This window comes from Populus alba, chromosome 4 (assembly GCF_005239225.2).
Source record: "Populus alba chromosome 4, ASM523922v2, whole genome shotgun sequence".
Lineage (NCBI taxonomy): Eukaryota > Viridiplantae > Streptophyta > Magnoliopsida > Malpighiales > Salicaceae > Populus > Populus alba.
This window is the reverse complement of record NC_133287.1, coordinates 8,724,006-8,832,404: the sequence shown is the minus strand read 5'-3', so window position 1 is coordinate 8,832,404 and position 108,399 is coordinate 8,724,006. Positions and strand designations below refer to the sequence as shown.

General features: G+C 31.3%; 8 protein-coding genes across 14 annotated transcripts; 1 reads left to right on the top strand and 7 right to left on the bottom strand.

Moving 5' to 3' along the window:
* Positions 1-24,563: 24,563 nt before the first annotated feature.
* Positions 24,564-27,401, bottom strand: LOC118056061 (protein DETOXIFICATION 3-like). The gene is made up of 7 exons (XM_035068168.2): positions 27,023-27,401; positions 26,099-26,643; positions 25,890-25,976; positions 25,747-25,803; positions 25,429-25,667; positions 25,031-25,236; positions 24,564-24,869 (listed from the first exon to the last, which is right to left on the bottom strand). The coding sequence occupies exons 1-7, from the start codon at positions 27,251-27,253 to the stop codon at positions 24,798-24,800; spliced, it is 1,437 nt and encodes a 478-aa protein (XP_034924059.1). The 5' UTR covers positions 27,254-27,401; the 3' UTR covers positions 24,564-24,797.
* A 7,979-nt stretch (positions 27,402-35,380) lies between these two features.
* LOC118055950 (2-hydroxyacyl-CoA lyase) lies at positions 35,381-39,559 on the bottom strand. The gene is made up of 2 exons (XM_035067983.2): positions 37,879-39,559; positions 35,381-36,071 (listed from the first exon to the last, which is right to left on the bottom strand). Exons 1-2 carry the CDS (start codon positions 39,295-39,297, stop codon positions 35,757-35,759), a joined length of 1,734 nt encoding a protein of 577 aa, XP_034923874.1. The 5' UTR covers positions 39,298-39,559; the 3' UTR covers positions 35,381-35,756.
* Positions 39,560-44,418: 4,859 nt separating this feature from the next.
* LOC118056048 (uncharacterized) lies at positions 44,419-47,302 on the top strand. 3 transcript variants are annotated; one of them, XR_012169586.1, is made up of 6 exons: positions 44,419-44,795; positions 45,092-45,142; positions 45,517-45,719; positions 46,473-46,604; positions 46,693-46,815; positions 46,904-47,302. XR_012169586.1 is itself a non-coding variant. In XM_035068145.2 (6 exons), the coding sequence occupies exons 1-6, from the start codon at positions 44,576-44,578 to the stop codon at positions 46,985-46,987; spliced, it is 750 nt and encodes a 249-aa protein (XP_034924036.1). In that variant the 5' UTR covers positions 44,426-44,575; the 3' UTR covers positions 46,988-47,302. The 3 variants fall into 3 exon arrangements, 2 of the variants coding, with proteins under 2 accessions (XP_034924036.1, XP_034924038.1); XM_035068145.2 differs by having other exon boundaries at positions 44,426-44,795; positions 46,693-46,752; XM_035068147.2 differs by having other exon boundaries at positions 44,430-44,795; positions 45,532-45,719; positions 46,693-46,752.
* A 1,526-nt stretch (positions 47,303-48,828) lies between these two features.
* LOC118056058 (histone chaperone ASF1B) lies at positions 48,829-51,464 on the bottom strand. The gene is made up of 3 exons (XM_035068165.2): positions 51,076-51,464; positions 49,648-49,763; positions 48,829-49,543 (listed from the first exon to the last, which is right to left on the bottom strand). The coding sequence occupies exons 1-3, from the start codon at positions 51,182-51,184 to the stop codon at positions 49,187-49,189; spliced, it is 582 nt and encodes a 193-aa protein (XP_034924056.1). The 5' UTR covers positions 51,185-51,464; the 3' UTR covers positions 48,829-49,186.
* A 6,948-nt stretch (positions 51,465-58,412) lies between these two features.
* LOC118055961 (DNA ligase 6) lies at positions 58,413-71,822 on the bottom strand. Of its 5 annotated transcripts, none has more exons than XM_035068011.2 (19): positions 69,409-71,819; positions 69,206-69,323; positions 69,017-69,098; positions 68,196-68,298; positions 67,979-68,075; positions 67,166-67,268; positions 65,887-66,009; positions 65,556-65,603; positions 65,366-65,463; positions 65,198-65,263; positions 64,352-64,511; positions 64,094-64,201; positions 63,703-63,752; positions 60,581-60,615; positions 60,400-60,461; positions 60,167-60,328; positions 59,987-60,075; positions 59,504-59,603; positions 58,413-58,921 (listed from the first exon to the last, which is right to left on the bottom strand). In XM_035068011.2, exons 1-19 carry the CDS (start codon positions 71,723-71,725, stop codon positions 58,613-58,615), a joined length of 4,230 nt encoding a protein of 1,409 aa, XP_034923902.1. In that variant the 5' UTR covers positions 71,726-71,819; the 3' UTR covers positions 58,413-58,612. The 5 variants fall into 5 exon arrangements, 4 of the variants coding, with proteins under 4 accessions (XP_034923902.1, XP_073264726.1, XP_073264727.1 ...); XM_073408625.1 differs by having other exon boundaries at positions 67,166-67,199; XM_073408626.1 differs by lacking the exons at positions 58,413-58,921; positions 59,504-59,603; positions 59,987-60,075; positions 63,703-63,752 and having other exon boundaries at positions 60,189-60,328; positions 69,409-71,822.
* Positions 71,823-77,164: 5,342 nt separating this feature from the next.
* Positions 77,165-79,296, bottom strand: LOC118056017 (polyubiquitin). Its single transcript, XM_035068099.2, has 2 exons — positions 79,129-79,296; positions 77,165-78,567 (listed from the first exon to the last, which is right to left on the bottom strand). Exons 1-2 carry the CDS (start codon positions 79,183-79,185, stop codon positions 77,458-77,460), a joined length of 1,167 nt encoding a protein of 388 aa, XP_034923990.1. The 5' UTR covers positions 79,186-79,296; the 3' UTR covers positions 77,165-77,457.
* A 3,789-nt stretch (positions 79,297-83,085) lies between these two features.
* On the bottom strand, positions 83,086-83,622 carry LOC118056027 (uncharacterized). Its single transcript, XM_035068120.2, has one exon. It carries the CDS (start codon positions 83,620-83,622, stop codon positions 83,086-83,088), a length of 537 nt encoding a protein of 178 aa, XP_034924011.1.
* Positions 83,623-96,815: 13,193 nt separating this feature from the next.
* Positions 96,816-98,483, bottom strand: LOC118056025 (malonyl-CoA:anthocyanidin 5-O-glucoside-6''-O-malonyltransferase). The gene has a single exon (XM_035068116.2). It carries the CDS (start codon positions 98,388-98,390, stop codon positions 96,999-97,001), a length of 1,392 nt encoding a protein of 463 aa, XP_034924007.1. The 5' UTR covers positions 98,391-98,483; the 3' UTR covers positions 96,816-96,998.
* Between the last annotated feature and the right edge of the window lie 9,916 nt (positions 98,484-108,399).

The following is a 108,399-nucleotide window of genomic DNA, read 5'->3' as shown; positions in this document are numbered from 1 at the left end:
TAAAATATATATTATTTAATTCGATTCCTTTTGAAAGTATGTTAAGAAGAGAAACTTAATTGAAAATTACAAAAAAAAAAAAAAGGGACATGAAAATAATTGAAATGCATTGAAAATATGTTTCTTTTAAAAAAAAAAAAAAACTTTTTTTTATTGTGCTTTTGGGAAAAACTTTGACAAAGAGACAATCAGGTTATGATAAATAAAAAACTTGAAAATTTACATATATATATATATATATTCATAATTTAAAATGATTGCCTTTCTTACAAAGATGTATTTCTATTATACCAAAACTAAATAAAAATTAATTTTAATATCCACCCCTCAGTGGTGAGAAAATAAAAACTAGTAAAAATCTAAAGAGAAATACAATTTGTCAGGCAACAACTATGATGGAAGATCTCTAGATGAACAAATAAAATTAGAAAAAAAAAAAAGAGAGAAAGAGAAAGGTAAAAATGAGACCCGTGATTTTATTATTTGGATCTCAAATTCTTATACAGGATCTTCAAGGTTTTGTAAACTCTAAAACGGTTGGATTTCCTCGCTTTGAACCCGCAATAGAACTAATATCGGGCTTTCAAGCCTTATAACCTATTTTTGAGATACCTTTTCTTTTCTTCCCCCTTTTAGGTATGTCTTCAAAAACTTCTGTTATTTGAGCTTTTTTAAAGAAATATATGATTACATAATGTTTTTTAATCAAATTTCATCAAGATATTTCAAGTCTATAAAAACATGTTATTATATAGAAATATATATATATATATATATATTCTTTTTATCTTATTTTCTTATTTTTTTTAAAAGATTTAAAGAGCTTAGTTGTATTATGGAAGCGTTGTCTCTATGTGAGACAAGTAAACACCTAAAAATTGTTAGTGAAGTTTAGGATGGAAATAAGTATGTAGTTGGTTTAAAAATGTGAAATCATTATTGTTATTTATTAAACAATATGATTGTTGATAAAATAATATAATTGTTCATCAAACAGTATAACTGTTCATATTAAGTTTCAAGTTTCAAGTTTTAAATCCTATTTTTTGATATTATAAATATCCATATAATAATATTAGAAAGTCAAATAAGAGAGTTTGTTCACAATGACTTAATTTACTATATAATAAAAACTCATATTTAGAAATATTAGGAGGAAGTGTTTCTTTTCAATATAGGATAAACATCTTTTCTTTATTCATTAACAAACTACACCAACAATGTTCAATCCCAGTAAAACAGTGTGTGTGTGTGTAGGGGGGGCCTGTTGAAGACAGATTTTAATGCTTCCTTTATTTCTCGTTGAAATTAATTTAGATGTAATTAGATTGATAATTCGAAAGTTTCAAATTTAATTCAACTATATATCTCTTTGACAGAAAAATAAAAAACTGTGAAACTTTTTTTATATAAAAAATACAGCTAGTGGTTGATGGGAGAAATTGTCACTCAGCATCCATGCTCACAGGCATTATTTATTTACCTTTTAAAACAATTTTCTTTCCTGGCTGACCGGAGAATGAGGGGTCGGAGAAGGCCCCTCCACTAGAACAGCTTGCTAAGTGCCTCATTATAGCATGCAGACGTAAAGAAGTCGAAAAAAGGAGAGGACGTGCTTTGGCCAAAAGAAGTGGAATAAAGTAACACAATCAATACCGAAAATGATGCTTTCCAAACTGATTTCTTCGAAAATTCTCCGTTCCTCTTCGAAAGCAGGAAACTAGCAGGCGATTATTATTTAACTACATGATTTCTTCTTGAACTGGATTTTGATTTATGTTGAATCTAAAGGAGAGTGTTTGCCCTGTCATATATATGTCCATTTTAACCATCTCTTCTATAGTACAATAATTAACAGTTTGGATATTGCTAGAATTTGTGACGAAGTGGAATCCATGGAAATTTTAGGATTTGAAGAACAAGGAATACGAAAACAATCTCAACCCAAGAGGCAAGAACCTTGCTCGTAGTTTTATTTCAGAAATATTTATCTTTAGTTGTTTCCGTTTGTATAGCAAGGAAATATTATGTCATTAAAATTCTGTGGATAAAAATATTTTATCAGTATTTTTATTTATATTTATTAATTTTCTTCTCCCAAAAAGATTACATCTTTTTAAATAGGTTTGAAATCGACCATAGAAGAAGGAAAAAAGAAGAAGAAAAGAATCCCTAAACAAATAAGAAAAATGAAAACAAAACCTGAATTTAAGATTGAAAATCCATAATTAAATATGAAAATAACAAAACTATAAAAAACAACATTTCCCAAGCCTAATTTTAAGGCTCCTAACCTTTGCTGGTTGTTGCAAGCTGATGGAATTTGATCAATAGAATTTTCTGAAATAATTTGAATCCGATTTAATGATTGAAGAAAAAATTATACTTGTTTTCATCAAATAAGCTATTTAATACAATTAGATTTTTTAAGTTTGGATATGTCTATCTAGTTTAAAAATATATCTTTTAAACTTTCCACGTTATTCAAATACATTGATATGTATCCAATTGATGAGAACCTACTGCATCAAATTGTCTCTGAACCCCTAAACTTGTTATTCAGGATTTTTTCTATGAATACTATAATATCGAATGAACATAACAGTTCGTGACTACATATGTTGAAGGTTTTTTTTTCCTTTTTCTTTGTAACCTTTGACGTTGTTAATCAAACAAGTTCTGAACAGGAAATAAAGCCTCTGAAACGAGCATGTTGGACTCCATGGGAGTATCTGCGTGGGCTTTCCTGCCCAAATAGGGAAAGCACGTAATCCTGTCTTGAAAAGGTTAGGCTCCCAAAAAGGATAAGTCCAGGAATTGGCTGCCATCTCCAGATATTGGAGGAAAATCGAGAGACAGCACGTGGGACGATGCCATTTATAGCTAGCTAGTTGTCTTTATTCTTTCTCTCGATAGAACTGGGGCTCCTCTGCCAGTTGATGGAATGGTATTTGTCTTTTTGCAGCCTGTTCTATCCAGTTGATGTATGCCTTCCAATTCGGTTGGATCACAGAAAGATATGCTTAGACTAATGCAGCATGATAGTTTGAGTTGGAATCTATATGGAACAGCAGATATGCCACTAATGTTCTGTTCTTGGTCTTGGCACTGATGTTTCCTCCATGTTCTCGTATATATTTTCCCCCTTCTTTCAGTCTCTTTTTAGATTCAAAATGTAGATAATAAAGTGAAAATAAATATTCTGGCTGTGCTAATGGCTCAAAATTAGGATCGAATACCTTCTTTTCTCTATAAAAGATGAATACCTTTAGTTATGGGAATTGATGACCAAAATATCTTGATTGAACTAGTCTATAACAACATGCATGGTATGGGGTAGAGGAAGATTCACGGCGGAGAGAAGCTGAGGTCTATTGAGAGAGAAAAGGACGGTGGGGGAGGTGGAAAGATAGCAGTCGTCACCTCCCCATGATTTTCTAGCATAACTGACCACTGATGATGGTGATTGATGAAGAAAAAGTAGGATAAGATTTTAGAGATGGGGGATTGGCCAGCATTCTGCTTTCTTCTCCATACTTCTTGTCAACTAGCATGTATGCCCAATAATGATCCTAATTTGACTGCATCACTCATTACTCTCTCACATGGACTAAGGTGGATTTCTATATGTTTTTAGTATCAAGTCAATTTTACGCTGATTCTAGCCACCGCCAAGGTTAATTAATCATAATTAGCATGTGTTAGTTTCTGCATATAAGCATCATCATCACTTTTTCAGTGGAGATATTGATTTGGATAAATGAGGTATATTGTGAAATCTTATTCTCTAACTTGGTAAAGCTTTGTATTCAGGTAGGCATACTACTACCAGAAATTCGCTAGCATAACACCAACAGAATTACCAATAAAATAATTATGTCGATAACTTGAGGTGATAATTACCAATGGACACTATCACGTCTGTAATTCAGTTAGTATATACCGGTGTAATTACAAACAGACTATTCAGAATAAAAAAAAAAAACAAGAAGGTTCGCTGACGTGGAACTTTTTAGGGGCGATTTTACCGATAGAATCACCAAGGGATTCAAACCTGAATCTCCGTATAATGACGTGACCAATTCTTCGTTAGAATTGCCGATGGAATCATCGACGAACTATTTATGTTGGTGATTCCATCGGCAGAAGTGAATATATCACCACTTAGCTTACTCTCTCCTCCCTTATTTCTCATTCTTCTTCCCCATCCCAACTCTCTCCTTCTAAATTACAAACAACCACCCAAAAAAAAAAAACAATCTCCCTCAACACAAATCATATTTCTTTAAGTTTTGTGGTCACAACATCCGTGTTCTGATTTATTGTGGATTTTATCATTTTCTGTAAGTAAATCTATCTTTTTTTAATTTTAAAATTTAAATGTTAATTTTAAATGCCAATTTTATTGTTTTTTTAGTATATGTATTTTGTTAGTGTATGTACATGTTTATTGTTATTTCTCAAACAAACTTATAGTATGAATGTATAATTTTGTACTTGTTATGATTTGATTTAGATTTTGTAAAATTGTATTTGTTTGTAAATTATTGAAACTTTGTTGAATTACCGAATTACAAGTGTTATGGTGAAATAATTAATAGTTTGTTTAATAGGCCCGTTTTAATTTTTATCAATGCTATTGCAAAGTTGTAATTTCTGTAAATTTATATGTATAAAATTGTATGGACATTGATAATTGATAATGAATATTTATGAGAAGTTGTAATTAGCTTGTTGAATAATCTCGAGGTAAATCGATATTTTTGCAAATTTATTTATCTAATGTAGTTAATTAATACATGTTGCCATCATAATTTTATAGAGGTTTGATAGAAGTCATGGATAATCGTTCATATATATATCGAGATTCACCCCAAGGATTGCAGAGGATGAATTACTATAATGGGGTTTGGGGTTTTATTAATTTCGCAATATCTATTTTCAGAAATTTTACTGGAGGCGGTATTAGGTGTCTATGCAAGAAGTGTCAAAATAAAAAGTATATGCATCCAGATGTTGTAATGATGCATCTTCAGTTTGATTTTGAGAAAGCAAAACATAGCTTCTCTATATTTCTTATCATATCTATACTGAGGAGTGACTGTATATATATACATTACATACATTACACAGCACAGCTGTTGTAACTGAATGGCAGTTACAACTGTTATAACTGAAAGTCAGTTATAACCAATATATGGCCAGCTATATCACGTGACAGAGGAGGCGTGTATCTCTGGCTTATCATCCACCCTCAAGTGAAAAGGGCAGGGAACTATACAAAGCTGAGATTTGAGAGATAAGAACTTTGAACTTGAGAGATGCTTGGTCAATAGATCAGCCGGTTGTTCTTCAGTAGGCAAGAATTGTAGCTGAATTTTGCCTTTAGTAACCTGATCACGAATGAAATGAAGATCGATTTCTATATGTTTCGTTCTGGCATGAAACACAGGATTCTTTGCCATATGATAAGCACTGATGTTATCATGCCATAGAAGAGGAATGGCAGGAATGGAGACATATAGCTCTTGCAGCAGGGCTTGTATCTAAATCATTTCAGCTATAGCAAATGCAAGACCACGGTATTCTGATTATGCGCTGCTACGGGAGACCACCTTTTGTTTGGATGAGGACCATGATACTAAGTTGCCTCCTAGATAAACTAGATAGCCACTGGTACTGCGTCTATCATCAGGTTGACCACCCCAATCAGCATCGGTGAAACCTTCCAGTGTCAGGTGACTGGAAGGACTTAATAATAGCCCTTTATGCATAGTGTCTTTGAGATAACGAAGAATTCGTTTGACAGACAACCAATGCGCAGAAGTAGGCTGGTGCATAAATTGACATGCCTTATTAACAGCAAAGGCACTGTCAGGGCGGGTCATTGTAAGATACTGAAGGGCCCCCACAACACTCCAATATGGAGTGATATCTGGTAGAGGATCCCCATCAAGCTTGGATAAGTTCTGCCCAACAACAGTACCAGGTGTGAGTACTGATTTGGTATCAATTATGGTAGTGTGATGGAGAAGCTCAGAAACATATTTACTTTGACTGAGAGTGATAGATTTTGCATGATAAGAGACCTCAATACCAAGAAAATAGGATAGCTTTCCTAAATCTCTCAATGCAAAGACAGAATTGAGTTTAGCAATGAGAGAAGAGAGCTGTGTGGGTGAGCTGCTAGTGAGGATGATATCATCCACATAGATAAGAACAATGATAGTAGAGGTTTTGTCAAAGTGGATAAACATTGAACTATCAGTTTTGGAACTACTAAATGCCCATTGTAGAAGAGCAGAACTCAGATGTTGAAACCAGGCTCGTGGGGCCTGTTTCAGGCCGTATAAAGCTTTGTTTAATTTACACACTTTGGTAGGAAATGTGTTGTCAACATAACCAGAAGGCTGAGTCATGTACACTTGTTCTTGAAGTTCACCATTGAGGAAGGCATTGTGCACATCAAGTTGGCACAGTTCCTACTTAACACTGAGAGCAATAGTCAAGACGATTCTGATAGTGGCAGCTTTGACAACAGGGCTAAAAGTTTCAAAATAATCAAGACCATGAGTTTGATTATACCCTTTAGCTACAAGTCGAGCTTTGTACCTATCGATGCTCCCATCAGACTTGAGTTTCAACTTATATACCGACTTACAACCGATGACATTAACATCTAAAGGTTGTGGAACAAGAGTCCAAGTTTGATTGTGATGTAATGCTGTCATCTCTAGATCCATAGCTTGAGTCCAGTATGGATCATTAAGAGCTTGTTTGAAAGTGGAAGGTTCTGAGATTTTTACTGCAGAGAGATTAAAAATTGGCTTTCTCTTAGTTATACCACACATCAATCGTGTAGCCATGCATGGAACTGGGGAAGGAGACATAGGAGGAATGTCATGAGAGAACTCAGGAAGGATAGAAGAATCAGAAGGGCTCTCAGAACTGTTTGGAGAATGAGAGACGGTACTAATGTCTGGCAAAAATAGATGATGTAGGTGTAATGTGATCAGCAAAACATGAAGGAGAAATAGATGTAGGTATAATGGCTGAAGAAAAAGGATCTTCTAAGATGTCAGTTGTTGAAGAAGATGACTTAGCAAGAGGAAACTTGTGTTCATCAAACACAACATGAGGAGTAAGGTAGACCCGACCAGTGGCAGAATCATGACATAAGTATCCTTTATGATTGGAACTATAGCCAAGAAATGTGCATTGGACAGATCGATACTGTAACTTATGATTGTTGTAGGGACGAATGAATGGATAACACAGACAACCAAAAATAAGAAACCGTAATCAGGTTCTTTGTGAAATAGAGTAAAATATGGTGAGGCATGATTGAGTACCTGACTAGGCATTCTGTTGATGAGAAAAGTAGCTGTGTGAAAAGCATACTGCCAGAAAGGTATTGGTAGGGAAGCATAAGCCAGCAAGGCCAACCCAGTCTCAACAACGTGCCTATGCTTGCGTTCAACTCTGCCATTCTAAGCTGAGTTGTAAGGACAAGAGAAACGATGGATGATACCGGATTGCTGAAGAAATGACATAAAGCTTTTGAACTCACCACCATTATCAGACTGTATGCATTTGATCCTAGTATCAAATTGGTTTTCAACTTGTAGTTTGAACTATTTGAAGGTAGGTAGGGCTTGATCCTTTGTATGTAAAGGATAAAACCAAGTGTATCTAGAGTAGTCATCAAGAAACAAGATGAAATATTTAGCACCAGATGTGGCTTTGACAAAAGCTGGTCCCCATAAGTCAATGTGAACAAGTTCCAGTGGTTTGGATGCACGAGAAAAGAAAAGATGAGTGGGTAACCGATGGCTTTTAGCAAGTTGACAAGAAGAACAAACAGTGGCTTTATTCTTTCCACAAGTGATATTACAGCTTTGTAGGACTTTAGTTACAATTTCAGTAGTAACATGACCTAGTCTATGATGCCATAGCACCACCTTATTGTCAATAGGACGAGAATTATAGGAATGAAATGCAGGAGGCTTATGAACACCAACATAAGCGAATTTCTTGTTCTTCAAGACTGGAAATCTATAAAGGCCATTTTCAAGTCTGCCTTGAGCAAGCACCTTCATCGTATGTAGATCCTTCACAAAGAAGTTATTAGACCGAAACTCAATTAAAGCATTATTGTCTGAGCAGAACTTGGCAACACTAATTAAGTTTGCCGAGATAAATGGAACGTGGAACACCTTTTTGAGTTGGAAGGCATGAGAATTGGAAAATAGATGTGAGGAACTAGTGTTGGAAATGGATAGATGCTTACCATTCCCAATTATGATCTTATCTTTTCCCTTGTAAGGTGAGGAGTCAGTTAGATTATCTCCATTTTGAGTGAGATGATGACTTGCGCTAGAATCAAGATACCAAGCATCATCTGCAACATTGTTAGAAGAAGCCACCATAGCAGGAATATAATTTTGATTACCAGTATTCAAAGAAGAGTTGCCACTGCCCTGAGAACTCTGATAAGAGATATCAAATCTGTGGTAGCAGACTTGAGCTGTATGACCAAATTTGCCACATAATTGGCATTGTGGTTTCTCAGAAGTATTCGAATTATACCTTCCAGTGTGTCGATATCTTCCTCCTCTACTACGTCCTCTGTAGTTACTAATGTTGAGGTATAGTGTTGCCCTCGACTGCTAGTGTATGTTCTCCCACCACCTCTGTTGTTAGAGAATGATGCATAATTGGCAGACATAGTTAAGATTTCTTCAATTGAGCTTTGTTGCTCAAGGCGATGATCAAAGGCTAGAAGCATGCTGTGAACAACTTCAATAGAGATTGTATCATCTCTAATGTTAATTGCAGTAACAATTGCATTGTAGTCTGATTCAAGACCTCCAAGGAGATTCATAACCTGGTCCTGCTCAGAGACAGGCTCTCCCATATCAGCTAAATTGTCTGCAACTGCTTTAACTTTCATGATGTAATCTATCATGGTCATAGATCCTTTCTTCGTGGACTGTAATTCCAGTCTTAGTTGCATTATTCGAGCTCTTGAAGATGACGAGAAGGTTTTCTCCAATGCTTTCCATGCACAGTGAGATGAGTTATGTCCTATGATTTGTGCCATTATTGCTGGAGTGAGAGAGGAATAGATCCAGCTGAGAATTGTGCGATCCTGGCATCTTCATGCAATAAATGCTAGATTAAGCACTCCTGGACTTAGTTCCTTCTCTGGACAGATAGAAGATCCTTCTATAAAGTCTTCAAATCCATTGGCAAATACGACATTGTCAACCTGAGACCTCCAAAGAATGTAATTGGTTCGATCAAGCTTTACAGGCAATGTGTGGTTAAACATCTGATAGGAAGGAATGGACACCATTGTTGTGGTTTGTGTAGATCCAAGAGAACCAGCAGCTGAAGAAGACTGAGTGGAGGCAGAGGCTATTATTGAATCCTTGATTGAAAAAGCTCTGATACCAAGTTTGATTTTGAGAAAGCAAAACGTAGCTTCTCTATATTTCTTATCATATCTATACTGAGGAGTGACTGTATATATATACATTACACAGCACAGCTGTTGTAACTGAATTATAACTGAAAGTCAGTTATAACCAATATATGGCCAGCTATATCACGTGACAGAGGAGGCGTGTATCTCTGGCTTATCATCTTCTACATAAAGGGTTTATGAAGAATTACTTGTGTTGGTATGCATATGGGGAACTATTTATTCGTAATAAGAGCATGGGAGAAAGGGTGGTTGGGTCAACTTCTAATGCTAGTAACTTGCACGAAGTTGCAAATGACAACAGTAATCCTTATAGGAATATGGTTATGGATGCAATAAGAATGAATCAAGGTAATGCCAGTCAATGTCCAATCATAAAACAAGAACCTAATGAAGATGCAACTAGTTTTTTTATTTGTTGAAAAATTCTGACGAACTATTATGGGATGGCTGCACGAACCATAGTAAATTATCGGTCGTAGCATAGGTGTTCACCATCAAGTCAGATCATGGGTTGAGTGAGGCCGATTATAATAAAATTATTAAATGAAAAAAAAAAGCATTTTACCTGAAGGAAACAGGTTGAAAGAAAACTTCTATATTGTAAAGTCCATGATAAAACCCCTCGGTTTAGGATATCAGAAAACTAACATTTGCCCTAACTTTTGCATGTTATACTACCTTAAAAATGATAAGCAACCCATCAAAACAAGTTTGATTTTACAACCATCCTTGTATTAATTTGGGCTTTGGATTTAGTTTTTCCTCATTGTTAAAATAATTTAGAGGCAGACAACGGAAACGGGGGCGACAACTGTTTCTCCTTGCATGACTGAATGCATGATCCACGGTAACCGTAATAATCTTAGAAAATGCGTAACGGGTGATAATGAAATCATCGTGAGTTTCAAGTTGGGCACACTTTTTTCTTATAGATAGATGCACACCTATCTCATGAAAAGGTGGTAGGGGTACAACCATTATTTCACAGTTTTCTCCTATAAATAGAGGTGCTAGAGATCAACTAGGTCATACACAAAATTAATCCCTCATGAACTAACATACACACAAACTCTCTCCCTTGTCTTCTTCCATCCAGGACTCTTGCTCCTGTGGCTGGTCTCCCCCTCGGAATCCATAGCTCCGAGCTTTGGCCTCTGTCACTTATAATGTTTGTTTTTTTTTGCTTTTTATTATGTGAAGGAGGCACTGGTGATGTTGTTGACAGAAGATAGAGAGCACTGATGATGAAATGCATGGAGCTTAATTGCATCTCACTCCTTTGTGCTCTCTAGTCTCCTGTCATCACCTTCAGCCCTTCACTCCATGCTTTAATTGTTAATAATATTCTTGTGTGGTCACATATACTTCCTCTTGAGTTTGTTTTGATCATGAGCATTGTCCATTGTCCAATATACCTCCACAATATATATATAATATATATATATATATATATATATATATATAATGTTATTTTCAATTATTTTCTTTGCCCATGCTCATGTTGAGATATATATATTTTTTCACTGAATCCTAGTTGGAGATCTGAATAAAATACTGTGTTAATTTGATTGTTTCTTTCTTATACTCCTCTAATTAATATCTTTTGCAGATATTAATGGTTAGCTAAGAACACCGAAGCATTCCAAAGTGGACTCACGTAGATCATCTTCAACAACACGACATATCACAGTACTGATCATCACCAGCACCCTATATATATATGGTAAATGGTATGCAGGTGGTCAGTAAAAATCCTCTAAAATCTTTTGCAGGCGTAATTGGTATGCTGGGAACACCGAAGCATTCCAAAGTGGAATCGCATAGATCATCTTCAACAACACTATCACAGTACTGACCACCAACACTAAAATATATATACGGCTTAGCAACTTTTCTGATTGGCTATGATTTTGTGATGTATTACCGTACTCCTTATGATGCTAGCTAAAGTACACTTTTACTCCTTTTAAATAAAATTCATCCTGTTGTAGTTTCTGATTTTTATAATCACATATAAAAAAACTTTTTGGTTAGTTAAATAATTCTTTTCTTTTTGTATTGACCCACATATAATTGCACTTTTTTTGTATAAGTTAGTACCCTGCTTTTTACTTATGAAAACTTACTTTTTATTTATTTATATCTATGTAAATATGCAATGAACTTCACATTTTGTTTAGAGATTATATGTATTTTGTTTTCCTGTATATCTGAAGCTAACAAGGAAGGGCTACATTATTTTATAATTCACTGGATGTTAAATAAACTGTAATTATATATCCAGGATTCAGCTAGTCCTTAATTTAATTTAAGACTCTGAATTAACTGGGAGATTTCTTGTCTTTTGTTAATTATTTCATGAGTTTTGTGGAAAAAATCAATGCGAAACGAATTGCATATGGCAGTAAGATCAATGACAGGGTCATGAAAATTCTGGCTGCATATATAGCGAAAACTCATGCCAAGATCGAAGCCATAACATCTTTGGTACGAGTTTTAGGGTTTTCATTGTTTCCTTGTCCTTGTTGTACTTCAAAAATCCACCTTTAAATCATCTAATGTCAGGAGCTAGCTTAATTAAGCTTACAGTGATCAGTACTTCGAGACTAGCTAGCTAGTTTGCCACCTATCTCATAAAATAAGTCCATTTATATATATTTATGAAAGTTAACACGCAGCAGCACTGATCATCTGTTATCGGGAAGGTGAGGACGAGAATAAGCTAGGAATTATAATGATTAAACATCTCTCAATTGCTACCTTGATGAACACAGTGAAGATTGTATTTTCTTCTTTTATTTTATGGGTTCAAACCTTGGAACCAGTATGTACAAAAAGCTTCTATGATGGATACCTTGATTATGACTATTTAAAGCCCTAATTAAAGCTTCTATGATGGATACCTTGATTATGACTTTGGACTTGTGAGAAAAACTAGGAATCGATCCCTGCCTCAGTGACAATGCCCGAGTCAAATGCACTGAAATGATCGAATAAAAGCCTGCTTGTTGATATGGAATACCAAAAGTGGTTGTATGATCTCCTAAAATATGTTTATTGAATGAAGAATCAATTTTCCACCAAATTTATGCATATCTGAATAGGAATTTAATTTTGCAGCTCAGTGGGGAATTCTAGGTGACGAAAGTCATCTATGAAAATAGTGATTCCTTTCAGAATTCTAAGTGGAGATCGAATTCTTGACGTGATTAAGTATTTGCATCCAAATTCAGATGTAATTAGTACTTACTCAAAAATCTATAGACTATCACTATCAGAAAATCAACAAATACAAAAAAAAATACCAATAAAAAATTATATCAACAAATTACAGTGAACTCTATTGACAGAATAATCTGTCATTGTATCAATCGGTAAGCATCAACAGAAATATTTCTTTGTTATATACCAAGAAAATTACAATGAGAAAAGAAAGAATGAAAAAAAAAAAAGTCAAGAAGTACGATAACGTGTCATTTTTACAGTCTAACTTACTAACAGATTTAAATATGTCGATTAAATCTATTGGTAAACCCGTCTGTAATATTTAATTTATAACTTAACAAATGGTCATCCCCTCTCTCTCTCCCCTCTTTCTTCTTTTTCCTTTATTTTTCTCTGTAACAAACACCCCCTGATTTTATCACAAATCAACCTCCCACTACAAATTCAGCTACCCCAATACTCAGTTTGTTAGTATCCCTGTTTTGATTCAAATTTGATTGAAGATTCTCCATTTCAAGTAAGCAAAACTATCCATTTTTTATTTGAACTCAATTTTAAAATGTTATTTTTTATTTTTTATTTTTTAATATATGAATTTTGTTTGGGTGTTTACTTGTTTTATAGTTTTTTTTCCCATAAAAATTTTATTGTATGAATGTATGATTTGTAAATGGTAGGGTTTGTATGAGATTTTATAAAATTGTATTTATGTGTAATTAAATTGATGAAATTTAATTTCAATTTGTGACTTAGTTGTTTTGTAATGAAATAAGTAATGGCTTATTTAACGAGTCATTTTTATATTTTGTCAATTTTATTGTTTAATTGAAATTTTTGGTAAATGTATAGAAATTTGAATTTATGTAGATAATTGATAATAAATTAGTTTTACTATTAAAATAGTTTGAATAAGTTTGAGTTAAACCAGCATCATGTTATTTATTTAGTTTACATAACTAATTAATACATGTTGTCATCAATATTCTATATAGGTCTAACATAAGTAATGAATTATCATTCATGGATGTATTGAGATTCATCTAAAAGGTTGCATAAGATGTATTATTGTAATGAGGTTTAGAGTTTTATTAATTACGCACTATCTAATCCGATAAATATTAGTGGAGACGGTATTAAATGTCTATGTAAGAGTTGTAAAAATAAAAAAAGTTTTTTTGATTCAGATGTTGTACAATGCATCTTCTACAACAAAAAGGGTTCATAGATAAATATATATGTTGGTTTGCACATGAAGAACCATATGTTCCTCACAAAACCATGGTAAAAAGAATGGTTGGGTCAACTTCTAGTTCCGGCAATATTATGCATGAAGTTATGGATGACAATTGTAATCATTCTATGAATATGGTTATAGATTCGATAAGAATGAATCAAGATTGTGTCGATCAATGTCTAATAGTAGATGAAGAATATAATGCAGATGCGACCATATTTTTTTTTATCTTTTAAAAGACTACGATGAACTATTATGGGATGGGTACACAAATTAATCACAGTGATAGTTGGCGAGTTTCTGAAAAAAAATTTATTAAATTGAAATTTTCAATTAGACTTTGCAGATGGATACACCAATGGAGAAATTAATATTTAATTGTCCATCAATAAAGCTGTCGGTAAAAAAAACCCCAAATTAAAAGATCAGAATCCTTGAAATCAAAACAAACGAACACATTTATCTTCTTCACTCTTTCTTAGTAGCTTCTGCTCTCTTCCTCCAAAATCTTTATCTTTCTTTCTCTCTCTCTCCTTCTATCCTCAACCCCTTATCTTCTCTTCTTTTATTTTCCACTCGTAGATATGTCTTCTCCTTCTCTATTTATTTAATTTGTTTGGATTTCTTTCTCTTTTTAGGCTAGGAAAAACTCAACATTAAGGTAAGATTCTTCTTTTTCCTTCTCCTTTTTTTTTTTTGCTTTTTTTTTAATTTTTTATATTTTTCTGTTATAAATAATTGCATAAATGTTTATGGTAGTTTTTTATTTTTTTATTTTTCTATTATTAATAATCATATAAATGTTATTGGAGATATTTTTTTAATGATTTTACATAGATTGTTGGATTTTTTTTAATTTTTTTCCATTCTTTAATGATTGTATATAGATTGGTGGAATTTTTTATTTAATGATTGTTGGAATTTTTTAATTTTTATGTTCTTTAATGATTGTGTATAGATTTTGGAATTGTTTTAATTTTTTTTAATTTTTTCTCTTATTAATATGGTGAGCTAATTGATTTGTTGGTGTTAACAAACAATTTTTAATTTCATGAAAAATAAAAATTATTAAAAAATAATAAAAAATGAACAAAATAGTAGCCATCATAAATAAACAAAAATAAAAAATAGCTAAGATAATAGTTAGGATAAATGAATAGTTTTTAATGTGAAATATTGATACTACAAATCCTTAATGATTTTATATTAACCTCTTATGAAAATTTCACAAATGGCCATAGTTTGTTAATTGAAAATTTGGTTAAATTAACATAATTGAAATTATTCGATTGACATAAATTGAAATAAATTCAACTGGTTTATGAAAATCCAATTTAAATTGTTGTGTATTTGCAAATTTAAAGATTTTGGGTAATCTCCCTAATAGGGGAGGTGTTGCCGAATTGTTTTTCCAAATATGAATAGTTTACGGTACCTTAATCATTTAGTTTGTGTAGATGCTTAGGAAAACGTTAATAGCAGGTTGTACGGATGGATCACCGCTAGTTCTTTTAGCATAGCTTCTTACGACGATGAGTTGTGAGGTGCTGATAAGGAACAAGCACCCAAGATAAGCATTCACTCACGACAAGGGCGCGTCGAGTGCAATACCACCATGTCAAGGCGGTTCTCTTCACAACGGAATCCATTTACTCAGAAGTCGAGTGCAATACCACCATGTCAAGGCGGTTCTCTTCACAACGGAATCCATTTACTCAGAAGTACCAAGCATAGTAGAAGAACGAACTTAAATCGTAAGTTTATTTTCCCTTAACATTGACATGTTAATAATTTTTGAAAAATTAATTTCAATTAACGAATGAAATTTCAGGTTTACAATCATTGAGGTTGTCATAACCATAACATTGGCAATGAAATTATCGATGAAAATTTCATTGTTTCAATGGAATTAGGTTTCTATACATCCTGAATGGAAACCCATGATTGTTGCATGGTTCGGAAGGTTTAAAATTAGTATTAACTTAATTTTTTTTATTATGTTAGTTTGGTTAGTTTATTAAATTATTAATTAAAATTTTCTAGTACAAATTTCAATTGCAAGGAAAAAATTGTATGGGATAGAGTTGGCAACGCTATTGTAATGAGGGTTTGGAAGAATTACACTGCAACTTAGTAGGATTGAAATGAAGATAATTTTTTTTAATCCTTTTATTCAATTTTATTATTCATTTACTAATAGATAATTCATTTGTACCATATCAGTTGCATGATTTTTGGTACAAGATGCAAAAGAAAGCCAAAAAATATACGAAAGAAAAGGAGCTTTTAAGTTGGAAAAAAGGTGGCAGTTTGGAAGGATTTCAAACATCCGTACATCTCATAGGTCATATGGGTGGAATGTATTCAACACGTGACGTCCAATCATTTCATTCGATGATCACACTTCAATGTAGAGAACCAAAACCGGCATGTTCATAATTTTGTTACCACGCACATTGGCGGCCCCATATGTTCATTTCACATGTGAAGTAGATGGTAAGATTCTTTTTTAATTACATCCATTTTTTTATTTGTTGTTTTTTATAAATATATTTAACTAACAATAATTTTCTCTTGCTAGCTATGGTTCTTGGACACAAACCAAATCCGATGGAGGTTTTTATGGAAACGCATGTGCGGATTGATGACTACTAAAAAAGGGAGCAACTGCTCATGGATAGCTAAGCTCAGTACTTTGTGGTATGTTGTTTTCAACTATTTTTTTTCTTAATTTATTATTTTTTGAATTTGCTGACTTTTTTTTTCCAGGATACATATAACACCTAGTTGAAGAAGAGATACAATAACAATCCTTCGACCCATCCGGATCTCAATCCGGATTTGTGGTTGGAGGTAGGATCGTCTGGTGGACTCAATAGAAATTAGGTGTATGATCTCTCTAACACTACAACCGAGTTCTTATGTATGACCTATAGTGTTTCAACCGTTGGATGTTCGCAATCGGTTCCAAGCACTCAAACTATGGAGTTCGAGGTGATTTTAGATTAGTGAGTTAAAAATCAAACAACCCATCTTGCTGCTGATTATGAACGACTTAATGTCAAGACGGCCAAATTTTATAGATTGGTATTGGGGATGAGATCACAGATAAGTGGTACATGTGCTTCCTTTTATTTGACCCACGGTCCAAGTGAAGACCTGCCTCCTCCTCCTCTAACGCCTCTATTCTAGATTAATTGTATTTGAACTTATAAATGTTTAGATTTATAATAAATATTTGAATTTTATATTAATTTATTTTTTTTTCTTTTTTTATTAAATAGATTTTTTTAAAATTATTATTGACGGGTTTAGCGACAAATATAGTATGGCAGTATATTCTAGAGTTTTGGAAAAGAATTACTATAAATGTCATTGCCACTGTTTACTCACTAACATAATAACAGACTACCTGTATGACTATTACATGTTAAATTCACCAATGAACATATCAATGGATGAAAAAAATCATTGATAAAATGACATACAGTTTTTCTATCGATGATATGTTATATTTAACAATAGAAGTACCGACCGAATGAAGCAGATAATTTTTATTTCATACTTTGTCCATCAGTAAATCCATCTATAAAATTATTACTGACAGACCACAAATCACCAATAAGAGTTTTTTCAATGGATCATTTCCTTCCACGATCACATTGATAAGTTTCTTATCGATAGACTATGAGTATAAATATCAACAAAAAATTATGTCGGTAAATCTTAAAATTTTGGTTGTGTATCCTATTAGAGCTTGGTATAATGACTCTATTATGGAGTATATGTTCAGCCGCTAAACTTTAAAATTCTTTATATATAATAAATCATGGTTCAATTTTTGAAAAAAATAAAAAGGGATGTATACATTTTCCATCCGAAGTCATATTTTTTTTCTTTTCTTTTCCCCCCTTTTATGTTAGCCAAAATCAAGTTTCAAAGCATTTATTTATAGTTAATTTAGTATTTTATGTGAGGTTAATAACTAATTTTCCGTTTTATATATATTGTATGATTTCTCCGATAGGTCTCTGAATTTAGTATTTTTCTTTTGAATTCCATATATGGTATCAATGTCAACCCTCTTTGTTCAAGAACGTGGGACTTGTACTACCAGCATCTTTCGGAAAGGAAAATGCTATCATGGCAGTGAGATGCAATTTTCAGTCAAAAAGGTGAGAAAAAGGAAGAAGGAAGAGAGATGCATATTTGCTTCTTTCATGTGAGAACTTACAAGATATGGTGTTATTAAGTAGCAAAGAATCTAATGGATTCCTAAAAGATGGCCAATAATTAGAAGAGGAATAGTATACAGAATTGGTCATTTCATCTGGACTGATTCCATGGTCGAAGAGAAGTATCTATTCTACTTGTAGAAGGCTTTCCATGATTTCTTATCCACTCGAATTTCAGATTCAATTCCTAGTGCTTGTTACAGTGACTTGATCAATTATGTCATGATGATTTGCCACTTCGATTTACCTAGCTATGAAATCATCATTCCATCTTGGAAAAGCTACAAGATGTATATATTTTTCATTTCGGAGTAGCTGAAGTTTCACAACATTTTCTTAGCGGGTTAGTGGTAGTGTTTGCTTGTCAAAATATTTATTATTTAGAAGTGTATCAAAATAATAATTTTTTATCAAAAGAATTTTAAATACAAAAAAATAAATTAATTTTATAAAACAAAAAAAAAATTAAAACTTTTATAAACTCCACTTGAAACGCTATCTTAAATATCCTCTTATAATAAGTTCATAGTTTTTGGGGTTAAATAATCCATTTGTACGCTTTTTATATAGAGCCTTAAAATCAACCTCATAACTTAGCATATTTTACAGCAAATCCTTTAGTCACTTTAATTTTATGACAAACAAGAAAAATTTGAGGATCCACGAATCCAAAATTAGAATTATCAATCCCCAAGTTATATAGTTATTAGTTCTAAATTGTTAGGTTCCGGATATATTACACCCAATGAAAACAATAAAAGAAAAATTATTTAGAATCCTTAAGATCATATTAGACAGATCTAGAATTGTTTAGAAATTTATTATCTGAAGATCTTATATTCTTTGGCTTTAAGTAATTTTTTAAAGGCTGGATTGTCGCAAACCACATACCGTCTAATTGTCTGGCCTTCAAAGACAATCCACATGAACCACTAATGAGAAATGTCTAAATACCTATTTAGAAGAGAGGGATTGTTATGCTCAGAGTGTTAGTTCTCTATTCTATGACTTACGTAATTTTTTTATCTAGCAAGCAACCATCAAAAAATAAAAACCATAGCTTTCTATTTATTAGGAAATCTAAAAAACACTATAAAATGAAAAAAAATATATCAATTTGCCTCTTGAATAATATCCATATATTAATTCAGGACAAATTTAAAAATTAATTTAATCAAGTTCTTACTTGATTTTTCTAAGTCTAGAAATATAATTCATTTATTAATTATATTCTAGTCCTTAATTTCTAAAATATATTTTAATCAAGTCATATTTAATTAAATCATCTCAATTTAATTTTTTAATAATGGTTTTTAATGTATGTGACCCATTAGGTTTCTAATATATTGGCCCGAATATGAATTATAATTCTAGTTAAATAGAATTAAATAAATTAAACAATTTAATTTATAATCAATTCAACAATTGATTAATTTATATTTAAAGATCAAGTGCATCGTCTAGCAACATGTCATGATCCCCCAGGTATTAGAAAAGTCATTACTAGTTTGATTTAACCTTTCAATGGTTGGTTTCTCAATATAATTAATATCATTTCATCAATAATATTTTGATTTAACATTAAAGCATAAAGTATGTCTGTCATGTTAAATCATGTTTGTTCTTTATATAATAGTCATTGATCGTTTGAATAAGATTTGAAATTCTTTTCAAATCTCATTCCACCTGGCTAAGGATTTATCATTCAATACTATTTGAGAATAGATGAAATATTTTTTCTAATTCACCTAGGGTGATGAATCCTTTCTTAATCACTCAAGTAATTTCATATAGTTCATGTTATACCCAATGCTTCCTCCATTGTTATCTCAATTAAGATAGCATGTAACATGATCAAAGCATAACATTCTCTATATAAGATAACCTAAGTGATCTTAAATCTAAGAATCACGTACATAATCATAACGTGAGTCTTTCCATAAACATAAATGATATCTCTATATAGAATTCTCATGCAACTAATTCAGTGTACATGTCGTATGACAAGCACCTACATATTAGTTTTAGGTATCCCCTTATACGTACCTCATCTTATAAGAATAGTTGTTTCCTTTCATAAAGGAAAGAACATAACATGTATTAGTATTTACGACTCTAATAAATGTCAAGTATTTAAGAGAGTATCAACCAAGAATATTTTAGGAACAATGCTTTAATACAATTGAAATCCTATAATTATAACAACTTTATAAATTCATTGGAAAAGTTTTTTTTTTGTCTCATGAACTCTATCTTTACTCTATATTTATAAATCAAATATCATATTCATTAATCTAATATAAAATAAATTTCAAAGATAAATTAATCCTTTATAATTAATAATAAATAAGTATTTACATGAATATAATAATACCACGTGTAACCAACCGATTGATTAGATAGAATATTAAACTAACATAAACTCCTTTTTATTTTATTTTTGAACAAACAATTAATTCAATTTTCTTTTTGAAAATACATTCTTTATTTTAATGTATGCTTGTTTTTTTTTTCCAAATTATTTTTATTCTTCAAAATTAATTTAATGAATTTGTATCTTGAAAGGCATTTTGTTAAAGGACCTGTAGTGAAGCATGCTGGGATAAAAAATCGATTGGAGAATAATTGATCGATAAGCTCTAGAATTTTTTTTTTTTTTTTTTTGAGAATTTACTGTTAAATTCCAGTATCAACTCATCAAATTGCAGTGACCTTGGATGCTATAAAAGGTCAACCCTCTCGGATCATACAATAACATGGGGCTTGTACTCCCAGCATATATATCTTTCAAAAAGAAAAAACAATATCAAGCCCGTAGCGGAGATGCAAATCTTCATTTAAAAGTGGGAAAAAGGAGAGATACATTTCGATATATAGTTGATATATATCCAGTAAAATGAAGAACCCAACTGTGCAATAAGAACAGAAAAAACAATATCAAGCCCGTAGCGGAGATGCAAATCTTCACTTAAAAGTGGGAAAAAGTAGAGATACATTCCGATATATGGTTGATATATATCCAGTAAAATGAAGAACCCAACTGTGCAATAAGAACAAGGCACGTATTTCAAATAAATTCCTTGAAGATGCTCTATAGATTAACTGGATGATCACGAAGAAAAGGAATAGTATAGCCTGCCGACAGGTTTCGTATATGGTCAAAGAAAAGCATCAATTCTGCTCGCAGAAGGCTTTGCATGATCTTTAATCCTCTCCGTTTTGGAATGTTTAAAAGTTTCTTCATAGATTTGATGAGACTTGGGCGTTTTTGTTCCCCCATTCCTCTCTATCCGGGAGGTGGGGTTGCCGCCCTTTTTTTCTTCTTTTCGTTTTTCTATATTATTTCTTTGGAAATAAGATAAATCTTTCCACTTTTCCATGGCTATGTAGGGCGTGCGAATAATATAATTCTAAGAGTATTTGTTTTCTTCCCATGAAACTTGATATGTGAATGATCTTAGGATTAACCTCTATGAATTAAACAAAGTGCTGTCCATTTAAGGATGACAATTTCAGACTAATTCAGTTGTTACTTGTCCTGATTCGTCTATAAAGAACCCATCATTCGCTTAATTAATCAATAAGAATGAGGTGAAGAAACATTTATGTTAATGGGTTCTGTGCCCTGAACTAACATACATTGTTCTATTAGTTATCATACTCGATTAAGATGAGGGTTACATGAGTTTATTCGGGTTTTTTTTTTTTTAATTTAACATCATTGTTTTGGATGATTTTTCTTTTTAACAAAACTATTTCATTTTGAATAAAAACTTTAAAAAATATCTTTAATTGTGTTCCACTTGTGTTTTGACTAGGTTATATATTGATTTATCCAGTTGCGTAAAATTGATCAAGTCAACTCTTTAAATGATTTACAAACAAATCCAAAATTAAAAACAAATCCAATCCGAGCTAGATTTTAAATCAATTGATGAGTAAATTTACTTGCTAAATTGTGGAAGGATTGATAGCTATACCTACATTAGCCCCTTTGTATTGGTAGTTAAAAAGACATGCTTCACTTTTTAATTTGAGAAGAATTTATTAAATTATTTTGAATACAATTAGACTGATGTGAGAAATATACCTTCAAAATTGTTAGTGGTAGATGAGGTGTGTGGGCGTATGGATGCTCAATGGTCAAGTGGCCCAATCCATGGAGGATGGGAGAGGAGCTGGATGGTCATCATGTGTAGGGATCGGTTCACTTGATCAAATGGCCTCCTTTCAACCCGTTTATTAATCGAGCTTTATTAATGAAATTGGGTTGTAATTGAGGTTGGCTTTGGTGAGCAATTAAAAGTTAAAAAATATTAGGAATTCACCGTGCGGACACTATTATTGTAGATTTACCCAGTAAAATTATTCTTTTGCCTTTCACAATTGAAACCATATAATTTGATTATACGAGCAAAATTTTCTTTTTTTATAGGATCTATTTGTTATTACTAGATTGAATAAGGGGTAGAATGCTTTCTTAACATTTTATTTATACAATGTAATATCTAAATAGATTTTTTATTAGTAATTTTTTACTGGTAATTTGTTTGAATTACTATTAAAAATCAAATATTAGAAAAGTATGTCAACTTATTTTTAAAGTAAATATTTAAAATTAAAAAGAATATTTGATTTTCAAGTAATTTTTATATAAATTCTAAATAATTCTAGATCTAATTTACATAATTATTAGGACTCTCAAAACATTTTTAAATTTATTATTTTTATTGTATCATGTGTAAACCAAACATTTTTAAAAAAATTATGAGGTTTGATGGGTTGAGTAACTCGAATTAACATGTCAAACCTATGAACTGAATTATGAGATTTAATGAGATTAAAAAATTATTTTTTATTTAAAAATATTTTTTATTTAACTATATAATAATAAAAATAAATAATCATAAAATTGAACATCTACCAAATATTTTTTGAGACTATGATTAAAATTTAAACAATGTAATGCATGGGTTTATATGACTTGTCTAAAGTTTAATCAAATTAGTGTCATTAACATAGAATTTGATTATTATGTCATGATAGAAGAGATGAAAATAAAAAGGATAAAAACATGCTTATTTTAATAGAATAAGATGAAGAGATAAAATAAATCCATGTCTTGAATAATTTTAAAGTAAATTTTTATAATTTTAAAATACAAAATAGAGAAAGATTTATTCTCTTTATCCTCTCTGCCTTAATCTTTTCTATCCCAAAACAACAACCAAATATTATTTAATAAATAAAAAAATTGAAGGTTTAAAGGTAAATATCAAGAAAATAAATTGGTTGATAAAACTAAACAAATCATGTGAATGTCTAATTATAGTAAAAAGTTATAAACAAAGAAAATGGGACAATTTTGTTTTTCTTATGATGAATGCCAATTCTATCTCTATTTTTCTTTTAAAGCATTTTCTCCACATGCAATAAACACAGCGTTAATCAATCCATTTGTACTTCTTTTTACTAATGAAACCAATCTATTTGTGCTTGTGGATAATCAATCCTGCAAATCAAACCTTCAAAAATCTTTATATTCCAAGTTTAATTTTAACGTTTGGAAACAATTATATCCACATTTTTAAAAAATTAAATTTTTTTTACTAAAAATTATTTTATATATATATATATTAGATCATTTTGATGTGTTGATCTCCAAAATTTAAAAAAAAAATATATATCATTTTTAATGCATTTCGACACGAAAAGTACTTTTAAAAACAATTATAACCACACTTCCAAAAAAATAAAATTATTAATTTGATTTATTTAATTATTAATTTTGGATCAAGAAGATTAGATATACCAAATTGAGCTAAAATTAATTTTTACAAATATTATATATATTTACAAGTTGAGTTTATAAGTAATTTTCATGATTCTGCATTTAAAGATGAGTCTACAGACTAGATTGTTGGTGTCTGAAACTCTAATTTTCATATATTGGCTTACATTAAAGAAATTTATTCAAAAGCTCACAACTTTAAAGTCGATATATTTCTAAATAAAATAAAAATAAATGCTTAATCCATATATTAACAAGGTTTTCAAAAATTTCAATTCGCCACCAAACTCATAATATCTATTTTTTATGTGTTTTTTACCTCACTATCATTCTAATGAGTTGAGTCAGGACAAATAATAGATATATCAGTTTACTCTTCTTCTTTTTGTTAAACATCCCTTTTTGAAGCTCTTTAAATCCCTTTTGACATTTTAACAGTTGTGAATTTTATTTAAAAGTATAAAGATTTTTCTGAAGGCACATAAAATTTGATGCTGACAGAATCTCTAATGATTCAAATGAATGAAGCCGTTTGCATAGAAGAAGTCTTATTTCACAAAGCTAAAAATGCATCCACAATCCTGTCACACAAAATATCCTTAAATATCCTCCCCCTTGCCTTGATTATATGCAGGAAAGACATGTAGCAAGGGCTGTCACCCTCTGCTAAATTTGCATTATTTTTCATGCGAGCATACTGTTATGTTCCCCTCTTGAAGTTGAGTGATCTTCTGACTCTTTAAACAATGTAACCTCAAGCAAAAACTCCCTATCTTTAGCAGCTAAATGGAATTGAAATTGCTGTGTTCGGTCACTGTATCCCTACAAACTTGAAGGAAATCCATTATCAGCCGAAGCTGTCCCATCAAGCATCCTCTCCCTAGCCTTGGTTGCCTGCGATTATTGACATGCATACAGATCATAATTAGCATTTCATTTGATAAAATAGCCATCTTAATTCCACTAAAAGAACCAAAACCCTCTATCCAAAACAGCAAAGGAGAGTGAATTAGAGCAAATAGAGACAGGATAGCCACTCGATGTATGAGCATAACCTGTTTTTTCCAATTTGTCAAACTAGTTATGAGAGCAAGTAATGTTGCTTGCACAGTACTCCCAGTCAGCACCCCGATCCAAAGGCCTTTCCCTCTAAGATGGAGAACGAAGCACAGTAGAACAGCTACTGGGATTCCAGCTAAATAGTATGCCCCAAGGTTAATAGAGACCCCTATGTGCTGCCATCCACATCCTCTAGCAATTCCTGTCGCAGAAACGATTCGAGTTAGTACCAAACATGCCCTGTGCAAGAAACATCATCTAGTATCATGGCTTCTTGGTAACCATGCGTGTTAGTAAACTATGGGATTGGAACACAAACAATTCAGACACTAGATCATGTACATGCGTACTTTATGATTAGTAAATGCTCGTCGCATAATGAGGAGAAACTAACCGGAAAGTACTGTTTGTAAGCTATCCACAATAACTGAGAGGCAAAGCAGGGGAGCCACTTCGGTTACGTAGTCGACAACCGCCTTCTCATTGCTGAAAGCGTATCCAAAAACATGGCGGAAGCAGAAGATGTTTGTGCTCACAATAACTGCCTCTACGAGCGAAACACTCAGTACTGCACGGACAACCACTTGAGCTGCCTTGTGATTTCCAGCTCCTAGATGATTTGAAACCTGAGCACTGCCGGAGAAAGCACGATAAGTAAATGAGATTTTTCTTTCATCTATGCAAACTTGAAGAGACAAGAAATGAATCAAACCTCCCAGCAGCTGCGATCCCAGATAGTGCATAGAAGTGCAATGACGTTGTTGCTAGGCTGGTTCCAATGTTAAGAGAGAATCAGAAGCAATCCTATCAAAGTCCCCAATCAGCCATCTTTAAAGTATAGGAAGAGAAGCATACCAGATAGAAAGAACAGATGTTTCAAGCTGTGAATCTGGCAGAAGTCCAGCCAGCAATATAAGCAGTTCAAAGGTCCGCCATTCAAGACTGACCATCGCCATGAAAAGAACGAACGAAGTATTTAATTATTAGAAATTCAAAGCAGATGTGAATAGAGGCTCAATAAATTACATCATCGTTAGACTGTACACGTACGGACGAGAAATTACCAAACCATTACAGCAGAAGGGAGAGCGAAGCGAAAGAACTCCTTAATGCTAGAGAAAATATGATTCCAGTAGACGACACGGGTCTTTTCGCAGGATGAAGAGAACCCCATATAAAGTGCAAGGAATACCACATTTAACCAGTAAGACACATCAATGGCGAATGCTGCTCCGGTACTTCCTAGTTCCCATTTAAATATTAGAGCCCAGCAAAGAGGTATATGGACACATAAAGTTGCAAAAGTGCTGAAAAGCATTGGTAGAATCAAGCCCTGAGACTGGTAGTAGCGAAGTAGCGACTGAAGAACAGCATAGGCAAATAACGCGGGAATGAGACAAGTAGCATATCGGCAGGCTACCGTTGAGATTTCAGGATCTTGGCCTATTGCTATCAATATCCTGTCCATGTATATCCAAAGGATAGATACAGGGACACATATTGGAAGGAGAGAGATTATTGCACAGTATGTGTAAGTTCCAAACTTTTGGTATTGCCCTGCTCCATAAGCTTGTCCACATAGAGTTTCCAAGCCTCCTGCCAATCCAAACTGCATGGTATATATGTAAATATACTGTCAATCATCTTGCATACAAGTTCAAGCTTGAATCAAGAATTAAAAACTGAGACACATCAATCAATAACTAAATCTGCTCTCCCATTAATCTCGCCATGCGTTTCAGGATTGTAAGGAATAAGTACTTCAATAAGTATATCATGGATGCATAAATACTTCAAATCGATTGCATATTTATTCAAACTAGAGCAGCCCTACTGATGCTTAGCATGTGATTTCCAAGTTTTAGAATCTGACAAGATGGAATTTTATAAATAAAGATTTTATCAAATTTTCGTAAGGAAACTCATAGCTAAGGCTTGTATCTTTTTGGTGCATATACGAGTAAGAAGATAGAGAAAAGAAGACTTGCTAGGAGACTAAAGCCAGTGACCCCAGCAAAAGATCCACCGATGGAGACCCCAGACAGAGACAATTCACCAAGGTGCCCCGCCATCATTAGTGACACAACCTGCAACAAGTGTAGGGACACCGTCACCACCACCATTGGAGCTGCAATGGAGGTCACCTTCTTTAGCTCTTCCACAAAGGTAGTAGAAGCCCGTGTCCTCTCTTCAGTATTGGGCAGCAGTGCCTCTTCCATCTCGCCCTCTCAAAATTTTCCCTACAGAATTCTTACAATCTTGTCATTTAATGCATTGAAGTGAGAAAAACAAATACGATGTTACAAACAGAGAAAGGGGACGCTATCTGACAAACAAAAAGTCAAATTCTGTAACAAGCATGCCTCTCTTTTTTAATGCAATTGGATCTTGCACGACTCTCCATGTTCTCCGTGGAAAATAATAGTTATTTTTAGGCGAAGGAGAGTTAAGAAGATTACTCAAGATTTGGAATGGTTCATATATAATAAATAAATCAAGAAGTAAGCAAGCAAATATTAAAGTAATCAAGGATTGAGAACCATCAGAAGTAAGCATCTGCCATTACCGCAAAACTAATGTGCATCGAACAAAACTCATGACGAGATAGGTGGCCGAATGGGAAATGAATAAAGGATCACTGCAACGTGATAAATTATTGTAGTGGACTGGATCAGACCAATCAGATCACAGGAGCCATAGATAATGTTGTTCTCCATAAGCAAGATAGATTGTAACTCCTCATGGCACTCAGCAATGTCCCTACGACCCTGCCAAGTCTCAAGTAATATTATGCAGCTCAAGCCCTTTTTTTATCGTTATAAAAATTTTGATTTATTCTGTTTTATACACGCACGTAAAACAAGTAATATTTCATATAATAATCAGAGCTGTCATTTAATTTATTTATTTATTCTGGAAACAGTGCTTGTGAAGTGTCTTAGTTAGTGCATCTTTTCATATTGAGATCTTAAAAATAACATTCTTAAGCACAAGTACACAACATGAATAAGAGACAAGGCTGAGTTTTATTATTTTTATATTTATACATAACTGATTATGAGGTTAAAGATAATGAATTTCAGCTTGGTAATTGATTTATGATATTTTAGTTTGAGTTTTTGAATTTCTATAAAATTACAATTTGACTCTTGAATTTAAGATAAATTACAAGTTGGTCCCAATGGTAAAAAAATGTTTTTTCCCTGTTATATGCAAACAAATAATTTAGATGTATTAATTATTTATTATAAATATATTATAATATTGATAATGACACCTATTGATCCTTTAGACCTTTGTTATGTCCAAACAAATATCAAACATAAACTGTAAATAGTTATATTGTCTAGATTTATATATCAACCTATCTAATTTTTAATGCTGCTATTAAATTAAATTACTAGTGCGAACACTGTGGTTGTCTAATAATTAGGGTTAGTTACACTAGAGAAAATTAACTAATTAATGTTAAGGAATGATAGATATTCAGAATATAAATTGACATATTGTTTCAATTATCAGTATTGATTTTCATAGGTAAACGATTATTTGAGACCAAGGTTTTTCTCTTAATAAGTTTTGGATATATTTAATTTAGCTTGATTATTTTATTTTATTTACCATAACATAACCTAGATAACTTTAAAATCCCACAACTTTAAATCATCTAGCATAAGTATTTGAACTAGATTTTTCTTGTAGGATCAACCCCTTACTTACTCTATATTATCTTATTTGTTTAAATTATGGTAATTAATTTATGTGAATACAACACAACAATAGTGCACACGAGGCACACGAATGATGTATTTAGTATGAATGGCCCTACATATTTTCATATGTTGATTAATTGTATTTGGATTATGATATTATATGGTATGTAAATTTGAAGTGGAGTCTTCTTTTTCGAGGTGTTTAGTATATTTGAGGAGGTTTGAGGTTGGGGAGACCTTTGGTGACGGTCCCCTCGATCATGTGCAGTCACGCCCTTTTTATGAGTGGTCAGTATATTTTCAAGGCATGACAGATCAGACCAATCAGATTAAAAAGAGACAAAGGTTTATTAGGTTTATCCTGGCTTTAGAATAATTAGGTTTGACCCATAAAACAAAGGTATACTTTATTGAGGTGGATAACTAATGGACAAATCAATGGCTAGAAAAAACACAACAAAGCCTTAACAATAATCATAAAAATAAACAATGTAACTTGTCTTAGGTATGGTGTATTAGGGGGTTATATTGTTTTTCATATACACAACTAGTCCCATTATCCAAACTCTATAAACTAGTTACGATTCTAGTGACCAAAATATTACGTGGTGACTCCAAACCTTTAAACCATAAAAGGACTTGAACTTCTTATTCTTTTCACCCCCAAACCCAATCCAGAAGGATAATTGTTGCAATGTCATACACATATAAAAATGATAATGAAATTTTAGTTTAGTCCTAGATTTGTGAAAATTATTTTTTAGTCTCTACACTTTAAAAAATTTATAATTTGACTCTTGAAACATATTTTGGAATTCTATATAGAACTAGTTGTCAAGTTAAAGATGATGAATTTTAATTTAATCCTGGATTTGTGAAAATTATAGTTTCATCCATGAATTTGTAAAATTATGGTTTGACCCCTGAAATTAAGAAAAATTACAAATTTGGTCCCAATGGTAGAAAATAGTTTTTCTATTATGTGCTAACAAGTAATTCAGAAGTATTGTTGATGTATTATCTATATGTTTAAATATTGACAATGACATCTATTGATTATTTAAACCTTTGTTATGTCCAAACAAGTAATTCAAATGTGTTGATGATTTATTATGTTTTATTTGATTTTGTTTGAATTTAAAGTTAAATTTATATTGTGTTTAAATATATTTAAGTATTTCAGGAGCACCATATATGACTCCTTTTGTAATGAAAGTGGTTCAATACTACAAAGTGAGAATTTGATATATGATTATGAGTAATAAATATGAATTATATCTTTTAAGAATATATATGAAATGTGTGTTTACATCCATATGATATAATGAAACTTGTTATATGATTGTGAGTAATTGATATAGATATATATTTTGGAAGTATCTATGAAATATGTGTGTTTGCATATGGAGTGGTGATTATTATGAAATATATGTTTATGTATGAAGTGTGGACTATGCATTTTGATATCATTCAAGAGGGATGCATTTGATACTATCAAAGGATCATGCTACGAACATTTCTAAAAAAAATTATACATTCTTATAATCTATTTTTCCTCATCCTTCACTGAAGATCTTCTCTCAAATACCCTTTCCTTTGCCATTTCATCACATTCAACCAAGTTGATAAACAGAAGGCTATAGCTGCACCCTTTTGTCCTAATTGCAGTTTGTACACAAGAGTCCAGCATGCAATGGTGTGAAAACATAGGATGAAAGATGAGGTTATGAGCATTGGTAGAATCACACTTTGTGTCTGAAGATATCTAGTCAAAGGTTTAAGAACTGCGCCCCCAAATAATGCAGGGATCAGCCACATTGAGTACTTGCAGGCTTCTTGTGAGATTAAAGTGTCTTGGCCTAGTAGAGGTAGTAGTTTGCCGATGAAGATCCACAGGACACAAATTAGAGGGCACATGATTATTAGAGAGATGATTGCACTGTAAGTATAGGTTCCAAGCTTTTGATTTTGTTTAGCTCCATATGCTTGGCCTGCTAGGGTTTCCAGTCCACCTGCCATTCCTGACTGTTTGCCAATTACAAACTCGGGTCAATTTATGCTTGCTAACACAACTATAGTTGTGAAAAAAAAGCTTGATAAAGAAAGAAAATTGGAAAAAAAAATCATTTTTAATTATAGAGGGCATTCTAACATGATAATAATACATAGCAACCTCCAGCTTTAGGCAAGAGCTCACGCTTTTCTGGCCAATATCACCCCAATTTGTTTGATTATTACTCAATTCTTAATTTGTTTTTTATTAGAATGCTGGTATGAATCAAACATGGGCCACTCTTATAGAAGTTATAGTTTTGACAAAATTGAACAAAACAGGGTACTAATTGAAAAGTTTTTTTATAGTGGGATGAAATTGAACAATTCATACAAAGAAAGGAAGGACTTTTGCCAATAACGAAGAGGCAAGTAATGGTGCAAAATAATTATAATAGAGAAGAAGGAGGAGGAGGAGGAGGAGGTAAGGGGATATCTTTAGAAAGATGTGGAATGGATAAAGGGAGGAGAATTTATGGGATGAGGGTAGTCAACATGCAAGTTCGAAGCTTGATTCGTGAACAAAGCACTTGGAACACAAAAGTCCAAATACAGTGAACACATGCATGTTTTATTAACTATTTACTCTTTTTAAACCCACCTCCTTCATGCATTAATGTTAATAAATTTGTATACATATTTGAAACATTTTACTTTTCAACTTGTTATGTGTAGCATGGACATGCTACGCACGTCCGATATATTCCTCTATGAAAAAATATTTTTCCTTTTGGTTTGACAATAAAATATTTTCTGGCTATTTGTTTTTTTGCTAAGATTAAATTTATTTTTGATTCCATGAAAAAGATGTGGGGTTGGAAGAGTGCTATGTAATGCACTGTAAATATACTCACAAACATGAGGGATCAAAAATATTGGAGAAAATGAAAATAGACAGATATAAAATTGATTTAAAAAATATATATATTTGCTTGAATGGGAAGAAAAATGTTTAAATGATAAATTTAAGATTTCTGTACATGAAACATAAGATTTAGGGGTTAATCCAAAACTAGCAAGGACCTTATGGTTGTTTTTTTTTCCCCTTCCCCTGATCATATCCCGTCTTCAATTCCAGGATAGATGAAGTGGATTCTTGAAGAAAAACTTCTTCCTCTCTCCTTAATGGAAGAGAAAGCAACCTTAATTTCTGAATTGAAAGCATAATGATTCATGCTAGTTGGAAGATGCAAGAAGATAAAAAGGACCTTTATAAAAAAAAAGTTTTTAAAAAAGGACAGGATTAGAAGACATACAAGAAGGCTAAACCCTGTTACATTGGTAATAGAAGTGGCAATGGCGGCACTAGCGAGTGCAAGTGCACCAAGGTGCCCTACAATTATCACAGACACAACTTGTAGGAGATACTGCAATACTGACACGGCCACCATTGGAGCTGCTATGTAGCCTGCCTTCTTTAGCTCTTGAACAAATCCTTCCCATGTTATCGCCCATTTTCTCTCTTCCCTCTTTCCCTCTTCTTCCATAACTTCTCGACAAGTGAAAGAATTTTGTGTTTTTTTCCTCCTAGAAGTCACAGCAAGAGTGACCTTATATGTGAAGAACAAACGAAGAGACAACGCTCAATGTTGAACGGATTGTTGTGTTGTTTGATTTGTAATTTGTTTGACTTAATTAACAATATCTTATCTGGTTCTAGAATGCAGCAAAGTAATTAACAAGGGCTTTTGACTTGCAAGTCATGATTTTCGTGAACTGCTCGTGTTTTCGTCATATTTTGCGTAAATACACAAATTTAGGCATTAAATTTATAATGATAATTCCTATCTTACGGAATGACCAGTAGATTTTGCATATTTATATTTTGCAACTTTTTCCCCTCTCTTTCTGGCGTTTTAATGTAATCTATTGTTTATCAAAAAAGAAAAGAGTAAAATGTTACATCCATTAAATATAGAAAAGATTGTAGAGAAAAAACAATGATATATTCTGATATGTTTATTTCATAAATTATCTTTTTAAAAAATACCCTGTTATTTAAATATAAAAAATATCATAATTAATAAAATACTAATTAAATTAAAAGTTTTAATCTAAATATAAAAATAAATAAAATTCTAAAACATTATATTTTGGGTCTAATTTGAGTTTAAAAACAAAAATTTAAATATGATGCAACGATGGGATAAATTAAAGTTTATATTTTTTTTTTATCAAAATACAAGTTAGAATTATTTGGAACTACTCAAAACCTATAAACCTTTATCATTTTAGAAAGTAATATAATAAAATAATTATGATAAAAAATAACATAAAAAATATATTTTATCACCAAACTCATAATAGTCTTGGACCAGATTTTTGGTACATTTCTAAACACCATTAGAGGGCTCAGGTAGAGCACCCAAGTCCAAGTAGCGGGTTGGGCTCAGACACACCATCAAGCCCAAGTGCCCAGCATACCCATCATCTCTTGTGGGCTCGGGCGCACCGCCTGAGCTCAGCCCAAAGGGGTATGATAATACACAGGTGGCTGAGAGGAAAAGACACAAAGGAGTGCCGCTTGAAACTCCCAACTTTACAAGACCATCATCAGCACAACTGTAATGATCAAGACATGAAGTTAACGTCTGTTAATTTTTGTATTCACGTTATTTTTCATCTAAAATTTTGTTTAGGAGGATAATGTTAATTAGCTAACTAATATCCTGCTTGTATGATTATTTGCTCATAAATCAATTAAGCATCCTTAATTAAAAAACATAATAATATCGTAAAACATAACCATAAAGAAACAAAGGCATGGGGAAACAGAAAAAGAGAGAGAGTTATCCCAGCCAGACCACAATCACCTCTCATCCCAAGCCAAGCAATTTGTTAGGGAGCTTTTTACATTTAGGGAGATGCTTGAGTGTCCGCGTCCACATGGAGCTCAAGATGGACACCACCCCTAACCTAATAGCCTAAATTAATGACGTTACGGTGAGGGCTATTTTTACAAAAGTTTTGTCAAATAAATAATCTCAACCAGATGCGCACATGGGATAGCACTTGTTGGACGATGTACAAAGAGAACGTTTTGAAGAGAGAGAGTAGAACAATGTAAGAAGAGAATCAGGAGACTTACAAGTATATAGGCTAAATCCAGTAACATTGTTGATGGAGGTGGCTAGGGCAACACCAGAGAGGGCGAGCTGACCAAGGTGTCCTACGATTATTACAGACACAACTTGTAGCTGATACTGCAACACCGTAACAGCCACCATTGGTGCAGCTATGTAGCTCACCTCCTTGAGCTCCTCCACAACTCCACCCATGTTGTCAGCCATTTCCTCTCGCTCCCGATCTCTTCCACCTCCTCCATAACAGTATATACTAGCCAGTGACAAGTCAATATTCTTCTCCGAAATGGTGGTTCGAACTAATCAAGAGAAAACGCTTCTTGCGTTCTGCGTAGAGTGGATTTATATGGTCTTTGATTCTATCAGGAGTAAACGATTTTGTTTGATTCTAGATAAAAGTTACTTGGTGGTTTATACAATGATATATTTGTTAAAAAAAAATATTAATTATTTTAGTGACAATTGAGTGTCCTTTTTGCCTTGAAAAGGAGTAAATGTTTTTGTCCACGGCATGCATTGTTTGCATATCTAATTTTAAATGAATATATTGCCTATAATTCACCACGCAAGGCACCTTTCACTATGAGGGCGGCGTCCAAGTAGAGCCAAATCACGCAAGTTTTTTTTTTTTTTCTGGCCATTTACTGAACGAAAATATATATAAAATTAAGCACAATGTGGAAAAGGCCTCCGAAATTATATGCATTTGAAGCAGGATTATTACTATATTATTAATTAGTAGAATCATAGGCCAAGTCTCTTGAATATTCTACTTTGTCTTGTGTTATTGGCAAGAAAACAAGGGCAAAAATACATGACTAGTGCAAATTAATTAATATATACATAACAATTACTGTTCTAATAATGGTTGTTTACGAAAACCAATATTCAGAAGGAAAAAATATATATATTTAAACCATGTTATTTTCTAAATATTTTACTAAATGTATTATTTTCCTAAAAGTTTTACCTAATTATGGTAAAACACCCTTATTAATGCATGCCAAATTATTGTCTTTGTCCAATATTTCCCGCCTAAACAACAACAACAAGAGGACTTCGATTTGCAATCGCTGAACATCGATTTCTCATATGACTTCATTGCAGCTCCACCATCCTTGTAAATCTCCTCTCCTTCTAAAAATTTAATTGATTATTTTATTTTTTTTACAGTTATTATTTGACAGCTCTGTATCTTGCAATTAACTTCATTGTGTTTTAATGCCAGTTAACACATTATGCCAAAATCTATGGACAAACCTCAGACAGGGAGATGATTATGCCAAAATCATTGCAACAAGGAAATGATTAGAACCAACAAAGAAGGTATGGTTTTGATAAAGAATCCATCTACTGAAACCAAAAACAAAGAAGTCTGTTTCTTTATTTGCATGGATGATGCAAAAAGGAAAATGAAAAACAAATGGCATGTTCAATTCTAAGCTTAACTAAATTTCAATTTTTTACCAAGTACTGAAGTCTGTTTCTTTGATTGCAATTCTGTAAACAAACTAGTTTATTAGCTGCAATAATTCCATTTGCTTACACGAAACTAAACAAAAGGGTACATTGAGAACCCAGCACTTAATTAAATCACCATCATTATATGACTGCCATGTGAATCCTATACACATATATCAAACTACAGCCTAGTCCTTGCCAAACCCCTCCTCGACTGAGGATACTACAAAAGAAGGTGTAACACTCTGTTTTATTACTAATTTATGCTTCTTCAGCATGCATGCCTGCAGAAGAGGATCTAACAGGAGAAACAGATGGTACTCGAGTGATTTTACATTATTAAACGGGATCCTGCAAAACCAGTTCAGCCAAGGGATGTACAGATTAAAACAAAGAGACGTGTGAAGGCTACCTCAGTTTTTGTGCTGCATCCTACCACTTTCTGCACCAGCATAAGGGTCGATGGTGACATTTATAACAGCTGGCTTTCTTGCAGTGAAGGATTCAGAAAGGGCAGACTTGAGTTCATCAGGTGTCCCGACAAGATAGCCCTTCCCCCCGAAAGCTTCAATTAAAACATGATAAGCAGCGCCAGGGACAAAAGATGTGGGTGCTGGATCATCTTTAAAAGGCCCTGTAATTTCTTCAAGGTTCCTCCGATCACCACCATAAACACCACCATTGTTAAAAACTATCACGACCACGGGCAGCTGGTAACGAACCAATGTCTACAAAAGATTTTACAATATAAATGTAACCTGTTAATTTTATTTTATATCATGAGACAAGCAAAAACAAAGGGTGACTTGAAAACTTCAACAGGTGCATTGTCTTTTCTTTAATTATTATAATTATTTTTTCTCATCTGAGTCATAAAAGAGACACCTTATACAAAAAAGAAAGGGCAGAAAACAACAAAGGCATCTGCAGATTAGTTAAACCGATTGAGATTTTATCAAAATCTATATATGCTTTCATACCACCGCATTCATTTTCACCCATAACCCCTAAAATCGTTTAATTCTAAGACATATGCTTCATGACTGCAGAAAACACAATGATCGAAAACTATGCATGACTAACTTGCTAAAAGGTACAGTTCAGTGATGAATAAAAAGGTTATTCGAAGACCAGCATACAGCTGGTTTTAGAGTGATATTTCCCATTCCTTAAAAAATTTTAAGAGCAAATGTACTTTGACCAATGTGATATAATAAGCTAAGCCACACATCACATAGTATACTACTTAATACTATAAATCTGCTATTTTCTTTAAATTCCCAAAGTATACCAGTCAAGTAAATTCATACCCTGTGCATTGCATAGACATCTTTTCCAATGAAACATAGACATGCATGTACATGAACTTCTGATTCCAAACAAACTTCAAACTACATAAAAGCTAACCCTTTGCAAGGAAATGCATAACATTTTATGACTGCATATCTAGTCTAATATAATAATAAGATTAGAAAATGGAAGACAAAGAAGTGGTACTCTCATTAGCTGACACGTGGATAGCCCAGCTATTCAGCATTTGATAAAATGGTGCTTTTTGTAGGGAAGAATAGTAGACATTTAACTTTTAAGGCAACAATGATAAAGAGATTTCACAAGATTAAAGCTTACATTTTCTGATTTGATAAAAAAAAAAGTATGAATGAAATTAAAAGGAATAAAACAGTATTGGTGTGCAAAAATTTTCCTTTTCCAGTGGTTGATGCATGCACTGTGTTTTTGGATATACAAAAATGTCATTTACAACCTAATGAATGGCCCATTTTATATTCACCATTAATAGTGTCTTAAATAGAATTTATATCTTAAAGTTTTTGGATGGACTAAGTGACTTTTAATAAAGTCTTTTTTGTGAGAGAATAGCTAAGCTCCTGTACAATTTAATTAATCTGTTTACATATGTTTTTTAACCGATAATTTATGGTGAAATGTTTAACATTCGTCCAATATTTCATTAATCCTAATCTTCAAAAGAAAAAAAAAACACAGTTTTAGTAAAATTGACTTGACTTGGTCAATTCATTTATCATGTCAAAAGTGCAAAGAAAATCTTGGTCTCCAATAGCTTGACTACGATACATTTAAAAGATACAGACATAATCATATGGAGATAAATGGCTATGTGTGACACTAACAATGATTCCATGTATGCAATGGATGTTTTGGTTTGTGGCTTGATGTTACCATCGAGAAATAATTTTGAAGTGACTTCGGGGTAAAAAAAAACAAACAAAAGAAACAGAAAGGACTCTTTCGATGTTTCACTCAATTGAAATGGTTCTACAATGGTCAGAAATACAAGTAACAGAATGCATGATGAGACAATTTATCACAAAAAGATAGTCCCCCTTTAAAACACACATAAAAATAAGTGCAGTAAACAGCCAGCTGCAGTATCCAAGAAACAGAGAATGATAAAAGCACATCATATTCGAATGTTAGAACAATCAAATATTACAAAAAGTTCTCAGCACTAAAAATTTAAACATGATTGTAGTAATGAGTAAAGGCTCGTACCTCAACTTCCATCGCACTGAACCCAAATCCAGAGTCGCCCTCAACTGCAACCACAAGGCGATGAGGCTCAGCAACTGCAGCAGCAATGCAATAACCCAAACCAACACCCATAGTCCCCCAAGTTCCTGCATCCAACCTCGTCCTTGGCTCAGTCTGAACCAAAACAGCTCTGCCAACATCCATTGTATTCGCCCCCTCTGAAACCAATACCGGTGCAGGACTCCCCACTTCTAAGATCGCATTTCTAATAATCCTCATTGGCGTCAAAAAATTAAACGGCACAACATCCTTAGCCAGCTGTGCCTCCATTCTCGACACATTGTCCCTAGCCTTCTTTGAAATCGCCTCCAACCACGGATGATTCTTCCCCAAACAAAAAGGATCCTCCTTGATCTCCTTATTTACCAATTCCAACACCTTTTTTGCATCTCCAACTAAGCCCAAATGCGGCTTCCTCAACTCAATCTCCTCCTCGCTAACATCAACCAAAATAAACTTCACATCCTTAGACCACTTAGGCGGTTCCCCAAAATGCAACAACCAATTAAGCCTCGCGCCAACCACAAGCGCAACATCGCATTTCCCAATAGCAAGTGACCTCGCGGCACTAGCAGCAAGTTCATGTGTATCAGGCAACAACCCTTTTCCCATAGGGGTTGGCAAAAACGGAATCCCAGTACTTTCCACTAATCTCTTTAGCTCATTCTCCGCACGGGCATAAGCAGCACCTTTTCCGAACACAATCAATGGCCTTTCAGCATTTCTAAGCAAATCCACCGCCCTTTCAACTTCCAAACTTGCAGTAGTAATCTTCTTCGCACCCTTTTCAATTTCTGAAACATCCGCAGCAGATTTTATCAAACTATCCGCCTCGGATTCCGATATTGTCTGATGCAAAACATCAGTTGGAAGATCTAAGTAACACCCACCAGGCCGGCCCAAAACAGCAGAATCGAGCGCTTCAAAAAAACATTTAGGTATTTCTTTAATGTCTTTAGCTTTACCTAAATGTTTGGAAAACGGTTTTGCAGCTTCAATTTGGTTAAGCTCTTGAAAATCACCTCTACCAACATCGTTTTGATCGCAAGAACCCGAGATCAAGACCATAGGCCATGTATTAATCATGGCATTAGACAATCCAGCAAGCCCGTGAACGCAACCCGGCCCAGAGACTGTTAGGAGAATCCCAGGCCGGCCGGTGAGGTAACCGTACGCAGAGGCAGCGTACCCAGCAGATTGCTCGTTGTGAAAGGCAATGAAACGGATTCCAGCGGCCACAGCACGATTGGCAAAGGAGGTTACCGGAATACCCACGACGCCAAACATATGGGTTATGCCGTAGGCGGCGAGAGATTTGGCGGCGAGGGTGTTGCCGTCAATGAGGGTTTGTGAGGTGGTTTGGGAATTGGATTCTGCCATGAAAGAGGAGCAATGGAGTTTGGTTTGGTCTGGTGGGGTGAGGGAGGAGGAATTTGATTTGGATACGAGGCTTGTTGGGTTGCGGGTGAGGTGTTTATAGGTAGGAGATCATTTGCTGGAATTTTTAGGTTTGTGCTGAGGATTGTGTCTTATGGGGAAGGGTGTATTTTAAATTCAAAATCTCATTCACATTTCTTTTTCTTTTTCTTTGGACTTGTTTTTAATCTTGATTGATGCATTATTGATTTGAAAATATGCTCTTGTGCGATCTTTAATAATCTACATGTTCAATTGACTAGTGATGTGGGTTGAGCATGGATAATTCTTGCATGATTATTTTTATTTTATTTTATTTTTTATAAGATTTTATTTTTTTTTCTCGATGTGACAATATATATTCTCGAACTTCTAATTTTAATAGTTGTTAAAAAACAGTAAGATGCATCACTGTAGCTCCTCGCACGTTTTCTATTCACTAATAATAATAACTTTTTTATCTTTTTCATAAAAAAATATATATGTTTTTGATATTTTGGTATTTTTACCAAGTATATTAATCATTACTAATTTATTTAGGAGCATTTTATTCAATATTTTTAATGAATAGTAAAATAACCAAAATACATCTTCAAAAGTAAAAAAATAAGTGGTTTTAGGTCCTGGTATTTAGGTATTTTTTCATATACATTATAATTACACATGCAACCTGGATGCAAGACATTGAATTTATTGTAGTAAAGGGTATTTGGGTCTTTTAAAATAAAGTTTTTGTTAATTATAAATTGGTTGAGGACAATAATGTAATTTACCATTAAATACAATAATTTTATATTTAAAAAGTTGTTACACGCATTAAAGCCTTGGAGCCACCACACACTTTAGACGGTGCGTGCAGTAGTTTCTAACAATCAAAAATTAACTTTTGTCATCTTAGTTTAGTCCTTGTTGTCTCCTCTTCCAATATAGGTTATGTGCATTTCTCAAATATGGCCGGTGTGTTACCATTGATCTTTTTTTTTTATTCCTTTATTTCTTTCTCCTATCTTGGTAAATACACTATGGTCCTTGTTGTTATTGTTATTTTAGATCCAAACCTTTAAGTTTTGATTTGATGTTTTTTAGTTATTTTATTTTTTGTTAAAGTTTTGTTTGTTTTCAATTTAGCCCTTGGTGTTTAATTTATTTATATATATATATATATATATAAGATATTTCAATCTAGTCTTTCTACTTTTAATTTTTTTTTTTTTTTCATTTGCTTTTTTGTCAAAGTTTTTATGGCTTTCAATTATATATTTAAATTAAGTTTATAATTTTTTTTTCAATGATATAATAATTAATTTAATTTGGTCTATTTTCCTTTGATTTCTTATTGTTTTCCTTGGTTTTTTTGTCAAAATTTTTGTAGTTTTTAATTATATCTTTCAAATCAAGTTCATAATTTTTATTTTCTCAACAACAATAATAATAACAATAATTGAAATAATTGTAATAATAGTCATGGTAATATTAATAATAATAATAATAATTGTAATGTTAGTTATAATAATAATTATAACTAACATTACAATTATTATTATTATTATTGATGATAATGATGATAACAATAACAATTAAATTAGTAATAATAACAACAACAACAACAATGATGATGATGATGATAACAATAATAACAATAATAAAATTAGTGGTGATAATAATAATAGTTGTGATGATGGTAGTGGTAATAATATTGTTGTTATCACTACTATTATTGTTACTACTATTACTACTAATAATAATAATATGATAAAGAAGAAAAAAAATAGTGATAATAGTAATAGTTGTTATAATAATAGTTATAGTGATAATTGTAATAGCAGCAGCAACAATAACAACAAACATAATAATAATAATAATAATAATAATTGTGATAATAGTTGTTAAAATAATACTAATATTATTAGCAGAAATGTTATTATTAATATTAATAATGATAATGTTAGTAGTTATGGTGGGAATGGTAATAATAATAATAATAATAATAATAATAGTGGTGGTGGTGGTGGTTGTGGTTATAAATTTATAATGGTAATAGTAATAGTGATGATATTATTAATAATGATAATGATAATAATTTTAAATTTTGAAGTTTTTATTTTTTTAAAATGTAGGCTACACGTGCACGTTGAAAAAAAAGTTGCTTCACCTTGCATCGCAGCCCTAATTTAGGCTAAAGTAATGGGATTTGTGTCCCATATTGGAACAGATAGGGCACTAAGTCATGACTTGAATTGGTGATCAGCGTATAAAAACTAATTTGAGATTTCTTCTTCTTTCTTTATTTAGCTCCTCGCCTCTCTCTTGCTTTGGTATATAAATTTTTAGATTAGGCTCGCCAGTGTTCCCGGGTTGTGTTGGGGATGTGATTCCAATCCAATTTGTAATACAAAATAAAAGGATGATATTGTCATGGATGTGTTTTTCAATATCATAAATTTTTTTAATTGACAAATAGAAAAACGATGCTTTTGTTTTATATATTAAATTGAGAAATATATGAACCGTAAATTATTAAAAAAATTGTTAATACTAATTAGAAATTATAATAAAAGTTTATCTTCCTTTTAAGAGGCAAAAGATAGATGAAAAAAAAAATCTCCTTAGTTGTCCATTAATTTTATATGTTTTATCTTATTTATCTTGGAGATTAATTTTAATCACTAAATACATATGATTTTTGTTTTTATAAATGCATGCATGGTGCAAATACAACTTATTTTTCAAAAATTTTACAAGATTGATGATAAATTATAATAACCTCTTTGAGATATTATAAGATTATAGAAATAATCCAGAGGGTGGATCATTATTTTTGTAAAAAAACTAAATAATTTAAAACATGAAAGAGAGGATAGTGATTAAAAATTAAATTTAAAAAATAAAAGGAGATCATGCACTACTAAGTCTAACAGACAAGGCTCGCATGCTTGACCTAAAATGAAAAAGCTCATGTGACCTTAGTTGAGGTTCTTTTGTTTTTTAAAAGTGGACACCACATTATTAATTAGAGTTTTTTTTTTTATATATATATAACAGATGATATATCATCAACTTTGTCAAATAATATTGTAGAAGACGACGTGTTATTATCATAAATATTTTCCAATTACATTTGATGACTGAAAAATCAGGATATGAGTTTTGTAATTTCAAAAAACTAAAATTTCAATTTGTTCTCGTCTAGAAACATTCTAGAAATATCTATATTCTATAAGATTCATGGGTTTCAATTAGTTTTTATAGTAGGTTTGGCAAAACCATCTCCATCAAGCTCCTGTAAACATCCATGAATTGAAACATGACTAAAATAAATTCTAGGATTGAATCATAAAAACATAAATGAATAAAGACAAGATATTCAAAAAATAAAAATTTGAGGGAATATATTGGTGTTTTCTATGCACTTTGAATGCTGTAAATGAAAAAAATAAGATATGTTTTTTTAAGTTAGTTTTGGTCTTATTCTTTTAATTTTTTAATAATAACCTAAAAATCTATTTTATAAAATCAATCTTTAATTTTTAGTTTAATGATGGAATATTCTATGAACATTGAATACGCAGAAAATATATCATAACACATAAAACCATATCAATATCAATATCAATATCAATATAACTTGTAAGACTAAAATTAAAAAATATCTAAAATTCAATAATTGAATTGCAAAAAGAAAAAAAATTCAGGAACTTAAAAAAAAAACTATTGTTAACAAGAAAAAAAAATTGAGAAATTATACATTGTATCAATAATCAACCCAGAGTTGTCTTAATTTATTTTTCATTTTGGAATGTAATTCTAATGATTTTTTCATCTTACAAGTATGAAATCTTAGTGTTTTATTTATTTATTATTATTAGTATTTAAGAACAATAGATTTATCAACTATTTATTTATTTTCCTTTTGTCTTACATGAGCGAAGAGAGAGAGATTAGAGTAACTAGCACGTGTTTGTTCGGTAGGTTCTTGCGTTGAGAGGAAAAGCATCGGAGGTGATGAAAAGACGGTATTAACCTAGACAAAGCGAAATTGATCTTGAATTCTGCGCTCTTTAATTGGCGGGATGATTATTAGTTAATTATCTCAAAAAGGAAGGTCGCGGGTCGTTGCTGAACACGTGGTCTGGTGATGGTGGGTATACTTTTAAAGTAGCGAAATTTTTTTTAAAGTGTTATTTTTATTTTAAAATATATTAAAATAATATATTTTTTATTTTTAATATTACCATATTAAAAAAATATAAAAATATTTAAAAAAATTAATTTACTTTTGAGAGTGTGATAAAATTTATTTTAAAAAGTATTTTCAATTAAAGATATATTAAAATAATATTTTTTATATTAATATATTAAAAAATATTAAAAATATTAAATTGAAATTTAAAAAATATATATTTTTTTTAAAAAAATAAAGTAGCCGGAGATCAGGATTGAACGACGCAAGAAAAGATTTGAATAAATACATCTACGCAACCTTATTTTATTGAAAGAAATAAAGAAAGGAGGATGGACCCTTTAGCTACCAGTAAATTAATCCATAAATATTATCACTATGATAGTTGCATTTGCCCCCACCACCGTCTCCTTTGCGTTTACTATTTATATTATATATTTTTTTATATTTTAAAAAAATTTATTTTTTTTATTATTTTAAATTAATATATTTTTAATGTTTTTAAATTAATATAATAATATCAAAAATAATTTTTAAAAAATATATTATTTTAATATATTTTCCGGTAAAAAATACTTTAAAAAAATAATAATAATTACATTTTAATATTGACATTATCTGCAACTGCTATCTATATTTAAGAGATGATAGAGCTCCCATGCTTAAAGCAAATTCATTTTTATTTCTCTGTAAATTATTCTAATACCCTAAGTCGTGGACAATAATCAAATAATCTCGTGGCCTTTTTCGACTTGAAATGTTTTCAATTTTTTCCATTAAAGGAAAAAAAAAGAGAGAGAAGGATAACTAGAAATACGAAACCCTTAAAAAAATTCTTTGAAGTAGAGAAAAAAGATTGGTAAGATTAAAGAAATGGGCCTTGACCAATACTGGGCCGGGTTTCTTACGAAACCCGAACTCCTCTCTCTCTCTCTCTCTCTCTGAGTCTCTCTCACTCGCAGTTGTCACCTGCAAAACCCAAAACCCTGTCTCTTTGCGAGCAAGCCGTCGCCTCTTATTCAATTTGACTAACCATAATTGCTTGCTGCTTTGGAAAAAATCATGATAAAGAGGAGATTTTTTAAAGCAGAGCATGGAGAGAAGGATGAAGCTTCCTCTGATTCATCATCATCTTCTTCGGATTCTGAAGCTGGCGCTACTGAACAATCAGAGGATGATGTGGTTGCTGACCCAGAAGAAAACAGTGAATCTGAGGATGATGGTACAGCTGCTGAGCCAAAAGAGGAAAGCGAGTCGGAGGCTTCATCATCATCATCATCAGGTTTGTTGTTAATTCTGTGTTTGACTTAATTTGGCTTAGTGGGTCTGAGTTAGATTGTTGATATTAGTGAAAAGTTTTGGTCTTTATAGAGAAGTGATTTTGGGCAGCCATTCTGATAGTTTATTACTAGCAAATTGTGTTTTATTTTTCATGCCATCATGTTTTTAAATTTTTATGATGTTTAGTTATTTGCTTGTTTTCTTGAAAAGCTTTTCTTTTAGCAAGTAAACTGGTTTTCCTTTTGATTAGTATGCTGCTGACTGACTGGTTTCTTATGGCTCATTGATATGTTGCAGGTTATGAGAGTGAGGATAGCTCAGCAAATGTGATTGATGGTTATTCATCAGGTAGGATTTATTTTTTTCATTTATGGTATTGAGATTTTTTTCAAGTAGGAAGGCTATATGCATATTGGAGGATAATTGTCCTCTATGATTCTTTTTGAGGGATCAAATGACTCATGTTTGTTACAATTGGAAATGTCATAGTATTGGTAGCATAGATTAATTATCCTTGACATTTTGAATGATTGTTTCGAGTGTGCTTTTTCCACTGTACTATGACCCTATGTGCAACTTTTGTCTGTTATTTTGAGCCCTTGTCTAAGATGTTTAGTAGTTGTGGATGGTTACTAACCAATTCATCCTGTTTTATTTGTTACGTTAATGGACAACTTAACATTTGCATTCAAAACTGGATTATTATTTTGAGATGTCTGAAGATGATGAAACTGCAGATGACAGAAAAACCCGTACTGGCATTGAAATACTCAAGAAGCAATCTAATGCCACAGCTGATGAGGAATCATTACCAGATGATATTCCAGATTGTATATTAAAGTGCAAATCAGTTTATAAGTGCAGGATCTGCCCTCGAATTATCTGTTTGACTGAGGAGACTATGAGGGCCCATCTTAGCTCTAAGGTAAGGCATTGCATGTAATGTTCTAACAATTCTATACCCCACCATTTGGAATCTAATGTGCAAGGAAACAGTACCAGTTGATAAGGTGACTTGTACATGATATAGTTATTCGATCAAATAGATTGTTTTGCTCTTTTCTTTTTGTTCTTTCCAATGTCATTGTAGATGTAATTCACTCTTTTTTCTCCTCCTACCCTTCATTTTTTGTATTCTCTGTTAGATGAATTATGCAGGCCAGCATAATCATATCCTTTTCATTTATTTTTCTTGTATTATCATTTCGATCTTTTTTCTATTTTTATGAAAAAGAGGGTATGGAGCATCCATGTTCAATAGCAGTCATTAATATAAAACATTATTCACTATCACTTTTCCATGTGGAACAATGAATATTGTTGGCTGCATCAATGTACTATTTTGTGTGGTTATAAGATGAGAATTTGTTAGTATCTTACCATGACATGGATGACATGAAACTGCATTTACTTTCAAATTGATTGGCATAGAATTGAGAGCTTTCAAATTGATGAGAATTTGTGAAACATTGAATATTGTTGGCTGCATCAATGTACTATTTTGTGTGGTTATAAGATGAGAATTTGTTAGTATCTTACCATGACATGGATGACACAAACATTAACTCTCCGTAACTGCATTTACTTTCAAATTGATTGGCATGGAATTGAGAGCTTTGAAAGCTGGTACTTAGCTTTAGCCTTACATTACTTAATGAAGTTTTGTTTTTGGTTGTAGAGACATGCTCGATCTGAGAAATTGATGAAGGAAAATAGGCTGAAGGTAATGCTTAACAGTGATGGGGAAATTGAGAACTTGGACGAGGAGACACATGCAGAGAGACATGCTCGAACTGTAGCTCTTGCACAGGTTGCTTCTTCTTGAAACTAAATGAGTAAATTGGCATATTGAACATCAGATATCCCTGTGTCTAATCTAGTTTTGACTTATCTTATAGGGTAAATCGACAAAGAAAAATAAAGGGCGGCAGCGGCAAAGGAAGAGATTAAAAAAGAGGGTATAAATCGTCTGTTTGTTTACTTTCATGTCTATGTTTGAGTTAAAGAGATTAAAAAAGAGGGTATAAATTATCTGTTTGTTTACTTTCATTTGTATGTTTGAGTTAAATTATAGTGTGAGGTTGTTTGACTCCTTTATTTTTTCTGCAGAAAGAGGGGAATGCTGCAAGCATGGAGAAAACAACATCAAAAACCAAAAGTCCTCCCAAGAAAAGGCGTAAAAATGAGAAGTGAAGAAAGCTTCATTTGTGTTTGCTGCTTTATTCGCAGAGTTAATAACATGCGGCGTACATTTACTGTGCTCTCTTAAATCTTGGCATGATAAATTCCAGCTGACAATTATTTGTTTCTTTGCCCCCTTCAACTTTATGTTTGTAAGATCTGGAATTGCACCGGGCTTTCTTTTGTTTGGATAGCACTGAAATTTTGCTTAACACTCTGCTTTTCTGGGAAATTAACCGGGTACTATGTATAACAGTGTATTTGCTCTGATGTCTTTCTTTCAACTCTTCTCCAAGAATCAAAGCCAAGCTGAAAAGCCTTGTCAAAGTTTAGGATTCATTTTGAAATCGGTTGCCACCCTGTTGAATCGTTCTTTGAGCTTTGTATCACTGATTGGAAGGATCATTCAAAGTTTTATTTATAGAATCACGCAAATTATATTTGCAGAGAACACAGATTATCTGCTCCTCTCCTTCATGATTAAAAAAAGTGAGAGGGGAAAGGATTCAGGAATCAAAAGTAATGATTCTTTCTGTGTTTGTTCCATTCCTTTTCATCTCTTTTTTTCAGATATTCTTATTTTTTTCTTTGTTCTTTTTCAACGAGAAATCAAGGGATAAATCTAAGAACAAATGAATACAGTGGAACTTCTTTGAGAGAGATTGATTTATTTGATAGTTTTCTCCCGTTTGGTTTGATAATGATGCCCTTCTCCATTATCATCCAACACGCTCATGTTTGAACAATTCTCTGTACCTTGAGATGTCAATAAAAATCAACTATGATCGAAATAATTTCAAAAAATATTATCAATGCTCTTTTAGTATTTCACTATTGGTGTATAGCCATGCTACGCCGCAAATTTTTTATTATTATTAAAAATGATGTTTAGATAACATAAATATGATATATAAAAAAAAGAGAGAATTTGCAACTGAGTTTTGAAGATTAGAATAATTTTATAAAAAAAAAAATCATAGCTGAAAACAACTTGAGTTTAGAGATTACAATAATTTTATAAAAAATATATATAAAAAATTACAAAGCTAAAACAAAATAAGTGAAAATAAGATAAGTAAAAACAATAATATAAAAAATAATGTTAATCTTTGTTTAATTTTCAAACCTTCGACTCATAACATTAGACTGAAAGTATTATATTTAAAAAAAATTATAAAATTTAACTTTCAAACCAATTAAATATTAAAAGATTAATTTGAAAAAAAATATCAATTATATAAAAGAATCTAAAATAAAAAACAATAATTAAAAGAATAAAGATAAAATAAAAATAAAAATATAAAATAATTTTATTTTTGATTGAAGAGTAAAATTGAAAATAAAAAATTAATTGACAAAAGGTAAAAAAAAAATAGGGATCAAATTAGAAAAAAAAAATAAATAAATAATATATAATATATATATATACAGTAAATTAGAATTGAATAATAAAATTAAAAATAAAAAAAAATTTACAAAAAAACCAAAAAATAAAATTTAAAAATTAAAAGAACAAGAATTAAAATTGAAATACTACCAACAAATAAGCCAAGATGTAATTTTTAAGAGAAACAAAAAAAAATAAATAAATAAAAAGTCATATCAGTAACAACAACCATCATCGACATTTGCCACACCACCCAGACATGTGACACACCACCAAGAAAAAGACATGACGAAACTTATAACAACACAGTGATTTCACGGACTATCATCCAAATTGAAGCATCATTGCTGCAAATCGCAGGGATAATTTTGTTGTTTCATAATATGCATATGCATAAATACCTCCCAACACTACAGAAGAGGAAAACACGAACATGCTCTAAGAAAAAAAAAAAAAACATGTCAGAGAAAAGAAACACACTTTGTATATTAGATGTTGAAATCACAAGATCCGAATTGAGATAATAAAATGTTGATGAACCTAAGATGCATCTATTCATACTATCAGCTTATCACAAACTAAATCCATCCGATTAGAATACAAAATCAGTCACCTCGGCACTACAACTGTATCGATGACAAAAAAAAAAAAAAAAAACAGCCAGTAAAGCCCAGTATATCAACCCCATCACTCCTTGCTTTCCAGCTAAAACAGTTGTTCACATTCCGTACGTCAAAAAATATGGCAAAGGCATCACCTAAAATCCTGATGATATGAACCTGGATGAGAAACTTGGGAGGCCAGGAGTTGATGCTGATTGTAATTTAAGGCCCCTCTTTATCTGAAGATTGATGAGGAGAAGCAGGCAGTCGTTCTTCATTTCCATCAGTTTCTGCAGGTTGATCGTTTGCGAGAGGTTCCTCCGCACCCTCGGTATTTTCAGGATAAAAATTGATGGGGAACTTTGTAACCCTGGGTTTATCAGATAGGATGTTTCTTTGGACCTTATCAATCAACACTTTAGGTGGAGGTTCCTCTCTAAGTTGCTCATCTTCATAATCATTGTTCACATAGTAGCCAACTCGAACAAATTCCTGACCTAAATAAGAGCACGTCAACAAAAGTACTGTGACACCAATGATATCTTCATCACGAATCTTCGATGGGTCAGGTGGGTCTGCCTGCAAAGCATACACACAGCATGCATGAATCAGAATTTATTCAAATCAGAAACAAAATAGGAGTCTAATTTAAAGAATCTAAACAAATGTTCAAAGAGAATTGCCTGTAAGACAAAACGATAATTTCCAACATTGACAGGCCCAACAAGCACACTCTCCAATAGTTGGTCATATGTTTCATCCTCAGCAGACCCCACATAGATTAGTTTCCATTCCAAATCTGCATCACAAGAACAAAATGGAACATTCTTTTATAAGATGAACAAACAATGTTGAAAATCCAGAAGACAGAGTTGGGCTGAAAAGGAACAAGATCCAATGTTGAAAATCCAGAAGACAGAGTTGGGCTGAAAAGGAACAAGATCAATTTAAGTTCCTACACCATGTAGGATATTTACATTAAAAGATACATAAAAACATGATATACCAACAAGATTACTTGCAGTCCTCGCAATCAAAGAACATAGAAAATGCTTGTCTTAAAATGCAAGGAATTCCAAACCGTAATAAAAAAGTTATGTGATCCAGATCTGGTAAATAAAAATATGCCAATCCACAAATTTAATCAGTTTGGGATTTCTTTATGTTTTTTTTTTTTCCTCTCATGAAGTCCATTGGTGCACTACATGTTTGCCCTTGGAGACATCCTTGCACACCATACAATCTTACAGGAAACTAATTGGAGCCTTGGAGGTTATCTGACTCAAAACAACAATTGCAAAGGCAGGTGTACGCTACAAAAGTGCCACTATAAGTACAGCACTGAGCAATTAATTGAAGGAAGTTGAGGGACCATTCTCTCTAGCATCACTGATGACCCGGATATTTCAGAAAGAGTCTGAAGCTAATATTACTCTCAATGACAAACATAGGCACTAATTTCATGCAATCATGACGCAATATCCTGAAAAATCATGACAGGTTAAATAAAAACCAGAGGCCTGGTTCGTTATCATTCAAAGAATCAAAGAGATGCCATAATGTTCCAAGATTTGGTTTCTGAACAGGGTCCCTACCAACGACAAGAACTAACATATCTAATGGGTAAGATTGCAACAAGAGCATCAGGTTTACACCTGAAATTCCACCAACTTAGACGACGACAGCAGTAAGTAATTCCCATCAGCAACTAAAAATTGCAGGTCAGATGCACAACAATAACAGGCCCTGTCACTAAAACCAAACCATCTTTGATTTCAATTCAAGATCAAAAAAAAAAAAAAAAAAAAAAAAACACATTTAACAACGCATACAAATCACTAAAATTATTTAAAGAACAAACTTCTGACACCAGAACCTAAATCCCTAAAAACAGCTTATTTTTTTTTTTTTTTTTAAAAAAAAAAAAAAGCAAACTCAATGGGCTAGAAAAACCACCTCTTTAAGGATTTAAATCAAAACCCATATCACATTTTTGGTTCAGAATCCATAGAAACAATGTTGTTTCTCAACAACTCAAACTTTAATTAATAAAATTAATAAAAAGAAAAAAAGAAAAGGCACTACAGATTAAAACACAGTGAGAAAGGTACCGTCTTTAAGAGGAGTCAAACACTCATAAGAGATCTCGAACTGAAACGGGGACAAAAACGGCGCCGGATTATCTAGTACGGTAACGTTAGTAAGATTCACTGCACTCATTATCCACCGTCTTTCTATCAAATCAAATCAAAACAAAGCACATAAACCCTAAGGTTCTAAAACCTTCATCTAAAACCCAAAACAGAAGAAAGCCTAATCACAAAATCGAGAGTGATTATAGGGTTACTTGGAATTGAATTCTGTTTTAGGGTTTTTGTTATTAATGTTTGGGAATGGCGGGAGAATTGAAATGAGGGAGCGGGAATTGATTTGGGAGGGAGCCTCAGGATATCACCAGGGCCGAGCTGGAAATGCTCGATTTATCAAATTTTACATTTTAGTCCCATCTAGTTCGGTGATTTGCGCCGTGCCATGTGCAGGTTAAAATTTTTTTCAATGTATAACAAGGATGCTTAGAAAATGGTAATATTTTTAAAGAAGCAATAAAAACCGATACTTGAATTATAAATTTAATTAGATTTAATAAGATTGAATAATGTAATAAATTGATTTAAATCATAGGCAATTATAGCAAATAAACCTTATAAAAAACATTTGATAACAATTAAATAAAATAAATGAGCTGTTGATATAATACTAAAAAAAAAAAGATCAATAAAGACTCAAATCTCATTCATTCCACTATAAATGTTGTATAATAACATAAAAAAACATTATATGTCGTTAGGGCAATGTTCCTTAAAAGAAAAAAAAAAACAAAAGTAAGTGATTTTTTGTCTATATTCAATCAATCAATTATATTTAGCTTAAAAATAAATTTATTTTTAAAATTAAATTTAATAAACAATAATAAATAAAAAGACCCAAGATAATCTAATTAAATAAAAAAAATAAAGGACGCAAAAAGTTAGAAAACAAATAAAACTCAATCTTTATTTAAATAAATGTTAAGGGTTGAATCGAAAACACATTGGCTTAAAAACAATGATAAATAAAACAAAGCAATTCAAAGTGAAACCTTTAAAGCTTGATTAATTTTAAAAATTTGCAACAAGTGAAATTCTAGAAACAGGCTTAACCAATAAACTCAAATCCAAACCATTTAAATATTGAAGGATGAAATCAGTTAAGAAAAATTGATCTATAAATTTTGCAAAGAAAAAAAATTTTAAAAGAACGAGGATGAAATCTAATAGGAAAAAAAATAATGGAGGGTGAAATTGTAAAAAAAATTCAATTCTAAAAATTATCTTATATTATATAAATAAAAATTAAAAGAATAAAAATCAAATTTGATAAAGTAAAAAAATAAATGAGGATCGTAGATACCTGATTTTATAAAAAAAAAATAAAAAATTCGAGATTATACCCATTTACCTAACATTTGTTTGAATCTCTGACTTAAAATAACTCCAGTGATAAAAAAAAAAAAATGCATACATAACATCCCCTTTTGTGCAATCTAAAAGTTTATGAACTAATTTGCAAAATATGTTTAACATATTATTAATTAGTAGTTTTGACATTGACAAATAATTTTATAATAAAAATCATCCTCCAGAGGAATTTTAGGAGGTTTGCAGGATGATTTCTTAAAACAATTTCCCAAATGAAAAAATAATTTTAGAAACTCACTAGATGCACTTCAGAGATTTCACTTAAATGTTGAAAATTAGTAACAAAAAATATTAAGAAATATCTTTAGTTAATAACTTTAGCACTTATAAATAATTTTACAATAAAAATCATCTGATGATGGAATTTTAGGGGGGGTTTACGAAATGATTTTAGGATCCCATCAAACTAGTTGGGGAATCTTAATAAGAACTCAGTATCTAAAGATATTGAAATAATAATGAATATTTTTAATTAACAACTTGAGTATTTATAAATGTTTTTTGTTGTAAGAATTACCTGATGAAAGAATTTTAGGAAATTTGCAAGATGATTTTCTAAAATAATTCCTGGGGTGAGAAAATAATTTTTGGATCCCATCAAATATGTTGGGAGGTCTTAAAAAAAAAAACCCACATTGGAGAACAATAAAATATATAACACTAAAGGTAATAATTATAACTAAAGTGAGATTAGTTTTCGGATTCTACCAAATGTTCTGGTAAATTACAAAAACCTTAAAAAAAATTGATTGAATAAAAAAAACGTAATTCTTGCAAGATAAAAAAAATTGGAGGGTATCCCACATGCTCCTACCAAAAATGTTAAGGATCCTAAAAGATATCCGACAATAATTGAAAAAAATAACATAAAAAAAACATTAAGATTTTAGGAAGTAAATAATAGAAATCAATAAAAGCCAATTTTTTTCTTTTTTTTTGTATTGTGGGTAACTGTTCTTTGGAATAAGTGTTTTAAGGGTATCGACACCTTCTCCGAACACAAGCAAACTCTCAAATTCTAATTTTAGTTCACGTAGATTAAAGTTTGGAACTTATTTAAATCAATAGAAATTAATTAGGTGGCTAATCACACCTAGAAAATGAATGATTGATGGCAACTCCTTTTCTCTTCACTTTTTCCTCCCTTAAAGTGGTTCCTCCTGCCTTGCGTGTTTGGGCATGTTATTACAAGATAAAATTGAAATAAAATTTTAATTTTATAAATTAATTCAAATAAAACAAATAATAACTATAAGATTAAAGACGAACAAAAAAGAAAGAGAAGTTTAGTGCATGATTTTAAAAAATGTAGGGTAGGCACAAACACTAAAAAAGAAAGAGGAAAAAAAAAGGAAAAAAAGGAATGGCCTCCAATGCCAAATTGGAGATTCTTTTTGTGCATGCATCGCTTGTTTATGGAGAAAACGCTTGAGATGAACCGAACACCACCTCGAAACAGCAGTTTTAACAACTAGAATCAGTCACATGCGTCGTCCAAAGACAATAGAGTGGCTGACGCGTGCACAATGTGTTTTTTATAATACTTTTTATTTATTAAAATACTAAACTACCTCACCTTAACTCATTAATTACAAAGAAGAAATAAAAAGCTACACAATGAAGAAAATACCCTCTGACCAAAGGGTTAAAAAATTTAACTTCAAGGGCATCTATGTCTATTTTTTGTGTATTTTGAATAAAAAAAAATACAAAAAAGGCCCATTGGCAGTTTTTTTTTTATTCCAAGGGTAAATAGTTATTTTACTTTTTATATTTTATATGAAAATACAAAAATAATCCTCAATAGAAGCTAACAATTTATTTCTTTTAAGGTAGCGATGTAATTTTACTATGACATTGAAACATAAAATACCCATTATGTCCCCAATTAATTTAAAAATACCAAAATGATCCAATTGCAAAGATGATTTTACCCTACCTATTAGCCTGTTAGTTTTTTTAAAAGGGCAAGAAGGTGAAAATACTATTCCTGTCCATGGTGCAATTTGTCTAGTTGAACAATGTTTTCACCTTTTCTTTTAGGTTTTTTTTTTTTTTTATAAATCAATGTTATGAAATTTCACCTCCAAAATAATATATTATTTATTAATCTTTCATTTATTTTATTATGTTACAGAATATCTTTCTTTCTTTTTTATTCATATTGGACTCTTAATTTTGATTTTTGGTTGTTTTTGGTCAAGCAAATAAAAGATAAAAGATAAGAATGTTTTCTTTTTTTCATGTCCTCCTCCTTCTCATCCTCTTCTTCTTCTAGTTTTCTTTATGTGACAGGAAATTTTAAAAAAATATAAAAAAATTTTGGCCTAATAAAAACTAGCCTTGGTTTCTCCCGCTTCATGCAAAGTCAGACTATTTTTTTTATACAAAAAATAATGTTTAGGTATTAAAATGAGATAAAAAAATAACATAAAAACTAGCTATGACAAATTTGTAACAACGCTAATATAAGTTAACACGGGATAACAAATGTTTATTGCTATTATTATTATTGTTATTATTATCATCATTACCACTATCATCATCATCATAACTAACATTATTATTATTATTACTATTGCTGCTACTACTATTACTATTGTCTTCATAACTAAAATTACTATTAATTGTTATTGTTATTACTAGTTACTAACATCATCATTATTATTAATATTAATATTAATATTACTATAATAATAATTATCTTTACTACTACTACTCTTCCTCGTACTAATAATATTGTCACTATTATTATCATCATCACTCATTTTATTATTATTAATAGTATTAGTGATACTATTATTTTTATTTTCATTACCACTATTATTGTGGTTTTTATTATCACAATTATTATTAGTGTAATAAATCAAAATAAGAGAGATCAAACTAAAATCATTATTATTATCATTGAAAAAAATCAAATTCATAAACTTGATTTGAAGAATAAAATTAAAAGTCATAAAAACTTTGTCAAAAGAACAAAGGGGGAAAAAATCAAAATTAAAAGCAGAAGGATTGGATAAAAAATTATTATATATACAAATTAGAAATCAAAAGTTAAAGTGAAATCATATAAAACTTTAACAAAATGGAAAGTGACAAAAATATACAAATCAAAATTAAAAAAGACTGAATGTGTAATACCAATAACACTAAGGAGCATAATTTATTTATTGGGGTAGGAGAGAGAAATGAAGAGAAAAAAGGATCACTGTCGATAAACTAGTAATATTTGAACCACATGCATTAATTAGAATGGAAGAGGAAACGACATGGAATCAGATTATACGGTGGAATTTTATTTTTGACCACTGGAAGACACCACACACGCCACCCCAAAGACATGGTGTCTCTCACTAGCTAGCGCATGCATAATACTCGACAATTTTTTTAATTAAAAATATTATTTTAATAGTAAATTATTGCACTACCCTCATGCAAACCAACATTTAACAAAAAACCAGAGCTAAAAGACGATAATACCCCTTATCCCTTTGCATTAAATTTTTTAGATACAATGATACATTTGTAATTGAATTGTATACAAAAATGCCAATTATACCCCTACATGATAGAATTGTTTTTTTTTTTTTACTCAGGGGATATTTTTATTATTTTACTGTTCATAAAAATACTGCACAATAAAAAATACTCTCACACAAATAGCTTGTGTAAAAATACCAAAACATCCCTAAATCAAAGGCATGCAATTTTTTTTGCCAAGGCAATAAATGTCACTCTACTATTGTAGTGAATAGTAAACTAAATCTATAGCCACACTGAAATCTCTATGTGTTTTAATATATTAGTTATTTTGATAAATTTACAACTAATATCATCTATATTATTTAAGAATAATGATATATTGAACTAAACAAATCCTATCTGTAATAATGTTTCGTGGATATTACTTAATAAAAAATATTCTGAAAACAAGTAATTAACAAAAATCTCACATATTTCATCAAACATGTCGATGCTCAAGTTTGAAAGTTGGCTATATTTTTTTTTGTCAAGAAAAAAAGTTACAATGGATGATTAATTTTCTTTTCTTTTTTAATTTTTCAATGATTATTCAAATTGAAAATCAACTATAAAGAAAGCGAAATGACGTGGAGATTTTACTATAACTTTAGACATAAATTACCATAGATTGTGACAATGAAATTTACATAGGTATGTTGTATAATTAAGAGGACCATGGGAGGCATTTTAGTATTTTCACATTGTATTTTTTATTTTTTAATCGAAAAGCTACATCAAGTGGACGACACTCGCACCATTAAGGAGGCACGTGAGACATTTTCCGGTGACCAAATCCAGCCATCTGCCATATAACTAGATGTACAGATGTGTCCTCCTCCACATGATGTAGCGTTTGTAGACATCATGGTTGGATTGCCACCGATGATTGATTGTTGGCGTTTTTTCTTTCTTTTCTCTTTCCTGACAACTGAAATGCACAATTATCCTCTGTTTATTTATTGTTTACTTAGGTTTGACAACCACATTTCCAAGCTTGGGTCTGAAAACCATGTTTGGTGTCAGACCCAAACGTGAGTTTGACAACCATGTGCAAATGTACTGTGAACCAAGACACACTTCACTGTAGACTTGTATATTGGATTTTCCAAGCTTTGAAAGCTTGAGATGAGACTAATGTTGTCTTTTCATATAAAGTTAAGCTATCATTTTGCCTTTTGGTTGAAAAAAATTGAAGCCCTAGTTGTGTAAGTATTTCAGTATTTTTCATAGGCTCATTGATATTAAATGTTTCAGCGAGGTATGGTAAGTCTTTTGATGATTATTTGCATAGTAAAAAATATTATTCTATCCCCAAGGTTAACAAAATTAAGACCTATTGTTCATGTTTTTTGACCTTTCACAAACTGTTAAATATTTAAAATACATCTCTAGCCTTGGAAAAGATAAAAAATAAGTTTCGCATATAGGGGTATTTTTTTTTTTTCACACTATTTTTTTGTGTAATTTTATATAATCACGAGAGAAATTTTAGTATTTTTATAGTTTTATTATTTTTAAATTTAAAAAGCTGCATTGGATGCATATTTGCTTAAGTCTAAAAAATAAGCAAGACCTAAATTACACGGGTGTCATACCCAAGTACCGTGAGTCTGGCATGACTGTTAAGATTCAAGACGCTAAATCTATTTCGTTTGGGTCTGACATTGCTACAAAATTCAAGGCTCTTAGATATAGCATGAATGTTGAATCCTATTCGCTTGAGTCTTACATGACTATCTAACCCAAGACGCTTAAAACATTAAATATAATAATTTTTTTATATTTTAAAAAAAATGAATATTAACCTGCTACAAAGATCAGTTAATATACTAGTTAGTTCCTATAACTTGCAAAATATCAAAATGACAGGGATGTAAGTTATAATTTACTCAAAGTTCCAAGCAGGCTCAGTGCTCGAGCAAATATTTTAGACATGGCGAACCAATGTTGGGCCTAACAAGTGGATAAAATATATTGGAATTGACAGAAGGATTAAAGTTTCATGGCCACATAGAATAGCCGAAGATGAGGCAAAAAGATCTATTTGGATTTGAAGTGTGGTGAAAGCGCCTTTTCATTTAGAAAAAAATTAAAATATAAATATATATATATATATATGTTTATTTTAAAAATTATTTTTAACATTAATATTCTATCCAAAAATATATATAAAAAATAATTTAAAGTTCAAAATAATTGAAATTAAAAAAAAAAAAAACAATTAAACCACAAGACCTAAAAATAATAATGCACAACAAAACACATTCAAAACCGATTTAGAATTATAGTTAAAAAAAAAAGTTCAAATTATTTTTTATTTAAAAATACATCAAGAATATATTTTTTTAATTTTTAAAAATTTATTTTTATTATCAACACATTAAAATTTTAATTCAAAACAAAGAAAATAATAAAAATTTCTTTTAAAATAACTTCCGGCTCTCAATCAATAATGATTCGAAAATTGACTAAGCATCATGTTTTCATCATCACAAGGCTATGCAATAGCCAAAAGAGGCTACAAAACATGGCAACAGGCCATCTTATAAACAAGAAATTGGAGGCAACAAAGGCAAGGTTTATGTAGAGATTGCTGGGATAATAATCATCTTTGAGCTGTCACGTCCATCTTCCTTGTTTGAGAATTAAACATTTCAGCTATATCTGCTGCTGTGCTACATTCCTCTGGATTTCTATCCGATACGGAGTGAATAAATCTTGGAAATCTGATTGAGATACCACGAGATTGATGAACCAAACCTACAGCAGCCTGGTGAACGGGTGAAATTGTAAAGTCAGCACCTCTTATTTCCCAAACAACTTCTGGAGAAAACCACATATCCGGCACCTCCACAGTTCGATAGTATGGTGGCTTCTTGGCCAAGATCCTATCTCCAGAGAAGAATTCTTTCATCTGCAACTCGGTTATTACCTTGGAGGATTAGAATGATAGACTCCAGAGAGTAAGGCAAATCAGTCTCGACGCTAAGCAACGAGGAAGAAATGCTTTCTTAATTTTTTCAAATATTTTACATGTGCATGAATTGCATTCTTTACTTTCTTATTTACTTTTTTTTTTGTGAGAATAAGAATTGCACTCTAAAGGTTCACCTGTTGGGTTACTGATCCAAAAATCCACACTACAGGTAGTAAGTATCAGAGAATCTCCTAACATAGCTGAATTGACTATCTATGTAAATAGCAGTGTACTCTCCTCCTCGTGGAAACCCAGATGGCTAACTGAAATATGCACAGCGCCACCACTCTTCTCTAGTTCATCATCTAATTCTCGGGAAGAAAGTTCATAAAGAAATAATTGGGAAGAAAGTATGTTTATGTCAATTTGCTCAAGATTTATTTAAGATCAGAAGGTACTTCCCCTTAATGTTAAAAATTAAGAGTCTTCTAATGACAATTCTGTTTAAATCCACGATACCCTTGATAGCATGCCCATACGCATAGACTTATCTACATAAGAATCATGAAATCCATTTACCTCTATATAAAAAGCATCTGAGAACCCAGACATGACACGGCACACACTTTGGAATTCCTCAGTCTCAGGGTTGTAACATGCCATGAGGAATGGACTATACCTGCAACATAATAAAAGTCAGATAATCAAGGGTAGCAACATCACTTTAACATGTCATGGATACACCCAAAAAATACTTGGAAAGTGCATGGAATAGAAAAGAACATAACAGCACATTCAAACTTTTCTTTCCTTTTTCTTCCTTCAGTTTCTTTTTCCTGAAACTACATTCTTTGACCTTAATTTTTGAACTCAAGTACTGTAGTACAGACCCCGATCTCCACCTTGTTCAGAATGATTTCATTGCGGTTTATCAATAACAGCAAAATAAATTTAATTCTTGTGTATTTATATCATAGCAAACAGAAAGTAGAAGAAAATATGACACAAGAATCTTCCAGGAAACCCTGTTATGAAAGGGGAGGAAAAAGAAGAGGTTACTACCATCCTGCTTTTCTCCCATTTCCATGCCAAGCACCAATCGGGACTAAATCAAGAGAATCATTCAGTCCTTCAACATAATCCTTCTTGACCTGCAAAAGAAACATCAGTTCAACCAGTAACTAATCATCCTTATATTTTTATGTAGTAAGATAACAAAAAAAAAACTATAAAACATCAAACCTTTAACCATGCGTCAGTCCGTTTTGATGGACAGTATCCAGCATCGATATCTAGAGATTTCACCATAATCCCTTCACACGAGGACCGCAAAGCATCTTCAAGGAAAGATTTCATCTTGGTCAATGTTGCCTCATTGGTCAAACAAGCATCCTGTGCTTCAACCTACAAAGCATAGAGCCAGTTAAAATACTGAAAAGAACTGATTATGTGAACTGGTAAATTACAGCAGTTACCGTCATCTCCTTTGCATATTCAAAACAACCTAATCTCTCATCACAAAACAAGTCTTTCAAGTCTGTGTTATTACAGAAGAGGGTTAGAGTTGAAACACGCAACACTTCAGGGAAAAGAAGTTATTATCCAGTTAAATAAAAGAAAATAATACATCTTCAAAGAACCAAGAAAAATGCATACATTGTCGCCTTTGGCGGAGAGGAAGCTCCAACAGCCTGCAACAGAAGATTAGCCAGTTTAAATAGCAATCAACTTCTGGAAAGAGTGAAATTTAGCCCACCTAATCCGTTTGGCTCGATTGATTCTTAAAAGTTGGGAACCACACTCAATGAAAGCACTTTCATAACTGATTCGGTATCTTAAAAACTGGAACAGAAAGCTCCAAACCTTGTTGTCAGATCAGGAGTGATAATGATCTAATTATTTAATTTTGCGATATCAACAAAATTTCATCTTCTGATGGAATCTAGACTCTTCTTAGATTAATGATTTTGAGAATAAATATTACATGTAAAAGTCCATATCTACTAGTTTATCTGATTGCCTTGATAATTATCCTCTTCCTATAGCACTGACAATGGAATCTCAACTCAATGAAGCCTTAATCTCATGTTAATTACAGCTAGCGACATGACACAACTACCATAGTTAACTGTTAGATTTGTGGCACACGCTTTACCATGGGCTGGGTTTTTTTTTTTTTTTTAAGAAAAAAATTCTAAGAAAAAAAATCTGAGACCCAAGTTATCAAATCGATAATTTAAATAATATAAATTAAAAAATATAAAACAATGATAACAAAAAATAAGGTAAAAAAACCAACATGATCCCATCCTAGAGTTGAAAAACTCAATGTTTAAAAACAAAACTGAAACTTTTTTTTCAAAAAGAAGGCAAGAAAAAAAACCCTAATTAAACTAGGTTTAACTAACAAACTCCATGACAGTGGAAATAAAATTGAGATAAACTAATAAAAATAAAAGAAAAAAAAAGGACCGCTTGAAAGGAAAGTTAAAAAAAAATACGAAGATCAATTTTTAATACATAAATGTTAAAAGAAGAAATTAAAATAAATAAATTTAAAAAAGAAAAAAAAATCAAGAATTTAATTCCTAACCAATTTAATTTTAAAGGATGCAAAAAAAAAAATCAATTTTAAAACTTGAAAAAAAAAATAGCAACAAAAAGCATGGGTATTAAATTCAATAGTAAAAAACCCCATGGATGATAAAATTGTAAAAAACAAATCTAAGAAATGATCCCAAACAAAAAAAAAATAACAATAAAAAAAATAGGAACTAAATTTAAAAGATAAAACATTTATAATTTTATGATGCACATGTGTTTTTTTTTTTTTTTTTTAAAAAAATGTTACTCAAGGCATAGACGTTACTTGAGAAAAAAACACTGATATATGGACAAACCTTAAAAGAAAGAAAACAACCAAAAAATACACGGTTAAAAAATCATAAAGAAGGCGGATTAAACAAAAAAAAAACATAATCACTAATGATATAAATATTGAACGATAAAACTAAAAAAAACATAACCTTTTAAAAAGAAAACCCAAAAAACTTGGGCAAACTTTCTAAACCTAGACAAAAATCTCAAACTAGCAGCCCATTAAATCTTAGATTTGGCCTGAATAAAAAAAAAAAAAAAAAACTAATTCCTAACCAATTTACTATTGATTAGCCAAAATAAATCCAATAAAAAGCAACAATTAAAAAAAAAAAAAACAAAAGAAAACCCGGGTCATTTTTAAAATTATTGAAAAATCCTAGAAAAATAGAAAAAGAATTCTAACCTTATAAATTGTTTTAAAAAATATTATTCAAAATATTAAAGGAATGGATTTGAAAAAAAAAATAGATTTAAAGAATACAAAAAAAAAAAAAAAAAAAGAATAGAAAACAACGACCAAAAACAACAAATTCAATAAAAAGCAAGTTAACTAAAAGAACCCGATTTTCAATTGAAATTTGTAAAGGTAATTAAATTGAAAAACAATAAATGATGAAATGTGAAAAAAATATTAGCTTAGACAAAGGGGGGAAAAAATAATAACAAGCAAACCAGCAAAACATCACAAACCTGGTCAAATCTTAAAAACTTGTAATATGTGAAACCCTAGATCCAGAAAAAATTTATTATGAAACAATTTTAAAAACTTATCAAAGCAAAATAATTGACAATTAAATGAATAGGGATTAAATTTGACAGGGGAAAAAAACACAAGGAGGGTGAAATTATAAAATAAAATCAATTTAAAAAATGATTTCAAATAAAAACTTGTAAAAGAAAAAAAAAATAGCAATCAAAATAATAGGGATTAAATTTAATTAGAAAAAAAAACAAAGGATGAAATCATAAAATAAAATCAATTTATAAAATGATTAAAAAAAAAAACAAAGATCAAATTTGAACGAAAAAAATTTAAAAGTTATGAAATTAAAAAGACATACCAATTTTATAAATTATTCAAGATAAAAAAAAAATCATAATAAAAAATCAACAAATTAAAAAGGCATACCAATTTTATAAATTATTCAAGATAAAAAAAAAAATCATAATAAAAGAATGAACCAAATCTAAAAAATCAACAAATTAAAAAAGTTGTTACTGAATTTTTAAGAGGTTGACATGAGAATCTAGGCTAGAAGAGAAGGATTGGGGGGGGGGGGCGAATAAATGGCCACCGACGCCAAACCATGTGGGGTCATCCGCAACACGCGCCAACAATGTTTTTTTTAATTATATTTAATAAATGTAATTTACAACAATACTCCTGAATACCCTTGGAATTTACAATAAAAACAATGTCAAACAATAAAAATCCTTAAATGAGAGTTTTGTTAGTTTTATCTTTAAAAGTATTAAAGTAATTACACTATTTTAAAAATAGAAAAAAGTCCTCAGGTAGTAAGCATTAGATTATTTTATTCCATGGTTTAATTAGTAATTTTACTATAAAAAAACAAAATAATCAATCTAACATCATATAATTTGCAAAAAACAATTGTGTCATGGTGAAAAAAACTATCTTGCCCCCATGTTTAGTTCAAAGTTTTAATAAACAAAGGAAAATTTAGTAATTACATTATTATAATGAATAGTTTTTTGTGCTTGGGTTATAGTAACTTCCCTTTAGTTTTTTTTTTTTTCAAAATGTAAGTAACCAAACCGGTTAGCTCAGCTGCATAACCACAAATAATCTCAAATCCAATTCTCACAAAATTGTATCTGGTAGCTTAAAAATTGAGACATGTATAGAAATTCCAAGAGAAGGTTCAAGAAATTACTGTTCTCCATTAGCAAACATGATATCAAAGACAAACACGCATATATCAACCTGCGTGTAGTGGAAACATAAGAGAAAATACAAAATCAGATTAGTTACCATCACTGAAAATGAAATAAGACCATATCACATCAACAAGAAAAAGGAAAATGATGTTTCATAAAGTAAGATATTAGGCAATTAAACCCAACACTGGACTATGCCCCCATTCTCTTCTTGCTTTCTCAGCCCGCCAGGCACACTAATTATTCATTCACCAGCATCAGGCTTAAACAAACATTTTCCATCACTTTAAGAAGACATTAAGCTTATTCCCACACCCAGAAACACTCTAAACACCTAGTGGCTAGCACAACGCATGCTAGTTACCTATAACTGACAATAGATCAAACCTTTATCTTATTCACAGCAATGGAAGAATCTTTGCTCCCTCTCTCCCTTGAAGATAGATCTTGAAAGGACATAAGCTTGCAGCCATTCTTTTGATCAACTGCAACTACCTGATCCAAAAGGCACTGCTAGTTTTATACACAATTGGATCTTGTCCAGTTCAGGAACAATAATTTACTAATGTAATGTAAGCTGAAGCATAATAATTAAATAAAATTCACAAAAAGAACTAAAAAACTTTCCACTGTAAAATATATAACCTCTGCATCCACTATTAAAGTCACTGCAGCAGGTTTACAAGATTCCTCAATTATCTTGATCAAATCAGGAAACCTAGACGTTGTTTCATCCCCATTTCGTGAATAGATACGTACAGTGCCATTTGGCATTTTGTGAATTTGGGCACGCTGACCATCGTATCTGAAATTATACATACAGAAACATGTTCCATGAGAAATCCTCCATTAATCTAAGAAATAAAAAACCAAATAGGATATCACATACTGTGCATAACATGTTTTCCCAACTCAATCAATGAAAGACAGCAATTAAACTATGATTCTTAGAAGAAGAGCTCCACAATGCTGAGTGCATAAAAATATCTGGCGAAGAGCTTATCTTGATGGTAACAACTAAAAAACATACTAAAAAGACAGGAGATTCAAGTAAAAAAGGTACAGTTTCTAATGGTGACTTTTCATAAATCAAAGAGCTGCAGGAACAAATATGACCACAATTTTCAAGTTCAAGCTGCAATTTAAAACCATATTGCTAGGAACAATGACATTTGTAGTTATTATGGCATTGAATGATGTTCTGGAGATTGATCAGCTACATGTATCATCTTTGCTTACATCAAGGCTCTTTCATTTCTATGAAGGCTTTACAAATGCTACTGTTCTCTTAAAGTAATTATCAATATCTCTAATCATTGTGATACCCGGAATCTCCACTGTTGTAAGCATAAAATGCTAGTTGGCAGACATTGATGTGACCACTAGGTTTTCTTCACAAACCCAGTACCTAACCATCATCAAAAGGGAAAAGCGCGTAGAAAGAAATGGAAAAAATCTTAAAAAAAGAGTCATGAAAAGAGGAGCACGCACTTGTATTCACATGTAAAAGCTTTATTTTCAAAGAGCTTTAGTACTTGAGCAACTCCATTTGTAATTCTATCATCCAAAAGCACACAATGAGTCAAGGAATTAGTACAGTATATTTAATGAGCAGTATGAACAAATAATAAGCTTTAAATGATTCAAAAAAATCTGTACTTTGCAAGCATTGGTTTAAGAGGTATCCCAGCAACCATTGATAAAGTTGACGATGAAAATCCAACGCCTTCACTTATGAGTGAAGGAACAACCAAATCCTGTTAGAACATCTGGCATGATTTATCTGAAGAACACATTGAAAACATCAAAAGAATAACGAAAATGACTGAGTCAAATACAAGCAACTTACCAGACTAGGAAGGATGTTATAAGCTTCAATCACTGCTGTGGAAATGTACTAACAGTAACAGAAATATTGGATTAACAATTTAAATACAGAACACCAACATCAAAGTGTATAGAAATGTAAGTTGAACATTTCATAGAAAGTGGACAAAAGTTCATTTAGCATCAAGGTACATGAGTGGTCAGAAATCACTCAACCTACCATTTACTGCATAAAAATAATACATTACTTTAATATAATACAGCTAAATCAAGTAAAGCAAATGGGGAAAAAAGAAAAGAAAAGAAAAATGTTGTTATCAAGCATCAGGGTATATAAAAATTAGAAACCAAACCTGAAGTTTATCCTTCACATTCTCAGCTTTACATTCATCAGAAGAAAAGGAATTCAAAGCAACAGCTTGAGCTAAAGCAGGTAGGATAGTTCTCATCATTGCTCCAATCCGTAAATTCCTTACCTGTTCATATAGCAAGAAAAATAAAAAAAAACTACAGCACAGCAGATTTTTAAAAAGTATTTCAATATTTGCCTTTCATATCTCTATGAATTTAGAATAAAAGATAAATGGGCTATACATGTATTAAGGTGCCTGATCACAAGCAACTAAACAACAAAGCTGCAATTTTTTCTATCATTCTCTTTTTATTTAAGTTGATGAATTACTGATATTTTTCAACAGACTTCCATCTTTTCTTTACATAAATGGAAACGTTTTCTGTATGTCAGCTATTAATAACCCAAATCCCAGGTAGTGTAAGACTCCCAAGAGGGGGGTGGGGGATTGACTATTTCGTAGGGAAATAGACTCAATATAGCAATAAATTACCCGCTTAAGGACAGTTGCTAAAATCTCTTTCCATCAAATCCAGAAATTACAAGAGTACAATTACCTTCAGAGAAAAATAAATTACTGATACCAGAAACTAACCTCAATCAAATCATATGAATGGTTTTAAATTGACTAACAAAGACAATATGATTGAAGTGCTACTGCAGAAGATTTCCAAATAGAGTTTTATTCGGTTGATTCCATCACAAGAACTTATGGAGAAAGACAAGTAAAACAACAAATTATGAAGATCAACTCCTAGAACTAAATGCTCAGATCAGACATCCAAAAAGAGAGTACAAGATGCAAATTTCCCTGGCCTTACTATGGAAAAAATGAGATCTTAAATTCTGTGGTGTGCGCGAGTAGTCAGTAACCCTTACAAAATAACTGAAGGGCACAACAGAGTCCAGAAAGAATAAGAATTAAGATGGACTAGAAGAAAAGCATGATAATATTATCAATGCATTCATCTTCCTTCCTAAAAAAAATGTATGGATAGGGAAAACTCAATGCATAAAGATAGACAACGGGATGCAAGTACAGATCCATGTGAAAAAGATTATTAAACTGAACTAGGATTTCAGGAGTAAAATCATCCTGTCACCTTTTCAAATCCACAGCTAGATTAGGTAAATCAGCAATTATCAAAGTCCCTAAAACATGTCTCCTTATGTTGTTTGATAGGAGCAGCAAAGACCAGTAGCTTATCTACTTGAATAATAAAATGATTATAGAATACCTACTATGGTCATAATCCTGAAAGGTTGTTCAGGACTCTTACCAAAGTTCTGACAATAAACTTCATCTCCTTCTCCCTACAAGAACGCATAAGATTCACAATGAGGCTCTTCTTTCGACCAGTACTTCCGCTACCTGTTTGTACACTGGAGAATCTTACATGAGAAAAATGTGAATGAAGCTAATGACTTGCGTGACAATGAGCTTCCCTGTAAACTTTGTGATAGGTTAGATATATATGGATCATCACACTCTTTTTCATATTACTCTAATCATCTAGGAATTTAAAATTAGAAGAAGTAAACATAATTGTGCGATTATTTAATTTCTAACTTTTAGACAAAGAAGCTGCAAACATAATCAGTTACTTCCAGTGTAAGATTGTTCAACTTCTAGGCAATACCAGCATGGATCAGAACAATAGATCATTAAGGATGCAATCCTTCATCCAGCAGCCACTAGAATCCACAGAAAAATTTTGTTTTTGCAATCTTATTTGGAATTGGTAATGATCTCCTTCTATGACTTTTCACCATTAGATTGTCTAGTGATATCTGCTACAATATCACGAGAGAGAGAGAGAGAGAGAGAGAAGTAAAGATGATACTTGACTGCCTAAGCCCATTAAAGCTTTAACAGTCCCCTCAAAATTTATCAACGAAAAAAAACCTTTACTAGTAAGAAATTTGCCTGATTCTTGCCTCCTAAAGCTGAGTTCACTTCTGTTAATGAGTGTCATCACCAGAAAACACATCCCGAACATGTTCAATTAGGACATCAGAAAACAATCCTCATAGCCATCCCAAAAATCCCATTAAAGTTGCAGTTCTATCTTAAATCACAAACCTGGCCATACCTTATCTTCTGCAGCGCAGAAAATACATCTTTAATAAGAAGGGGAGGGGGAGGAGCCAGTAATGTCTGTGTTTGTCTGCATACTTGAGCAACGTCACCTTTAACCACAAACAATATATTTGTTCATCAGGCATACTGATAGGAAAAAAAATAGCAGGAAATTGAAACTAATAAAAAAAATCATTATAGATCAAAGATTGAAGGATTTTTTTTCCTACCAAGATCCCCCATACTATTGTACATTTCCCTTATTTTAGACCGGTTTGTTCCACATGCCTCTTCCAAAGCCGATGTAACCAAGGTTCCACCTATGTTTAGTTCCTGAAAAATTCGAGGCTCATTGGTACATCTTTCTTTCTTCTATTTCAGAGAAAATCACCAAGCCCTCAACCCTGGAGTTATAAAGCATCTCCAATTGCATTTCAGTAAAAACATGCAACTGGGAAGCAGAGCAAATGAGAGGTAGGAGAATTAAATGAAGCAAGACGTGAGCCCAGTGATAAAAAGATTAATTAATTACAGAAGGTTTGGTTTAGCCCTGACAAAAGAATGGGGAAAAATGGATCCATGCAACTGAACCCAACTACTTTAAGACCAAGGCTTAGCTTTTGGACTGGACCAAGATTCAGTTGAATTATAGGCAACTGAGAAACACATGGTGAAAAAAGAATTACTGATGCTAGCTCAGCTATGAAAACATAAAAAGTTCATGCTATTAAACCATAGGTGGGCATGTAAGTCCATATCTCATTCTCAGAAGAAGAGAAGAAACATGTCCATATCTCCTAGCAAATAGAACATGATTATAATGCTATTACATAGCATATGTATATTCTAAATATTTGACCCAGAAAACATATATGAGAAATTCATAATCTGGAGATCATTCAAGCCAGAAATAAAATGTTCCACAAGTAATGGGAATAATTGCAACCAAAATGTTAAAAATTTGCACAATGAGACCTAAAGAAGATGGAATGTAATTAAATCCCATGACTGATAAAAGCAAACACAAAATTCAAGAAAGAAGACCACTAACCACATTTTCATGGTCAGCAGCAATCTTATTTGTGCACAGATAGGCAGCAGGCAACACATCCTCAGGAGACAATGCCAGCAAACTGCATGACACAAAAAATTGCAAGAGACACTTCCCGCTGAGCTAAGTATTACCACAATGCATCCCTTAATTTTATGAATAAAGAAAAAGGGTAGCCTACGAGGAAACCTTCTAAACATATTGCACAATAACGAAGTAGCTTTGATCTTTCCTTTTTCTGCCTCGACCAGGTCAAAAGCACGTGCAAGATGGATATATGGTGCAGGTTGTCCACCATTCCAGCATGCTGCGTAACTTCAGAACTTAATGCAACATAGAGAGAATGTGAGAATACCAGTAAGTTAATCAACTTCAAAAGTGAAGAGACAAACCATGCTCTATGGGATTATATTTTTCTGTTGGTAGTGATACAAGAGTTGCATCCACGTTTTTTATTAGTGATCCCTGAACGGATAGATCAACCATATTTTCTATTTCTCCAAACAATTCTTTCTCCCTGGCAGAAGAGGAGCCAGTTTCACACTGACGCTCAACCATATTGCCAGAAACCACCAAAGCCTCTATACTCTTGCCAAGGTTACCCTTGGGATCACCATAATGCATGTCCAGAGCCTTGTTAATATCTCCTTCTGTCTTCTTGAGGAGGGTGGCAGCATAACTTCTTGTTGACTCATTGCCATCAATTATCTGAATAAACTGATCTACCTCCTCCCTGTATGACTCTGTAACATCATCATTTTGCAACAAATTTTCATCTCCAGGGCATTGCTCAGATATAGATGCAACCACGCTAACTTGAGAAGCATCAGGCAAAACTTTATTGAAAAACTTAGTAATGGTGGATTGCTTCGACACGCCAGATTCCAGCTTTGAATTAATTTTTGATTTCTTGCCAGGCTTATTGCCAACGCTCCTCTTCCTTTTTCTAGGAGAACTACCACCCTTTAGTTTAGGATTCTTGCTAGGTGACTTGTAGTTTTGACTTGACAGAAAACCCATACTTCGACTATCAGTATTAATAGAAGCTGGTTTTGAAGGTGATTCAGAGTCATATAATGGAACTGTCTCAGATGAAGAAACAGTTACTCTACAAGAAATTACTTGATCATGGAATTCCATTTCACGTTCATAAAAGCTAGAAACTGCTTCAACAATATTCCTCCCATGAGTGCTGATTAAATCTAACATTTGGTCTCGGGTAACCCATGTGGGCAAACAATCACTCAATTCATGAACGAGTTTATCTCTTTCCTCATCATTTAGCATGCTTAAAGTGTGTGTAGGAGATTCTTGCAGTGTAGATGAGGAGTTAAGACAAGCAACAGTGTCATTATTCTCATTGGCTTTCATTTCAACCGACTCCACTAACTCTTTCTCCTGTGCCAGCCCCTCGTTCCAGCCTGAGACAACATCCATTTCAACCTTCTCATCATTCTCAGACGAGCCACGAAGAAAACCCATTAAAAATTCCTTCTTATTAGCCATCTCGTCAACTAACCCAGCAAAATGCTTCTGCATTTTAGCAGCATGTTTACTATCGAGTTTTTCAACATCCACACCAACTGTCGGAATGACACGTTTAGGTCTCAAAAACTTCACATACTCCCTGAGTTCATTGTAATTTGAATGCTCACTATATGGCACAAGATGAATCTCACATGAATCCTTTGATCTCACTGCAAACTTATTACGTTTCACTTCGTAAGTCCACCCAGTTGGCACAAACCCCACAACCTTATTGTAACCTCTTTCCACCATAATTTCCTTCATTTTCACAAAATTCGGCCGAAAATAGGGCCAAGTTTCCCCCAAGACATTCCAGCCAACAACATGCACATCACTCTCATTCTCATCCTCTGTAAACACCCCACTCTCCCCGCACCCCAAAACCCTCAAAACCTCCATTTTCCTTGCATCCACATAGACCTTCCTATTACACCTCCGTGCAATCTCAATCAAAATCTTTTCTTTCCCCACCACATAAGTAGCCACGAGGAACAGAACCCTCTTCTCCAAACCCCCACTGAACCCCTCTCCTCCTATCTTCTCAATCGCACTAACAACATAATCAACCGACTCCTCTTGTAAAGGAAACACAAATTTCGGATTACAATAAGTAGTATCCAAAAAAACCGTATTACACCCCACAAAACCTCTCAAAAAAACATCATCTTTCATCTCACAAGAGTACCTAAAATCACCAGTATGAACATACAACTCAAAATTCTCTAAATTCTTACAAATGGGCACTTTCAACAAGAACTGAACAGCGCCAGGACAGTGATTAGCATCAACTAAACTAACTTCAACACCATCAATATCAACAGCACGATTCAGAGGAAGCGAAAAGACAAAACATTCAGGGACATTAAGGATACTAGTAACAAGAGATGTAGTGATTGGGGAACAAAAAATGATACCTTGAGACCAATGAGAGGAAAGACCAGTGTAATGGTCAGAATGGAAGTGGGAAAGGAAGTAAGCAGTAATGGAAGGGGAGGAAAAGCGGAATCCGTCGATGAGGAAACGGGTTTTGGGGATGAGTTTTGAAGCAGGGAGAGAAGGAGGGAGAGGGAGGGAGGATGATGGGGTTGGAGGGATTTGGAGGGAAAGTGAAGTGAGGGATTTGTAGTATAGGGTTTGTGAGTTTATGGACTGTGGGGTTTGGTGATCGGATTGAAAGGCCATTGAAATTTGTCAAGAGAGAACGAGGAAGGAAAAGAAGGGAGAGGGAAGGGGAGAGGGAGGGGGGAAAGGCATTTCCTTTCACTAAGATTTTTGGGGGAGGTTTTTGTATGCTTATGTATCCTTGTTGGGAGCATAGAGTATACTGCCAAGGGCACATTTCAACTTTAAGCCCCGTTTTGTTTGTAGAAAAATAATTTTGTTTTAGAAATAGGTGTTTTTGAAAAGTGAATTTTGAAAAAAATAAATTATTTTTTTATGTTTAGTAATATCATAAAAAATAAGTTGAAAAACACTTTTTAATGTTTGATTATGTTATGAAAAGTGAGCTGAAAAATAACTTATTAATGTTTCTTTTTTTTGAAGTTTATTAAAATAATAAAAAATAAATCTTACAAATTAAAAAGTTGAATGAGAATGGAATTGAAAAAAATATAATTTCATAAATCATCTCAAATAAAATAAATAATAATCAAAATAATAAAGATCAAATCTAGCAGATAAAAAAATTAAAAAATAATGAAATAATAATAATAATAATAATAATAATAATAATAATAATAATAATTATTATTATTATTATTATTATTATTATTATTTCATGAATAATTTTAAATAAAATAAGTAACAATAAAAAGAATGAGGATCAAATTTGATAGATAAAAAATTTCAATTAAAAAATAATAAGAGAAAAATAAATAACAATTATAAAAATAAGGACCAAAGTTAATATAAAAATTAAATTAAATCAAATTTTAAGAGATGAATTTGAAAAAAAAAAAAAGATTCAAACAAAATATATAGCAATCAAAAGTTTGAGAGCTAAATTTAATATAATCATCAAATAATATGATATTTTTAAATTTCTCACAATTTCTAGAAAGTGTTTTCTGCTCAAAAATAAAATGAAAACACTTTCTTGAAAATCAAGCCAAATTTTCCTTTAACATGAAAGTATTTTCTGTTGACCAACTTTCTTAATGACAAATAAACACATGAAAGTTTAGAAAGTGATTTTCTAGAAATTACTTTTCAAGAAACAAATGCACCCTAAGTGTAGATATTTAAGTATAAGAAAACAAATTAAATTTTTTTTATATATAAAAAGGATAAATAATAAATCGAAACTTTATTTTTAAATCATAATAGTTTTTATGCATGGATTTTGTACACTATTTCTCTTTTTACATAAATATGAGACTCGTAGGTACTTATAATGATAATGAAACCTATAAATACTAATAGTTACGATGGTAGTTTTCATATTTTATGTGAAAGAATGTAGGGTATCTAATAATTTAGGGTGGCAAATACTATCTAGAAATAATTTTATCACTCACGTATATCAAACTATTTCTAATTATAAAAAAAAATACAACAATAAAAAAATAAACTATAAAAAATAACAAAAAAGAAAGAACTCACTCTAAGCTTACTCGGAATACGAAACAACTCAATGTTATGGGGAGAAACTAAAAAAAAATTAAAACTAAAAGTTAAATCGAGTTAATTTGTAAACTTCATGGTCTTGGATATAAAATTGAGATAATATCATAGAAAGAAATATAAGAAAAATATTTTGAAGGCTAATTTCTAATAAATAAAATGAGAACATAATAACTTCATAAAAATAAAAATAAAAAAAGATGAATATCATTTTCTAGTAAAAAAAATGTTGAAAGGTAAAAATTAAAAAAAAATATCAAAAAATCTCGATTCAAGCCCACTCAAGTCAAGATGTAAAATCTATAACTCAATCATGATATACTAGGATGAAGATCAATCATTCAACAACTGAAGAATTAAAAAAAAAAAAATTAAAAAGTAACAGAAAAAAATGAGTTAACCCATAAATCTCGTGACTATAAACATAAGATTGGAATAAATCAATAGAAAGGAAAGAAAAGAAAAGTACAAAGATTAATTTTTAATAAATTAAATATTGAATAATAAATTAATTTAAAAAAAAAGGACCCAAAAAATATCAATTCGCATCAAACTTTAAAACCAATTACCTTGGTCATGAACCCAAACTAATCTCATGCCACAAAAAACAATATGAATCAACTCAGGTTAACCCACAAACCCTACAATCATAGGTACACGATCAAGTAAACTCAATAAAACAAAAAAAGCAAAAAAAGATAGGAAGACCAATTTCAAATAAATTAAATGTTAAAAGATATAATTGAAATAAATTAATCTAAAAAATTGAAAAAAGAAAAATCAACCCGCATTAACCTTTTAAAATTGGTGACTCAAATTAAAAGCCCGAGACTAATCTCATAGAAGACAATTTATAAAAAAAGTAATAAAGCAAAAAAGGTAAAAAAAAAAATAGCTTAAAAAAAAAAAAACAAGTCAACTTGAGAAAAACTCATAAACTCGGTCGAATCTCTAAAACTTGCAACTCGTGAAACCCTTGACTTAGACTTAATTAAAAAGCTTAATTCTCATCCAATTTAATCTTAAACGGTGAAATCAGAAATAAATATCAAATTTAAAAACTTTTCAAGGAAAAAAGATAGAGACAAATAGAATATTGATCAAATTTGATAGAAAAAAACTTATAAAGGATGAAATTGAGAAAAAAAAAACAACCTAATAAACTATCCGAAAAAATAAATAGCAATCAAAAGAAAATAAACTAGATTTGAATGATAAAAAAATAAAAAGGGATAAAATTAAAAAAATTATAATTCATTAAAAAAAATAGAAATAAAAACAATAGGGACCAATTTTGAAAGATTAAAAAATAAAAGGGAATGAAATTGAAAAACATTTTTAATTTCATGTCTTATTCAAAATTAGAAAAACTAACAATAAAAAGGATAAGGACTAGAGGTGAAAGGGCTGATTTGAATTTTTTAAAGGGCTAACACTTATTTTGAGGAGAAAAAAGAGATAAAAGGAGGGGAAGAAAGAAAACGTAATTGGTGCCAAACCAGAGGCGTTTCCGGTACACATGTCACCATTGAAAGTTTTCAAACGCCACCCCAAAAGATGATGTTTGGTGGCTGGATGACCCTGAAAGTGTCGTCTGAACAATATAGGGGTCATTCACATGTTGGTGCATGCTGTGTATATACCACCAAGTTTTTTTAAAAATAATATTTAATATATATCAATTACAATAATGCCCTTAAGTAACCTTTAAATTTATAATAAAATCAATATAAAATGATAAGAAAAAAACCCCTCTTAAGAGAGTTATATTATTTTGTTTCTAAGGACATAAGATTAATTATACTATTAAAGAAAAAATTGAGAAGATCAAAACTCCCTTACTAATAAGCATTATATTTTTTTTTCTAGGATTAAATTAGTAATTTCAATGTATAACAAAAAACCAAAACAATCAATTTAATCTCATATAATTTGCAAAAAATAATTATGTCATGGTGAAAAAATCACTTTAACCCCAATGCCTAAATCAAAGGTTTAATAGCAAATGAACAATTTAGTAATTACATTATTATCTTGAGTTACAATAATTTCCCTCCTCCTTTTAGTTTAGTTTTTTTAAAGTAGCTATTCGACTCGTGCTCTATTATAGGTTGTATGTTTAATTTTCTCAATAAAACAATTAGATGCGCAACGTGTTTTTTTAATATAAAAAAATTATAAATGTAAATCAAAACGATTACGTAAGTATTCAATTAAATAATCGGATAACCATATGTGTAATTAAATAAATAAAATCATTAACAACAACTAAAAATAAAATTAAAAAATTAAGAGTTAAATATTGATCGAGATACTTGATTACGCAACATGAGATATTTACTTGGTTGTGTTCAATGAATTTCTTCTATATGCAGCCTTGCATAAAGACATATTAAAAATCAAAATGTCTTTTTGTTATTTCTTAAAAAATATAAAAATAGAAAATACCCTTGTCAACCATTCTAATTTTTTTACTTGGAGCAATTTAGTAATTTTACTATTTCAAAAAGTTAAAAGATGTGTATATATCCCTAGACAATACTTTAATGACTAATGAATTATATAAAAAGACTATAATACCCCAACCCCAAGACATCTCAATTTTTATTCCAAAGAAAAGAAAAAGTAATTTCACTTTAGCAACAAATAATTTTTTTTGTGTTTATATGCATAATGATTCCCTATGTGTTTTATAAAGTTTTGTTGGTAGTTTATTTTTTATTATTGTACTAAAAAAATTTGAAACATAAAAGAATAATATGCAAACCATAGGAAACTTTTTTAATATTATCATTAAACTTAGTATAACATTTTAAATTTGAAAACTCTCAACCCAATTTTTTTGCTTAGCTCTAATTTTAAATTAAATTGTGTGAAAGTTACCTCAACATGATCTTGTTGACTAGGTATGTTAAAAAAAAAAAATCAAAAGAAAAACAAGAAACATGTCAGGTTAACCTGATTAACCCGTCAAACTCATGACCTGTGTTATAAAATCTACTAGGTCAAATTAATTTTTATTTTATTTTATTATATGATAAAAAATACAAAAAAATAATTTAGTATTAATCCAACATTAAATAATAAAATTAAATAAAAACCCCCCATTAAAAGATGAAATGGATAACAAAAATCAAATGATAAAAAAAAGTAAAAAAACTAAAGGGTAAATAAAAACATCATATTAAAAAATAAAACCAAAATATTAAAAAAAAAAAAACAGAAAAGCCCAAGAAGCCAATAAAAAACCCAGAGAGCCAATCACAACAAAGCATGGAATGTGGATTTTATATATATATATATATATATATATATATATATATATATATATATATATATATATATATATATTTTAATAAAAGATGAATAACCTACTGTCAACCCTTTTTTTCCACTTGTCACCTAAAATGATTTTATTAATGTTTTAGCCTCGCTACGACACAAAGTTATATACACAACTAAAAAAGGTGGTTCAATTTAACTGTTTATATAAAAAAATAAACCACCTCAGCCCTTCTTTTAGTTGTATTTATTTATAATTACTACGTTGTTTAAATTTTAATTTTTTTTTTATATTTTTAGATTATTTTAATATATTAATGTTAAAAATAATTTTTTAAAAAATAAAAAATTATCATTTTAATATATTAAAAAAAAACACTTTAAATCAAATATCAATTCATCAAAAGGTATTATAAAAAATAAAATTAAACAGTGTATTCATGTTCCTGGGTTAGAGATAGACATCAAAATTGTAGCCCTGTTCAGAGTAATTCTATGCAGTAGACTCAGACAATGGATTCGCTTGGTTCACGTACTGTTCCCCAATCACTCGTGTTGAGTGCACTGCACAACGTAACTTTCTTAAAGACAGAATCTGCTCAGCTGCAGCCTGGGAAACTGAATTCAGCAAGGATCCATCCGCCAACTAAATAGAGAGATGTTCATGGTAATCTCTTTCATGTGAGGGGATGTTCACTTAAGCAGCTGAGCAAATTTAGGGGAAAAACAATCCCTAATTGAACATTAAAAGAGAAGCATGAAAGGATAAACAAAATGATCCTAAACTCAGATGATTACATTTTCTATTTCCTTGTTTTGCTCCCCCTTTTCTGTTAAGTAGCGAAAGCATAATAAGAGAAGGTTACTTTTGTTCATACTTTAGTTCACAAGATTCATAGGCACTGAGAATATTATGAGCAATCAAGCAGAAAACAACATAACATGTATACAAATCAAAATCATATCACCAGGCTTTGCCAGATATCAGGCGATCTTTCTCCAGACTCTTACCAGCGCTGTTCGGAAACAACAGTGAGCTTATCACTTGCACCGATGTTGTAACTAGCTATGGAGCACTCATCCTGCAGTGGTATCTCACGGAAATATACTTCCTTTACGGTGCTGGGAAGTTTATTTTGGATCATAGCCTTTAAATCACGGATTATAGCGGAGGAGTTCGGTTCAGCCCCGATTTGAGACAACCCCATTTTGGTGATTATTGTTGAAGGTGAGAAAACCATATGAAGTGTAGCATTCTTCCTGATGTTGTAATATTCCAGATCACGGTTTGCCTCAAGTCGCTTTCCAGAAAATACAATGCTCTGACAGTAGCTTGGCCCGCCAAGCTTCTGGAAAATCTTGTCCTTCACATCTTCAACAGTGTCACGTTGATGAACATTCAGAGTTATGGTTTTCCCACTCCACGCCTTGACAAATACCTGAAATGTCTGGGGTGACATCTCCAAGATGGATTCTTCTTGGAGGTCATAACAAGCCAATGAATTGGAATCCTCAAGCTTCTTGCCTTGGTAGATTAGATCATAATCACTGACCGGGACACCAATCACGCCACCAATTATTGCTTTGACCTCAGAAACAGAATACAGGAATTTAACTTTGAGTCTCACAGTTTCCCCTGCAGGTGTGATTACAGAAAATGACAACAAATCTTTTGGATTGAAAATCAAATGAAGGGTTGGCTCGCTTTGCAAATTCAGAGAGGCCAAACTCGTATCATCTTCGAGCACTTCTCCGGCGAAGACAAGATTGTACTGATGTGGAAGAATTTGTTCCTTCTCAAGAATTACAGCCTTAATTTTTTGGACGGTATCATAAGTCCTTGCTTCAACCACAACACTTTTCTGGCGTGATGGTATAACGACTAACAATTTCACCCCAACTGAATCCTGAAGAATCATATGCAGGGTGGCATCCTTCGGAATACCATAATCAACCACTCTCTGGTCATCCTTGAGCCGGTCACCGTTAAAAAAAAGTTCTTGGAAACTTTTAGGAATTCCTTCCTTCTCACAAAACGCAGATTTGATAGTTCCAATTGTATCTGATCTCTGAACTTTCATCGTCGACGTTTTCATGACTTTCAAATATATAGTCATCTGCAAGGGGGAGAAATCTCTAAATTCTTTAAGAACCACAGAAGTTTTGAAAATAAATAAAACCGAACAGTAGCTTCCATTTACACAAGCACAGATAAAACAGAGCACACAACATCTAAGTGTGTGTATATATAAACCAACCAAGCCAACGAAGAGAAAAACACGCTCCAGTATAAAGAAACCTTTATTAACCATGAGAGAGGTACATTAACAATAACCCAGTAGAATAAATAAATAAAAAAACCCTGAAATTGGAGGATTCAAGACACGACAAAACATGTATCCTGAACTTAAAAAATAAAATTCAATATTTTTATACACATTCAGCAACAAACATGTTCACTCTCTGTTTTGGGTTTCTTTGATTCAAGAAGACTCTATCAAGTTTTCAATCCATAAAGTTTGAAGATTATATCAGTGTAAAGAAGAAAAACAACAGCTAAGAAACGCTACAAAACAACATCAACAGCAGCAGCAGCAACAAGTTGTTATAGACAGAGAAAAGGGGCAATAATCCACAAAACTGCAAAAGAAAACAGAGAGAAAGTGGAGAGTTAAGACCTCTTCTTCTTCTTCTTCTTCTTCTTGAGAATCATTTCTTGGAGTTGGAAGTTCCATTTGTGAAACTCAAAACCCTTCCTTCCTTCCTCCACTATTGTTGTCGATGATCTAATAAGCACAACTCTTCCCTTCTTCGCGAAGCTGTTGACGTCCTCTTCTGCCCCCCTTTTTATCAAAGTTATAAATACCTCACACTTTTGTTTTACACGTCAGATACTGAGGCATGTTTGGAAGTATAATAATTTTTTATTTTTAAATTTTTATTCTATTTAAAAATATATTAATTTTTTAAAAAATTATTTTTAATATCATCACATCAAAATATCTAAAAATATTAAAAAATATAATTTCAAGCAAAAACTAAATTCAAAATTTTTTAAATTCATTTTTAAAAATACAAAAATAAACAACTTTTTATTCAACAATTTCTATTTTTATTGTTTGCTTTAATTTATGACTTTAACCATGGTTATAAAGTCTCTACTAGTAAAAAAATAAAAATATAAAAATAATATTTGATTTAGTAAAACTTGATAAAAATTTATTTATTTATTTTTATTTTTTAACTAAAATTACATTATTTTTATTTTTAATATTTTTTAGGAATAACTCCAAATAACCTTGTCAGCCTATAATATAAGTTTTATTTACACACTCCGGTCAAATTTCAAAACTATTCTATATGCACTAGGTTAGTATTATTGAGTAGATTGTCGTCTGTTAAATGTACTTAGTTCCATGTTAATAATATTGTCTTAAAATTACTTGAATCAACAATTTAATTTTTGATTTACTTGTAAATGGGTTCAAATATACAGAAGAAAAGTTATTACATAATAATCCTACATAACACATCCTTAAACTTACTTTTTATGAAAAAGAAAATTAGTAATTGAAAAGTCGTATGGCTGCATTTACTTTTAATGTTCATTAAAAAAGTTGTTTTGCTTGTGCTAATATTTTTCTTCATTATGAAAACTGAAGTTTTTTTTTTTTTGAATTATTTATTAATTGTGCTCTTTATGCTGTTTAGATTAATTTTTTTTAATGTAAAAAAATAATATTTAAATTGTTAAAAATATTTTAGTATTTTCATATAATTCATTGTAATGATTCAAACTTGAAAAACCATGACTTGACTATTTGCTTGATTAGAATTTAAATTATATCATGTGGGAGTTGTTCGTGACCTTATTTATTAGATAGGTTTAAAAAAAATCAATTAAATATTAAATGATAAAATTAAATAAAAACCTTATAGTAAAAGAGAATTTTAAAACAATTTAAAAGATTATAAAAAAAATAAAAAAGGATAAAATAAAAAGAAAAACCAAAAGATAAAAAAAAAAGGCTAAATAACCCAGTGATCTGTTAACAAAAGCCCAGGCGTATCGGCTCAAGGGAGGCCCATGAACCTGGGCATGTCCCTGACCTCGTGTTATTTTCACCACACGTCAACCATTAAGCTAAGACATGAATTTGTTAACTAAACACATAAAATAATATATCAAGCATGTTGTCTAAATCATAAAGAAAAATATTGCTTCTTTTAGTACTTGAACATGTGCATTATCACTGTCATGCGTGAACCATTGAAACATGACACAAATTTGTTAACCAAAAAACATGACACAAATTTGTTAACCAAACGCATAAAATAATATATCAAGCTACTTCACTATTTATATAAATAGTTAAACGTAGTTTATTTAGACACCATTTGGGAACGCGGTACAAACTGCGCTCCCAAAAAATTCAAAATTTATTTTTGTTAAAATTTAATATGGTTTATATGTTTTGGATCGTTTTGATATGCTGATATTAAAAATAATTTTTTAAAAATAAAAAAAATCATTTACATGTATTTCAGCACGAAAAGTTATTTGAAAAGCAATCATTACCACACTGCCAAACATACTCTTAATTTACTTGGTTCATCCGGGTCAGAGATTGAAATTCACAACTTATTTGATGATTCTTCGACATCAATTAACTCAGACCTCCAATTAGTTTCACCAAAGTTTCATCTCGATAATGAATAAATCACCTAGATTCGGGTCCATAAACAGTGATGATTGTCTTATGAAGACTCACTATAACTACAGTTTTGATGGATTTCTTTACCCAAGCCATTCCTTATAAGTTGCTAACTCATTCTTCAACAGGCACACGGTCTCCTCTTTTTGCTTGGAAAAAAAAATGAATTTTATTGTATTAATCCTTAGGATTTTGTTTGGTAAAAAAAAATTGAGTTAAGATTTAGAAATCCTTTTAGATATTGATTTACGAACATATCATATAACAAAAACGTTTTGAGTTTTGTCTCGGATTTTAAAATCCTTTAAAATTAAAAATTGAAATATCTTATCTAATTTATTGTATACACCTTGATAAATCATATAGTCAAAGTATATGATCTAAACTACATTAATAAAAATTTACATATTTTTATCTACATGTTTTTTCAGTTGGATTATAAACATCAAAGGCTCTATTTTCTATAATATAAATTTAATTATAATACTTTTTTAGTGTTTGTTAATAATAATTGGATGCTTTGGTTTGTTTTTAACTTTATTAAATTACATACATTTTAAAATATTATGGATAGCTTATAATTAAATTTATATTATATTTTCTATAATTTTTTTATATATATTTTTTATCAGTTATTATGTGGGCCAAGTTTAAGACAAGACAATGTAGATAGACAAGAAATGAATTAAAGCGACATTCTATATGTGGTACTGTAATAATTTTAGTTTTTCAAATAATTTTGCATCTAAAAATATTAAATTAATATTTTTAAAGTATTTTTGTATATTTTTGACATATTAATATAAAAAATAAAAAAATTGCAAACAAATATTATTTTTTAATTAAAAAATATTTTTGAAAAATACTCATACAAGTTACCAAACACACTTCGTCTAGACATATATGAAAATTGTTTGTCCATGCCATATTCAATTTAATAATGCAATTGGATGGCAATTAATTATTGGCTCCAATTGAACAAATCTTAGAACCAAGAAGTGCACATGAATAAATATAATAACTGAGACAAATACATGTAAAAATGAAAATGAGAGGTTAAGTCAATATATTTCTAACATGGGCCTTAAGTACGGATGTCACACATTAATTGACATAAATGGAATTAATGATTTAATTTCTATAATCATCAATCTTGAATCTTGAATTAAGAGTTACTCAATTATGGAAATAAATCAATCGTAAGTGAAACCTTTCAATTATATCAATTAATTAGAATTAATGGCATTTTTCCAAGGATATATTATTCAAGTTATTTTCCTAAACTTACACACACACACACATATATTAGTTATTTTGGTAAACTTGTGGGTTCATCAGTGTCCATGAATATGAATCATGACATATAGTATATAGTTTCATTTTAAATCAATGACACTAGTGTAAGGTTTGGAATATATATTAAATAGGTTAACTTGAGTATACCAATTTTTATTTTTAGAATCAAAACAATATTATTTTAATTTTTTTAAATTCAAATGAGTTTTAAATTTAAAAAATCCAAACTTTAATGTCACACTCAGCTTTAGCTTGAAGCTTCATTTTTTTTTTAAAGCAACCTTTAAGCTTATCTTTAATCAAAGAGGTTATATTTTTAACAAATATGCCTTGCTCGTAATTAAACTTGTGTAACTAAAATTGATTGCTCATATAATTAATTAAAAAATAAAAATATATACAGTAAAAGATAAAAAAAAATCAGCAAATTATTAAAACCCATAATCTAAATTTCTTCTTCTATATTTTGAATGAACATTAGATACATTCTTTCCTTCCTAAAATCTTGACAATACATTATTTTCCGAAAAAAAAAAAAAAAACACAAACCCTCAAATCCTACATATCCACCAAATTTAAAAACCTTTGGCCTCAAAAAAAAAAAAAAAAAAAACCAATTGCACATCACTTTGAACAAACTGGCTCTTCCTCTATGGTCTCCAACAATGGCTTCTTTGACCTTGACATTGACATCCTATGGGCAGAGTAAGGAGAAGAAACCTCTTCAATTCCCTCCAAACTCAACCTTGGCGCTGCATCAACATCATTTCTTTCCATATTTTGTGAAATCTCCACCGTAGATTCAGGCAAGACCCTAATGTTCCCTTTAAAAGCCCTTTTCACAACCGAGTTGGCAGTGATAAACAAAGCACCCATGTCACCAGCAGTGACTACAGAGTTCTTTTTATGCATCGGGAACATGACATAGACGCTGGCCTTTCCAAGCTCGTCATCTGCATTTAGAGGACAAAACCTTCTGCCTATTTTCAGAGACTTGGTGTTAGCGATGAAGAAGTTCGGTGCTTCCAACATTAGCTCCGCTGCTTTTGTGCGTTGCTGGATTTTCTTGATTTCTCCTGTTGGGAGGATCACTCTTGTTGATTTTGACGAGTTTTTGAGCACTTGCGGGTTTGACAGTGTGCAAGAAACGTAGTTTCCCATCAAGAAAGTCAAAACAAGATCAGAAAGGCAGAGATTCAAGAATCAAGAACTCAAAATACTAATTTAAAGCTAGTTTTTCAGCACTGTCAAACGGGGTGAATCTCTTGAGAGGAACTAAGCTTGAAGAAGTAAATGGGTGGCGATTTGGAGGAGGAAAATGTCTTTGAGAGGGAAGAGTGAAAAAGATGGTTGATTTACGAGAGGTTAACACACACATATATATAGGGCAAACCAAAGTCTAAGAGGGCATAATAGAAGATTCCAAGGACAGTTGTGTACATAAGTTGACATTATATTGTATATTGATAACGCGTTGGAGAAAGGAAGGAAACAGGCTAGAGCCTAAAATACTTGATCGGGAGAAGGTGATCCAACAATTTTCTTTCCTATATTTTCATTCCTCTCTATGCTGTGTATTGATACGTAAATATTTACAGAGGCAATCTTTGTTCTGGAACCAGATCAAATCAAGAGACCAAAAAAAATCAAAGGAAGATCGATCAATCAATAAAATTGAGCACATGAAGATCGAGGAATCAAAAGGATCATACGTTGAAGGAATTTAACCAAAAAAATGGAGCACATGAAGGAGAAAAATCAGGGAGAAATTGATTCAGGGATATCATTTTAATTAATTGGGATATATATATGATCTTGATATCAAAATTGTTGGTCTAAATTGCTTTTAACTTTCACAAATGAAAAATAAAAAAAAAAACGTTCAAACTTTTATGGTTCATGATATAGAAAAAAAAAAAAAAATCTCTATGATTGATTCTCTAGCCATGAAAAAAAAGGCTCTTATGTGGCTCTTAACATTATATATATATCAACCATCTAGCAGGTAGTTTAGTGATAAAATTTTAGAATTAAGAGGTTTTTTTTTCTTTGTTGTTTTAAGTTCGAACCATGTTGTTACTAATATGATGGTCACTAGAAACTTATATAGTCATTAACTTCAGGCTTATGGGATTAGTCGAGATGCCCCAAACATCCATGTTTATAAAAAAGAAAGAAAGAAACATTACACATATATCTTTTCATAGGGGCATACCATTTTTCTCGTTCTAGCTCCAAAAGGCTAGATTAAACAATTTTGTTTTCTTTCTTTAATTCGGAAGTTAAAACCGTGTAGGTGGTATTGAAAATAAAAAATATAATTTTTTAAATACACTAAAATGATATGAAAAATGTAATTTCTAAAATCGTATAGAAAAACTTAATTTTAGTTGACATGTATAAGCTATTTTAAGATATACATTTTTTCTAATATTATCTATGTTTATATTAAATGCTTCAAACTTGAGAATGAAAGGAGGCACACAAGTTTCAATCAATCTATAAACTAATTATTTCTTTGCTTGAGTTTTCCCTTTTCTTTCCTCAAATCAAGTAGTGACAGTAGCCTCCATCTTTTTTTTTTTTTTTTTTTTATATCAGAAATCAGCTTTGCTTCATGTTTGAGATTTAATTATATACAATTATTTCCACAACAAGAAGTTAGTGTACATGCCATTGTCGGTGTTGGTTACCCTTAAAGTCAGTCCACCCAGATAATCAGCTCATAATCATGCTGTATGTGCACATGAAGGGATAGATGCCACCATTTCAAGTAGCCTTTTATTATTATTATTATTATTATTATTATTATATTTAATCAATATTTTATTGTTGGTAAGCTCCTCTTTACACCTCGTTTGCCTTTGTCATGGATTACACTCACCAAGAGGAATATTATATGTTCTTTTATAACCCTTTTTTTAATAACAAGTTCACATATCATCATTCCCTACCCTCGTCACTATTGTACCAAATTTATTTAACTTAAGCTAGCATATCTCATGTCTCATGTCTCATGTTTTATAAAGATGTTTCAAAACTGAAGCTGCTTATAGCAATAAGATTTATGTGGTTAGATAATAAATTAATTATTTAGTTATAACAATTTGATTTATTATTTCTCGTTGAGATATCTTGTAACTTGATGTGAAAAGTCTAGTTGGCTAGTAGCTAATGCTTGATAAGCTTGGGTGACTCTTGGTAGCTTGATGTCCCTTAAAAGAAGTCTATGTCGTTACGCTCTTCTTCTACGAGGAGCGTATGATGTTGAACTCTTTCTTTAGAAGAAGATCATGACATTAGATTTGGGCTCTTTCTTTAGGGTGAGCCTATGATAGTGAACTCTTTTCCTATGGTGATTTTATGGTGTTGGATTCTTTGTAAAAAAAAGTTATAGATCTAGGCTTTTCTTTTTAAAACAAAACTATAAAAGCTGAATTCTTTTTCTAGACTTAACTTATATGTAATTATGCCCAATGGAATTTTGAGCTTTTAGTGGTTGGTAAATCTGTTAAATTTAAATTTATGACTTTACTAGATTATCATTGTGATGAAAGACAAGCCGAGAGAGTAGAGAGTAGAATTTTGTATTTAGATTAAGACAACATGTTGGCTACTAAAAAGTAATTTTTAATAGCGTTATAAGAAAAAAGTGTGAAGTGATATTATTAGGACGATCTATAGCGTGTTTCGATTCATTGTTATCGCTGATATACCAAATTTCGAGAAAGATTTTAAGAATCCATTTTTTAACAATTAAGCTTGATCTATGTTTTATTTATTTATTAATATAGGTGTCCGGACTAGTTTCCGTGTACCTCAACTAATTTCACGGGCCAGCTTGCGTGTACCTCAATTAATTTCATGGGCCCTGAAATTAATAACTATGGAAGTCTCCAATAACCATCATATTAGTAACTACATGGTTTCATATTAGTAACTACATGGTTTAAACTTGAGATCATAGGATGATTAAATTCATTGATCCTAAATTCTTGTTATTAGACAATTTACTAGATAATAGAGGGTTGCTTTATCAATGTTTTTCGATCTCAGAGCACTAGATATGCTCATATCATCCATTGAAATTTTGCTGTATGCATCAGAACTACATGCATAATTCGCATGTGTTAGCCGTGACAATTTTTTTCTTAATAATTAAGATATTTTTAAATTGATTTTTATATCAATGAAACTAAATATTAATTAATATCTAATGAAAATATGACCTCTACCTCGGAAGATCCATAATGTTACACGCATAAATATTTGATCGAGGAGAAAGATTGTTCACCACTTGCCTTGTTCTTTTTAGGGTTTAATTTCACTCTCCTTTCAACGATTTTCATCTCAATGCACATTATTATTGCTTACATTAAAGAGCAATCAAACAAGATCATAAGTAGACAAACAATCATAGCTGGATAAAAATGAAGTTCGATCAGCTAACATCTAGATTTGGCTTAACTACACTTCAAGACAAAATATTTGGTTTGGAGTCTATACTTTGCTGCTGTTTGGGATTGTGTTTTAAATAGTATTTTTTTGAAAATTAAATTTTTTTAAATATTTTTAGATCGTTTTAATATGTTGTCGTTAAAAATATTTTTTTAAAAATAAAAATAAATATTATTTTAATATATTTTCCAATAAAAATTAGTTTAAAAAAACAATTTCACTTTCAAACACTTTTTATATTTGCCAAAGATTTAATGCAGAAAATAATTTTGTTGTAAGTACACTAAGAATAAAGTAATACTTGCCAGTATTCCAAAGTAAACAACTCAATTAATTCCCTTAGAAATAATTATATAAACCAAAATTGAATAATCCATGGATTTTGAATGGTGCCTCCTACGATCACTTGAAAGAATTAAAATTAAAAAGATAAAGTTTATGATGATCAAGTATAAATATTTTCTAAGTTTGACACGATTTGAAGGTGGTTTTTATTAGGATTTAAATAATACTATTTTCTTCACCAAGACAATAAGAAGAGGTGAGAAAAAAATTGAAAAACCAATTAAATCAAGAAAATAAAAAAAAATAACTGAAAAAACCAAACCGTAAACAAAAAACTCAATCAAATCAGTTAAAACTTTAAAAAAACTGATCGGTTTGGTTTTGGTTTTGGTTTATAAGCTTGAAACCGAAAAAACCGAATTGAACCCAAACAGAAAAAACCAGAAAAAAACCTAGCCAAACCGGAAAAAACCAAGCCAAATCGAAAAAAACCGAGTCAAACCGGTTTTTGTCAAAAAAATCAGATTGGTTTTTTTTTTTTTAAAAAAATTGGTTTGGTCATTTTTTTTTATAAAAACTGAATCAAACTGAAAATAATTACCCCTAAATTATATCATAATTATAGATCAATTAGCTAAACCATGAAAATATAAACTAATTTCTTTACAGTGAAATACGTAAATCTACGTAAAAGCGAATAACATTTTTCTAAATATTAATGTACCATTTGAATCATAATTTTTTTTATATCTTTAGTAACTAGCATAAATATGAAGCAATTAATTAGTAAGAAAAAATAGATTATTACGAGATATATATATATATATATATATATATATATATATATATATATATATATATGGGAGCCATACGTTTCTTTAAGGCCTTGTTTGTTTCAAGGAAACTGAATTCCAGGAATTCAGTTTCCTCATTTTTCAATGTTTGGCAACCATCCGGAAAGTTAGTCAAAGGAAAGTTAATTCCGGTCAACAAATAAATTGCTTTTATCCGCAGGAAAGTGTTTTCCTTTCCTTGTCAAAAGAAAAACACTTTCCTTTATTGATAAAACACATCTTCCCCTCTCTGTGTTCGAAAACAATTGAAAAGCAAAGAAGTTCAAGAGAAAAACAATCAAATTTATCACAAGCAAGCAAGCCAGAAAAAACACAATTTTTCTTGCACATTCGGTAGCTTCCTACCTTGTTTCCCGAACAAAGAGAACAAAGACAGAGACGCAAACAGGAGGGAAAACTGTCGGGGGGGGGGAGAGGGAAGAGAACTGGAGGACCAGATCCTTGAGGGGAAGAGAAAGAGAGCTGAGAGAGAACAACCCAAAAAAAACAGCCGTGAGAGAACTGGGTATGCAAGAGGGGAAATCGAATAAGGGGAAACCTAGGGGAATGACAGGGGAATTTGAGAAACTGAATGAGGGGAATGAGGGGAAATCGATTGACAGTGGAATGAGAGGGGAATGAGGGGAAACCGAATGAACTGGGGAATGAGAGGGGAAATGAGGGGAAACTATGAATGACAGTGGAATGAGGGGAAATGAAAGAGGAATGAAAGGGGAAATGAGGGAGGGGAAACCGAATGAGAGGGGAAATGTTTGAGTTTTGAAGGTCTAAATAATTAAATAGAGAGATTGTCTATGCTAAAAGAATTGGAATTAATAACTACAATTGAATATTTTGACAGTAATAGCAATTGAAAATGGGAAGCTAAATTACAGTGGATATTAAAGGGATAATTGCCTTTACCCGTAAAAAAAATATTTATCCAAAATACCCATCAAAATATTTTTGTATCTATTTATCTTTTAAAAAATACTTCATACCAAAAAAAAAAACCCAAATATATAACTCTTAATATAAACTAATTTGGCTTTCTTCATATGAAAAAAAAAACCTTATTTTAAGCTTTTAAAATTGAAAAAAAATATATTAATAGGTTTTACTTAAAAAATATTTCACAAGCTTATTTCTCTATAATATGATATGACATATATAGTTATATTTTATAAAATAAGCTATGTATGAATATAGGATATAATAAATTTTTTTTATCATTATACTTTTTAGATTTTATTTTTTTATTGTAAGTGATTAAATATTATATATATATATTAGATAAACTTGAAAAAAAATTAATTCATTAATAAATTATTTTTTAGTTCATTTTCTATAACATAAACAAACACTGGAAAGTGTTTTCCAGTTCATTTTTCATAATACTGCCAAACATCAGAAAATACTTTCCCGGAATTTACTTTTCAGGAATTCGCTTTTCCCAGAATTCACTTTCCCAAAAGAAATAACTTTCCTGCAAACAAACGAAGCCTAAGATAAAAAGGGCCCTAGGAGCCACCGAAAGATAAATACAACCATGAGCCCAGCCCTACTCTTTCACGCGGTGAGGTTGACTCTGAGGTCCACACAAAAGACAGAAATGGTAGAAGCCTTTCAAGCAATCACCAAATAATTTTTGAATGGTGCCTCCTACGATTACATGAAAGAATTAAAATTAAAGAGATAAAGTTTATGATGCATCAATTATAAATATTTTCTTAGCTTGACACGATCTGAAGGTGGTTTTATTAGGATTTAAATAATTCTATTTTCTTCTTCACGACAAAACTCATTTGATTTATTATTAATTTAACAATTAATTAATTTATATTTAAAGATTAATTATAATTTATTATGATCCTTAAATATTAGAAAATTCATAAGTGATTTGATTCAACTATTCAGTGACCAGTTTATTAGTGTAATTATTATCCTTTTATCAAGAATATTTCGATTTAGACATTATAGCATAGAGTATGTTTGTTTTGTTAAATCATTTTAGTTCTCAGCACTATAGTTATCGATTCTTTGAATAAGATTTGAAACTCTTTTTAAATCTCATTTCACTTTGGTCAAGGACTTCACAATCAATACTATTTGAAAATAAATGAAATATTTTTCTAATTTATTTAGGATGATGAATTTTCTCTTAATTACTCAAATACCTTCATATAGTTTATATTATACTAAATATTTGCCTGTTTGTTATCCTTGATTAGGATAATACATGATTATGATTAAAATATAACACTTTCTATATAAGACAACTTGGTGATATCAAGTCTAATGATTACTTGTATAACTATCACGTGAGCCTTTCCATAAAGACAAGTGATTTCTCTATATAGAATTATCTTATGGGTCACTTCAATGTATATCTTATTCAACAAATATCTTTGTATTAGTTTTAGGTATTTCTTGTATTACAGTTTATAAGAGTAAATGTTTTTTTTTTTCATAAAAAAAGAAATATAATATGTACCAATCTTAACAACTCTAATTAATATTAATATTCAATCTTAATATAACATTAATCATAAATATTTAAAAATAATACTTTAATACAATAAAAATATCCAATAATAAAAAGACTTTGAACTACAAATTCCATAATAGCAATAAGAGTTTATCTAACCTTTTCGATTTTTAACCCCCACTCACTAAAGCTCCTACGTATATGCTCTCTGAATCTTTTATCTGTCATTTTTATGCGCCTCTTTCATTAACCCATTGATAACAAGCCAGCCAATTCAAAGTCATTTACTAGAATACTATAAATAGATCTAGAAGAACCTGTTAACCTATTGGAAGCTTTTGACAATCTAGCTGTGTAAACCCAATTCTCAAATTATTTGTTTATTCATTTATTTTGTTTTTTTTTTAATTTTTTATATTCGCCATCTTCTTCATTCACACCGGTTCAACTGGAAGGAGAAATGACAGCAAATCAACAGACGCCTGCAAGCTGCCCCACGATGCCTGCCGTTACAAAGGCATGAACGCAAGGCCATGAAAAAGGGGGGAGACCGGAGGAAAAACTGGTGAAAAACCAAGAGAGGATAGAAGAAGAAAAAAACGCGAAAACAAGCCAGAGAGATTGCTGGCCTTCCTTCTGAACTCCGGCAAGGGGATTCCAATTTCCCCTCTCACCAGAGCACAGGCTCAACACACCAAACACACCAGACGAAGAAAAAGCTAGAGAAAGGGACGAAGGCATAATACATAATGATAATGATTAAAAGAGTTGTTGAAGTTATGTGTCAATCATACATGATTGCTATTGAAATGTTAAAATTAGTGTTATTGAGTTAAATTTATGAATGATAGTTTAATGAATTGAATTGTAATGTTTGTGTTAAATGTAGTATTAAAAATGATATATGAATAATAAGCTTCATGATTAAAATAGTAATTAAATTTTTATATTTTAAATTGCAAGTTCATCACTAGTCATATAAGACTAATAAGGTGTAGGGTTATGATCTTTCTTGTTGATGATAAATTAATATAATAGTATAGATTTGTAGATTTTTGTGAATGAGTATGAAAGTAGAACAATGTGTGAGACATGTAAAATAAATAACTTTATTATGGGTATTGTAATAATTAAAGGATTGTTAATTAAAATTATATTTAGAGGTATATTACTATGGATTTGATGTAAGATGACAATTTGATGTATGTATATTTACTTTTGAGTTTGCATATTATTAATTGAATTATAGGTTAGTAGTTGTTTATACTTTATATCATTTTAAATGTTTAGGTCATATGGTTGATTAAATATATGTTTGTGCATAAAGTAATTTAGAGAGTATGGTTGGTCTCGAATTGATGTGATACATGATGGTTGGATCAATAATGAAATGTGAGAATACCTGATGATTATGATTGAAAGTATGAGTATCTATAACTTGGTATGTTCAAAATATAGGGGAAACTTTGTTGGATTTTAATTAGCAAAAACTTATGAGATTTATTTATAATGTAACTCACTAAAGTTGTGAGCAAAAGAAAAAAATAGTTTCCTATGGTTTATAAATAAATTGCTAATAATCAATTTAAATCTAGTTTTGAATTTGAGAATGTTATAATTGATATCATGCATAATTAATTAAACAAAGAGGTTTTAATTTGAGAGATTTTTTTAATTTTTATTTTGAATCATTCAATTTTTTTGACTATTTGTTATGATTTACTTTATTTTTTTTTTATTAAATGAAATAAACATAACAAAGATTTTTTTTTCTAGAATTAGCAATATTAATAAAAATAATGATGAATTATACTAGAAAATTAGTTTGTTTCAATAAAACTTAAGCTATTACTCTCTTATGACAAATATTATTGCTATGGAATTAAATAAAAATAATAAAAAGCTCCCTGCAACACCTAGATGAAATATTTTAATATACATTTATTTTTCAGTTTTACGACTTAGTTATTTTTTAATATTAATATGTAATTTTTTTAAAAAATATAAATGGACACATAAAATTTTGAATTTATAATTAATTTTTTTAGAAAACATGTGTTAACAAGTCTTTTATATATATATAAATTTGAAATAAACAATACTTGTATATTTTTTCATTTACATTCATAAGAATTTTAATACAACCGATCCACAACGAAACACGTCACACTCAGTGGCGGAGGTAGCATTATATTCCTGAGGGGGCCAAAATTAATATAGTAAGATATAATACTTTTTTTTCTTTAAATTTTCAAGCCATGAATAACTTTTAAACTAATAAGACTGAAATTGACGAGGATGTTTTTTACCAATCAACAGATATTCAGACATCAAAGATTGATATGGCCCCAGATTAATATATGCCCTTTGAATTTCATCTTGTTGATTAACCGGGTATTCCCAAATTTAAGAACGATTACTTGGATCTCTAATTAAATGAGCAATGTCGATTCTAGTAAGAGGTTGCTCACTAATCAACGCAAATTCTTTGTAAATTGAAGCACATTAGGGCTGCATAATCATAACTTCAACATTACACATTGGAGTTGGTTCACAAGGTTGTGAGTTATCAATATTTTTTCTTTTTTTTAAAAAAAATCAATTCTTATTATTTTGTTCATGGTTTAACCTAAAATAAAAACATTTATCGTAAGAAAAAATTAATAATTTTTGTCACACCCCCTCAAAAAATTTATAAGGGCACGACATCGGCTGGCGATTTTCGTTGTGTTCTAAGGATTTGGTTCTTTGGAGTCGCCACCTAGTATTTGGTCACTAGGAACCCTAACTGGTCTTTCAGAGATTCTAAGGCAAGGGACTGGTTGCGTAAAGGGAAGGTACTAGCACCCCTAATACGCCCTACCTAAGGTAAGCTGCTTGGTGTTTGGTTTGCTCCATAGTCTATGGTGTTGGTGTCTTCTAAACCCGTCAATTTATTTTGGATAGAAATCTAAGGAGATTCCATGGTGTTTTTAGTATTTCAAAAGTCGGTGACTAGTAAATCGCAAGGAAAAGAAGAAAAAAAAAACAAAGAAAATTTCACAGTTACATAAAAAACAATTTTATACTTTTCACGACTCGTAAACCGTGGAGAAAAAAAATTAAAATTTTGAAATGTTCTCGATCGCAACCAAAGCTTCTTTCAAACATGTGCGTTGATTTATTACTCCTGATAATATTTTGGATGTTCGTCCTTTTAAGGATTTCTTCATCCAAACATTAGCGGTGAACAATAACCACAACTTCTCCTCCCAAAATAAGATTTTTATAGTTTTTGGAATATTGGCCAATACCCTTTGGAGTTTTACAAACAGGTTGTAAAATCCACAAATGCAAGAAAATGATTTGTGTTTAAGAAATCCATGTGAAAACACATTTTCAAAACTTCCAATATTTTTTTTTTATATAAAAAGAACATTCAAAACATGTTAGTGTATTGGCCGTATGCATGAAAACAAAACATTTTTTTTTTAGTAAACATTTTTTTGACGAAAACCGGGTATTTTAATACCGAATTTGTATCTTTACAATATAAAAATACAAACCGGTATTGACCCAAAATACAATAATAAAATTACAGAAAAATCACAAATTCTTTGAAATAATTTTTTTGAAGAATTTTTATTTTTTTATTTTTTTTTAGGGCTGACCCAGCGGGGCCCACATGGCTGGGCTGAACCCAGCAGGCCTCATGTGAACAGTGAAATAAATATGATGTGAACAGTGAAATAGCATTTCACTGTTCACGTGAATTATATGTGATGTGAACAGTGAATTAACATTTCCCTGTTCAAGTGAATTATATTTCACTTCAACAGTGAAATGCAAGGAAATGGTGCATGCACAGCGACGAAGGGGGTGCAAACCTGGTGGCAGAAATGATGTTGAAGACGATGGCGAACACTCCCAGTGATGCTGGTGGCGGTGGACAGGAAGCCAATGGGGGCTCACGATGGTTCTGACGGTGGCAGTGGTTGGGAAGCTCGATGACAGCAGCTGTTTTCTCTTCTTCTTCCCCTTTACAGAGGCGTTGCTTCTTCTCTTGGTTTCCCTCAGTCAGCAATGTTCTTCCCTCTCTATGGCAGCTTTGTGGAGGCGCTGGTAGTGGTGGCCGGGGAGTGACTTGGACGGTGGTCGGTGACTGTGGAGTGCGGTGTTCAACCCTTCTTCCTTTTCTTCTCTGCGTTCCTCTTCAGCTATGTTCTCCTCTGCTTCCCTTTTCTCCTTCTGCTCCCAACTGTGCTGTTGTCGCCTAGGAAGATAGTGGTAGCTGGCGGTGATGGCTTTGTTCTTCTTCTTCTCGCAGCAGAGGCGCGGGTTGCTGCCTTTTCTTCAATGGTGCTGCTACGTCTGGGGAGAAGATGATGCAACCACCGTGTGTGACGTTTTAGTGGCTTCTTGAGTTGGAGATGTCGGTGAGAAAACGAGTGATGATGGTGGTGGTTGATGAGGGCCAACGGCGGAGAGGGAAAGAGAAAAAGAGGCTGGTTGCAGGAAAACTGGGCAGTAATGGCTGATTTTCGTCCGACTTTGTGTGTTCTTTTCTCCCCCCATAGGTCTTCAAAAGAGATTTTATTTATAGGAAGTGGAAGAGGGCAATCTTGTATACGTTGGGGAAAAATTTCAGCCCTTGATTCAGCTGGGAAGCATCTCAATCGTTGGCTCAAAGTGTGCACCTCGAGCTGCCAAATTTGGCAGCTCAAGGCTGTGAACTGCCCGAGGTGGCCACTTCGAGCCACTCAACGGAGCCATTTCTAACTTTTTCGACCCGACCGGACCATTCTCCGGGATAAAGGGGTTGCATGTGAACATGTTGGTGTAAGGTTTGTCGGATTTGGAGGCCACACGAGCCGGAAAACTCGCCTGGAAAGCAGCCACTCAGGCAGCGTTTTGAGGAAGAAAGTGAACAGTAAATTAAGGCACATTTTCCAAATTGGTCCCTGGTTTCGGATTTTCTCAATTAAGTCCCTAATTGGCCCTTAAACTTCAATATTTATGCAATTAAGCCCCTGATTTGACTTAATAAATTCCTAAAAATCATAATTTGGCCCCAGAACTTTAATTTCTTCTAATTAAAGCCCAAATTGACTTAAAAATCAATTTTTTCTTGCAATCAAATCCTTTAAAATCCAATTAAGTCCATAAACATCCAGATTTGGGCTTCTCCTCAAAATTTAAATTTTCCTTCTCAATAGGGCTCTCATCCTTCAAGAAAATACTGTCAAAAATCCAATTTTTGTATCTTTATACTCCTTGACCAATTTTCTAACCATTTTCTGAGTGCTTCTGCCTTCCATTATTTTTCTAGCCTCTTTTGGCTATTTATTTTATTTATTTTTTGTGGGGACCCAAAAATGGGTTACAACAATTTTGATGGCTTTGCTAAAAACAAAACATAAAAAAAATCCATACATAATCAAAACAAACCAATAAAATATATCTAATTAATTAGAAAAAAATCTCTATAACAAGAATTAAAAAAAAAAAAAAAAAGAGGGTAGAACTAGCAGATTTGAGGGAAAAAATGAGTAAAAATGATAGAATTATATAAAAAAACCTCATCAAATTATTAACAAACATCTCAAAACAAAACAAAAATAGATTTTAAATTTAAATTATCTTGTTTTGTTTGACGAAGGATAAATTAATTAATGGCTCCGCTTCAATATTTTTATAGAAAAATTTTGCTCACAATTTGTGTTTTTATTTCTCTGTTTGATCGGCCGCGGGATTTATATTGGGATAAATTGATAGCTACGTGGCTCTGTTTTTAATTTCAAGTGTCTTTATATTTTTTTTTATTTCAACGTATGTCAAAGTGCAAATTGAAAATTAAAAGCAAAGTCATTGTAATAAGAGAGTAAATTAGAAATCAAAAGTAAAATCACTGTAATAGGGCCACCTTAACCTCTGGGTAATGGAAAAAAATTAAAATATGTTGAGGGGGTCCGGGCCCCTGCTTGCCCCCTTTCCTTCCACCCCTGGTCACACTATACCTTAAAATATATGGCTCCCATGAGATTTACCTCCTCACATTTTCATTATTTTTTAACTCTCTCTCGAGTGGCTTTAATAGTCACCAAACTGGACACTGTTACATGTACTTGCGATAGTGACAATTAACATATATTGTATAATTAAGGATAGCTTTCCAAATACTATAGCAACAAGAACACAGAAAAACATACCACAAATTAATAGGTCTTGGACATGGCACGCAGGTAATATCAGAAAGTTTTCATTCATGGAAACAAAAATAAAACTAAAACTAAAAACATAGATAGATATAGTTTTTTTTGGTAACTAACGTGATTTATTAATAATATGATTCCATACAAGAGACGGATATTTATAATAAGATTTAGTACAAGAGAATGCTTAGCAAAAAAAGCACAGAAAAACATACCCAGTAGTAACACATATATCGATCACCTCCTCAAATATATTTAGTTTAGTGAAACTAATTGATGAAATTACAAGCTACTTCTTAGCACCTTAAGGCCATGAACAAACAGAGAAGCAAACATCTCCATTTCATGTTTCTTCAAAACTAAGCCGATTTCAACTCCACCACTTTCATCTCTGCTTTCCATCATAGAGAGAGATTCACCAACGTCTATGGTTGTAATCTCTACATTCGCAGGCTTGCCCCACCCAAAATCTGCACCATACTTCCCGAATCGGTTCGTCCCTGCAACTAGAATAATTCGAACTCCTGGTTCCACGTCCATAAATGGAACCTTCTCCTTGGCTATCTCTAGAACTCCATTTTCGAACCCTTCGATCATCTCATTAAGCCTCTTCGCGGCGTAACCAACCCCGGTTTCTTTCAGGAGCTGTTCCGCCTCAACAAGTACATCACAAGAAGTAACACAGTTACCGATATAATTCCTAGATAATGGAGGGTTTAAACGGGGCCTACAATCTGTTGTCAACCCAAATTTAACCTTAGTATTATTTTTCAGGCCTTTTGCTTTAACCATGCAAACCAATGTATATGCATATGCAAGCACAAAAGTTGAGAAAGGTTTTGTTTGATTTCCATTTTCAAATCTAGAGAATTCCCTCTCACCTAGCTTCTTTATGTCTTCACGAGAAAATTCGAACGTCGCTCGTACTACATCAGCTGGAACTGGAAATGGTATTGGCTCCAAACTTCTGGGGTTGGCATCTGAACCTGGCAGTTTCAGTCCTAGCCAGTAGTCTAGATATCGCATTTCAAGCCCTTCTGAACCCGGAATGACTGTTCGGTCAAAAGATGGATTTAGTTCTTCTGGTAACGAGCTAGGGCTTATTTTCACATTTTCTTCTAGATTTCTGCATATGTAAGCCCATGAATTCATAAACAAAGATATGCTTCTACCATCAAGAACAGCATGGTTAAGGGTGTAACTGATGGCAAAACCTTTGTTTGGAAACAAAGTGATTTGGAAACAAAGTATGGATGCTTTCGTATCAGATACGGACAAAGGTGCCAAATACGGATGTGACTCGGAAGCATAGCGCACCTCACTGTAGAGGTGGTCAAAGTCTTCATTGGACTCGGCCACTGTAAGCAAAACACCATCATTTGCAGTATTGTATATGATGATGGGTTTTTCTGAATTTTGCGGCCAACTAAGGTAGCCAGCAAGAGGAAGGAAATGGAAGAGAGTGATGGAAAGTGAGTGTTTGATTTTGGGAAGGATTACTGTCTTAAAATATGCAGGGGTTGATTCTCCGAGTTTATAGAAGAAAATGCTTTGAACCGGAGGGAATTTGAGGTTGAAAATGTCAGAAAAATTGAGAGGGAGAGAGAACTCGGTGGGAGTAGACTTGAGTGAGTTTGAGAAGGGAGGAACATGGCAGACCTCGAGTATATTCATTGGCCTTGATAATCCCTTGACTCTTATCAAAGTAGAAAATATTTGAGAGAGAAAGAAGAAGCGTTGTGCAAATGTTATGAGTTTTGAGAGGCTATATATCTTTTCGTGCCTCATGAATGGCATCATATAAGATATTTACTCTAAAGTTTTGGTTTATTCATTAGTTGGCCCCTATTGTTTTAGCCTTTCACATTTCAATCTTAAACTTTATTTTTTTATATTTTAGGCATTGGATGAGAGAGGAGAGATAATGTTATTGGAAAATATTGAAGAGAAAGAAAGTGGTTGTATGACATTATTCTAACTATATATATAAAATCGTTTGTTTTTTCAAAGAGAGCTCAATATAAGTGTTTTGTGCTATAATAATGCTAGAAAAAGTAGAACAAGATCCTTAATGTTTTATTTTTTAATTCATATACTTTTTGTTTGAAAATATTACCCTTAACTTCTTATAGTTTGATCCAAATCATGATTACCCATTATCGTTTTAAAAATTATCATTTATATTTATGAACTTTGTATGTTTGCTAACACTTAATATACTCTAAAAAACACAACAAAAGATATTTGATTATTTACAGGATTGCTATTTTTTTTATTTAATGACTAAAGAGCCATTGAAGCTAAAACAATAATGAAAATGTGATCAAGTGATCGTTGCTATGTTTATTTTTTGAAAAATAGCTATTGATAAAGCCTTTTTAATTAAAAAAATTCCATAATTTGCAAATTTTTAAATGGTCTAATTCCATAACCATTTCCACCCATTTTTAAAACATCATATTCTTTTCCCCCCACCATCTCTAGCCATAAGCAATTATTTATCGTCAACCATAGGAAAATTCTAGGTATTCGAGTATCGATGCGCGAGAAGAGAAATCAACACCTTTGCACAAGACAAATCAAATGCTTTTGGGTTCGATTATGGTGAGTAAGAGAGATAGGGGGAGTCTTGCTTGAAGAAAGAGAAAGAAGAAAAAGATCGAGAATTCGATGTCATTTCTGACCATTTTTTATTTAATATATAAGGGTATTATAGTCAATTCATTAGATTCAAAAACTTCTATTGACCTAGGATGTAAATGACAAAATATGTCGATGACAACACTACTGGAAAGACATAGTGGGTAGTGGCAATCTATGGTAAAATGTCAAATTCGACAGCAGTGGAAAAATTAGTAGCATTAGCCAATGCAAGTAGTGAACTAATGTGAGTTTGGACTTGGATAATAAAATATCCAAGGTAGGCAACAAACACAACTGATTTGGGAGCATAGACTGAAAGTTATGTGGTAGTGTAGTGGGTTGTTACAACAATTAACATCATGGTTTCATGGGGGAAATGTGTGTCCAAATCATGGGGGCATGACTGAGATTGCTCCTCAAGATTCTAAGATTATGAGTCAAAACCATCCACTAAGTTCATGAGAACATAAGGGAGAAAGTGCCCCACCATTTTCTTAAAAGTAAGGATGATAGTTTTATGCTTTGTAACCTTTCATATGCTCGTCTATAAATAGGCTAGAAGACCCTGGCTGTCTAGGATGCAAGTTTTGTGTATAACACACACATACAAATTTGTATATTTTCTTTATTATTGAGATTAATTAAAGTTAAGAATTTTTCCTGTATATGTTATGTACTAAATTGCTACCTCTTTACTTGTGTGATTCCGCTTACTTACAACTTGTAAGAGTAAGGAAAACCTCTTAGGTGTGGGAGAAACTTACTCGTAGAAAAACACGAGTGTAAAGGGTCAGAAAAGACTGAGTTTAGTGAGATTAAACCCCCCCCTCTTTCTTTTTGTTTTTTTTTTTTAATTTCACCCTTGGATCTATGCAATTGGACCTTTGAATTTCTGTATTATTTACAAAATAGTCTTAGTTTAAAAAACATATTTTATATAAAGTAATTTTATTTCATGATGTAATTGTAGTAGAATATTTAAATTAAAAATTATCAATATATATATATATATATATATATATATATATATATTATAACCTCAATTTCAAAAGCATTCTTAACTAAAAACATTAAACTACTTTTTGTTTAATCTCATTTTCAACAGTAGTTTTAAGTAAACATATACAAATACCAAACCAACCTCAACCAAAAGTACTTTTTATAAAACCAACTTTTTTCAAACCACAATTACAAAAGCTACCACAATACCAAACACACTAAGAGGAGGTAGAATGGAAGTAGGACATTGGAAATTTAAGACACCTTGATGATAAGGACTGACTGAGGTGAAGTATTTAGTAACCAAGTCATGCAAATATTTGTTTAAGAAACTAGACTAGATGTATTTGGTTTGGTGTGTTTCCTTGATGGGAAGGCAATATAATGACAGTATGGTATTGGAAACTTGTACACTTTGATATGAGATTGATCATGGTGATAGATTCGGTAACTGAGTCAATAGATTCAGTTGAGAGCCAAAATCATTGATGATGATGATGATTTCGTACACTGTCTTGGAGAGGAGGTAGTAGAGTCTATCTTGGATTTTGATGTTGAGTGTTATTCAGAGTGACATAGATAGAATGCTTGGCCTTTGTTAGGTTATCATGTTGCGAGTTTTCGGTGGACGAAACATGTAGAAAAGGCTAAATTAGTATGAGTGCTCTTATTTTGATGAAATCTTATGGGGGTGATGAAGTGTCTTGGCTACAGTAGTAACATGTGATGGACCAGGTAAAATAGGTTAATACTAGAATGCTACACGTGTGTATACTTGGGCAGGGCTAGGACCTGTTGAAAGAACCTTGACACAAGATTATGTTGATGATTGAACTAAGTTGTCTCATTCTATTTATAGGTTGTATATGGAACAATTTGGAGAGTTGTGTGGATTTTATGGGGATTCATGTGATTCTTCAAAGTGGTTATATATGCTGTTGTTTATGAGGAAAATGATGGAAGCCTTGAATGCTTAAGAAAGTGTCTAAACTTCATGAAAATAGGTTTATAGGTCGATGGATTGGCTTGTAGGATTGGTATTGAATGAGGAGAGCTTGTGTATAGCTTATGGGAGTTGCATACGATTCTTGAAAGAGCATGACAGTACATGACAATACATTATAGCTTTGTTTTTGGCTAGAGAAGATCGATGAGATTGATCTCAATGCTTTAGGTTGGGACTCAAAGTGTTTTTAGACTTTATGAAAACCAAGCAGGACTCTATATAAGACTTTAGTCACAACTTGGTTCGAAAACAAGTTGGCGATATGATTATCGATATCCTTGGCATCGTAGATAGTGTTTTGGATCTGAATTGGGGCAGAATCGAGAGGCTATGTGTGTGACATATTTGTGACATTGGGGAGATGTGATGCAGGGGGTATCTTATGTTTTTGCAACACACTTGATTTTTTTTTTTTAAAAAGCTAGGCATACTGGCCCATTCTACCCTTTTATTTCTTCTAATCTTAATTTAGACTAATTAAAAATATATTTGGGATGCCCAACCTGATCAGGTTTTAATTTTAATTGAAATTTATTAGAATAAATTGATTAAGAATGTTTTTGGGATATTATTTAATAAAATATCATTTGATTTTTAGTTGGTTTTAAGATCACACTTTTTTTTTTAAAACAATTTCATTGCTTTTATATTTTTTAAATTGAGAGATATCTTTTTATTCTTTTTTTGAATTGTCCAAATTATTTTTTAAGTATGCATGTGTTATGATTGCTTTTGATTTTTATTAAAAGTATTACACATAAAAAAATATTTTTTTCTAGAATAAAAAATATTAATAAGAAAGGATAGAATATATAAACATTATTTTGTTTCGATGAAAACTAAAATATTTTAATATGTGTCTATTTTCAATTTTATGACTTAATCTTTAGCTAACATTAACCAATCTTTTTACTATTTATAGTTGAATCAAATTTTAAGTTTGTAATTAAAATTCTTTTTATTACTAAAAAAACATGTTAGCAGTGCTTTTGCACTTTATTTCTTTTATTTTCATTTTTTTTTACTCGCAACACAGGCATAAAATATATGGCTTACCCTTTTGAGTTTTTTTTTTTTTTTTTGTTAAGTCTCTCTTAACCAAAGTGGACGATATTAAAGCCACTCGTTATCGTTGCCCGAGATTTTAACACTTTGAATGTTTGACAATTGCTGACCGTTAGAGTATATATCCGTCAATCAAAAAAGGGTCCATCCACCGTTTCACGGTTGAATGGTAGAAAAGTTGTTGATCGGTAGCATGGAAAATATGATTGCTTTTTGGCTCGGCTTCCCCTAAACAACCATGGTTCTGTCGGCTTCATGCCCTCGTTTTCACAGTCCACTGGAGTCAATAAAGCTGCCACCATCGCCGAGTGCTATCATGCATTCATGACTACTCAACTTTAATTTATTTAGCGAGTTCCCTACATGGAATAAACAAACAAAATGCTTATTTACTATTTAAAAAGGTTTACTCTAAGAAAATAATTTATTTTCCTTCAATCATATTCCATTTTTTACGCGTGATGTTACAAAATATGTTATGATTGGATCATGTAAAAAATCAATAAAAATATAGTTACGGATTAGATAGACAAATCTAATTCCAAGACATAGGATGGAATGTGTTTAGATTCATCGTACTTGAAGTGACATAAATTAGCTGGATTTGATTCCACTTGAGATTGTATTTATGCAAAGAATGTGCTTGAATTAATAGTACTTAAGGTGGAAAATTAGTTGGGTTTGGTTCCACATACTACTGTGTTTATGCAAAGAATGTGTTAATTTAATGTGAATGAATTGTATTGAGAAATATTTTCTAATAACATTATGGAAATTATGTGTTAAATATGATGTTGAATTGCACATAAACATGGTTGAAAATCCGTGTAAAATAAGTTGTAAGATGTGAGATTAAAATGCTAGAGGTATAAGAGGAGAAATATAAAAACTTGGTAAATCAAAATGATATTTTGAAAAATGATGAGAATGACTAGATGCCGGAATGGTTGGAATAAATTAGTTATTGACTTGAATGTCTTTTTAAATATTAAGAGGGATATCCAAAGTAGAACCCGTGATGGGGGAGCTCATGCAATTGAAGCATCGGGTAAGTGCTCAGTACCTAAACTATTTAATTTTAGTTAAATAACTCAATTATGTCTTTTATGTTTAGAAATTTGATAATTATGTAATGAGATAAAAAAAAATGAAAAGTGTGGATATAAGTTGATTGAAAAGTCGGTTACAATAACTTGACTAGCCATCTACGTGTGTGGAGGCTCATAATATCAGTGTAACTGATATTAATATTAATATTGATTTGATTATTCATTCATATAGTGGAGACTAATGATATCGTTTGTATCGGTATCTGCATTGATTATGTATGTGGAGGTTAATGATATCAGTGTAACTAATATCGATATTGATTTTATTAGTCGTCCATGTAGTGAAGACTAATAATATCGGTCGTACTAGTATCACCATTGCACATATATGGAAGCTAATGATATCAGTCTAGCTGATATCAACATTGTTTTTATTGGTGATGTATGTGAAGGCTAGAGGTTAAATACTAAGGAAAGAATTTGGAATTAATTTTGAGAAATCAAGAGAGGAAACTTGCTTCTTGTGATAAGACTAAAAAATGAGGATAATAAATATTATGATTTTGATACTATATGATTTTGAGACTAAATGATATGCTTCGAGTAAGAACTATATATGAAATCACTTTTAAATGGGAAAAGTAATAGATTATTATGCACAAATTAATGGTGAGGGTTAAAACACGAAAGAAAATTAGTCATAATGATAAGACCAAGGAATATTTTAAAGCTTGAGTTATAAATACCAAAACGAGTTAAAAAATATGGAAAATATAGAATAAAGACTACATATACCAAAATGAATCGAGAAATACATGGTTAATATGTAATATACTTAGAAGTATTGATTTCATGAAAGAATGTGTTGAGGTTAATGTTATTATTTGCAAGTAAATTTAGATTGAGATGAGATTTTGGGTAGAGTTCCCTTGTAGGGGTAATTTATCAAAATTTTGTTAAAAGTAGATAATTTCTCACTTTAATATGAAGGAGATAATTTCTCACTTTAATATGGAGGAAATAAGGTGAACATTGATATCAAATATGAAAAATGATTGACAAAAGAAATAGATATTAAAATGGAGCTGTGAAATGGAGTGACGTAATGTTTAGGACATCAATTTAGGTTATAAAAATGGATACTATGGTAATGAATGAAAGGTTCTATATGTCATGAAAAGAACCTCTAAATATATAATGGTGTAAGGCACGGGATAGTAAAAAAGAGTAAATGAATATGAATAACTGAAGTAAACAGGTTAATGAAATCATAACCAAAGTAAGTTTGAATTCAGTATATGAAGCGGATTCAAGGAACCTATAGGTGGATTAAAGTATGGGCTATAAGTATCAAATTAGATATAATTATTAAACTAAATGTATTAAAACTATTAACAAATGTGATTAACTTAAAATAAAGATTATTATTAAAGGAAAGAGAATAATGTACCTATAATTGATGAATTTGTGATCCAATTTTAAGGGCAACAACCTATGAAATTTAATAAAAGGAAGGGTAGAATAATAGTAAATGACATTAATATATTAAGTTTGAAAATGGTATAGATCTAATATGCATGTAAGAAGCTGGACAATGTTGAAACCCAAAGTAATTGTTTTATTAAAATATAATTAATGTTATACTAATACTTTCAAGTTATTGTAATGAGTTACATGTTTTATTAAATAACTAATTTTATATATGTACATTTCAGGTCTTTTTCATTTGGTGTTGTTGTAGTAGATTATCAGATAAATTTATGTAATTGTATTAGGTAGAGTTTGCTATTATTTAGTCATTAATTGAAGTACAATTTTAGTTTGATCTTTCGAAGTGGTATTTAGGAAAACAATAAATTGTTAGTTGACTTGCTTTTCATGGTGCATGCATGATACATGCAATTGATGCTTTATTTGGTGATGTTGATAATGGATGATTTTGGAATGAGGGTATGCTTAAGGCTACCTGGGTGATGATGAAAGTATGTATTGATTATTATTGTTATGCAAGTTAAGAACATGAATAAAGTTTTCATATAAAAAGAACACTACTGAAATTTCAAATAAACTAGGTTAAATATTACATCAATATATAAAAAGGATTATGAGTTCTATATATATTGATGGATAGAGTGATGTGAAAAACAAATTACCCAAATTTTTACATATATAATTATTAGAGTGAGAATAATGCATTTGAAAGTTTGAGGCGTTATACTAAGTTTTATGGGGAAACCACTATAGTATTTTTCATTGTTCATCCTCTCACAAATAATTATGGATTGCAATAGTAAATTTTTTTTTTTAAAAAAAAAAATAGTTTGGTACCCAAATATTTTTTTGCGCAATTGAGCCTAAGCCTAAATTAGCATTTTTTTTTTTTTTTTTATATATAGGAAATGGTTGGATTCAAAGACAGAGGAACAAAGTGAAAAGAAACAAGTAAAATAAATGGCGACTTTGAATTTCGTTTGGAAAGTTTATTTTAGTCTCTCATCTTTTTTAGTTATTAGATGATTGTTCTCTTTAGTTGTTCCAAATTCAATTTTAGGGTCAAACTTCATTTTCCTTTTTTTTTTTTTTTATGAGAGGAGAGAGAGAGAAGCTCGCTGAATCCCAATGTAGAGAGAGAAAATAATTATTTTTAATTATTTCTGTCATAAAATAGTTAATATTGATGTCAATGAGTTTCATTTGATTAGAGAAGGCTCACCTAATTTATTTATTTTTCCATTTAACTTGTGTGAGGAGGCACTTTTGACTGCTAGAAAAATGTCAAGTTTGGGAAAATTTCAGGTTCTTTAAACTATTTTTACATTTTTTTAGGCTATATATATATATATTTTTTTAATTTTATCATTCCATATATTTTATAGAATAATAATAGAGATACATCATTTTTTTTTCTTTTGTAAAATATTTTTTTCCAAACTTATTATGATCACTTTTTTCTCTTTAATGGTGTCTTATCATGAAAAAAGCTGGTTAACTTGTTGTATTATAAAATTATTTCAAACAATAATTGCTAGGTTTAATAAATTCAATGATACAATTGTCACCTCACGCACAATGGATAAGAATCCTCATTCCCTTGCCTTATCCTTGCAGATAAACCAGTCAATTACTCAATTCATTGATACAATTGGCTCCATGTTTATCTGAATTATATATAATTCTCAGCCAAAATTAAAGGTTTGAATCCTTTTATTGTTCCTCGTCGTATTTTATTGTTCTAATTACATGCATGATGGGCTTAACGAACAGGACATGCAGCTCTCCCTAACTTGCAGAAATTCTTTTAAGATCTGTATTTTTTTTCATTTGGGTATTATCACGTGTGTTTTTTAAAAAAATAAAACTAGTCTTATTCAAAATTCATAATTGAAAATGATTGTTTCTATGAATAAATACATTTTAAAAAAATTAAATTTATATTTTTGTCTTTACAAAAATATAATAATATCTTAACCACCGATAAACACTTTTTGGTAATTCAAGATGTGTATGACAGAAGAAAACGAGGGCCTTTGATTAGTTTCTTTGCTTGAGAGAAGTTTGAAGGTTCTGAATAGTGGGGTTTGATTTTTATTTTTACTTTTTATTTTACCTTTTTGTTTCCTGGATTTTCAACATGTTTTCAGATTTTATATTATCGTGTTTCCCTTTTCATTTATGATTCTGCTTTTTCTACCCTGTAAGATATATTTATGATCTATTTAAGAAATTATAAACATATTGAGAGGCTGAATATATATATTAGAGATATGTAATTATTCAATAATAAATTACGAATTATGGTTCTAGTGTGAAAACTCTTTTTAACAACAATTCTATCTTTATTGCTTGTTGTTTTCTTGTGTTTTGTTCCCCGTTCTGCGTCAACCTGCAAGTGATAACCACACACTAACCAAAGGAACATTATCAAAACCCAAACAAGATTGAACAGATTTAACTTGCGAAGATGCAATTACTGTCCAAGTATGTAAAACATTTCCCCGGTATTTGTTTCCGATAAACTTTTGCCAATTAAATAAAAAAAAACCTGTGTGGTTGCGGTTGATTTTAAAAAGTATTTTTTGTGTTAAAATGCATCAAAATGATTTTTTTTAATTTTTTTTAAAATTATTTTTGAAATCAGCATATTAAAATGATGTAAAACATATAAAAAATTTAATTTTTTTTTAAACACAGGTATAACCGCGTTTCCAAAACTCATTTTATCTTGGACATCTTAATTTACTGTTTAGATAATTTTAGAAATTTACTGTAAAAATCTAGCTGAAAAAAATAAAATAAAAAAGTAGTTTCTGATCATATTCAAGATTGCTTGGGCTTTCATAAAACCATATTTGAGATTGTCCAATCTTTCCATAATTTAATAAAAAGCCTCTATAAGTTTTTTTTCATGATTTTCTCGTAGCCTAGAATTCTACTTAAACAGAAGAGAAAAACAAATTCAAATTTAAAAATTTCTAATCTAATAACCTTAAATTTAAATAAAAATAAATCAAGGTAAGTTGTCCGTCAAATTTAAATTAAGGCTAGGACTTTTTCAGTTAGAATATCCCTCTACATATCTTATCTTAATTTATACACTTGTCCGTCAACAAGAGCAAAATTTGTAGAAAAATATGGGCCCAAGAAGGCTGCTGACACCTGTGTGTGTGTATATATATATATATATATAAATATATATAATATATATATATATATATAAATCTTTGAAAATCTCTATCCATTCTCCAAGAAAGGCTCGGTTCCCTTTCGGATTAGACAGATACATCAAATTATATACATGAACCTAATTCGTTTGCAATATATAGCAAACAATATTTCCGTTCTTCAAAACGAAGTTTTCTTTTTCCACAAGGCTTTATCTTTTTCCACAAAGCAAAAGAAAATCATAAAATAATCTTTGTGA

Coding starts and splice junctions, on each gene's coding strand:
- LOC118055961 (XM_035068011.2), bottom strand. CDS start 71,725: ATGGCCTTTCAATCCGATCACCAAACCCCACAGTCCATAAACTCACAA. Junction 64,512..65,197: donor GCTTTTACATGTGAATACAA/GTGCGTGCTCCT, acceptor GTATAATTTCAG/ATACGATGGTCAGCGTGCCC. Junction 60,076..60,166: donor GGACTGACGCATGGTTAAAG/GTTTGATGTTTT, acceptor TTTCTTTTGCAG/GTCAAGAAGGATTATGTTGA.
- LOC118056048 (XM_035068145.2), top strand. CDS start 44,576: ATGATAAAGAGGAGATTTTTTAAAGCAGAGCATGGAGAGAAGGATGAA. Junction 44,796..45,091: donor TTCATCATCATCATCATCAG/GTTTGTTGTTAA, acceptor GATATGTTGCAG/GTTATGAGAGTGAGGATAGC. Junction 45,720..46,472: donor GGGCCCATCTTAGCTCTAAG/GTAAGGCATTGC, acceptor TTTTGGTTGTAG/AGACATGCTCGATCTGAGAA.
- LOC118056025 (XM_035068116.2), bottom strand. CDS start 98,390: ATGAATATACTCGAGGTCTGCCATGTTCCTCCCTTCTCAAACTCACTC.
- LOC118056017 (XM_035068099.2), bottom strand. CDS start 79,185: ATGGAACTTCCAACTCCAAGAAATGATTCTCAAGAAGAAGAAGAAGAA. Junction 78,568..79,128: donor AAGAAGAAGAAGAAGAAGAG/GTCTTAACTCTC, acceptor TCCCCCTTGCAG/ATGACTATATATTTGAAAGT.
- LOC118056058 (XM_035068165.2), bottom strand. CDS start 51,184: ATGAGTGCAGTGAATCTTACTAACGTTACCGTACTAGATAATCCGGCG. Junction 49,764..51,075: donor TTTGACTCCTCTTAAAGACG/GTACCTTTCTCA, acceptor CTTGTGATGCAG/ATTTGGAATGGAAACTAATC. Junction 49,544..49,647: donor ATTATCGTTTTGTCTTACAG/GCAATTCTCTTT, acceptor TATGCTTTGCAG/GCAGACCCACCTGACCCATC.
- LOC118056027 (XM_035068120.2), bottom strand. CDS start 83,622: ATGGGAAACTACGTTTCTTGCACACTGTCAAACCCGCAAGTGCTCAAA.
- LOC118055950 (XM_035067983.2), bottom strand. CDS start 39,297: ATGGCAGAATCCAATTCCCAAACCACCTCACAAACCCTCATTGACGGC. Junction 36,072..37,878: donor TCAGTGCGATGGAAGTTGAG/GTACGAGCCTTT, acceptor AATCTTTTGTAG/ACATTGGTTCGTTACCAGCT.
- LOC118056061 (XM_035068168.2), bottom strand. CDS start 27,253: ATGGAAGAGGCACTGCTGCCCAATACTGAAGAGAGGACACGGGCTTCT. Junction 26,644..27,022: donor TCACTGGCTTTAGTCTCCTA/GCAAGTCTTCTT, acceptor TATACCATGCAG/TTTGGATTGGCAGGAGGCTT. Junction 25,977..26,098: donor CCTTCTGCTGTAATGGTTTG/GTAATTTCTCGT, acceptor GGCGATGGTCAG/TCTTGAATGGCGGACCTTTG.